Here is a 121,896-nt window from a genome sequence, read left to right on the forward strand (position 1 = left end):
AATCTATTTAAAGGAAAAAGACGTCCAAATTGAGCGATTAGAAGAGAGACTATCTTATCTGGAACAAAAAGAATTAATCAACGACACTGAAATTACTGGACTTCAGGAGGATAGAGGAGACAACCTAAAAGAAAAAGTTATACGTTTAGGTAATGCTCTACAGGTAAAGGCTGTGATATAAATGATATCAAAGAATGTTTTGATACTTAGCCCAAAATTCTAACTATGAAACCTAAAATTGTTGTGAGATAAAAAAACTGCACTATAAAAGAAGCTTGGATGAAAAACAAGTCTAAACTTACATCTGACGAGCTAAAAGGTAAACTGAGTAATAATAACATACATATTAATTATCACCTAACAATATATAATGGGGATCTATTGTTGACATAAAAAATCACTGCTCTTGTTATACATTTATTTGGATAAAAAATGGATATGTATACGTTAGGAAATATGAAAACTCAGAGGCTCGTAGAATAGTTAATGAGAATATATTGCCAAACCTCTAATAAAAATGGCAACTACTTTTGAATCTATTTATTGAAAACAATATTACTATTATATTATTACTACTACTACTATATTCATATTATTTCCCTAACTCTCCAATAATTGAAGTGAAAACTATAAGTAAGGGCTATAGACTTCATAAATGAATAAGAAGAAGCCCTTAACTTTTCTTTTCTGAACACTCATAATAATGTTGTTATATTAGGTTATATAAATATTGATTATAAAGAGAAAAGTTGTGTTGTCTCATAATGTGAAGATTCAGTTCTTTGGGTTAAAATAATGTGATGAAAGGATACACCAGAGAAGAGCTTATGAGGGAATTGATAACAAAATCTTCTATAGATCATATACTTTTCAGATGTAACACAAAATTAGTGAATGGTTTTATTGTAAAATCAAAAATAGCTGACCATAATGTCACAGGTGTTTCAGTAAATCTTAAACACGCCAATGACCCATTCTTAAATCTTCAGTGTGGGTATCCCCATAGAACAATTGTCTATGATAAAATAAGCAATTGTTTGTCATTAGAGAAAGATATTGATAATATTATTGCTGAGGGGGAGCCTATTAAACAGCTTCTTTTGATAAATGATCATTTTAATAATTTATACTTTTACCCATTAACTACCATGATCCCCAAATGGGGACCCGGTATTTTAAACTACATTGCAGCGCCGCCTGTGACTAATACATAGAAACAGAACCTTCGCGTCTTCCAACAGGATGTCGTTAGTGAAAGGAGACATGAAGTGATCACGTGCATGCATTGACATGTGCACACGAGCTCGTTTCCGCTCAGAGGTTTTGGTCGTAGAGGGAGAAGGTGGCTTTTGACAAAATAAAAGACGTTGTTCGCCGTGGCTATTCTCCAACTGGGTCGATTTTTCTGCATTCCTGGTTAGTATACAATAGTATAGTCGACGTTTTGTATTGCCAATGTGCGTCACTTGGGAACAATAAACACAAACACCTCGAGCCCCATCTGGGGCTCTCGTTTCACATCCACAACAGTCTGAATATGTTCCGGAATTGTTTCTTGCAGTACATTGCTCATCGAAAAACGGTTCTTTCTATAAAGGAAATTGATGATATTGTCAACGCCGATAACTTCTTCGATTCTGACCATGAAGATGACGACAGTGGTCCTATAGATATTGTTGAGCTTCCTCCAGAACGGGTCGATGAACTTTCAGACAATGAAGATTTTGATGAAAATGTCATTGACGATGAAGAACCACTCGATGTTCCAGGACTTGTTGAAATTCACCGTGCGACAGGAAACAATGAGCCTGCAGTAATAGTTGACAAGGCTGTGCCGTCAACAAGTACAGCTACGCCAGATTCAGCGCCACCTCCTACTAAAAATAAGAGAACTACTGCGCCTTTTACTTCAAGTTGGAAGAAGAGACAACCCAGTTATTCGAACGTGTATTCAAATTCTGATTCAGTGCAGTCAAGGAGGATAGCCCGCATTAGCGAGATACAGGGAAAAACCCGGTTGAGTATGCCAAGAAGATATTTGATGACACAGTTGTGTCCAACATTGTCAAACAGACCGTTATTTATGCCACGCAGAAAAACGTCCATCAGTTCCACCTTTCAAACAACTGCATCAAGAAATTTATTGGAATTCTTCTCTTCACCGGGTATCATTCTCTCCCTCAAGAACAATTATACTGGTGTGAAGATGACGATATGGATGTCCAATGTGTGAGATAAGGCATGAGTCGGAACAGGTATCTGGAAATCAAGCGGTATCTCCATATAAGCGACAACTCCGACTTACAAAGTATTGCACCACAGGAACGTGATAAGCTCTTCAAGATTCGTCCAATAATCGACCAACTGAACGAGAAATTCGTGCAGTTTGGCGTGTTCTCAGAAAACGTGACCATTGACGAACAAATGGTTTACGTATTTTATTTTTATCTTTCATTTGCTTTAGATATTTTGGGGGGGAAGCTATGGGATAATTTGTGTGGAATAATTTGGTTTAATGAGAATAAATGGTTAATTCACTTATATGCACAAAAAACGTGGCCATTCTGATTAATGAACTTTGCCCGTTCAACTACGCTCGTACAAAGGAGCAAGTATCCCAATATCTTTCAAAATTTGACGAAAACGTTGAAGTTATCCCCCTGAATTCTAAAGGCAACTATGCCTCTTACAAAGTGAAGGTTCTATCATATTTAGCTAGTGTGGTTATTGATTCAACGATCTGGCCTACGAAGGTTAAAGTGAAAAAATATGTATTTCCTAAAGGGATCAAAAGTACCCCTGAGACTAAGTCTGTTACTGCTGAATCAATGTCTCTTTCAGCTGTGAATCCTGCTTGTTCGACAGTTACTCCCCCGAATATAAGTGTCTGTGCCTCCCTTTCCCATCCTCCCGTTATACCAGCCTCTCTCAGTATAAATCAATCAGCTGGCTCTCCAGTGTGCGATCCCCTTCCCCATACCTCCGATACGTCTACTCCTGTCATGCCATCAGTTACCTGTTTTTCCAACGAAGTGCCTATGTCTACCAATGTTGAAACTCACGTTTTGAGGTCTAGAAGTCAGGCCAGTGCTTCAATGAGTAGTCACAGTGATACAGTTGACCAGAGTGACAGCTATCAAAATTGAAATGATGTGACTCATAAGCCTGTCACCCGTCGCCAACACGGAATTCTCAAACCAAAAAAAGCCTGACTAGTCCAAGGTAACCCAAAAAAAGGTACTTTTTTTTCTTTTAAATGAATATTCAGTCGATGCGAAACTAGTCCAGTAATCTGAAAGTACTTGTCCAAGAATTAGACACTGACATTCTGTTGTTAAGTGAACACTGGCTAACCGTCAATGAGCTCAGTGTTTTTGCAATAAATGACCTCCAACTATTGTCACAGTTTTGTAGGTCAGAATCGAGAGGGGGTGGAATGGCCATATTTGGTAAAAGTAACCTCAGTTTCTCAGCTCTTGCCTACAAGGAGTGCACTGAGAAAGAGTTTGAGTGCTCCATAATAATTGTTAAAATCGATAGACTTCGGACAGCTGTTATTTCACTATACAGATCTCCCTCTGCCTGTGTAGCTTCCTTTTTAAGGAATCTTAGCGATCTCTTCCAATATGTAAACTCAGCTGGTATTAATAATGTGCTTGTTTTTGGTGATTTTAATATTAATATGTTGGGCAACCGCTCATCACGTGATGATTTGATAAATCTGCTTAACTCTTTTGGTTTGAAGGTTGTCAATAATGAACCTACTAGGGTGTGCTCCCACTCAGCCACCTTAATTGATCTCATCGTGACTGATCTCCCATCCAACATGCTATCGTACTCTGTTGTACCAAGTGCACTGTCTGACCATTATGGCCTTAAACTTAAGCTTTTACCTATGAATAATGTCCCTGTTAACAAAATGTATACACAGAAGCGTCATTACTGTGTTGATGATTTTTCGATTTTCTCGTCTTGCCTCTCTCAGGAAACTTGGGAAGATGTTCATGCAGCCCAAGATGTTGACTCTAAGTTCAAAATTTTTATGAATATTTTCCTAATGAATTTTAATCATGCTTTCCCCTCTAAGACCATGATTACTAATTATAGGCACAAAAAAAAACATTCCCTCAATATCTAATAAATATGGGCAAATATGTACGTCATTTACATCAGCTAAGTAAATTCACTGATCATTCCTTACGTGACACGTACCTTGTCAACTTGAAAAGTTACAAAAAGTGCATCCAGCACTTCATTAAAGATCATAATGCTACCTACATCTCCTCATCCAGCAACTGTGTGAAAGCTGCTAGGAATATCATTAAATACCATACTAGTGCAAGCAGTGAATCACGTAGCTCTTCATGCATGACTTTCAACAAAACTCCAATAACGGACCCAGTTGCTATTGCGGACCATTTTAATAAACAATTTTGCCATGTTGCGCCAAGTAATGGTCTTCCTGAATCAAAGTTAAACAAGGCCCCATATTCTTTTTTCCTTTTCCCCTCAGACCCTGCAGAATATCTTCCAAGCATCAACTCCCTAGCAAATAAGTGGTCTGCTGGTTATGATGAAGTGTCTGTGCCTGTTGTAAAAAGTGCCTCCAAATGGATAGCCAAACCTCTCTCTGATATTTTCAACTCATCAATTTCATAGGGTCATTTTCCAACTTACTGAAAAGTAGCCCTTATATCACCCATTCACAAGAAGGGATCAGTAATCGATTCTAATAACTACAGACCAATTTCCATCCTGTCAGTTTTCTCAAAGTTTTTTGAGAAACTCATGTACAACCGCACTTTAAACTAGTTAGTTAGTTATTATTGTTTTTAGGGTGCGTCGACATCTTAGGTCATTTTGCACCACATCATTCCATTCGTAAAGATTCATTTTGGGAGGATCACGTTATAAACCTTAACCTGAAGGTATCTGGATATTTATTTCCTCGGAATATAAAATAACAGGTGAGAAAGGTGTGTGCGTGAATACAAATTGTGTAACGAGGTTAGATTTCATTCAGCAGACCAATAGTTTTCAGAAATTTTATTACCCGACTAAGACGTTCAGGGTCGTCACGAAGCATGTCGTTTAGTCCTCCAACAAGGTTCATCCTGTATCTCAATACCCGATATAGGTCACATTCCGTCAGGATATATCTCACACTGATTATAGAGTCACATTCCTCACACTGAGGCGGGATTTTCTCTTCTGTGAATAGATAGGAGTGAGTCATGGCGCAGTGCCCTATCCTCAGTCGTGTGATGACTACCTCCTCTCTCCGAGTATTCCTGACCGAAGAGGCCCACTCTAACACGTCAGGTTCTCACGCTACGGAGTTTGTTCCCCGTTTGGGGACACCAGCGTTCTTTCCACTGATTTAGAACGATTCTCTTCCACGCTACCTGGAGATCGCCTGCAGGTACTGGCAGTGTATTGCGTTCTATATCGGATAGAGACTCTTTCGCCGCTCTGTCTGCCTTTTCGTTTCCGCGTATTCCCAAATGCCCTGGTATCCACATGAAACTGATTTTCGCACCCCTCATTTGGAGGGAGTGGAGGGCAACATGAATTTCGTTTGCAATGGGATGCGACGGAGAGAAACGGAGTATGGTCTGCAGAGAGCTCATTGAGTCAGTGCAGATGACATAAGGTGTGTCATTTTGATGGATTCCCTGAAGGGCCATCCACAGAGCAATCAATTCAGCCGTGAAAATACCGCACAGAGGGCTGAGCTTCCGCTTGATGACACCGTGGTGATTTGAGACCACAGCACATGCACACGCCCAATCAGTTTTCGACCCGTCCGTGTACACGGGAATTAACTCTGGGTTGAGGGCTAAGAATTCGTTAAAGAGCTGCTTGATCTCGGCGGCCGAGGTGGAGCTCTTGAGACGTCTGTGGAGTTGCGTATCGCATAACGGTCTCGTCTTCTCTCATGGAGGTAGTCTAGAAGTAGTAGCGGGGAATAGTACGGGAACGTTGAACGGACATTCGTCGAAGAAGTTTCTTAGCCGTACGCTTACTGGTGTGGTGGCTTTCCGTCGTCGGTTAAATATTTCTAAAAATCGTGGTTTGAAAATGACATTATGCGCTGGGTGATTTCTCGTCGCTAAAATTTTTGCAGCGTAGTTGCACATTAGAAACTTCCGCCGCGTTTCGAGAGGTGGTTCTCCAGCTTCAGCACACAAACTCAGGATGGGTGACGTCCTGAAAGCCCCAGTTGCCAAGCGCAGGCCAGCATGGTGTACGGTTGATAGTGGTTCCAGGTAGGAGTCACGTCCGGACGAATAGACTATGGACCCGTAATCTAATCTGGAGCGAACTAGTGCGCAGTAGAGTAAAATCATTGAGGAGCGATCCGCTCCCCAAGTCGTTCCAGTTAAAAACCGTAAGATATTTAAAATCTTCAGACATCTCTCCCGCAAGTCTTTTGTGTGTTCACGCCAGTTTAGCCGTCGGTCAAATATCATCCCCAAGAAGCGATATGACTCAACGAAAGGAAGTACAGCATTGCCCAGGCGAAGGTTTGGTGGGAAATGAATCCCACGCAAACGGTGGAAATGCAGGCACTTAGTTTTCTCCGCAGAGAATCGAAATCCGTTTCGCTTGGACCACACGTTCAGCCTGTTGAGAGTAATTTGCAACTGCCGTCCTGCTGTTGCAACTCTAGACGAACGGCAAAATATCGCCAAGTCGTCTACAAATAGAGATCCCATCACCGGTTCCTGAATACAGTCAACTACGTCGTCAATAGCAATGGCGAAGAGAGTCACGCTTAAAACTGAGCCCTGGGGTATGCCATTGTCGAGTGAATAAAATTGTGAGAGATGCCTTCCTGTTCGTACCTTAAAAACTCGGTCGGTTAAAAAGTTTTGAATAAAAATCGGCAAGTTCCCCCCAAAACCCCACGCATGAAGCCTGTCTAAAATTCTCCTCCGCCAGACTCTGTCATACGCCTTTTCTAGGTCGAAAAAGACTGCTACGACATGCTGTCGAAGGAGGAAGGCTTCCTGAATAAAATTTTCTGCACGGACGAGGTGATCTAATGTGGATCTACCTCGGCGGAAGCCACATTGAATGTTTGAGAGAAGCTTTTGCCTTTCCAGCCACCACATGAGTCTCCGATTTATCATTCTCTCCATGACTTTACATAGGCAGCTTGTGAGGGAAATAGGTCTGTAATTATTAGGGTCAGCTTTTTCTTTTCCTTGTTTAGGGATAGGTACCACTATTGACTCCCGCCATGACAATGGAAAATCCCTATCAACCCAAAGTTGGTTAACCCTTAGGCTGCGGGAACGTTTTTAAACGTTCTGCATGGTGAGTGCGGGAAAAACGTTTTTCTACGTTTGACCAGATTTTCTTACCACTGGCAGACTTCCCTTAGGATTTTATTGCCATCCTTTCCGCGGTTGCTTGAACTCGACCCAACCTAGTGGCAGAGAGCACAAAGGCGTCTTTCGAGGACTGGGCACCCTCACCACGGGGAGCGCTACCCAGATTATCCCTTCTTCGAGAGAGAGGTCTCTCTGCTCTCCGCGGCACATTCACGAAGAAAACAATTCCAATGAATCCTTACATTTCCTAGGAATTTTTTAATCTTGTCATTGTCCATTAGCCGGGGAAACTTATTTGAAAGCATTGGTTATTCTTTCTTATACTTTCGGTGGTGGGTATGTCGCACCTGCGTAATTAACAAGGACATTTCTTTCCTTTGAGTATTATAATCTCGTTCTGGATTTCCCACCGAATGGGTTTCCCTTCGAATATCCCGTCTTTTCCACATGCTCTATTGATCTTTGCTCAGTTTTTCCAGAGTTTCGGTGGTGTACTTTTGCTCCTAATCAAGTACCTACTCGAGTGACTACATTTTGTGAATCTCTTCATTTATTTTCACTATGGATAGTGAAAGTTTGCCATCTCGGCCAAACAGGAGAAAGGTTTCTCTCGTGGATGAAGTTCTCAATATTTTATTCGACTCTGATTGTAAGAGTGAGGACGGAAATTTTTCCGATGTGTCTGTATCTACCAGGGATACTGAGAAGGATGAGGATGATGCAAATGATTCTGGCGATGGTGGCCCATTCAATTTGGCTGAAGACATTGAATCCGCATCATCTTCTTGGTCCAGAACTGATGATTTTACTCGTCAGATTTTCCAGTTCGACAGCTCCTCATCTGGTGTAATATCGGACCACCTTCATGAGAATGCCTATTATATCCTTTATTATCCATTATCTTTACATACCGCATCCAAACATACGTTCCAAATGCTCCCCCAAAGTTCAAATCGGCTGAAGTATGATTGAAATGTTGAGGAATATGGTTAAAAATCAATGGATTTTTTTACTGTTTGATATCAAATCGCTCAAAAATATCATGCTGGCCAAATTTGAGGAAAAAAATTCATTTACATTCAATTTAGAAAAAGTAACGTTCAAATATTTTAATTCCAAATATGATTCTTAGAAAGGGCTCAATTGTATTCATGGTCTGTCGTCAGGGAGTAGGGTGGGTAGTCCCGGATTATGAGGATCCACTACCTGCTAGACGCACGCCCGGGGTCGACGGAAAAATATCTTCCCCGTTCATGTCCCGCACACAGTGGCAGAAAAATTTTGACGCTCCCGCAGCTAAAGGGTTAAAAGTGAGCAGAACTTTGTCCAATGCCTTTTCCGGAATATTACGGAGGAATGCATTATGTACCTCGTCCAACCCTGGCGAGGTGTTCCCGGTGTCTTCGATGGCGGAGGTGAGTTCCCACAGGGTGAACGGGTCGTTGTACGGAGCATCTGTATCACCTTCTAAGAAAGAAAGGCGAGAGGTTTCGTGTTGGCGTTTACGGTGGAGAAAGGAGCCGTGAAAGTTATCGTCGCTGCTTGTGTTGGCTTGGACCTGCCCAAAAGTTTCCGAAATGGCGGGCGATGTTGTCAATAAATTGCCGTCAATTTTCAAGTAGGACACGTTGTTAGGCTGTCCCGAAGCTAAAATGGATTTGACCTTGCGCCATACCTGCGCAAGTGGCGTTTTATAGTTAACACTTGCAATAAATTCATTCCATGAGATCCTTTTAGCCTCTTTCACCACACGACGAGCTTTTGATCGCAGGCGGCGGAAAGAGGCCAAGTTAGTTGCTGTGGGGTACTTATTAAATATTCGAAGAGCCTTTTTACGAATACTAATAGCTCTGGCACATTCATCGTTCCACCATGGTACCCGTGGTCGTTTTGCCTTACCTTGAGATCGCGGTACACTAACATTTGCAGCTTCTATGATGGCCGAAGTTAAGAGCTCGATGTTTTGTACAGCGTCCCGATTATTATCGTGTAAGTATTTAAATTCGGTGTTGTACTTCTCTTGATTCCTAATAATATTGTTTTGGATAATGAATAATAAATCTATTTCTATGCTTGTAATTGAAATTGTTCTGAAATATTGTATTGTACTTGCTTATTCTCATCTGCTTAATTCACTCATGTAATTTAGTGTTGGTCTACTGTGGTTGTGAGATGGGGTAAGGTGGAGGATTTATGGGTGTTGGAGGGAGAGGACGGGAGAATAACTTGGGGAGAAATCCCCGAGATGGCTCGTTTCCAGATAAGCTGTGGAGGTGGCCCCAGTTATTAAGATTCAATTGTGTTTTGTGTCACCTTTCCTCCACCAAGACTTAATGGACATTCTCATAATTCTTGACAGTGATAAGTGTCGTGATTTTGCAGTGTTCGATATTCTATCGATGGCTGAGTGATTGAATTGATCAGCTGAACTTAAGACTGCCTACTGTGTTTTAGTGTGGCTTTTTGGCGTTGAATTGCGACCTTCATCGCCCGACAAGTATGAACTTTCATATTGTCGCAAACAGCATGTAGCTCTCCAAGCTATTTCTATTGTTAATTGAAGAGTGAAATTTAGAGTGATTTCTTTTTGTTGATGCAATATGCAGTTCTCATTTTGTTAGCATCGCCTATGATTCTTTTTTTTTGACTTATTTAATTAATACTGAGAGATATATATACACATCTTGATTAAATTTAGTCAGTACTTGATCAATAGCTGACATGAATACCATATGCCTTGTAAATTGTTAATAATTATTGGAAAATCGAGGAAATTAGTGCAATCTATTGTTATTTATGTAAATCTTGTTGAATTTTGGAGGATTCTTTATTGATGATTAATTAAGGACTGATAATATTCACAAACATGGAGGGTTTAAATGGAGAATTAATAATCCCAATGTACATCAATGAGGTGAGACACATATTATGCTGAATATTTTTGCTGCTATTTTTGATAACTAATAATTATTTAGTGAATAACCGTATATTTGAATAACCTTGTACTTAATGTTTATATAATTTGAGGTATATTTTTTATTGGTCGACCCTAACTTTCTCTTGGGTTGCTATATCCATATGGGTAGAAGTTAAAACCCATTTTTGTCAATCGTTGTTTTTTGATAAGGTGGTTGAACCCAACTAATGGGACAACCCAGGGTTCTCATGAACCCAACTGCTTCACCAACCCAATCTTGCCCATTTACTAAGTGGTTGGTTATTGTATTGCTTCACTTGGTTTTAAAAACCACAAAATATCTCTGATGAGAGAAGGAACAATTGAGTTTGGTAAGGTTTTTCTGGTGTTATACCAATAATAATCTTCCCAGTTCCTTCTTGTCGCTAATGGGGCGGGTTCGCCGCCCAGGGTTTACCCGTGTTCCTCCGAGGCGTCGAATCCTGGGAACGGCGTCGCCCTTCCACGTGATAGGGCGGCTTTGCCGCCCAAGGTTTACTGTGTCCCCCCCGAGCCGTCGACTCCTCGGAACGGCTTCGCCATTGCTCGTCTGTGGGCGGCTTCGCCGCCCAAGGGTTATCGGCGCCCTCCCCCCGTAAGCTTCCTGGTGATGGGGCGCCTTCGCCGCCCAAGGTTTACCCGTGTCCCCCCGAGGTGCGACTCCTGGGAATGGCATCGCCCTTCCGCGTCATTGGGCGGCTTCGCCGCCCAAGGTTTACTGTGTCCCCCCGAACCGTATACTCCTCGGAACGGCCTCGCCGTTCCTCGTCTTTGGGCGGCTTCGCCGCCCAAGGGTTATCGGCGCCCTCCCCCCTCGTAAGACACCCATTCGGCTGCTCCACGTGTTGGAGCGGATTTACCGCCCGAGGGTTCTCGGAGGTTTTCCGCGCCTCTGACTCCTTGGAATGTCTCCGTCGTTCCTGGGGCGGGGGCAGCTTCGCCGTCAGGGTTTTCACTCCTCACAGAGCAATGCGTACTACCAGCTTTTCCCGATTGTTTACAAAAGCTGCCGGGGGATAATGTGGCTGAATGTAGACGCATGCTAGCCATGATTGTGGAATTTTAGCTTATGACGATGTTTTGAAGGGGGTCCGGGGGGTTTCCAGGGGTTTTTTTTAGGAGTATACTGACAACGGTCGCAATCATCCAAATAAATTCCTTAGCGATGAGTGATAGGAGAAGGGAATTACTGCTAATATATGCGAAAACACCGAAGAACATGCTATTCACAGAAAAAAAATAATTTTTTCCCTGGTCTTCTTGGAAGCCACGTGACATATCGAGGGGTTTTCTTGCATAAAACGTCTTTGTCTACCTACAGTAAAAATTCCAGCGATCTAACTGTAGTGGAACAATGAATTTTCCCGTATTACTCACATTTAGATTACCAATTCTGTGTTCTCCACATAGCGGTGCATAGGCGCTGTAATAAGGCATAACTAATGTGAATTTCGTAGCCGTACCTTATGGGGAAGTGGTTAAAAAAAATCGGTTTTAGGTGTCCTTGTCCTTGAACCCCTTTTATTACTCTACTATTTTGTGAAGAAATGTACCTTTAAAAATTTGAAGTTTTACTGCGGGTGTGTAATTGGGGCAGGATAATTGAACATGACCCCGAACTATTAACCCCCCAAGTGAAGGTAAATTATAAAGGCACAATCCTAGACGTGCTAATTGACACAGGAAGTGCAATCTCAGTCGTATCATATGACATGTACGAAACCTTATTATCCCGTGATCCCACTCTCCCAGTATTTCCTATTAGAAGATCCCAAATTCTTTGTGCGAACAACAAAAAATCTAAGCCCATTACGAAACAGATATTGTTAACATGCCGTGTCCATGAAATGGAATTGTCGGTTACTTGTCTTGTAGTCCCAGACCTAATTGTTCCTGTCATTTTTGGTATGGACGTTATATCCAGGTACCGTATAATTCTTGATTTCTCGAAAGGGATATTTAATTTTGTATGTCATGAAGCCCCCCCCCAGATCCCCCGGAAACGAAGGGATAGCAATCGCGTATAGTTGCCCGACCGAACTCCAAGGTGAGCCACAACCCCCCCTTCCCCAAGTGTTGGATGACGCGCAGCGACATCAGCTCAACGTGTTATTCGTAAAATACGAGCGCGTATTTAGCCCCTCCCCCTCAGTCGCTCACAAGGTTGTTCATAGGATCCGCTTGAGTGATGAGAGACCTTTCTTTCAAAGGTCATATCCAATCCCCATTGCCCACCAAAATGAAGTAGATCGCCAAATTGATATAATGTTAAAGGAAGGCATCATACGAAAATCCACAAGTCCCTATGTAAGTCCCTTATTGGTTGTGAAAAAAAAGACGGCCGTTTGCTCTTGTGCATTGACGCACGAAAGTTGAACAGCGTAACCATCCCTGAGCATGATGAACCCCCCCGTATCCCCGAGATCATGTATAAATTACATGGCACGCAATGGTTTTCAACCACAGATTTCGTATCTGCGTATATGGAAGATTCCGCCACCCAAGAAGTGTTATTGAAATTTGCTTCCCAACGTCTGAGGCGTGCCGCTAGGACGCGCATCCGTAACCAGAGAGGGAAAACACGCACCTTTTCGTTAGGACAAAAGGTACTCCTGCGAACGCCTCGTGAATCAAGCACGGAGCTTAAACTGTTCCGGAAGTTCTTCCACTTATATACCGGCCCGTTTCAAATTTCGAGAATGTCTGGTCCAAATGCGTGTCACTAAACGAACTCTGAAGGGAGAGATATCGGAGTATTCAATTTTCATAACCTGAGGCCTTATTTTGAGGCATGACGCAGAGGATTATCTCAGAGCGGATACCCACCTGTAATCCCGCTCTGATCCCAACCTGACCTCCTAAACCTGCGATCTTGGGTTCTTTCACAATCTTTGCCTTAAATTTCTTTTTGGAATCAGCTAGCCGTCCGACAGACAAAATTTCAAAATTTCTGTACGAAAATTTTGAAATTTCGTCGTGGGGGCAATGTAACGGCAGCGCTAATTATCATTTAAGAGTAGCACTTGTCACAATTCCTACCCTTTCCTTTTTGTTACTATTTGAGTGTATTCGGTATAAATGTAATTGTTTCATGTGTGCGTGTGAATAGCATTTTTTTTAAATACCGCGCAAACAAGGTGAATCGCGACCCGACAGAGCGCGCTAGTGGAACCACTGCCCTCCCCTCCCTTCCCCTCTCACGAGACAGTCAGTGATGGGACACTCAACATCGGAGAGAGACAGCCAGTCTTTGAACCACTCAACATCGGGGAGAGACAGCCAGTCTTTGAACCACTCAACATCGGAGAGAGACGGTGGAGAGGAGTCGGTCGAAGAGTCATTGAACCACTCAACATCGGAGATAGACGGTGGAGAGGACGGTCGAGATTGATCGAGCCACCAACGTTGGAGAGAGGCGGTGGAGCATTGGAGCCACAGGCTACTGGAGATAGAGAGAAAGCACCTTGGCAACTCCCCAGTCGTCGGCTTGGAAAATGCAACGAGGAACCATCACGAGCGCATGAGAAGTCTACTCGGCCACGTCATCACCTCGTGTTCCCGAATAAGGTGCAGTAATCAACCGTGTCCCCACCACTGTCCCCGGTCGAAGCAGCGTCGAGAACGTTTCTCCCTCCTATCCCTCTCTTTTCCCATTGCAAGAAAGCGCTGGAACGATTAGTGAATCTTCAATCTCAAAAGTGCAGCAGAGGACTTTTTAAACCTTGCGAAAAGATTTAAATGCAGTTCATTTCAAGTTTACTTTTATGTTATCAAGTTGATTTTTGGTTTCTTTGTATTTTGTATTTGATCCTTGACAATCCGGCCCTACTAACATTTTTTCAAGTGCTACTCCCCATATTTTTGTATGTTAAATTTAATTATTGCGATCTTTGTCAATAAATGCATTTCTTGTGTTCGCAACCCAGGAATACGTGTGGTCTTTCACCCTCAGCCTCCCCTTCCAATTATCCCGTACGTTTCGCATCCTCAAAATTACTCGTTTTTTACGTCGCCCCCGCTCTGAGGTGTTTCTTGCTCTATTTTATAACGGACGCAAACCCGTTCGTCACAATATATATATATATTTATTACGTTACAAGTTAATATCGATAAACACAGAGACCCAAAAAAGAAACACTCACATTGAATAAATAAACTCGAAGCTATCGAAGCACTTCAGGCTTCTTCGTCAGCTTCATTCATACTTCAGCTGACGAAGAAGCCTGAAGTGCTTCGATAGCTTCGAGTTTATTTATTCAATGTGAGTGTTTCTTTTTTGTGTCTCTGTGTTTATCGATATTAACTTGAACTATTTATATTACGTGCCACGTGCATATCATGTTTTCCAAAACATTGTATATATTGTGAAATACCGACCTTATGTCACGTATTTTTTCTCGTTATGTAATGACCCGAGTAGGGGATGATCACATATGTGTGGATGAGCGTGGGTATGTCTGAGTGTGTGCGTAATAGTGTGTCATGCCCCGGGCATGAGGTACAAGTGACTCACAAATGTTCAGTGTTTGGTCAGCTCGGACCGGTGGTTGCCCCACCCAACAGTGAGGCCCAAGTGTAACCCCTCTTGTCCCAAAAAACCCATCCCCTGTGTATCATCCCCCTCCAGTATCACTATAAAGCGGCGGACGGAGAGAGCCTCCTGGCGAGAAATTCTAGTTTGGTCGACGGGCGAGAAACGCTATCCTGATCGACGCAGAAAGGGATTGATGACGTGCCAGATTGGTCGTCATTTTTCTGGGTGTACCCAAAGAGTGCTGTTAGCGGGACGAGATTGTCTACGGAGGTAGCCAGCAGCGGAGAGCAAGATTGCAGACGAGCGACAGGCAGGACCAACGCCCAGAGGTCGGGAGGAAGACAGCCCCCGATCCCACGGACATTTGGGGTCCAACGTGTCGCATCATCGACGGCTCCTACTGCTCAAGGCTCCGACGAAACCGTAAGAACGTCGCAGTCAGCGACCCGTCCCCGTGCTCGTTCGCCCAGACCCGATTTAATCCCCAAACTGTGTAGCCAAAATATTTGGGTTCGTTCTCTTTATCCCGGTGCGCCGTATGTAATCACCAAACTGTTGACTCCTTGTCAGAAATCTGATTCAGTGTTACCACGAGAGCAGCCTAAAAACTTAATTTGGGCAAATTGTAAACTCGGCCCACGAATTCTACCAATCACAAATTGTTGCTTTTTTGTATTTCTTTTGGAGGGGGGGCAATTGAACCATATCATCTTGTGCACTTTTCGTTCACCTCATTCTCATCAGGGTATTTAATTTCGATAAGTGTGTGTGCATGCTATGTCTGAAGTGGAAAATATATTTTTTTTATGTCTCAAAGTACTCAATAATCGTTCGATCATTCCGTACTCGGGACCATTGATGCCCTCCCCACCCAGTAAAATAGGTGGCGTTTTCATGTTCCGCCACAATATATATATATATATATATATATATATATATATATATATATATATATATATACATACTCTGTGGCATCGGACGCTTCGAATCGAGCTCCCGAAAAAAGCGAGTTTTTGTGTGGTTTTTTTACCTCCCGACCTACTTACTACGTACTGTCGAGAGCGTAAAGTTTTCATCTTTCCATTGGTGTTAAAATCATTATCGTACGCCTCATAGTATAATTTATATTAGTGTTTTTGTGTTTCTGTCAACTCGACTTGCAGTCGCCGGCGGACTCGCCACCTGCCGCCCGGGCTTTGGCCCGGTCGGATGCGGCGGACAAAACATCGCGATCAGCTGATGTAGCCACAACTATCTACACTTCAACTCCAATCTCTAATACTACTCCTGCAATCATCCCTGCATGCAGCATGCCATCTACTCCACCTACTTCACCTAAGAAGACAGCGAAAGGGTCGCCAATACGCAAAATTAATCAACTTAATTGTCCTGATGATTCTTCTGACTCATTACCGCCAAGCACCGTCCTACGCCGGGAGCATGGAGCGCTCGTGGCTACAACGGCTGTACCGTTATCACCTGAAAATTTAAATACGGTAACTACATGTGCTAAAAGTGAAAATATTACTAAAGTTATTAGCAGTGAAAATGTGCTCAGTCCAATTTTGAGTGTTGGAGGGGTGGGGGGAGCCAATCCCCTTTCCACAGCTGGGAGTACGTCACTCCAAGTGACCTTGAAGCCGGCTTCGCGAAGCATTGGCTATGCCTCGCCAACCACTGCAACCCCACCCCTGCCGCCTACTGCCCCCACCTCCCTTGTCGACGCGTCGGACGAGCTCATCGCAAGACGGCCAACCGCCCCGCCTGCCTCCTCTACCGCTCCCGCAACTCAACGACGCCGCAGCTACGCATCTGCCGCCAGGCCGTATGACCACTATGGCGGTCCGTCGGGCGCGCAGTTCTCAACAGCGGCGAAAACTGTCTTCGCCTTCCAGACAAAGAAGATCGTTCCCTCGGATTCCGGTCCGAATAAAAAGAAAGGAATTATTTTATCTGCTATACCTGATACTTCCATTCACACTTACGTACTAAAACTCGGGGAAAAACTTGGAGGGGGGCATAACATTACGCATGCGACCAGACTGGCTCATCAAAGAATTTGTATTTATTTAAAATCGGAGGAGCTGGTCGAACAGTTTATTGCAAATTATGGTGGATTATCAATAAATAATACCTGGGTTGAGGCAAGGCGAATGGTAACCCGCACCGAGAAAATAACACTGAAAAAAGTTCCTCCTGAAGTAAGTGATGCTGATTTGGCTGATATTCTTAGCCAAGCAGTGCAGATTGTATCCCCTTTTTACTCCCTTACACTCGGCGTCAAAGATGACGGCTATAACCATATTGGTTCATGGAAAAGAACGGTATATGTAGTCAGGCGGGAAGGAATTGTTCTGCCTGATTCCTTCCTTGTCGAAATTGGAGATACACCGCACCGAATTTTCATTGAACATAATGACCACAGATGTAATACTTGCAATAAGCATGGTCATATTTCCAAAGATTGCCCACATTCCCTATTTTCACTGGCGGAAGCAGAAACCAACGAGGAGATTGATGCTACAGAGCGGCTAGAAATTCCCGCTCCACCCCTACCTCCTCCTGAACCACAATCCCTCTCCGTTTCGGGAATCGCACAGCTATCCACCATAAACCCTGACCCCGTGCCTTTGTCATTGCATGCAGAACCCTCAACCTCTAAAAATCTTCCTGGTCAAGAAAAGGAAAAAGATCCCCCTAGTATCAGTGTTCGGTCTCAATCACCTTCTCGTGACTTTATATCCGAGTCTCATGAGAGGGACTCTGATAGTCAATCTTTTTGCTCCCTTTCACTCCCTCTGAATGCTGAGGATCTTTATGATGATCCTGATATTGGCACAGCTTCTTTACTGGACAGGACGGGTAAGAGGAAGAATCCTGACGATCACCGAAGTACGAGGGAGGCCGGTGGATCGCCGCAGAGGAAGAAGGGGAGTAAAGTTAAAAATCCAGACTTTGAGGGTCTCAGACAGATTGAAGAGTTCTATTTTGAACATCCTGATTTCAGTTCAATACCCTATCCTCGATTAGAAAAATATTTATCCGGGGTAAAGCGGATGGATCCGCAAAGGAAGGCCAAAGAACTTCTCCTCGATGAGGAGGAACTGTTAAATACGTTAAAAGAAATAGTACAGGGGAAAATTGTGAAGGAACAAGCTTTAAAAAATAGACTTCACAGGCTTGTCAGTGCTTTGTCAATAGATAAGAGGTAACTACCCTTCATCGATTTTTACACACATTTATTTATTTATTTAATTTTTAACTATTTATTCATACATAGCACTAGGAATAGGAGAGGATGCATGAGATTACATTCATGACCTTGAATGTGCGTTCAGTACGGAGCCAATATAAGTGGGCTCAGTTGTCGTTGTTTATGAATAAGCATAATCCCGACATACTTCTCATACAAGAGGCAAACACTGACTTTCCCACAATGCCTTCATTGCCAAATTACACTTTTTACTTTAGCACACCTGTTATTCCTCATGTCGGTGTTGCCTTTGCGATTAAAAATAATATTGGAATATCCTCTCTTTCGACCAAGGTTATTTTCCCAGGTCATGCCCTGGGTTTATGTATGACCATAACGTATCCAGAACGTCATACGTTTTTGCTGGTGACTTATTATGGGCCTCATGATCAAGACCGTGCAGTAGAGCTGGTACATGAGGTGAATAGGTACATAGAGGCGGCCTATTCACAATCAAGAAACCATAACATTTGGGTTGTGGTAGGAGGAGATTTTAACTGTACCATGGCTCCTTCTATAGATAGATCATCTGGAATAGAGACACATGCTAGGTATGTCTCAAAATTGAGGCAGTTGATTAATCAACATCGACTCGTGGATGTTTGGCGAAGACTTAAACCTAATAAGCCTGGCTTCACCCATTTTTATCACCGAGGTGTACATACTGCATCAAGGTTGGATAGATTTTATATGACGGACACCAGAGTGCAGTCAGTGCATAAAATATGCATTGAATCTAGCTTTTCGGACCACAGAGCTGTGTCAATGCGCCTCATTATTTCAGATAGGAAGAAACATATTCCTTACTGGCGATTTGATAATGCTTTGCTTGAAAATGATAAATACTGCTCCTATGCAAAGCTTTTGATCAAATCAATAGCAGACACACAGGTCCATAAAAATCCATGCGTAGCTTGGGAGCTTCTCAAACAGGAGATAAAAGAGCATGCTGTTACTTACAAAAGAGGATTACGAATGAACTTATCCGCTGAGACCGAAGAAGGTTATTATACTCGTGAGGCTAAAGCCATTGTGGCAAGAGCCGGTTGGGAAAACATCATTACGAATGACACGCCCTCAGCGACACACCTAGCCAAATGGGCTTCTGGAACACAACCAAAGCCAATCCAGAAACTAAAGATTGATGGGCAGTGGGTTGAAGACCCAGAGATTTTGGCGGCTACCCTGCATACACATTTAAAAAATGTTTTTGGCTCAGAGTTAAATATCTCTGAAGACGTCTCAAGTCAAAATAATTTTTACTCTACTCTTGATGTGATCGAGGAAGATAACTCTTTCCACTTGGAAGCTACACTAGAACCCAATGAGCTATTTAACGCTCTCAGGAGTCTCAAGAAAAACAAATCCCCTGGAGTAGATGGCTTAACAACAGAGTTTTATTTAAAATTCTGGAGGGAATTAGAAAAACCCTTTCTCTCAATGTTGAATGCGAGCTTCGCACGTGGAAAATTGCCTCGATCTACATCTACAGCCTTACTTGTAATGATACCCAAGATAAAAAATGTTGAAACACTAAATGACCTAAGGCCTTTGTCAATCACAAATTGTGACTACAAAATCATTGCGAAATGTCTATCCAATAGGTTGTCTCAGGTAATTTCCACAATTATATCCGCCGAGCAATCCTATTGTGTGCCTGGCAGAACGATATTCGATGCAATTTCGACAACACGTGACATTATTCGATGCTATAACGAAAGTGGTGAACCTCTGGCTGTGCTATCCTTAGACCAGGAAAAGGCCTTTGATAAAGTCAATCATCAACATCTTTTTCGGGTATTTACCAAGAGTGGTTTTGGTTCTTCTTTTACTAATATGATACAGACCTTGTATACTGGTGCGGAATGCATGGCCAGGGTGGCTAATTGCATAACTGCTCCTTTTCCATTCAAAGTAGGGATTCGACAGGGCTGTCCCTTGTCAGGTCAGCTCTACTCTCTAGCTTTTGAGCCTTTCATCAGAAAGCTGAAAACTCACTTGCAACCAATTGAAGTAGGGAATTTTATAAAATCCAAAATTGTATGTAGCGTCTATGCTGATGACATTAATATTTTCATCACAAGGGAATGCGATTTCAATAAGGTATTAAGCATATTTAAGGCCTTTTCAAAAATTTCGGGTGCTAAGCTAAATCTCAATAAATGTAACGGTCTCTGGGTTGGTCGATGGAAAACCCGGGTAGACTGTCCTCTAGGCGTTGCATGGTCGACTAGAGGTTCGAAATGCCTTGGTGTCTGGATTGATACTGACCCCATACGCGGAGATGCTAAAGTTGAGGAGGAAATAGCTACGAAGTTAAAAGAGACAATGAACAGATGGAAAGTGAGAACCGGTTCAATGTCCTTGAGAGGGAGAGTACTGGCTTGTAACCAGTTTATTGCTCCAAGAATATGGCATGTACTTCAGGTTTTTACCCCGGGATCAGCCATGGTGAGGAGACTACAATCCTTACTGGTTGACTTCGTGTGGAATGGCAGGAAGCACTGGCTTCGTGCAAATGTAGTGACTGCACCCATTAACGAAGGCGGCCTTGGGCTCGTAGACTTGACCACAAAAATAATGGCATTTAGATTCCTTACAGCACAACGTCTATTATTAGATAAGGATATCAGCCCTTGGAGAGCTCTTGCGTTGCAAAGAATGGAAGCAACCTCGGGCACTGGAAATGCTTACGCTCTCCTCTCTGGAGCGAAAACAATCTACCTTAATCAAACAAGTGACAATTATTACTATTCCCTTTTAGAGTCTTGGAAATCTTTTGATGTACAGCCCCTGATGCCAAGTAATGATAGAGGATCTGATCGACCTCGCTTGACTGGGTGGCCTCCCCCTGATTTAATGCCAACCTTCGTGTTTCACAGCAAGATACACAAATTATTTATGAAATTGCCTTTAGTCAAGCGAAAAGCGTACAAAGAAACATTATATATCAAAAGCTCTGAAACATGGCCTCTGAAATCGAAGGAAACTGATGAAAATGTGCAATGGTTAGGAATCAGAGGGTGGCCAACCCTTGGTTTAGACGCTGATGTGTCGTGGAGACTCTGCCATGGTGCGTGGGCGGATGGTGTGTTCCTCCACCGGATTGGAATAATTCGGACATCAGCCTGTCCCTGGTGCCCTGGTCAAGAGGCTACAGCCTGGCATTTGACATTCCTATGTAGTAAAACGCGCTCGATGTGGAAGGCTGTCGTAAAATCAGTAAAATCACTGACTGAATTAGAGCAAATACCGCTACTTTTCTTATATTCAGGGTTACCAAGGCAGAAAAAATTTGATGCTAAGGGAGTTAGGCTAGCAAATTTTCTTGTATCTCTAGCCAAATCAGCAGTGTATCAAGATGTAACACTTTATTTTAGAGGAAAAGTAGATTTTGTGAACTATTTGCCTTCTGTAAAAAAGAAATTATTGAGAAGGTTAAAGTCCGAAGAAAGCTACCATCGGGCTAATGATTCCATTACAGAATATCTAGCCTTTTGGGGGTATAAGGATTACCTCATAAATTCAAGGACTGGAGAGCATAACAAAAATGCTCTATAATTTAGTTCATTTATAGTAAAAGAAGGAAAAAAAATCCTCTCTGAGATGCAATTTTGAGTAATTAGAAGCACATTATTACCTAACATGATTTGATGCTTGGAAACTAAAAATTCCCACACCTTGAGAGATAATAATAATAATAATAATAATAATAATAATAATAATAATATATATATATATATATATATATATACAAAACATTGTATATATTGTAATGGTTCAAGCCTCATTACGGCGCATTTTCTTCCCTACCAGTTTACCCGCTCGTTCCACGACCTTTCCCAAAACCCCACCCCCAGACCATGGCCCGTGGAGGAAGGCGTGGATGAGTAAGAGGGGATGAATGTGTTTTCGCCGATTTTTGTATGGTTGTGTGTGAGAGGAGTGGAGCTCGGGTTTTCCCTGAGTGAGTGGCGTATTACTCCTCCCTCTCTTCATTGTGCATTACCCCCACCCCAAGTTGAGGTATGATAAAAGGTGGTGCGCGTAAGCGAACCGGGAGAATTCCTATGTGACTGTCGGGCGGAGCCTATGCCCAAAATCAGTGCGACGCACGGCCGGAGGAGACAAGGGGCCCAAGTATTTTCAGAAAGATTGATCTGGAAGAAGAATTCCCCCCCGTCCGAAGGAGCAAAGGACCAGCTGAAGAGGACGCATTATCTCCGTTCCGGATGCAGCTTCCTCCAACAAGGGAGAAAGGAGTGCAGTAAATGGAACAAGAGAGTGTTGGATCCAACCTGGTCCAGACTCGGACTACGATAAAGTAAGATTGCAGCTACCCCCCCCCCCCAAAGCCCCCTTGTGTCTCCTGCCAAGCCAAGTTAAGACAAACAATAACGGAACGCACCCGTTACATTAGTGAAAGTGAAATCAGTCACCAAGTACAATTAACGTTCGCACCCCAAATTTATATTCGACGGGATGGATTATCATTTACCTCCCCAGTCAAGAAATCATTGAATTTGTATCATATTTACGTGTTCACCACCGAACTTTACTTTTTTATCATCATTTCCTATATTGATTTTCATCTAGAAACCAAGTTATATTGTTTTTTAATTTTATTTATCATCGATGTTTCATAAGTGGCTTTAACCAATTCATATTTCATTAGCGTATAAGAGGGTTCCTTTTGTTTTTTTTGTCATATGCAACCTTATTTGTGTGAATTATATTTTGTTTAATTGAAAGTGTTTGAGAGAGTGTTTTTGTTCTGATTCCTCCACGGGTCACCCCATTGAAAATATCCTTCGTCCTTCCTTTCGCCCCGTCTGATTTCCTTCCCGTAAATGCGTGTTGGACGAGTGCATCAGCGCCCGAACGTCACCCATCAGTTTGAATCGGGAACCCCCCACCCGCAATCATCTTCAAAGAAGGGGAATATTTTTTTTTATCTATGTGAATTACGAGAAGTTAGTGGAATAGTTTTGACCCGTAGGTCCCATGCGGGAGGGATCTTTGCGGATTTGTATTTTCTTTATTTTTGTGCGACGTCTCCCCCCGGTTCTATTGTGGTATCCGGGCGAGTCAGGGGTGGGATGCCACAATATATGTATACAACCGAAAGAATATCAGCCCTTCTAGATCACTACTTGCAACCTCTTGTCACCACCCTTCCATCCTTCATAAAAGACTCCTATCATTTCCTAAACATACTTAACTCAACCCCTATCCCTACCGGTACCAATCTCCTAATGGCGACAATTGACGTCGTTTCACTCTATACTTCTATTCCCCACCACGAAGGCCTCAATGCCCTCAACCATTTTCTTGCCCAACGCCCTCAGCCTCACTCTCCCTCCACCAACTTCATCATCCAATTAACCGAACTAATTCTTAACAAAAACGCCTTCAATTTCAACGACACCATCTACCTACAAAAGCGAGGAGTCCCGATGGGAACCAGAATGGCCCCAGCCTATGCAAACCTCTACATGGGCCACCTGGAAAGCTCCTTTCTAAATTCCCAAACCCTCAAGCCTCTCCTGTGGGTCCGATTCATCGACGACATTTTCTTACTATGGGCCCATGGGCGTGATTCGCTTGACACTTTCATTGCATCCCTCAACTCCACCTCATCCGTTTCTTTCACTTCATCAATTTCTGCCTCCTCCCTTACCTTCCTTGACATAAACATCCACCTTGAAAACAATACCTTCAGCACCTCCATCCACAAAAAACCCACCAACCATGAAAAATACCTACACTACACCAGTTGCCATCCACCTCACACCAAACACGCGAACCCCTACTCCCTCTCAGTCCGCGCCCATCGCTTCTGCAACAATTCACCATCTCTTCAAAGAGCCACACAGAACCTCCACCATGCTCTCCTGAAACGAGAGTATCCAGAATCCCTGCTTAAAAAGAAAATACTCTCTCCCTCCGAACAGTACACCCCACGCACCAAAAAAGAACAAACCAGAAAACTCAATCTCACCACTATATTCTTCCCTGGCACTCAAAAAATTAAAAAAATATTAAAATATCTGTACCCCATCATCAGCAAAAACAAAACCACAGCTGCTCTTCCATCCTGCTCCTCCATTGCCTACAGAAGAGCACCTAACTTAGGTAATATTTTAAAATCCACCCGCCCCCTCCTCCGACACACACTCCCCCCACTCTCCTCCCTTACTCCATGCAACCGCCCCCGGTGCAAGTGCTGCCCTCTGCTACGCCCCACCACTTCACCTGCCATCAATAGATCCTCCTCCACACCGTCTTGTACCTCCTTCAACGTTGTCTACAAGCTACTTTGTAATTTTTGCCCCTTGTACTACATAGGAGAATGCACCACACCCATATCCATCCGAATGAACAACCACAGACACTCCTGCAAAACCCCCCCCTTTCATGAACCCGTCCCCATTCACACCGCCTCACACAATAGTTCCTTCGATAAATGTTTTTCCCTAACCATCATTGAAATTCTGCCAGAAAAGGCAACCATCACCGAGGTGAGAACGAGGGAAATGGCACATATTTGGGTTGAAAAGGCGTTTGAAACGCCCGGGCTAAAAATTGCCCACTAATAGTCAAAGCAAACCCTACCCTCTCTTCCCCCTCTCCCCTTCACCTTCTTCCACCCCCACTACTTCACCAAGGAGAGCTTCTGGAGGATCGGCCTGCAGCAGTTCACCTTCAGCACTGACGATAGCGGGTCAACCAGCTGAAACGTTTGCAAGCTTCTTTGTGAGTGTCCTTTTCTATGTGTTCCTATGTTTTTTATTAGTGTTTATTTTGTCCGTTAATTATACTATCGCGTAGTGCGCTTTCCTCAAGACTTTATATATATATATATATATATATATATATATTGTAACCCACCTTTCCGTCGTCCGTCCGGGTTCACTTTCTGAGGGGTGGGGGAGGATGGTTTGGAGGGATTGCTCAAGGTGAGCGAGCCGGGGTTCGATGGCTAGGGGAAATGGAGGGATGGGGAAAGAAAGGGAAAGATAATTTGGGGTAGGTTCACTTGCTGAATGGAGGCTGGCGCGTACGAAATAATGAAAGCTTACGTAACCGTTTACAATTCCAACACGTTTAATGAGCACTTCAATTAGAAAATGTCTCACAAAATACATAAATGAATTAATCTTTTGAATAACACAAATTAAATTACTGCTACTGGCCAGTTACGAACCTAATAACATTAATTAACAAATGACAGAAAATAAAATAAACCCTGATTACATTTGTTGGCGTGAAATATTATAAAAATGCTTGAAAAATGACAAACGCCAATTTCAAATAAATTCTTATTGTCCTACAAACTACCATTAATCATTCACACACACACACGGGGACACGGGGGAACTCAAAAAAAATATATAAAAAAATGTATTGGAAAATATCACTGTTCTTCTTCTCTTGAACGGAAGAAAGAGGGGAATGGGGAGTGGGACTCTTCTGATTTTGTTGAAAATTTGGGGATATTGGTGGCTAGAGTACTTATCACTCGCTGATTTGTTGGTGGAGAAGATTTCCTCGGCTGGCTCGATGCTGCGACAAGTATTGCTGTAGGATGAGAGAATTCCTGTGTTGGCGCCGTGGATTGACGTCTTCTGCTGCGCGTGCTCGGAAGATACCGTCTTATCTCCTCTTTCCAAAGTCACCGCCGTTTAATACTCGCGTCTTTTTCCACGCTGGGCTGCCTCTCTCTCTTTCTCTCTCTTACAGAATGGGATGGTCGGTTGTGCAGAGCCTCCGGCCGATATCTTCAGTAGAATGATTTTTGCATGTTGTCCGCAATTCGCTTATATAGCCACTTTCTGGGAGTGGGATGGGTGAGCGGAAAAAACCCCGGGCATCGGGTTTTCTCGGCTATTCTTCCGTAGGGGAGGAGGGGTGGTTTCTGTGGAGGGTGGGGGTTGGAGGATTTCATCATCTCCGTACGCAGGTGTTCTGGCTTCACAGTGGGATGGGGAGAAACCTGCTACGCATCACGTACGCACCGGAACTTTCCACTTCGTAGACGGGAGAATTTTGGGAGGAATTGGGGGGGACGGGAAAATACAAAATCTGGTCATTCATTCGTCATTTTGCATTCACACACACATTCGCACAAAATCACATAATCATTTACATAACATAAAAAAAACACTTTACAATATTTATTAGACCCTTCATAATTTACGCAAGCCTTCCCTACCTCGTAAATGCCTCTTTACATCACCATGTACCTAGCCAAACGGCAACGGCTACATGTGCCCCCCTCTTCAGAAGAGGAAATAAGGAAAGTATTTACGCACAATAAGGAAGAAGAGAAAGAAAACATCGCGACTCGCGAACAAACGCTCCAAAATAGGAACAAAATTATAAATCGGAGGGTATGGATGGGAGGGAAGGAAAAAAAAATATAACATTGGGAAAATTCATGAGGAATGGTACAATCCTTATCGCCCCCTCTTCAAACTCTTGCACCACGATTTTATCGTCTGGGAATTTTAATACAATGGAATTACGTGGCAAATCAATGACGGCTCTAAATTGCCTTAAAAAATCAATTCCAAGTATGATGGGGCTGATTAACTTTTTTACCACTAAACATACAACATCACATTCTCGATTTCCCAAGGTAATACTTAACAAAACTTGTTTTGTTATTGGTGATGACCTGTGTTGGTCCGCCCCTATAATACGGGTACGATTAATGGGTAGTGTTGGTACTTCTACACCTTGACTCGTCATATGCATTAATTCTTCCTCAGAAATCGCGGATACTTGGCTCCCCGTATCATCTAGCGCGATAACTGCATGTCCAAAACATGACAAACATACTTCGGGACACTTCCTACACTCACTCTCGCCAGCAAGGTATGGTTCTGACGTCAATGGGTCGTTCACCTCACGGAAAGATAGAATGGGTACCTCCATCGTTGAACTTGGTTGGTTTGGGCAGAGGAGGCTCTTCAGCCCAAACTCCACGCGTTTCCCGATGGGGGTGGGGTTGGAAGTGAGGGAGGTGGGGTTGGGAATAAGGGAGGCGGGGTTGTTTGTTGAGTCGACCCACTGACTGAGTTTACTCCCCTAACGGTTTCGTTTCTCTCCCTCAGAGCGTCCTCTCTAATTTGATGCCACCCTCTGTTATCGCTTTTACCGTGACCCATTGAATAGGGTCGGCGGCGTTCACTCACTTGCATGCTGTTTACCTTCGGCGACCCACTTTCTGGCTTGCCTCCGTCACCTTGAGATTGGTCGAACCGTCCCAGCATAAAAACAAGCCTCTCGAATGTCGAGACGTCGGTTCCCCTCAACAAGTCTTGGGCATAGGGAGGGAATTGGTGAATTAAAAGGGCTACCGTCTCCTCCTCATCTACGGGTGGTTCACAAAGTCTTATTGCGGCAATTTTTCTCGTTGCATACTCCTGCATACTGTTGCCGGGTGCACGCCTATAACTTCCCGTCATCACTCTCAATTTGTAATTGACTTGATGTTCCTTACCCCAAAATCTGTCATAGAACATCTTTCTTAACTCCTCCATTTCCTGTGGGAAGGGAAATATGGCATCGGCCCATTCTTTGGCCGCATCCTCTAACATCTGGTAAAATAAACGGGTTCTCAACCGCTGAGGAATGGCATAGATAGAATAATGATTCTCTACCCCTCTCATGAATGCCACTGGGTGTTCGTAAGATCTCCCTCGGAATTTGAGATTTGACGGAGGGTTGGGGAAAGCTGAACTAGTTGTGTTATTAGTTCCTCCTACGTGTAGGTTAGAAATCTCATTGATGACATCCTCTAATTTCTTACCCTGTTGCGCTGTACTTTTCGTCACTCCCACTATTCTTTCATCGACTACATCAGTGATTTCCCTCTTCACCTCCTCAATCTTATCCTCGATGTTTTCTACCAACTCTTTCTTTACTTCTTCAACACGGACTCTCATCACCCCCTTTACATCATCAATCTTTTTATCCATGCTGTTTTCTAATTTCTCACGGGTTCTCTCACCTTCCTCCCTGACTTCATTAATCTCCTCTTTAATTTTAGCCCAATTACTCTCAAACTTTTCTGCCTGTGTATTAAATTTCTCATTGATTTCTTCTCTCAATCCCGCGAAATTATTCCTACTCTCTTCAGCCTGCTTATCAAGGGCCTCAGCTTGTTTATCCAGTTTTTCGGCTTGCTTAGTAATTTCACCCTTCATCTCCGCTAAGCTGTTCCTGGTCTCATCTGCCTGCTTAGTAATTTCACCCTTCATTTCTGCTAAATTACTCCTGCTCTCTTCTGCTTGTTTAGTAATTTCACCCTTCATTTCTGCTAAATTACTCCTGCTCTCTTCTGCCTGTTTAGTAATTTCACCCTTCACCCCTGCGAGCAAATCAAATAATTTCTGCATATCACTCGGGTTTTCTACACCTCCTGAAGCTTCACCTTCCGGCCTACTCTCTGGTTCACCACCTCCTACGATAGGGTCACCTTCATCGCTGGAAATATCAACTACCCCTACCGACTTCTCTCCCTCCGACTCGTCTTCATTATAGGTACTTGGCTCCCTATAAGTCTGAAAACTCTTGCCCTTGTGATCCATTAAGTTCTAAATTACTTAGGCAAATCACTGAAAAAAAATTGGGAGGACACTACAACAAACTGGGATTTGCGGACAAAATATCGTAATGGACAATGAATTCGGGATCTCAGATTCAGATTTGAACTACGCAGACAGAGAAAAATCACACAACCTGTTGGAAAAATAAAACACTTCAAAGCAAAATAGCTCGGGAACGAATCGGAACTATGACGCAACCTAACAGTGAAATCGCAGCAACCGCCTTCCCATCTAACAATGCCCCGCGTTCGGTCGCCAATTATGTGTAACCCACCTTTCCGTCGTCCGTCCGGGTTCACTTTCTGAGGGGTGGGGGAGGATGGTTTGGAGGGATTGCTCAAGGTGAGCGAGCCGGGGTTCGATGGCTAGGGGAAATGGAGGGATGGGGAAAGAAAGGGAAAGATAATTTGGGGTAGGTTCACTTGCTGAATGGAGGCTGGCGCGTACGAAATAATGAAAGCTTACGTAACCGTTTACAATTCCAACACGTTTAATGAGCACTTCAATTAGAAAATGTCTCACAAAATACATAAATGAATTAATCTTTTGAATAACACAAATTAAATTACTGCTACTGGCCAGTTACGAACCTAATAACATTAATTAACAAATGACAGAAAATAAAATAAACCCTGATTACATTTGTTGGCGTGAAATATTATAAAAATGCTTGAAAAATGACAAACGCCAATTTCAAATAAATTCTTATTGTCCTACAAACTACCATTAATCATTCACACACACACACGGGGACACGGGGGAACTCAAAAAAAATATATAAAAAAATGTATGGGAAAATATCACTGTTCTTCTTCTCTTGAACGGAAGAAAGAGGGGAATGGGGAGTGGGACTCTTCTGATTTTGTTGAAAATTTGGGGATATTGGTGGCTAGAGTACTTATCACTCGCTGATTTGTTGGTGGAGAAGATTTCCTCGGCTGGCTCGATGCTGCGACAAGTATTGCTGTAGGATGAGAGAATTCCTGTGTTGGCGCCGTGGATTGACGTCTTCTGCTGCGCGTGCTCGGAAGATACCGTCTTATCTCCTCTTTCCAAAGTCACCGCCGTTTAATACTCGCGTCTTTTTCCACGCTGGGCTGCCTCTCTCTCTTTCTCTCTCTTACAGAATGGGATGGTCGGTTGTGCAGAGCCTCCGGCCGATATCTTCAGTAGAATGATTTTTGCATGTTGTCCGCAATTCGCTTATATAGCCACTTTCTGGGAGTGGGATGGGTGAGCGGAAAAAACCCCGGGCATCGGGTTTTCTCGGCTATTCTTCCGTAGGGGAGGAGGGGTGGTTTCTGTGGAGGGTGGGGGTTGGAGGATTTCATCATCTCCGTACGCAGGTGTTCTGGCTTCACAGTGGGATGGGGAGAAACCTGCTACGCATCACGTACGCACCGGAACTTTCCACTTCGTAGACGGGAGAATTTTGGGAGGAATTGGGGGGGACGGGAAAATACAAAATCTGGTCATTCATTCGTCATTTTGCATTCACACACACATTCGCACAAAATCACATAATCATTTACATAACATAAAAAAACCCTTTACAATATTTATTAGACCCTTCATAATTTACGCAAGCCTTCCCTACCTCGTAAATGCCTCTTTACTTCACCATGTACCTAGCCAAACGGCAACGGCTACAATATATATATATATATATATACATCCATATCCATATATATACATCCATATATATATATATATATATACATCCATATATATATATATATATATATACATATACCATTGAGTCCAGTTTACCTGTTCAACGAAAGGTGCGTGAATACTTATAGTTCCACTGAATCCCAGTGGCATCGCCACTCTCGGCATTGAATATCTGCTAAGTGATTATTTACTTTCACCGAGTGGATTATCTTACGTCCGGGAATTTGGCAACACAGGTTAGGCGCTGGGACAATTATTTTGTCTTTCATTCCTAACAGCAAGATTGGAAAGCTCTTCTCAAGCTTCGAATATTCTGGAGAGCTTTGAATTTCTGGCGCGGCGGAAAAAAGTGAGCAGCGAGATGCCATGCAAGCGTGATGAAATGCTACGCTACGATGAGGCGAAGCCAGAGAATTGTAGAACTAGCAGGTAAATATTCATTTTTTTACATTTATGACACCTTGCATTAATTATTATTTCCGAATGATTAATTGTTTATCCGTATTAATTGTCAGATATAGCTCAAATGTGCGTATCACCTCATAATTAGATAAGTGTCTAACAGCTCGTGGCATTTGCTGGAAAATTATTGTAATTTTAACGTTGTACTTCGCAATTCCCACAGTTATTGGTATTAAGCAACCACCCTTTCGTAATGTTTAAATAAATGAGTTTAAAAAATAATGAATCCATCAACCTTATTTTAATGTTACACAATTGTTTAACTTTCAGTCCAGTCGTTGCGGGAAAATCCATACCTAGTAAGAAGCACTTAAGGAACTCTTTCAATTAAAATTTATATTTTGATTAATTATTTTGCCAAATTTTATAATGAGTACCTAAACCTTAGTTTCCCGTTGTTTATTTAATTTATATTTAAGTTTATTTTAATTTTCTGAGGAATTCCTCGGTTCATATGCTGTCTGCTACATTTAAAAGAGAAAGGTAAATCCCTATCGCTGACAAATCTGGAAATCGCGGTGCAATAAAGTATGAATGTATGATAAAGCATTTCAAATGTTCAAATGGTACTGGAACCTTGGAAAGATGATCTTGTACATCACCTTGATGGAGACTGTTATAACAAAATATGTTAAAAAATCATTTTTGTTTAGACATTGCTCTCAGTATCTTTGTTTACACCTAATATTTATTTCTAGTGTCATAATGAGAATCGTTTGACAGCTACTTCTTTGGGTCCAATGAAGGAACTTTACAAAGCTCCAATGATGAAAATGACATCGATGAACATGAGGAGCATGATGAGGTTTGTACAAACTTCTTTGCCTATTTTGGAAAATTTAAGGTCCTGATTGATATTATTTCATAGAAGAATAATATTATATTTAGGAAGATGCATTATTTTCACTTGGCTCAACTCCTTCTGGATCCGATACTGAATTTGTGCCTGATAGCTTGAGTGAACATGACTCAGATTCAGATATCAGCCTTGGTGGCAAGGTAATTTGTATTAACATGACTCTACAATTTTCTAAATTTCCCTCAATTTAGATGTGAACATTTCCCTAAGAGGTTTTCATATTATTTTTCAGATTGATGTCAATACTTCAAGAGCAGTGCCTTGCCCTGCTGACACCATTATGAATGTTCAACCGTCTAGAAATGATGTGTATGAGAATACTATGGTTTTAGCATATAATCCAGCGGGATCACAAAACAAAAAGGTGTTTACACAACACGGAAACAGAGTACGTAATCAAGATCTCTGCTACTACTGCGATACATATGTGTTTAATTTTGCAAGACATTTATAAAGAAATCATCCATTAGAATTAGAAGTTCAAAAGGTTTTTTCAGTGCCTGCTAAAAGTAGGGAACGGAGGCAATTTTTATGTTCTCTTCGTAAAAAAGGAAACTATTTACAAAATTCTACAGAATGTGTCAGGCCAATGAAAAAGTCTAGTCGAGTTAGGGATTCGGACTATTACTTACCCTGTTCAGATTGCTTGGGTTTTTATGCACGTAGACAACTTTGGAGACATAGAAAACATTGTGTGGAGAATCCAAGTAATGGCAGCATTAGATCAACTACTCAAATTAAAGCTCAAAATTATTTGATAAAAAACTTCAGAGTAGATCCTAAATTACATGATGAAGTTTTTCCACGTATGAGACCCGACAAAATATCACTAGTGGCCAAAAAAGATGCTCTGATTTGTGCCTTTGGAGCTCGATATTTTAAAATACATAGAGAAAAACATTTTGTTAATGTTACCTCAAGGAAAATGCGTGAGCTCGCAAAGTTACTGATTGAGATCAGGAAAATTGAACCCATCGTCAAAAATTTATTTCAAGCACTTCAGCCACAATATTATGATGCAATAGTTGAGGCAACAAAAAATGTAGCTAGATATGATAGTAATAAGGATTGTTTTGAATCTCCTACCTATGCAATGAATATGGGAACTTCCCTCAAACAATGCTGTGATATTGCAATTATGTTTGCTATAAAGAAAAAGGGATGGTATGCAAATGTTCAGTCAGCAGAGGCAGAAGCAGATTTAAAAACTATGATTCAACTTTTGACAGCAAATTGGAAGTATGACATATCTAACCATGCAGCAGATAATTTATGCATAAAAAGATGGAACAAGGTTAAATTGATTCCACTTGCTAGTGACCTAAAGTTGTTAAAAAATCATTTAACCATAAGAGCAAATAATGCTGCATCAAATCTTATGTTAGACAAAACAGATGAAACTGCTTTCTGTGAATTGCTAGAAACAATATATTGTAGAGTTCTGTTGCTAAATAGGAAGCGTGCAGGCGAACTTCAGAGAATATTACTTCATGTGTATGAAATGTCGGAAAGTATTTGCCAAAACTATGAGGAATTCGATTCTGCAATATCACTGACGGAGAAGGTTTTGATGAAACGGTTCAAGCGTATCATAATTAGAGGTAAAAGGAATAGGGGGGTGCCCGTATTGTTTAGTTTGGATGTTCAAGAACACATTAAACTTTTGCTCAGCGTAAGGTCAAATTTTGTTGGCGATGAAAACCCGTTTTTATTTGGAAAGCCCCACCTTAAAACACCTCTATGTGGTTACAAAACACTTGAGAAATATGCAAAAGCATGTAGAGCAGCAAATCCAAAGGCTATTACATCTACCAGACTTAGGAAACACCTAGCAACTATTTCACAGATTTTCAATATGACTGATAATGATATTGAACAACTTGCAACTTTCGTGGGCCACACAGCGGGCATACATAAACAGTCCTACAGACTGCCTGATGATGTCTATCAAACAGCAAAAATTTCCAAGATTTTACTTTTAATGGAAAAGGGGGAGGCTGCAGACTTCAAGGGAAAGAATTTGGATGAAATAGATATTAATTTAGAGGAGGAATTGCCTCTACAGGGCAACAGTACTGAAAATGCTGATGATGATTTTTCAGCTGACTTTTATGAGACAGATGAGAGTTTCAGTCATGGTGAAAGCGCAATGGGTGCACCTAATATACTTGAGCCACAACCACTCTCCTCGTCATTAACTTTTGTAGAAGGAAAGAGGAAAAGAATTCTTGTTCCATGGACACAAGAGCAAAAAGATATTGTCAATAAATATTTTAAGAACCATATAATTAAAAAGATAGCACCCAAAAGAAAAGAATGTGAGGCACTTATCAAGGAAAATCCAGATGTTCTTCATAATAAATCTTGGCTTAAAATAAAAGTTTTTATTCAGAATGCATACTCAAAGAAGTAAACATTTGTAAATCTGATTTGGCAAAAAACTTGATTCTTGGCTAAGGTTTTAATTTTAAAGTGTTTTCATTAAGAATATATTTGTATTCTAGTGTAAGTTGCTTAAATGTTATATTATTTTCAAGATTGTGTTTGTTTTTCCTGTGTGCAAGAAGAGTTTGTAAATTTCCACAGTTAGCTTAATGAGCTACTTGTTATAAGAAATATTAAGTATTTTCAAGTGTTTAATTTTCATAGTAGTTTATTGTTTTTATGTAGAGAATGCATTTAAGTCTATGCAGTTTACAATCAAGTGACTGAAATTGTTTTAATAGATGTTGACACATTTTATGTAGAGAATGCATTTAAGTCAATGCAGTTTACAATCAAGTGATTCAAATTATTTGAATAGCCGTTGCCACAATTGTATTCTATGAAAGTTTTTTGAATAATATGTTGTTTCAAAAAGATGTACATAATCTTTTTTCTGGGCATTCCATAAGAAATTTGTAAATTTTCATACAACCTCAATGAGAAGTTAAAAGTGAATATCATGTATTTAAAAATGTTTACCTCACAAACCAGCTGTGGGAAGCCCAATCTGTGGAAAATTTGCAGAAAGTCTTCAAGTGGTCTTAGCAGTACAATGTAGAATTTATTGCCAAGATACTTCAACAGCAGTACGGCAAGGGTAAGTAACGGATAAGTTTTTACATGGGGTTTCAGGTGTATACAGGTAGGGCAGGGCGATATCATGAAGTTAGGTCTACTGTTTGAGAAATTTTTATGTCACTGAGAGACATTTCATTGCCATTACAATGGTTTCTAATAAAATTTAATGAGTATAAATAGCCAGAAAATGATCATGGGAAAAGTTTCACAAATATGAATCATTGCGAACATTAAACCCATTGATAAAAGTTTGATTCAGGATAAAATACTGTTACTCAAAGAGACGAGAGCTGGTTTGAATATTGTGGTGTTGTATATACAACAGGGCAGAACAGTATGCTATGTTAGTAAAGCTTGAATTTCGTCTGAGATTAATCATGGAGAGATTGAAAAATAATCACTAACGATAGTTCCATTCAGTCAGTCTTGTAATAAATTCCAATATTATACTTTTTGTAGGAAAATAGAGGTGTAGTTATATAAGCATGAAAAATAGATCATTGAATAAAACCTGCTAGTTTTTTTAAGAATTGTACTAACACTCCCAGAACGATATTGGTGTGCAATATGTTCAAGGTTGTAAAATGCTGACAATTAAAATAGATATTGTTGTCATGAACTGAATACTATTCGTGTTAACCGTGTTGAGCAAAGATGAATTTAAAAACGAGACACGTAATAATGTTGCAAGAAAGTATTATGCAACGGAAATGCAGAAAATTTTATATTATAGGAGGAATTTAATTTTTTTGCAAGTTTAAAGGCAATAATCATGTGAATATGGCTTGGTGTTTTATGAGAACAAAGCGACAGCTCCATGGTTCTTCGACATTAATTTTTATAATGCTACATTAGACACATTTGAGTTATTATATGCCATTGCTATAGGGTCTTATAAGAAATCTGAAGACTCATCGTCCTCTAATAATTGAGGGATGTAAAAGGGCCCGTTATCCCGGCATATTTTCGTAGTATGTCTTAACAAAATAATACGGCATTCTCTGGATGTTTAAACCCCGTTATCTACCTACTCTTACCCCTAATCACTTACCAAATTTTCTATCCGTGGTCCCACTGTGGTAAATAAACTCCTTAATAATTTCGTTATACTTTCACAAACTCGTCGATTGAATCCCAGTTATTTTCAAAAGACGAAAGAGGCATGTAAAAACGATCCATCAAAACTTATTTGTTGACGTAGAAATGTATATCCCACTAACGTCCATTGTGCATACGCGATCCTTTGTGTGAATGTACGGCTACGAAACTTGTTTTTATTTCGTTATATCATAAATTAGCGATTAAACCCGTTCCATATCGTGTATCAAACCTATCAAAGATCACTTTATACCGTAAAAACGATCCATCACCACTTATGTGTTGACATACAAATGCATATCCCAAAAAAACTTCATTGTGCATACGCGATCACTTGCGTGAAAGTACGGCAGAGAGAACTTATTCTTATTTCATAAATTACTGCCTCAACCAATACCATATTTTGTTTCGAACCTGACAATTGTCACTTACCGTTTGACAACGTAGGTACGTATATTCATTACGGAAAGTCACAAGATATCATGCCTGAGTTGTAAAACTTCATTACAAACAACTGAGTTTTGGATTCGGTCAACAACTAGAGCAAGACATCTATTATTAGGCTTAAAAAGGAAAAATTGTTTCAAAAATGACGTCCGAAGCATTCCACAGAAATGGCTAGATAGCATTAAAATAAAAACATGGGAATGATGTGATGACCTAAATCGTTCTTTCACATGAGAGATTTAAAAGATGCTACATTTGGCATCGACATTTAAAGGAGTGATAATGAAAACACTCTGCCATGTTCATTACGACATTAGCATGACAGTAAAACTGACTCAAATAATGAAAAATGCCTGTTAGATCTGGCAACATCGCAGGATGCACATTTACGCTTAATGTAAAATAAAATATACGGATGGATGCCAAAAAATACGGAATTTGAAGGGAAATATACAAAGGATGTCAAAATACTTCGAAAGTGAAAGGAGTCCAAAATGTGTATCGAGTGTAAAGAAAATTAATGAAAATGAATATTGGTAATATGTACATTTTCGAAAAGCAATTACGCTCACAGTACTAAGAGCCATATAAGAATATGCAAAGACCACTGAAAAGTTAACAATTATGGACCATTATACTGGATGCCAAAAAACCGCTCTTTGAAAGGATGTGAAATAGATAGCGGGATATATATATACATACATATATATATATATATACTTGCACCGTCGTTTTTTCCCATGTTTTCATCGCGGTCGGTTCCAGGTTTGAGCCATCGCTCATTCAAATTTAGCGGGCACAGCACTGTTAGAGCGGCGTCCCCATCAAGTACAAGGGTTTTTCGAGTGTCACGTTTTTTGGTATGTCACGTGAACGCCGCTATATAACGGGTGTTCACGAGGAGACGGGAGGACATTTGTGTTTGGAAGTGCGCGGAAGCAGAGAGACCTTATTTTATCCCCAGTATTTAGATACCTTTATCGCGAACGCGCGCCGCAGAACCTCCACGATATTATTGTTATAGACCCGTGATCTATCACAATTGGCGCACCAACGTGCGGGGCCGCTCGAATAGTTCGTACTGGCATGGAAAATTCCTTTCAGTTGAAAGTGACCTTCAGTCAGCACCACTTTCTTGAGATTGAATTTAATGACCAATGGTCGCAATTGACGCCCATTAACGCGCGGTCATATTTCGTATGAATACGCGATTCATTTTGTCAAAAGGGTTACGTCGAATCAAAATTTTCAGATTCCGTATCATTGGGTTTTGCAAGTTAAATTTAAATAATGGCAGACAAGGAGGATCAGATGGCAGCGTTTAGACGGTATCGGGAGAAAAAGGATGACGAGGTCGATACGGACGACCAGAGCGTTCATTCAGATACCGATGGGTTGGCGCTCGGACTAGCGGGTATGGTGTTAGAGACCCCCGAAAGGAAGGAGGTTGGATCTTTATCCGTGCAACCCGGCGAACCCGGTAGTCTCAATGTCAGTCAAACGGAGTCCCGTGAAGACCCGCTTAATACCCTCCTTTCGTTAATGCATTCAATGCGACAGGAAATAAGAGAGAGTAAGGAACTCATGAGTCAGGAAATAAAAGGTAGTAATGATACCATGCGACAGGAGATAAAAGAGAGTAAGGCACTCATGAGTCAGGAGGTAAAAAAAGGTATTGATAAATGTAATGAGAGTCATGAAATCACGCGTCAGGAAATACGTGAGAGTAAGGAAAGTATTCAAGCCATGTTTCTGGAAATCAATGCTGAGATGAATAGGTGGAACGAAGGTTTTTCGCAGGAGATTTCGCAAGTAAAAAAGAAAATTAATGAGGTAGAAACACGGTATGCAGACGGTGTAAAAACGATAGGAAGGGCCGTTCGCGAAGAATGTAGAGAAATGGTAAGTGCGGAGATTGGCGATGTAAAGGTTCGTACCAGTGCGTTGGAACAGGCTTACGATGCAGTGATCGCGACGCAGAAGGAAGTGAAAGTACACTGCGACGTTAGAATCAACTCTCTTGAGTCTGAAGTGACCGCTTTAAAAGATGGGGGCACGACCACGCAATCAGCGGCCGCATCAACCCACTCTCCCACAAAACCCACCTTTTCTGCCCTTAGCAACGAGCACCCTATTGCTTTCCTAAAGGAAGTTAATAATTATTTTTCCATAGTCTCTGTGCCAGAGGCGTTGCAACCACAAGTGTTTTTTCAAATGTTAGGCGGTGATGCCAAGATATGGAGTAACTCGCTATGGCCAGTTCCGTCAACACTTGCGGAATTTAAGGAAACATTTTTGGCTAACTTTTGGGACACTGACACCCAGTATAATTTCCGCATGCAAATTATTACAGACAGGTATGTGAGGGGAAAGTCGAACACGATGAAACAGTTTGCGATTGAAAAAGTAGCGCAAGCGCGATTGTGTTCCCCACCGATGAGTGAAGAAGAAATTATTCAGGTCCTAATTAGACAGTTTTCCATTCAGATTCAGAATATGTTAAAGTCAATTGATCATTTAACGGTTGAACGACTAATTGTATTACTAGGATTGTATGACCAGTCTTATCAGACAGGCACGCTGGCTACTCAAAACTCGTTCCATCCAGGTGCATTGCAAGGTTCCGAAAATACGAGGCCGCGAGCAGCTGATAAGGGTTATCGTATAAATTCCGTCACGTTTGAGCGAGGACGCAAGGTTGGGAAGGAGCGACACAAGGAGAAATCCCCCAGTCCACCTCCGCCCAGCGCACCTCGAGTAGAAGGTCAAGACTTCGCGTTAAACTCGCGTCGGCTGGTGTGACTCACCTCCAGTCCCCAGCCGAGACAGATGGAGAGAGGGTAGTGGGTAAGATAATATCCACGTGTGAATTGGTAGGTGAAAGTTTTGAGAGCGGTGTGCAAGGCAGCACGTACTATGAAAGGCGGGTATGTCCCTTTGTTGAGTGTTGGGTTAATGGTGTGCTAGGGGAAGCTTTGTTGGATACCGGTAGTGAGATTTCCGCGGTATCAGATAGATTTTTGACAGAATTAGAAGTAAAAGAAGTGATCCCATCTTTTCCCCTTAATCGATCAAGGATCGTGTGTGCGGATAGCCGCAAGTCCCCACCAATTACCCGGCAGGTTTTGATACAACTCCAAATGCGAGGGATTGAATAAAAAGTAAATTGTTTCTTGATTTTTTTTTCGTGCAGAAGCTCGAACTCATTTTTCATTTTTCTTGCATTCATGTTTCACCCAGCAAGAAAAAGGAAAAATTCGTTCGTGCTGGGGGGCGATGTGACGGTACGACTTGCACCGTCGTTTTTTTCCCATGTTTTCATCGCGGTCGGTTCCAGGTTTGAGCCATCGCTAATTCAAATTTAGCGGGCACAGCACTGTTAGAGCGGCGTCCCCATCAAGTACAAGGGTTTTTCGAGTGTCATTTTTTTTATGTCACGTGAACGCCGCTATATAACGGGTGTTCACGAGGAGACGGGAGGACATTTGTGTTTGGAAGTGCGCGGAAACAGAGAGACCTTCCGAGCCGAGATAAGGCCAGCGCACAAAGAGCGAGAGTCAACGGGAGATAAGGAGTCAGTCGGAGTACACGACTCACCGTGGGAAATCGCCCGCTGTTCTTCGAAGCCGCAGGCGGAAAGAAGCCTGTTGGGCTCAACCAGCCGTGACGGTGATTCGACAGAGAACCACACCATTGACGCGGTAAAATACTCAAACCCATCTCCCCGGATAGTGCATTATCCACTCTCCCTGCTCGATCCAACATAATTCCTCAAGAAGAGACCCCGAGTGCTGTTCACTCGAAGTTAGTGATTTGTGGAACGATATCACGCAACCCTTTGCCAAGTTTTTTCAACATTCAAAGAGAAAAGTTGTATCACTAATCTCCCGTCCACGAGGTTTGCATATTCAAAGCGATAGTGCTGGACATTTCGCAGAACTGGACGAGGAGCCTGTACATTCTTTGGCATTTGTAAATTCATCATTCATTCATCCTATTGATTTTTTTTGTATTACAATTAGGTAATTTTGGTGGGGTAGTGTTCTTCGTCTCTTTTGATTCATTTTTTTTTCATTTATGTATCATCATAAAAGTCAAATCATTCATCCCTCATTAGAATTAGGAAAGGGTATTTCTCTGATTTTTGTTTTTTTGTACGGTCAATTTTGAAAATAAATGTGTAAACCCGATCATTTTGTAAGAGGTCGTTTCTACCTTAACTGTGCTCTGCACTGAGGTCAATCCATCCCCAGTATTTAGATACCTTTATCGCGAACGCGCGCCGCAGAACCTCCACGATATTACTGTAATAGACCCGTGATCTATCACTATATATATATATATATATATATATATTGTGACGGGTGGTCACGATATTTTTTCTTTTCGTCCCATGTCAGCGCGCCTCACGCGGCTACGATCTTCCCCGTGGAAGATTACGTGGATCGGGCGAAGTGACTCTGACCTTCATGTAGTATAAGACGGTAAAATACCATGGTTTTAGTTCCCATTCAATTGTACCCATAGGATGTAAGGCGATCACGCCACTTGTGCAGTGACGTGATTGGCTAAAATTCAAAGTGAGTGACGTGTGTCAGCTTTCCGTAACGGAAAAATCGGGAATAGCGAGGTTACGTGGTAGGAGGAGAAGTGGGGATGAAGTCAGTTGGCGAACGGACACGGTACTGGTCTGTTGGTCGAGAGGGAGACAAGCCTGTCTCGAGGTACCAGCAGAGAGAGAGCACATAATTGGGAGCTGGCAGTCAATGCTCAGCTGTGAGAGGGAAGGAGACCCAAGAAAGGCAACGGCTGTGATTGCAGAGGTGTGTGACGGAGAGCGACCGGGGGAAGTGGAGCAGTTTCTGATTCCGGAGCACGGATAAAGGTGCTGGCCCAGGCGTTTGAGAAGGCGACATCTGTGCCGAAAGTGAGGCCGTCGCTGCGCTTGTGGGCCGTTTTCATCCGGAGCAGCCAAAAAGCTCCCCGAATCGCTGGCGACGGAGTCGTCGGGAACCACAGACTGCCATGCCCATAAGTATCAATCTCCAGTAATTATTCCCGTATTATCACATTCCCAAGTGCTTCAAGCAGTACCAAGAGGGTAAAGATTACCACTCTAAAGTCCGTCTACTTCATCCAAATACCGGTGATTCATGTAAAGACCAATCAAGTCACTTTCGCAAGAGTTCATGCGAGACTGCAAAAAGTCAATAACTGCACCGAGTTTTTAAATAGTTAATTGAACAGAAAAGGACTATTGATTGCACGTCTTACGCCCGTAAATAAGGGCAATTTAATGTATCATAATTTCCCGTCTTTCCAGGAGGCAGACGAGGAACATGTAATGGCTTTTCAATTCTTATTTCTTTGTGTCATCAAGGGTATTTCATCTTTTTGCTTGTGTTCATTCATCCATCATTAGTTTGTAGATTAGGCTTAGTATTGTTCAAGGGTGATTTTTCATCAGTGCGTTGATGGTTTTTCGTTGTTTTCGCCAAAGTCTCAATAATAAATGGTGATTTTTGTGCATAATGTAAAAGGTCAGTGTTCATTCGTCGGATCCTCAAACCCTTGTCCGTGCGTGAGTCAAACAACCAGTGTCCGCATTGTCATATTGTCCACCCGTATTAACAATTATTTAATCCTGGGAGTTTGGAACGTCCTTGCTTCTACCGGCAAAGCTAGTTCGTGGGCCGCGGTTTTGGGTGGCGCCCTAATAAACGATCTAAGATCGTATTCTTCTGCAATATTTTTCCCAAAATCACATTCTACCGAAACCAGATTTCGGAGTGGCGAGCTGTCGGGGAAGGAAAGAAGGAGGGGGTAACACTCGGGAGCGTGAGGGCTGAGACGGGTCGACGGGCTGGCAGGGAAACGGGCCTGTTCCGTCACAGTTTATATATATATATATATTCAATGTTTTTCAGAAAGCTAGATATTCTCTAATGGAATCATTAGCCCGATGGTAGCTTTCTTCGGATTTTAACCTTCTCAATAATTTCTTTTTTACAGAAGGCAAATAGTTCACACAATCTACTTTTCCTCTAAAATAAAGTGTTACATCTTGATACACTGCTGATTTGGCTAGAGATACATGAAAATTTGCTAGCCTAACTCCCTTAGCATCAAATTTGTTATGCCTTGGTAACCCTGAATATAAGAAAAGTAGCGGTATTTGCTCTAATTCAGTCAGTGATTTTACTGATTTTACGACAGCCTTCCACATCGAGCGCGTTTTACTACATAGGAATGTCAAATGCCTGGCTGTAGCCTCTTGACCAGGGCACCAGGGACAGGCTGATGTCCGAATTATTCCAATCCGGTGGAGGAACACACCATCCGCCCACGCACCATGGCAGTCTCCACGACACATCAGCGTCTAAACCAAGAGTTGGCCACCCTCTGATTCCTAACCATTGCACATTTTCATCAGTTTCCTTCGATTTCAGAGGCCATGTTTCAGAGCTTTTGATATATAATGTTTCTTTGTACGCTTTTGGCTTGACTAAAGGCAATTTCATAAATAATTTGTGTATCTTACTGTGAAACACGAAGGTTGGCATTAAATCAGGGGGAGGCCACCCAGTCAAGCGAGGTCGATCAGATCCTCTATCATTACTTGGCATCAGGGGCTGTACATCAAAAGATTTCCAAGACTCTAAAAGGGAATAGTAATAATTGTCACTTTTTTGATTAAGGTAGATTGTTTTCGCTCCAGAGAGGAGAGCGTAAGCATTTCCAGTGCCCGAGGTTGCTTCCATTCTTTGCAACGCAAGAGCTCTCCAAGGGCTGATATCCTTTTCTAATAATAGACGTTGTGCTGTAAGGAATCTAAATGCCATTATTTTTGTGGCCAAGTCTACGAGCCCAAGGCCGCCTTCGTTTATGGGTGCAGTCACTACATTTGCAAGAAGCCAGTGCTTCCTGCCATTCCACACGAAGTCAACCAGTAAGGATTGTAGTCTCCTCACCATGGCTGATACCGGGGTAAAAACCTGAAGTACATGCCATATTCTTGGAGCAATAAACTGGTTACAAGCCAGTACTCTCCCTCTCAAGGACATTGAACCGGTTCTCACTTTCCATCTGTTCATTGTCTCTTTTAACTTCGTAGCTATTTCCTCCTCAACTTTAGCATCTCCGCGTATGGGGTCAGTATCAATCCAGACACCAAGGCATTTCAAACCTCTAGTCGACCATGCAACGCCTAGAGGACAGTCTACCCGGGTTTTCCATGGACCAACCCAGAGACCGTTACATTTATTGAGATTTAGCTTAGCGCCCGAAATTTTTGAAAAGGCCTTAAATATGCTTAATACCTTATTGAAATCACATTCCTTAGTGATGAAAATATTAATGTCATCAGCATAGACGCTACATACATTTCTGGATTTTATAATATTCCCTACTTCAATTGGTTGCAAGTGAGTTTTGAGCTTTCTGATGAAAGGCTCAAAAGCTAGAGCATAGAGCTGACCTGACAAGGGGCAGCCCTGTCGAATCCCTACTTTGAATGGAAATGGAGCAGTTGTGCAATTAGCCACCCTGGCCATGCATTCCGCGCCATTATACAAGGTCTGTATCATATTAGTAAAAGAAGAACCAAAACCAATCTTGGTAAATACCCGAAAAAGATATCGATGATTGACTTTATCAAAGGCCTTTTCCTGGTCTAAGGATAGCACAGCCAGAGGTTCACTACTTTCGTTATAGCATCGAATAATGTCACGTGTTGTCGAAATTGCATCGAATATCGTTCTGCCAGGCACAAAATAGGATTGCTCGGCGGATATAATTGTGGAAATTACCTGAGACAACCTATTGGATAGACATTTCGCGATGATTTTGTAATCATAATTTGTGATTGACAAAGGCCTTAGGTCATTTAGTGTTTCAACATTTTTTATCTTGGGTATCATTACAAGTAAGGCTGTGGATGTAGATCGAGGCAATTCTCCACGTGCGAAGCTCGCATTCAACATTGAGAGAAAGGGTTTTTCTAATTCCCTCCAGAATTTTAAATAAAACTCTGTTGTTAAGCCATCTATTCCAGGGGATTTGTTTTTCTTGAGACCCCTGAGTGCGTTAAATAGCTCATTGGGTTCTAGTGTAGCTTCCAAGTGAAAAGAGTTATCTTCCTCGATCACATCAAGAGTAGAGTGAAAATTATTTTGACTTGAGACGTCTTCAGAGATATTTAACTCTGAGCCAAAAACATTTTTTAAATGTGTATGCAGGGTAGCCGCCAAAATCTCTGGGTCTTCAACCCACTGGCCATCAATCTTTAGCTTCTGGATTGGCTTTGGTTGTGTTCCAGAAGCCCATTTGGCTAGGTGTGTCGCTGAGGGCGTGTCATTCGTAATGATGTTTTCCCAACCGGCTCTTGCCACAATGGCTTTAGCCTCACGAGTATAATAACCTTCTTCGGTCTCAGCGGATAAGTTCATTCGTAATCCTCTTTTGTAAGTAACAGCATGCTCTTTTATCTCCTGTTTGAGAAGCTCCCAAGCTACGCATGGATTTTTATGGACCTGTGTGTCTGCTATTGATTTGATCAAAAGCTTTGCATAGGAGCAGTATTTATCATTTTCAAGCAAAGCATTATCAAATCGCCAGTAAGGAATATGTTTCTTCCTATCTGAAATGATGAGGCGCATTGACACAGCTCTGTGGTCCGAAAAGCTAGATTCAATGCATATTTTATGCACTGACTGCACTCTGGTGTCCGTCATATAAAATATATCCAACCTTGATGCAGTATGTACACCTCGGTGATAAAAATGAGTGAAGCCAGGCTTATTAGGTTTAAGTCTTCGCCAAACATCCACGAGTCGATGTTGATTAATCAACTGCCTCAATTTTGAGACATACCTAGCATGTGTCTCTATTCCAGATGATCTATCTATAGAAGGAGCCATGGTGCAGTTAAAATCTCCTCCTACCACAACCCAAATGTTATGGTTTCTTGATTTAGAATAGGCCGCCTCTACGTACCTATTCATCTCATGTACCAGCTCTACTGCACGGTCTTGATAATGAGGCCCATAATAAGTCACCAGCAAAAACGTGTGACGTTCTGGATACGTTATGGTCATACATAAACCCAGAGCATGACCTGGGAAAATAACCTTGGTCGAAAGAGAGGATATTCCAATATTATTTTTAATCGCAAAGGCAACACCGACATGAGGAATAACAGGTGTGCTAAAGTAAAAAGTGTAATTTGGCAATGAAGGCATTGTGGGAAAGTCAGTGTTTGCCTCTTGTATGAGAAGTATGTCGGGATTGTGCTTATTCATAAACAACGACAACTGAGCCCACTTATATTGGCTCCGTACTGAACGCACATTCAAGGTCATGAATGTAATCTCATGCATCCTCTCCTATTCCTAGTGCTATGTATGAATAAATAAATAAATAGTTAAAAATTAAATAAATAAATGTGTGTAAAAATCGATGAAGGGTAGTTACCTCTTATCTATTGACAAAGCACTGACAAGCCTGTGAAGTCTATTTTTTAAAGCTTGTTCCTTCACAATTTTCCCCTGTACTATTTCTTTTAACGTATTTAACAGTTCCTCCTCATCGAGGAGAAGTTCTTTGGCCTTCCTTTGCGGATCCATCCGCTTCACCCCGGATAAATATTTTTCTAATCGAGGATAGGGTATTGAACTGAAATCAGGATGTTCAAAATAGAACTCTTCAATCTGTCTGAGACCCTCAAAGTCTGGGTTTTTAACTTTACTCCCCTTCTTCCTCTGCGGCGATCCACCGGCCTCCCTCGTACTTCGGTGATCGTCAGGATTCTTCCTCTTACTTCCAGTAAAGAAGCTGTGCCAATATCAGGATCATCATAAAGATTCTCAGCATTCAGAGGGAGTGAAAGGGAGCAAAAAGATTGACTATCAGAGTCCCTCTCATGAGACTCGGGTATAAAGTCACGAGAAGGTGATTGTGACTGAACAGTGATACTAGGGGGATCTTTTTCCTTTTCTTGACCAGGAAGATTTTTAGAGGTTGAGGGTTCTGCATGCAATGACAAAGGCACGGGGTCAGGGTTTATGGTGGATAGCTGTGCGATTCCCGAAACGGAGAGGGATTGTGGTTCAGGAGGAGGTGGGGGTGGATCGGGAATTTCTAGCCGCTCTGTAGCATCAATCTCCTCTTTAAGTAAATGAAAGGTCGTAGCACTTTTCCACAAGAATTTTTAATGCGTACAACGCATTTCGGCTCACTGAGCCATCATCTGGTACAAGACCGGCTCAGTGAGATGGCTCAGTGAGCCGAAACGCGTTGTACGCATTAAAAATTCTTGTGGAAAAGTGCTACGACCTTTCATTTACTTAAATATGTCTAACGTCCACCAATTGAAGCCTGAATCTGTTGAACTTATCAATCTCCTCGTTGGTTTCTACTTCCGCCAGTGAAAATAGGGAATGTGGGCAATCTTTGGAAATATGACCATGCTTATTGCAAGTATTACATCTGTGGTCATTATGTTCAATGAAAATTCGGTGCGGTGTATCTCCAATTTCGACAAGGAAGGAATCAGGCAGAACAATTCCTTCTCGCCTGACTACATATACCGTTCTTTTCCATGAACCAATATGGTTATAGCCGTCATCTTTGACGCCTAGGGTAAGGGAGTAAAAAGGGGATACAATCTGCACTACTTGACTAAGAATATCAGCCAAATCAGCATCACTTACTTCAGGAGGAACTTTTTTCAGTGCTATTTTCTCGGTGCGGGTTACCATTCGCCTTGCCTACACCCAGGTATTATTTATTGATAATCCACCATAATTTGCAATAAACTGTTCGACCAGCTCCTCCGTTTTTAAATAAATACAAATTCTTTGATGAGCCAGTCTGGTCGCATGCGTAATGTTATGCCCCCCTCCAAGTTTTTCCCCGAGTTTTAGTACATAAGTGTGAATGGAAGTATCAGGTATAGCAGATAAAATAATTCCTTTCTTTTTATTCGGACCGGAATCCGAGGGAACGATCTTCTTTGTCTGGAAGGCGAAGACAGTTTTCGCCGCTGTTGAGTACTGCGCGCCCGACAGAGCGCCATAGTGGTCATACGACCTGGCGGCAGATGCGTAGCTGCGGCGTCGTTGAGTTGCAGGAGCGGTAGAGGAGGCAGGCGGGGCGGTTGGCCGTCTTGCGATGAGCTCGTCCGACGCGTCGACAAGGGAGGTGGGGGCAGTAGGCGGCAGGGGTGGGGTTGCAGTGGTTGGCGAGGCATAGCCAATGCTTCGCGAAGCCGGCTTCAAGGTCACTTGGAGTGACGTACTCCCAGCTGTGGAAAGGGGATTGGTTCCCCCCACCCCTCCTACACTCGAAATTGCACTGAGCACATTTTCACTGCTTATAACTTTCGTTATATTTTCACTATTAGCACATGTAGTTACCGTATTTAAACTTTCATATGATAGCGGTACAGCCGTTGTAGCCACGAGCGCTCCATGCTCCCGGCGTAGGACGGTGCTTGGCGGTAATGAGTCAGAAGAATCATCAGGACAATTAAGTTGCTTAATTTTGCGTATTGGCGAAACTTTCGCTGTCTTCTTAGGTGGCCCCCGGGCCCAGCAGATACGTGTCGTCGATCTGCTGCCGCAAGCGCGAGTGCGTTTTGTGCGATTTTGAACAGTGTGACTCTGAACTGATTGATAGTCAGAATTAGGTGACGAAGTGTTTTTTCCCCAGTGTGCGTTTAATCCAAACTAAAACCAAAATTTAAGTGTGCGGCAAGGGCTTGCCCCGCCTCCTCGAGGCCGGGGGCTGGTAACGAGTGGGGGCAATTAGTCGGGGACCGTGTCGCCCTGCCCTAAGTCCCCCACCGGCAAAGAGGGCTAAACGCGTTTTAGGACAGTGGGACGCTTAAGTGCGAAAGTTTTTAAACAAAATGCCATCCGATGACGAAGATTTAGTGTTTGGAAGATCTAACAAGACCCCTAGGAGTCCAAGAAGAGAAGAATCAACTACCAAATCGAGGAACCGAAGAGAGGAAGAGGAACTGAAGAAAAGAAAAGAACGTGAAGATGAAACGGAAGTTACTACACCTCAAACAACACGTCAAGAAAAACGGACAAAGGAAAATACTCCCAGTCCACATGCAGAAGACAGCGAAGGGGAAGCAGAAGATATCTCCATCAAGCATATTTTGAAAGAACTTGAGAAGACCCTCACAAGTCAATTGAAAAGCAAAAAAATATCAAGAGAATGTCATGATGAACAACTGAAGAAACATCAAGAAATCGAACGGCTGGTCCGGAAAATGACTCTTAGAATAGCAAACCTGGAAGGTAGAGCAGAAGAAAGGCAGGAACTATTATTAGAAATGACCAAAAGAAGAACTGAAGATCGAAACATAGAAACACATTTATCGACGCAGCATTACCCACCAGGACCACTGCTATCTGAAATCGTCAAGAGACCGACTGTTACGGGCTTCACAAAAAGGACGAAACCAGCCCCGCAAATTCTAATAGTAAGAGCTAAACAAAAGGATAAAGAAGCTGAAGATGTCAAAAAGATAATGAATAAAGCTGTGTCACCCAGTGAAATTGGAATTACGGTGAAAAATCTAAGAAATATTAGCAAAGGAGTACTGCTTGAGGTGGAGCAAAAAACGGATTTGGATAAGATAATCAATAATAAAAAACTAAGTGACAGCGGACTTGTAGTAGAGAAACTACAGAAACGTAAACCACAAGTAATTATCTATGATGTCCCAACAAACAAAGCGGAGCCAGAAATAAAAGATGAAATTTACAAACAAAATTGTAAAAATGTGATGAGTGAAGAGGATTTCAGTAACGGCATTAAAAAGGTACATCAACTAACTAATAAGACACGAACAGACAAAGTACATTGGATAATGGAATGCACTATGCAGATAAGGGACCTTCTACGAAAAAGGGAGAAAGTGTATCTGGACTGGGATAATAGTTGTAGTATCAAGGATTACATCACAGTACAGCGCTGCTATAGGTGTCAAATGTACGGCCATAGAGCTCACTACTGCACAAGGGAAGAAGTGTGCTCACACTGTGCTGGAGCACACCGCTACGAAAAATGTGACAAACAGGGAAATACTACAAAGTGTCATCATTGCAACACTCCGGAGCACAGGACCGGAGATAAAAACTGCCCAGTTTACAAAAAGGCAAGAGAGTTTGAAATTAGTCGCCTCGGTTATGGCGACTAATAACCAGCAAAAATTAAACCAAGAAGTAAAAATTAAGACATTGAAAGTTGGGCAGATCAATCTTGGAAGATCTTACATAGCTTACAGTGAAATGGACATAGTAGCCGAACAACTGGATTTGGATTTCGTCCTTATACAGGAACCATACTCCAGAGATGGAACAATTCCTAATAAGAAAGGAATTATCCATTACCATAAACAGAACAAAAATGCAAAATGGAGTTGCATATGGCAAAGAAATAAAAACATTAGTACAATACTAATGTCTCAATATACAGATAACCATACTGTGACACTAAAACTTAAAACACCTCCGCTGACGTTAGTGAGTAGCTACTTCCAGTTTTCAGATAAGATTGAACCATATTTAAACAGAATTGAAACCATAACTAACGGACTGCATAAAACCCCACAAATATATGGAATCGATGCCAATGCAAAATCTACACTCTGGCATAGCGACAAAACTGACAGCAAGGGAGAAGCCCTGGAAGAATTAATACAGGTAAACCAATTGCATATATTGAATGAACCATCAAACTTGACTACTTACGAGAATGTCATGGGAATGACAAGCAACATCGATGTAACATTAATTAAAAATTTCCAAAAATACAATACCAAATGGGAAATAATCGATGAAACTCTAAGTGACCATCGATTAGTACTTACAACAATTACAACTCGAATGGATAATCAACATAGAAAATTTAAAAACTACGTAAGAGCTGGAATCTTCAACATAAGGGAAGCAAACTGGAAACTTTTTGATAAAACATTGGTAAAAGAGTTAACGGACAGAAATGGTATAGAAGCAATAAAAGATACAATTAACAAGGCCTGTGAATTAGCAATACCGAAAACAACCGGTAAAGAAAAGAAGGTTCCCTGGTGGGACACAAGCCTACTGAAACTACGTGCCCACATGAGAAAAACTAAAAAGGCCTGGGTACGTGCCCGTATTAGGAATATGGATAATGTAACACAACTAAGACAAGCCTTTGTATCTTGCCGAACGAAATACGTAAATGAAATTAGAGAACAAAAATATAAATATTTCGAAAGGTTACTGACAGAAAGTGCAGATGACCCATGGAGCTTGGCATATAAAATGCTAAGAAACCAAAAGTGTGAAACCCCAATTGCTACACTTAGAACACCAGATGGAAATTACACGACGACAACTAGGGAAACCATGGAATTACTTTTGAACACCTTGCTCCCAGATGACAATATTAGCTGCGATACTGAAGACCAAAGGAGGATACGAGAATACTCCGAGCAAGATAATCCAGATACACAAATAGATGAACCGTTGTTCACATTAAGTGAACTGAATGAAGCTGTAAAGTCTCTCAAAAACGGAAAAGCACCCGGAAAAGACAAGTTGAAAGCTGAGACAATAAAAAGAGCGTATTCCAGAATAAATGAGAAATTACTAAGTGTAATGAACGAAATATTAACATCAGGACGCTTTCCGGATGAATGGAAAGAGGGAATAATAAGAGTGTTCCCAAAACAGGGGAAAAACTGTGAGGAACCCAAAAATTACAGGCCAATTACGCTACTTCCCGTACTCGGAAAGATAGCCGAAAAGTTAATTAATCGACGATTAACTAACTATATGCGTAAGAATAATTTAATAAATCCCAGGCAATTTGGCTTTACCTCAGGTCGAGGTACCACAGAAGCAATTCATCATCTAATAAAAAATGTCAGGGAATGCCAAGAAAAGTATGTACTGGCGGTATACTTGGATATCTCCGGTGCGTTCGATAATGCCTGGTGGCCATCTATTATGGTTGAATTAAAAAGGATGAATTGCCCTTTAAAAATCTATAAAATAATCAAGGATTATCTTAATAATAGAAAAGCCACGATTATCGCCGAAGGAGTAGAAATCACAAAAACCCTGACGAAGGGTTGTCCACAGGGATCGGTCCTCGGACCGACTCTATGGAATGTAATTTTTAACAGCTTCCTAAATTTAGAATTGGGACCTCAAATCGTAATCTCTGCGTATGCAGACGATGGACTCCTCTTGGTCAAGGGTAATAGTAGAAGAGAACTAGAATCTGCTGGAACTTCAGCGATTACAAAAATAGTACATTGGAGTCAGATGAATAAACTAACGTTCTCTGAAAGCAAAACAAGCAGCACAATGCTCAAGGGTAAATTAAAGAGACAACCGATTTTAAAAATGAAGGGAATGTCTATCAAATATGAAAAATGTGTGAAGTACCTAGGGGTCAACATTGGCGAAGGGCTTAACTTTGATTACCACTGCTGCAAAACTATTACTAAGACCAAAGAAGTATTACTACCATTAAGTAAGTTGATAAGTAAGAACCTATCAAAAACAAACAATATTTTGTACAAAGGCTTGTTTGAAGCAATGATTACGTATGGATGTGAGGCCTATACACGCGAAATCAAAAACCAAAAGAGCTTCAATAAGTTGTTAAGTGCACAAAGACTACCACTCCTAAAAATTACTAAGGCGTATAGAACAATTTCTACCGAAGCACTATGCGTAATAGCAGGCCATATCCCAATTGACTTGCTAATGATAGAAAAGGCAAAAAAGTATGAACTTAAGATAAAAGGAAAGTACTCTGAAGAGGAGGCTAAAAATCTCAGAAAAAGAACAATCGAGGACTGGCAAAAGAGATGGGATAATTCGCAAAAAGGTAGGGAAACTTACAAATATTTTAAAGATGTTAGCAATAGGCTAAAAATGAAACATTTAAAAATGTCGCATGCTACCGTGCAATTTTTAAGCGGGCATGGAAATTTTAATAAGAAATTACATCAGTTTAACCTAAAAGAGACTCCCTTCTGTCAACACTGTAACAATACGGAAGAGGACGCGTGGCATCTATTAACGCTCTGCCCCGCGTACAATGACCTACGACAAGACATGGAAACTAAACTAAAAACCCCATGGACACATACAAATATAATTAAAAACTGGAATGACTTCAATAAACTGACGTCTGAAATACTAAAAAGGAAGGAACAGCTGAACCTGAGATAATGGAAAAGAAATGCTAGAGACAAAGTATGGAAAGGGTAAAATCTAAGTAAGACCTCGCACACTTGCCGATGATCCTAGCACACGTGTTAGGGGAGGCGGACAGCCAGCCGGCATCCCAAAAGGGGAGCGGCAAAACAAAAGTTGCGAGAGACAAGAATTTAACCCGAAAAGAGCGGCTCTCGGTCATAAGTCACGACTTAAAACCGAGGGGGAGGTGGTGGGCCCGCGGGGGCTTTGCCCCCTAACCGGCTGTCTTCTTAGGTAATTCTGTGAAATTGTAATAACAGCCGATGCCAACTCAAAATCACCATTGTGGTTCAATGAAATCACTGACTCGAGAGGAGAACTACTTGAGGAATTCATCCTCAGCTGGGACTTGCAGGTAGAAAACAAGTATACCGAACTAAAAACATATGAGGGTCCCCTTGGATATGGAACGAACATCGATGTGACTTTCACTAAAAATATGGAAAACAAATGCAAAAACTGGTGCCTAATAGACGAGGAATTCAACGATCATAGACTCATAACTTTCCAAATTTCCGGCCAAATTAAATCTAGAACTAACCACATGGAAACTAGATTCAACATCCGTAAACCCGACTGGAAACTTTTCGACTCCGTTCTCTTCTCAAACCTAACTAAACTACCAGACACACTTAGTCCCGAAGAAATACAGGATTTGATTAATGAGGTCTGTGAAGAGAGTATGCCGAGAACTTCAGCAACGGACAAGAAGGTTAATTGGTGGTCACCAGAACTGGATTCCCTAAGGAAAATCATGAGGAAAAACGGAAAGATTTACAGGCGAAAGAAAAGAAATACTGCATTGGATGTGGAATTTTGGAGAGGACTCTTTGTAAAATCAAGGACCGCATACTTTGAAAAAATAAAAACATCTAAGAGAGAAGCGTGGGAGAAATTGTTAGAAGAAGGTAATGTGAATCCATGGAGTCTAGCGTTTAAAATAATTAGGGAAAAACGTAAACCATTAATTCCCACAACTCTGCGACGACCAGACGGAACATTCACAAAAAACGCAAATGAAACCTGTGAACTTATCCTAAATTCCCTACTGCCAAACGATTCAGAGGAAGACGACAAAGAAGAACACAAGCAAATAAGAATAGCAGCATACGCAGATTACGAAGTGAGTAAGATAGATCCAGACTTTACACCTGAAGAACTTGACTCTGCTATTAGACGACTAAAAAACAACAAAGCTCCAGGCATAGATGGTATAAAAGCCGAGACCATCAAGAGAGCTTACGGAAGAATTAAACCTAAACTTCTGCAAGTGTATAACGAAGCGCTTCGAACGGGAAATTTCCCTAAAATATGGAAAATTGGAATATTAAAAATTTTTCCCAAACCAGAGAAGAACCCGAATCTGCCCAAATCATATAGACCTATTACATTACTGCCAGTCCTAGGGAAAATCTTAGAAAGACTCATAGCCAATAGACTAAACGACCATCTTAACTCGAAAAACTACTTCAATACAAGACAGTTCGGTTTCAGAGAAGGTAAGGGCACAAAAGACGCTTTAACCCAATTAGTAAAGGATGTAGAAGAAACTACAAAGAAATACGTCCTTGGCGTATTCCTAGACATATCTGGCGCGTTTGACAATGCCTGGTGGCCCAGTGTATTGTTAAAACTAAAAGAAAGCGGCTGCCCCAAAAACATATTCCTAGTCATAAAAAATTACTTCGTAAATCGAAATGTGACCTTCGAACTTTCTGGTAGCAAAAGGTCCAAAATACTTAGCAAAGGCTGCCCCCAGGGCTCCGTATTGGGGCCGCTTATGTGGAATGTTTTGTACAATGAGTTTTTAAATCTACAACTCCCCGAAGAAACAAAAATTATAGCTTACGCCGATGATGGGCTAGTGCTGATCAAAGGAAGAAGCCGAGCAGAAATAGAACAAAAATCCAACGCAGCGATCACTAAAATAGTTGAATGGGGAAACTCAAACAAATTAGCGTTTTCTAAGGAGAAAACTGAGTGCCTCCTGTTAAAAGGAAGCTTGAAAAGGAAACCAATTATAAAAATGCAAAACGTAACCATAAAATACTCTAAAACCGTCAAGTATTTGGGAATAAAACTTGGGGAAAAAATGGATTTCTATGAGCACATGAAATATATAACTCATAAAATTAAAACCACCTTCATACCACTAATGCAACTCTCGAGAAAGGGTAAAGGGTATACTACGCAGTCACTGAAGAAACTATACACAGGCGTGGCGCAACCCATAATGATGTACGGGTGGGAGAGTTGGCATAAAGATGTAATTAACAAGCAGAAGTGTAGAAAAGAATTATCCAGAGCACAACGACTAGCACTCATAGTAATCACTAAAGCTTACAAGACTGTGTCAACTGACGCACTATGCGTGATTGCAGGAACGGTACCAATAGACCTTGAAATTGTCGAAAAGGCCGAAGAATGGAAATCGAAGGAGAGGGAAAAATTAAACAGCTTAGAAAGAAGACTGATAGAAATCCGTAGCCCGCGAGAAGAAGAGAAAGAAGACACGGACAGAAGAGAACGACAGGCAGAATCAAGCAAAGAAGATGAACTGCAGTTAAAAGAAGAAAGAAGAGAGAAGACGATCCAGACGTGGCAAAACCGAAGAGAACGACAGGCAGAATCAAGCAAAGAAGATGAACTGCAGCTAAAAGAAGAAAGAAGAGAGAAGACGATCCAGACGTGGCAAAACCGAAGAGAACGACAGGCAGAATCAAGCAAAGAAGATGAACTGCAGCTAAAAGAAGAAAGAAGAGAGAAGACGATCCAGACATGGCAAAACCGGTGGAATGGCAGTAAAAAGGGACGAGAAACGTACAAATACTTTCCTGAGGTAAAATTAAGGATCAATTCTAAATTAGCAGAGATCGATCATGGCTCCTGCCAATTTTTCTCTGGCCACGGAGACTTCAATGCTAAACTAAATAGCATGGGACTAAGTGAATCTACAGATTGCAAATTTTGCGAAAACTCTAATGAAAGTGCATGGCATGTCTTATCTGAATGTACCGCCTATGAGGGACTAAGAAAAGAATTAAAAACTGAACTTCTGAAAGAAAATATGAAATGGGATTACAATACACTATCAGATCCAAAATTCATTAAAATAACCAAAAGAATGATGAGCCAAATGTTAACACTAAAACGACAAATGACCCATCTAATGAGCCAAGAATAAAAATTCATAAAAAACCAAGATGAACCTATTGCAAGAAACTAACAGCCATGAAAAATGAGAAATCGACTTCCCGATGAGCCTTTCCTTTCGGAAAGGGGAGGGGGACACTGGCCCCATTCGGGGAAACAAACTAAATAAAGTCGATTAAGTCTCAAGGAAATAGCAGCCTCCTGATAATAAGTCTCAGACTTGAGATCAGGAGGGGTGGTGGAGGGTCAGTGGGGGCTTGCCCCCAAATCCAGTGTCTTCTTAGGTGAAGTAGGTGGAGTAGATGGCATGCTGCATGCAGAGATGATTGCAGGAGTAGTATTAGAGATTGCAATTGAAGTGTAGATAGATGTGGCTACATCAGCTGATCGCGATGTTTCGTCCGCCGCATCCGACTGGGCGAAAGCCCGGGCGGCAGGTGGCGAGTCCGCCGGCGACTACAAGTCGAGTTGACGGAAACACAAAAACACTAATATATATTAAACTATGAGGCGTACGATAATGATTTATACACCAATGGAAAGATGAAAACTTTACGCTCTCGACAGTACATAGTAAGTAGGTCGGGAGGTAAAAAAACCACAAAAAACTCGCTTTTTTCGGGAGCTCGATTCGAAGCGTCCGATGCCACGGAGTAAGTATATATATATTGTAATGGTTCAAGCCCCATTACAATGCATTTCTACTCGACGCATTTCTTCCCTACCAGTTTACCCGCTCGTTCCACGACCTTTCCCAAAACCCCACCCCCAGACCATGGCCCGTGGAGGAAGGCGTGGATGAGTAAGAGGGGATGAATGTGTTTTCGCCGATTTTTGTATGGTTGTGTGTGAGTGTGTGTGTGTGTGTGGGAGGAGGGGAGCTCGGGTTTTCCCTGAGTGAGTGGCGTAGTACTCCTCCCTCCCTTTATTGTGCATTACCCCCACCGAACCGAGAGAATTCCTAAGTGACTGTCGGGCGGAGCCTATGCCCAAAATCAGTGCGACGTACGGCCGGAGGAGACAAGGGGCCCAAATATTTCCAGAAAGATTGATCTGGAAGAAGAATTTCCCCCCCCCCCCCCCGTCCGAAGGAGCAAAGGACCAGCTGAAGAGGACGCATTATCTCCGTTCCGGATGCAGCTTCCTCCAACAAGGGAGAAAGGAGTGCAGTAAATGGAACGAGAGAGTGTTGGATCCAACCTGGTCCAGACTCGGACTACGACAAAGTAAGATTGCAGCTATCCCCCCCCCCCCCCCAAAGCGCCCTTGTGTCTCCTGCCAAGCCAAGTTAAGACAAACAGTCACGGAACGCACCCGTTACATTAGTGAAAGTGAAATCAGTCACCTAGTACAATTAACGTTCGCACCCCAAATTTACATTCGACGGGATGGACTATCATTTACCTCCCCAGTCAAGAAATCATTGAATTTGTATCATATTTACGTGTTCACCACCGAACTTTACTTTGTTATCATCATTTTCTATATTGATTTTCATCTAGAAACCAAGTTATATTGTTTTTTATTTTAATTTATCATCGATGTTTCATAAGTGGCTTTCACCAATTCATATTTCATTAGCGTATAAGAGGGTTCCTTTTGTTTTTGTCATATGCAACATTATTTGTGTGAATTATATTTTGTTTAATTGAAAGTGTTTGAGTGAGTGTTTTGTTCTGATTTCCTTCACGGGTCACCTCAAGGAAAATATCACTCGTCCTTCCTTTCGCCCCGTCTGATTTCCTTCCCGTAAATGCGTGTTGGACGAGTGCATCAGCGCCCGAACGTCACCCATCAGTTTGAATCGGGAACCCCCCACCCGCAATCATCTTCACAGAAGGGGAATATTTTTGTTATTTTATGTGAATTACGAGAAGTGAGTGGAATAGTTTTGTCCCGTAGGTCCCATGCGGGAGGGATCTTCGCGGATTTGTATTTTTTTTTATTTTTGTGCGACGTCTCCCCCCGGTTCTATTGTGGTATCCACGCGAGTCGGGGGTGGGATGCCACAATATATATATATATGAGCCATTGCTCATTTAAAATAAACGCCGGTATATAACGGGTGCTCACGAAGAGAACGGGGAGAATTTTTGTGTTGGGAGTGCGCGGAAGCAGAGACCTTCCTAGCCTAGTCAAGGCCAGCGCACAGCGAGCGAGAACGGGAGACATCGAGAGACGAGGTTTCATCGAGGCACGCGATTCATCGTGGGAATCACCACCCGCTGTTCTTCGAAGCCGCAGGCAGAGAAAGACCTGTTGGGCTCACGACGGCCGAAGCGGTGATTCGACAGAGAACCACACCATTGACGCGGTAAAATACTCAACATAACCCCTCTCCCCGGATAGTGCATTATCCACTCTCCCTGCTCGATCCAACATAATTCCCCAAGAAGAGACCCCGAGTGCTGTTCACTCGAAATAGTGATTTGTGGAACAATATCACGCAACCCTTTGCCAAGTTTTTCAACGTTCTATAAAAAAAATTGTATCAATAATCTCCCGTCCACGAGATTTGCATATTCAAAGCGATTGTGCTGGACATTTCGCACAACTGGACGAGGAGCTTGTACATTCTTTGGCATTTGTAAATTCATCATTCATCCATTCATCCTATTGATTTCTTTGTATTAGAATTAAGTAATTTTGGTGGGGTAGTGTTTTTTTGTCTTCTCGATTCATTTTTCATTTATGTGTCACCATAAGTCGAGTCATTCATCCCTCATTAGGATTAAGAAAGGGTATTTCTTTGATTTTTTGTCTTTTTGTATGGTCAATTCCGAGAATAAATGTGTAAACCCGATCATTCTTTAAGAGGTCGTTTCTACCTTAACTGTGCTCTGCACTGAGGTCAATCCATCCCCAGTATTTAGATACCTTTATCGCGAACGCGCACCGCAGAACTTCCACGACATTATTATAATAGACCCGTGATCTATTACAATATATATATAAATTTTGCTGAGCACCATTGCACAAAGAAGCATGTTTCTTGCAGTACCACACCAAAAAAGATTACTACCATCATACCTAGTAAAAAAATCCATTAAAAATTATTAATAAATTATGAAGCAATGGCACTTCTGAGAGAGGAGTGCATATTAAAGCGTTCCAGTTTAAATACCAGCCGGAACAGAGGGGTACGAGGGATTTAAACACTGCTGTACGTAACGTGTTAAGGAGGGAGGTGTTAAATGTGTCATCCCCCTCTTCTAGTTTAAATGTATCCAGATGGGCACTGCCATGATAATCAACTGATACATTTATAGATTCACAAGGGGTCTTTAGTGTGAGAACGGTCCAGGGTGTTGCGTCTGGGGTGAAGGGGTATTTATACGGCCATGTTTGTCAAAGGGTTGGTCAGTGTTTCACACGCCAAACATCATAATTTTGATGACATCTACTCCAACCATGTTCGCATTTTGATGCATAATCAAGAGTTTAGCTTAATGGCCACCAGTATGCTGACCAAAGAATGTAGATGCTCTCAAACTGTTCCCATGGGAATCTGCTGTATAAGTTTCTTCAAATGCCGCTGACTGCAAGATCCTTTACATTAAATGAACATTTATTGTTTTCAACTAAAAAACATATTGCAGACAATCATTGATCCATAGGATTGGGAAGAAAATTTTACTCAGATTTTCAAGTGGGAAAAAAAGTTCAGCCATTTACATCTCAATGGCCAACTATGCCATTCTCCTTGCAATGGACTCATTTTGTCATGCTCATTTTATCCCCTGATCATGCCAAAATATATAAATAGCAGGGTCAAAAAGATGCTTGCACCTAGCAATAACGGTGATTCATAGGATTTCACTTATCACATCCTGAAGACCACAGAGAGTTGTGGATTGCAAGACGTCCCACCACCCTTTTAGTCGCCTCATACGACAAGCAGGGATACTGCGGGAGTATTCTCAACACCCCTACCCGCAGGGTGGCCCAAAACAAATCCAAACAATCAATAAATCATAGGTGAAGCAATATGCTCAAATGTAAACATTGAAGATGCAGATACTGAGTAGTTTCATACTTCCACTACCTTTATGAAATTCAAATGGCATACTTAAATCTATCAATAATGTAAACATATGTAAACTATTTCCTATGCAGTAGAAATACATGAAACAATACTAAGGAGAGTTTTCAGGCTCAGCTGATAGGAAACGAAAACAACCAACATGACATGGAGGTGAGATTTCCACACTTTTCTCAAATGACCAGTGCTAGAGTAGAGGATAGGTGCAAGAAGAGGAATTGCCCTCAAAACAGATTCATCAAACAACATTCAATTTATGGATTTGGCTCCTTAAAGAAATATAAGCCCTCAACTAATTTTGTTACTGTAGCTTAAATTAAGGAAAAGAGCTTCACTTCCAACACTTGAAATTTAGTTTTTCAACAGCACTTCCATTTGCACCAGACCCTACAAGACAGCACCACATGCATACTTCTGTGCCTCACTTACCCAGAGGAATTTCTGATCAAAAGCAGATGTAAGAAGTATGAATCAGGCCATTTTTAGTTTTCACATCAGTTAAGAAGACGATCGACCATTACATATTTGCTGGTTACACTTTTTGCCCCAGTACACTCATATCTAGTCTTAGAAATGGATATACTTATACCATTTTTCTTGGTCCTCTTTTATTGATCATGACACCTGATAATCTGAGAGTATATTCTTACTTAGTACTCTTAGAGCAGTTCTTTTTCAACCACAAATTTTTGGAAAATGAAAAATTCACAAATTTTACTGAAATATGAGCATTTGAAATTTATTTTAGCAGCAATTTCAACTTAAAACACATTTCACAACAACATTGCAAACACTTATAACATGCACGTACATTGCTTATGCAAAGCACACATTTGCAAGAAGTGTCCTCACTCATTTTTCAGTATTTGATGGCTGTTCCAAAACTGGAACTAGTGTATCAATTACAATACATATTAAATTTTATACAAAGTAAAATATAAAATATACATTTTGAATATACAGTTGCATACAATGGTATCAAAATATGAAGATGTAAATAGGGAAAAAATCATATCCAAATTACTGAAATTCTTGAAGGTAACAAGATAACTGTACAGATGAGGTAGCCAAAGGGCTGCATAAAATGACATTTGCAAACTTTGAATTCATGTGAGGAAAAATATGAAATTTGCACAGAACATCAGCTCCAAATAAATTGCACCTTGCCATGTAACAAAAGTATGTACAGTACATGAACAACCCTGGCTATTAAATTAGAAATTAATGAAACAAATATTTAGACCTTGTGCTCTATTTTTTATGGATTCTTGATAGCTATCAATATGTACTCATTGAGGTGTACAGGGAAGAAAAACAAAAAATCTCTTGATTCTAGAGATTCGATAGCTTCACACTATTAATAAAGCTCTTCCCTCAGAATAAGAACAATTTAAAATTATACTCACTGGATTAACAAATTAAAAAAATAAATCATTCAGTATTAAACAACTGGACAAATAGATAAAGATAATAAAAGGGCATATACCAGCTAAATAAAGTTTTCAGTTGCCAATTATTACGAAATTCTTAGCCTCTCTACCAAGCATAATATGAACAAATTACAGAATAAGCTTTCCAGCATTACATTCTGAAAATAAATATGTAAAGAAACCTTCAACACATTCTAAAGAATAAGACCCCAAGTCAGTAGTGCCATTAATAAATAACTACCAAGAAAAAATTGTGCAAAAATTTGGTCCCATCTTACCAACTGATACTTGATACTTAAATGCGTTTAAAGGGATTTGAAATTGAAGAACATGAACTAATCTCCAATAATCACATTTTCCAAGTCAAATTATAAATTTAAATAACATGAGGAATAAAGTCATACAAAGTGTACAAAATGACAGGTAAGAGCTTTAAAGCAAGTGAAATGGAAAATAAAAAAGTGTTGGGGAAAGTGCAAAAAAATCTGAAAGTTTACCTGGAACACTTCATGAGAAAAAAACAACTACATTAATAATGACAAAAAGCATATCACATCTGAAATTATGAAAGCTTTATCAACACTAGTAAGAACTCAAACTGCATATGACTCATTTCTTTGGCAGTAATTATAACAATAGAACCTTTGTAAAAATCTCCGTAAACTTTGCCCATTCAGACAAATTATTATATATTTAGATTAAGCAGCTATCCATAAAAACCTGTGAACAGTTTTTAAAACATTGAGCAATAAATATTTACACACAAATATCAACAAAGCAGATTATTTCACCTAGTAAAAATTACAATGTATCCTCAAAATTTGACCAAAATCTCCAAACCTAAGGAAAAGATGTGAATGATTCCACAGCAATTAAAACTACAATCGATCAATTCAAAAATATTTTCCTGCTCTAAACAAAACTTTCTCTTTCTGGAGTAATCTAAATTCACCGTCACTGGTCTGTAATATGTATGGAATTACATCAAAAATTAATATATGTATAGATGGTAACATGAGATTTCAGCTGAACATGCTAACATGCAGGCAAAGTAGAGAAAAAAGACATATCACCACTTCGATACATGCATGGTAAAATCTTCATAGTTGATACATTCCAAGTTCCAAAAATTATAAATAATGAAAACACCACATAATGATGGCTAATTTCTAATGATGAAGTGCTAATCGATGCTTAGAATTATAAAGAAAAAACACTTAAAAAGATTGGTTAACCATGATGAATATTCACATCAGCAGCTATCAAAACAAGTGAGCCACCTAATTTTCATCAAAAGAAGCATTTAAAGTGTACTTGTCAACAGCAATCAAAACGTAAAGTTAAAAAAACAGCGATTGGTAGTTCAAAGTTGATGCAAAGAAGCAGTGAACATAGGTTCCCTAACTTGCAATTTGAGGTAAAATCAAAATATGATTTCATTAAAACTACTTCTACAATAATATTAGAAACTGTCTAGGCTAGGTTGACCAATCCAATTCAAAACCCATTTATGACAAATTAATTCTCAAAGGAAAACAATCTCTGTATTATTTTTCCATTCTTAAGGAGCACAAAGGAAGCAATAAAAAATCTCTGGTCAAAGTAGGAAAGACATAAAGAGTGTCTTAGTGAAACACCAATCCAATTTTAAAGCATTATCATACATGCTGTAAGAGCATCCATACTGAGTACCCCACACAGAACCCATGCGTATGGAAAGCTGTAGTACACCAATAGAGCTGATGTCAAAATCCTAATACCAAAAAATTCTAAAGCTCAAGAAATGGATTAGCAAAATAAATTCAAAAATCCATTATACTAATTCACTAATCCCTTATATATTTAAATAAACAAGAAGCTAAAACTAAGCAAAATTCATGCATACTAGCTGCTCTGTTGCTGTTCTAAAAATATAGATTAAAATATCCATTGAGGGTATACAATTACGACAAAAAATACTGTTCCTGCCACCAAAAAAGATATGCAACAGAGGTAATAATGCAATATTAATGGTTTCACAAAGGGTTATTCATCCCAAGACAAATGGGAAACAGCCTCATTTCTAAAGGACTGCAACAAACACCCCTCCTCTACTTCTGATGATTCAGAAATATACTAAAGAAAAAATAGGAGTTAATTAATTAATAATATTCCACTATTTCATAAGATACTTGTTCTCCTTTTTAGTATGTGCATACATGATCAATTAAAGAGACTAGAAAGAGACTATAATATTTTGTAAACATGATTTTTAAAAAAGCCATAGGAGGCCACACAATATTTAAATTAAATTACCTTGAAAGGAGAGCATATCATAATTTGTCTTCACCCAAAACATTCAATACATTGGTGTAGGAATACTTCTAAACAAAATTTTTCATACATAAAAAATTAAATATGAATCAGGAGTAGAGTTCCTCTGCTTCAAATACAAAAAGCTTACTTCCTTGTTCTTTGTAGAATATGGGTTTTACAGTGACCAAACAAGCATTAAAGGATAGACAGAGGATATCAGCCAAAAATTACTTAAACTAAATAATACAAAAACAGCACATTATGCTTGCCATATTGAATGCAGATACAGTGGAACCTCGATCTATTTTTCCCGCATTCATCGTTTTCCGCATTCATCATTTTCCCATATTCGTTGTTCGCCATTCCTGGTCCCAAATAAAGTTCCATGCAGACAATGTAAGTTTCTTTCCACACTTATCGTTCCTCGAAGTATTGCTTCCCCCCATTGATTGTTTTAAGATCATGGTCCTCGTGTGCTATTTTCCCACATCCATCGTTTGACAAAAATGAGAGAAGTCTCCACAATGTGTCACTTATTGCTAATAACAACAGGCACACAGTTTGAATCCTCCCAAAGAGATGGAACTACCATAGGAAGAAGCTCAATGCCGTACAATATTACCTACTTTACCTATTTCCCACAATCCACAATCCCCCTCCCATCAGCCCTTGGCCTCCCCTATCCTCCCCTTTCCTCCACTTCAAAACCAACCAAAAGGCCCCAGACACCCTCACCTTGGCTTGCACAGGGTTCATATTATGAATACAATAAATCATAAGCTTAGAAAAAAATTCCATGCTACTCAAAAATACACCCATGCCTCGCTTAGCTCAAGGGATGTGTTCCTCAGGGTATTTGCGCCATACAAATTTGCGCTATATGAGAGCGTTTTAACATAGGGAAGATAGGGATGCATTCCTGGTAGCATAGGTGTTATGCATCAAATTACCTATTGACCATATATATTACTATTAATAGCCGTAGAAAAGCTTATCTATACAAACGTTTACAGGTTAAAGTATCTTTAAAGATCTTTAAAGATAATAGGCACTCATTCAAAGACTTATTTACCTAAAAATAACATTGTAGGTGCCTTTGAAATTCCCTCCTGTCATGCGGGTGGGCTAACATCTCTCATAGGCTATCATAGTGGAGAAATTTCGGAATGGTGATACTAAATGTTCACAGAGAAGCCAATTTTCCAAAAAAGTTGGCTCATTAACAGCAGTTTTCAGGATATTTATTTTACCACCTAAAGGCAAACCCTAGATTGGAGATTGAAGACATGAGATACCTGAGGAAAGTCATCCAAATTAACCCGATAATTAGAGAGCGAAATTTTGCTAATGCATCACGAAGGCTTCACACCCTGTGGCCACGGGTTCAAGTCCTGGCAGAGGCAGAAACTTTTCCGAGATGCCTATATCCCTGAGAGTAGTGTGGAGGGAACTTCCAGTGCAACACACTGTCTGGCAGATGGGACGTTAAGCCCTGGTTAAGCCTATCATTACAACCTGACTAATTCCAACACAGGGTTTCTATCCTCCCTCCCTTACCTCGTGGCAAAAATGAAGCCAGGCATCGGTTACCTCCCTCTAAATATCATACCATAGATAATACAGAGCACAAGGCACCCGGCAGTGGCATAAGTATGGGGGGATGAGGGGATGGATCCCTCCCAAAGCCTCAGAGAAATGAAAAAAATCTTTAAAACAATTGTCTAGTTTTGATACGCAGCAACTAACTGCATCTACTTAAAGTTAAATTTCAAGTGCCAACATGGTGTAAAATATATTTACAGGCATGTCATTTTTTTTAATATTCCGGGAGTCCCCGTTGCCTTGGGGGAAGTGGGGGAGCCGCCCCCCAGGTATTACCATCCCCCCCCAAAGCATATTCTCAGTTTCACCACTGGCACCCGGGATATTCCGTAACTAAGAATTTTCCGGTGCTTATATCACTTCTTTTAAGTGAGCAATTTAAATAACCGTGCAATTGCCGTCAGTGTGAATACAATTAGATTAAGTGCCCGGAAAAATCTCCCCTCTCCAGTGGGGGCTTGCCCATAAGGACTCTCGTACGCCACCCCTCCCAATGATTTGAAAAAGGAAAAAGAATAAATACCCATTCAATTATAATTATACATCTAATTAACCAAAGTGTTTTTTTTCAATCGCATACATCAAAAATGTAGGGAAAACACACAAAGAGAGTGCGAGAAGTTCACATTTGTAGCCACGGGGCACTGGCCAGAACGTCCCAATCCATCAACATGTAATTATATGAAGAGTGATAGTGGTGGGGGCTGCTGGTGCAATGACGCATCTAAGCTTGTGCCTCATGGAAGTCTTGGGATGCCACCCGATCATGCGCAGAGCAACGTACCTAGTGAGTTGACATCGCTGCTAGGGTTGGCGGCATTATAATCTGGCATCTACTTGGTGATGCAGTGTTGCAGAATACCTTGTTTTGGTTTAAATTTTATTATTATAAATATTAAAATTATTTATTTTAAATTAAACAAATTTAATAGATAGCCTTAAAAACTCACTAAAATACCCAAAATATTCAAAAATTTTAAGCCTCCAGTGAAGTGTGCCCCCCCCGAGCATTTGACTCAAGAGCCGCCACTGCCCCTCTCTCTCATGTTTACGCACTAAAAAAGAATTTCCCCATGAAATTTTAGCACTAGTAGATTGAATCTAACAGATAAAGCTTCTCTGTTGGCATTCTTCCGCGAATTCAGCGCTGCGAACTTCGACTCACAAGCCACGTGATTTGTCTTCACGGAATTATTTACTTTCCCATTTCTGATAACATCACCGGACACTTTTGTACTTCTATATAATGGTTATAAGCTACTCCTGAGTTGAAAGGAACTGCCTTATCTTTCACGTTTTGATTTGACTTTCATGATTACCTACGTGACGACTGACGATGCGAGTTATTCTCCGAGGGCATTCACACTACAACTCTCGTTCTATTAAAAAATAAATGCTTTCCACCAGGCACAGTTAAGCTAATAGCTATTCAAGGTCCAACTATGTTTCATTTACACCCAAAGAGTTACAAGTTGGGATCTGCGTGCTGGGTAAGCAACTTTCTCCCGGCGCAATTCGTCCCGCAGATGTGGGATTAGCCCGAGGAATGAGACCACCCATGCTGTTTTTGTCATCGTGTTGAATCACCATCGACTTACGTCCATATTGCAAATACGATCATCTTTTTTGGATGACCTTGGAAGCCAAAATTTTGGTACCAAGGATATTAAATGGCTCATTTGGGTGTTATTTCGCTGGGGCGATGGAAAACGTAACCTTGGAAAAATTTTAGAAAATATTCCGTTAGAGATAGATAATCTGTAGTTCACAATTCCAGTTTGACGATCATCTACGATTAGCCCGAGGAATGAGACCACCCATGCTGTTTTTGTCATCGTGTTGAATCACCATCGACTTACGTCCATATTGCAAATACGATCATCTTTTTTGGATGACCTTGGAAGCCAAAATTTTGGTACCAAGGATATTAAATGGCTCATTTGGGTGTTATTTCGCTGGGGCGATGGAAAACGTAACCTTGGAAAAATTTTAGAAAATATTCCGTTAGAGATAGATAATCTGTAGTTCACAATTCCAGTTTGACGATCATCTACTTAAGTTAAAATTAATATCTAATAAGCAGCATCGCTCATTATTAAAACTTATTATTCTTTATTGACATATCTATGTAGTGAGTGCATACTACTCCTGCTACTGTGGCTAAAATTGGCGTGCGTACCGCTATCTTCTCATAGAGCAGTTCTCTGACAAGTCGTATGAGTGAGGTATTTTATCTCATTGGACTGGAAAAATACGTTTCGTAACCGAGGTCGTCGTATAAGTGAAAAGTTTCATAACCAAGGTTGAATATGCATGGGTTCATATGGGGTTATACACAGGACCAAAAAAAGTCGGTGAATAAGTGAGGTCATCGTATGACTGAGGGTTGTATAACCGAGGTTTTACTGTATATGTATTCAGTAATTCAAATCAGCATCTTTAAGCTTTATACAACTTTGCTTGTAGCACCGCAAAGGTCACCCACATGACCACCAAAAACCATGAGGGTAACATATTAGTGACATAAATATTAACTTTAAAACAATTAATGAATGAAATTGTGGCTTTAAAGCTAATCAGTACCAACACTTAGATTTGGAGATGAAGGTGAAATACGAATTTCATTGTAATTAAGATACCAACTTAGCGCTAGCTGGAGCATCCAAAATTAATGCATGAAAATAACTTGTGTAATCAGATCATATAATCTAAAATGCACACAACTAATTTAAAGCATGTAAATATAGATAACAGAATCGTAATTTCTCCGGCTACCTCCTAGCATTAAGTTAGGCATCATACTCTAGGTGTACTATTTACATTCCAGACTTCATCACATTGAGACCCCACTGTAAAATGTAACTTCACAAATCATTCAAAAAACATAAGGAGACAGCCAGAATCTACCTAAAAAACCTAAACATTGAAAGGTTCTAGGTTACATTAGCCCCACAATGCAGAGGAAAAATGGGCATCCACGATTATCTTCTAGCTCATCTTAATTGAACACCAGATGACTTCAGTCACACATATTGTGCACTATTTGAGCAGGAGAATATTTTCTGACATAACACTTTGCACTTCTTTCCTAAATTTCATGGCACTTGAACTTGTGACAGCTAATAATAAAATATACCACTGAGCAACAGTCATTGGCTGTGATCTATTTGTTAAATGGGCAACCAGCAACTTAACATCACCGGCCCAGGCTATGAACCCAGGAGTATCAGCAGCTATAATAATTAGTTCACATGAAAGACATGACAATTAAGGCATATGGGTTTCAATGGAAAGATATAAAAATATTTATGTAACAATAAAGCTGCAATGGTTCTAATTCCCCAACACTGGATAAATATAATTTTTTATAACTAAAAAATATTGAAATCAGATCAGAGAAACCATGATGTACAGTGAGCACTCAAACCTGGGGCAACCAAGGAGGCAGGAAATAATACATAGGAGAAATAAGGATTATAGGTTCAAGAGAAACCAGAGTAAACAGCATATGGATACCACTGGTTTCATTAATATGTACAATCAAATTTATGACTCCAGAATAATTCAGTCTTAACAACTAATTAGGGACTAGCTCAAAGTAGCATGGATCACACACTCTTACTGGCTTCTTGTTGCTGGCGATAGCAGCTGTTTTCATTGAGCAGTCATTGCAAAAAATCTGGCCACAATTTCTGCAGTGATGCTTTCTAACACGGATTGAAAATTCTTTTGCACACTTGGCACAATTTGTGGCGTCTGCATCTTCAGTCCACTTACGACCAGATAATTTGGCGATTTCCATCTGTAATATAAAATTTGGCATTGAGACAGATGAATAGACATAATAATGCCGGTGACCATAACAACAAGAAAAATAACAAATAAATACCACAAATATTATTGCAGTCCAATAAAATTAGATTGGCATAACAGAGCATATTAAAGTGAAATTATAAAAAAATTGGTATTTTGAGAGATACCTACATACATATACAGCATCTGAATATAGGCAACAAAAATGACAATTGATTGCTTATAGTTTACAACTAGAGATGGGTTGAGTAGCTGATTTCTCAAACTCCAATATCAATTTCGAATATTAAATCATTGCTCGAATATTCAAATGCCTCGAATTTCAAATACCTCGAGTACTAGAATTGTGCAAAGTATGCGTATGTTTCTTATTCTATTTCCCTTGATGAATGTATAAATAAAAAGATACATATACAGTGGAACCTCAATCTATTGCTTTTCAAGGGGATGGACGAAAAAAACGATGAATGCGGGAATGTTTGACTAGGTTGCCTATGCAACTCAGGATTTGGCAAGTAATTGTGATTTCCTTTAAAGGATTCAAACAGGAATTTAGCTGATTAATGGAATATTTTAATTTTATGGAAACAATTTGGGCATATAGGGGAGAGTGGGGCAAAACCGACCTGCTAAGCTTTTTCACGAGAAATTTGGCTTTCTGCTACAAATATTTACACAAAATTAGCGTAATTGCAATATTTACTATTTAAAGAAATAAAATACTGATGCATTATTCTTTACTGATACGGGTTAAATTTATATGAACAAGACAACTAGCCCAAGTCCACCTATCCTCTGATCAAGAACCACACAACCTTGTCTAAGCCGCAATGCAAAAAATTCACATCTGTTGAATGCAATTCAGCTTGAATTTCAAAAGACACAATGTTTTAAAACATTTTCTTCAAAAAATTTGAATATTTCAATGATTCAAATACAAGTGCGCTTACTAATCGAACATTGCAGAAAGATTTTTTCAAAACTGGATAATGTTAACAAATGCTACCAGACCACTAAAGTTTCAAATGTTTCATAAATATCAGGTGGATATCAAGATCAAATTCCATTGGAGACCAAGCTATTGTAACTACGGCCATTACCATAGTGCCTAAAAAACAAGGACTAAAGCTAAATGAAAAACTTTGTAAATTTCACACATGATTAAATAGACAACCAGTTCCGTTGCTGAGTGACATTGCTAGCTTCAAATACAAGATACAGGGAAAGTATGAGCTGAGAGATACACGGGGAGCATGAACATACTCTCCCTGTATCCTGTATTTGAACTTGATGATGTCCTACAGCGAAGAAACTGGTTGTCACTAAAATCATGCGTGAAATTTACAAAGTTTTTTATTTAACATGAAGCAATTTCACCAAGTTGTGGAATTTTTTTGTGTATCCCCCCAGAAATTCCTCCGAACTTATCCGCAGAATTTCTCTCACTAAGGACTTTTCGCGCTAAGGTTTTTCGCGCAAAGGATTTTCGTGCAAAGTCACTTCGACTCAAAGGCTCGGAACTCTTGTCTCCGAACTCTGTCCTACGAATGCTGTGCTACGACGCTGTGCTACGACGCTAGCCCTCCGACGCAAGCCCTCCGCGCAAGCCCTCCGACACCAGCCCACCTGGAGATCAAGACTTATATAGGTAGTACAGCAGAGGAATACCCACTCCTTGGCAATCAAGGGGAAGTGGGTGCTGAGGCATAAGAATGCAGTTTGGAGTGAGAAGTACTCCACTTGTCCTATCACAATTCTCTCTCCCTCCAACACCTCATCCCACTTTCTCTCTCCCCTCCATGAATTCGAATGACTTGCCTCTACCAGCAATCACCCCACTTGGTTATGTCTCCAACCCAGAAGATAGAGGAGAGAATATCCGGAGTACGCGGTTCTCCCCCAACCCCGGCTTGGATGACAGACGTTTTGCAGTGGTGCCAGTCAACAGGGGCGGCTACCGGCAGATTTACAAGGCAGAATTGCAGCTAACTGCACATCGCCCTATTACCCCTCCACTCCTTTGCAAATTCCCTCCCCTCCACCCTGACACTTTCGGAGCTCGCAGGTCTCTCGTGCTCGGGCGTTTGCGGTGGACAGATGGCTTGGCTGAGATGGGTGATTTCTGCAAACTTATACAGATTGTACTTAGTTTTGGTAATGTTTCCTAAGGGATCATTAGTAATCATCGTTGTTTTCTGTCATAATTCTGATTTTGAATATTTCTACTTCTAATAGATATTGATTGAAAATAATTCATAAATTTGTGACAATTGTTTCTTGAGTGCTGATTTCTTGTTTGTGGAGTCTTTCCCAGAACCAGCTTGTGACAGACGATTGGAGTTCCCTGTGTCTGGGGCTTACGTTCACAATCTCGAAGATTTAACAACGTAATGCTACAAAGTCATGCCTCAAACCATCAATTTCAATGACTTTAGCATTTGGCTATGCATGAACAAAATTTGCAGCTCATTTAATGATATCTATGGATTTATTATTCATGTGATTTAACAAAATTTTACCAGCATAGGCAACCCACACACCATCTAAGAATTCCGAAACAAATTTCTGGCAACATGCCCACATATATATCTGATCTGAAATGATTACACTTGAGTGAACTGTTTTCACTTCAATTCACCTATAATTCAGTGTGCTAGCAGCAACCTTGTAAATGCCTAAATATTTGTCGCCACTTAGGCAAAATAACATAGAAGAACTTCATTTTGGGACCTCTCCAAAGTATATGTTCAGGTGCAAAATACAAACTATTTGAATCATGTAGACACAGATCGAATCACATTATCACATAGGAGATACAACGATAAATGATTAAAATTTGTAGTACACCGATGGAAATTGTTATATATTGGAAAATGTAATAATTTTTTCATAAGTAACATCAAGAAAATGCAAAAAATCAGAGGTTTCTGACCTGATACGTTTGATTCTCTCTTCCAATTTCATGGAGAGCTGCTTGGCTATCCTCCAGTCTTCTTCTCAGATCATTGTTTGTGCTATGGAGGTTTTCAGTTTCCTTAGTGCTCTGAATATACCTCTCAAGTAAAGCTTGCCTCTCAGTCTCCCATTCCAATTGCATGGCTTCATAGAAGGAAAAACATTTTTTATTAACCTCAAAATAAATTGTAAACCAAATTTGTGGTTAATTTCTGCTCATTACGACATATTCACATGGATATTCTTCATTATGAATGAGTTTTATCCCACATAGCACAAAATACCTTCTAGATATCTAGAGCATGTCTACAATGTCTTGGATATCTTAAGTATCTACCAGATGTCTAGAAAACGTCTTCAATGTCTTGGATATTTTCAACATCAACTAAAATGTCTAGAATATGTCTTTTTTGAGAGGAGACTCTTATTGTTTATGTCCCGTGAAATAAGTCAAAAAACACCCGAATCTAGAAAAAAAGTGTACTTAGCCTTGCTCTGCTTTTTGGTGGATGGATAGATAAAGTCATTGTACGAACGTGCACTAAAAAGCCAAGGCAACTCTTCTGGCAAATACTTATAAAAGTGATTTAGAGTAATGATTGCTTGTTTTTTAAATATCTACTAGATGTCCAAAATATGTCTATTCTATTTAAGTATGGCTACCGCTTAGCTTTCAAAAATACTGGAATATTAGATGCTGAAAGTAATTTAACAACAATATTATTTAAAGAAATGAAAAATATTTCAAAAAACAAAAATATTTATGATAAAAGAGCAGACATTGACAATTTAAGCAAAATTTATTATTATTTAATTTATGAAAATTGATAGGTGAATTAATGAAAATAGATATGAACTGCCTCAGCTTAGTTGCCATCAATAAACAAACCCAATTCAATGGAATAAAAGGGGCCTTGTCAAAATTCTAGTCTCTACTTTTTATAATTAATTTACAACTAATTTCTTTTCTATCATAACAAATACTGCCATAACATTTAACATACCACAGTTATTTATTCATATTCATTCAAAGCCCTGATAAGGGTGTTTAAATACGTTGGCAAAAAATTGCATTAACAATTCTTCAAGACCTATACTGCAAGACACTGAATCAACATGCACTGATAATGATGCAGACTCCTTTGAAAAAACTAAAAGGAAATTGCAAGCCGCTTTAGAAACTTCAAATCTGAAATGGGAGGAGGAAGTTCCAAGCGAAAGCCAGAGAAGTTCCAATATTCAGGAAGAATCCCCAGAAGACACCCTCCCATCACTTCCTGCTCCACCAGCAGACAGTCAGTTGAAGAATAAACTCTTGTTACACCAAAACATATTAGTGTATTCAAGACATTTATCCTGATTTTTCCCACTGGATCCAATTTGAATATGAATGTCTTAAAAATACCTTCTCAAGGTATCTTGCAGATATCAGAAGAGCGGACATTCAGATATCTACAACATGTCCAGAAGATATCACAAGATATTTTATAGATATTAGCTGAAGACGTTCTAGATATTTTGTACACATGTAGTAGATACTTTGTGCTATGTGGGAATGGATAGCAGTAATTCATATGAGCTACATACCTGAAATGTTTTCCCGAAGCTTGTCTATAGTTTGTTCTTTTACCTTCTTCTCTTCTTCTGCTGTATTAATTTCTATCTTTAGCTCACTGATATTATTATTCAACCATCTCAAATCCTCCTCATACCTTGACTTGGACTGAGAAAATTCTTTTTCAAGAGCTGCCTTCGCCAACATTTCTTCTTCCTGTTAACAATGCACCAACATGATTACACTAAAATAATTAATGGCCAGACTTACAGAAAACAATGTAAGTATGTAGCACAAAAATCAAAGCATTAACATTAAGAATGGGTTGGTACCAATTCCAGCTTTGATTCATGTATTAGTAGATAGTCCACAGTTTTGGTTCTTAATCCATTCTATCAATTTTATAGCTTAGTGTGATACATGATTTTTGTTAGATTATTACAAAAACTACCCAAAATTACACACCGAGTTATCCCACAAACAAATGGATCCATTAAGTCACCCTATTTAAAGTATGCAATGTACACAGTGCTAAAGAAAAGTTTTTGAACTGGGCTATGCACAAATTATTTTGGGGCCAATTATTTTTGGCTTCAGTTCCCATAGCAGTTCCAAGCTGGAGAGCCAGTGGAAACGAGAACCAAAGAACAAAACCGAGAGATTAAGGTACCCTTCTAAAAATGCAACCAAATTCACAAGTTGCCACTCTTGTCTGCATACCACTGCTGAATTTGATAAAATAAAAATACCTGGGAGTTACATACAATAATCACTCAATACATTGTTCTAAGAATTGCACGCTCAAACTGGCACACCCTTTGACTTAAAACAGCAATGTAAATAAAGAACTATGTATTCCATGGAAAGATGACACAATATGCATTTCATACATATTATCATGGAAATCAAGGGATTCAAGTTTAATAACACACCCAGAAAATTATTAAGGGCATAATTGGCAAAAAAACCATGGCCAGTATTGAAAAAAAAAGATATTTCACTAATTACATTATCAGCCATTGCAAAATCAATAAGCTCATATAAGAATGGCAACTACAATTATCAATACAAAAAAAAACACAAAAAAAGGCTAAAACTATCTCACCGTTGCAACTTAAACTGTACAATGAGTCAGCATACCTCCGAATCAGAAAATCAGATTATGGCAAGAATCAAGTAAGAACCGGCAATACTCTCGAACAAGTAAACATCAGAGGTTAATAGGGAAAAGTTTCATCAAGCATGATAGCCAAGTCATTCCACACCAACTAAAACCATGGAAGAGTATGCCTTCTCAAATTACAAGTACCAATCACAGCAGAACCACGTCATTACAAGTACAGCCTAATCTGAAGCCTATTTAAAGCAGGCACCTGCCACAATGAGAGATTCAATATTCCGAAAACATTAACCACTAGTGCTCAGTCACTGTAATTGCTAGCGAGAGAAGTTGCAAATTTTCAATCTTCTTTTGTTCTTCAGGCAGTCAAGAGTGGTCAAGAATACACTAGCATCAGTGAGTAGTGAACGTTTCAAGGAAGGAAACAATTGGTTAAAGTATAGAAACATATCGAAAACTTCAGGTGCTATAAAGGCTGGCTGCGCCAATTAAAAGCGCAAAAGGGCATTTTGCTTCACAAAATTTCTGGTGAATCCTGCAATATGAAACCCAAAGCATACACCAATTTCCCTGACTTCCAGTACCAATTTTTATTTCCCCGAATGGTGTGAAACCTGTGAAATAAAGGCATCCCTGTGGTAAACAGCCAGTGCTGGATTTGCCAGAATATAAAGTTCTTGTAACAAGATAGAATAAAAATACGCCTGGCATATTTGACCAAACACATAAATAAAAACTTTGATTTTAAACAAAGCCAAGATAATAAAAGGTCACCCTCAGAAAAATCCTGAAATGTAACTAAAATGTAATTTTTATAGTTAATTTACAAAACTATTTACGTATTCTTTAAAGATAAAAAAAATAATTCACAGATTGTCATAGTTGATATTTTTCCCTGAAAATAATTTCTTCTGAGAATACAGAAGAATCTCCTTAATATGAACAACCTTAGAATGAAGTTCTCGTTTATACAAAGCAAATCATTGGTCGTGAGGAAAAGACTAAACCAATCGATAGTAAAAGAAAAATTATTACAAAATTTTCGTTATCACAGAATAATTCTGTTTAAATCAACCTTTCCAATATATGGATGAGACCGATTACCACCAAATTCCCTTTCGTAATGTACTTCACTGGACAAAATGACAATATTTTGTGGCAGCTAATCCATGTACATATCAAGAAAAACCCTGAAATTAGAATGCATTGAGAATAACACCATCAAAATTTTTTTACCAGATTCTTTGTCACTTCTTCCCGGAGCTTCTCTTCCTTTGATAACTTAATTTTTAGCTGGTTCATCTCTTCACATCCTTTTTCCATGTCAGCTTTGTGCTTCATCTCCAACTCCTCTAACTTCTCCTTGATTTCAGCATTCTGTTCAACTAACAGCTTTTTCTCTCCTTCATAGGTCTCTATGCACTACAAAAAAGAGATAGTTGTACCTGACTTTTTCCAGCCTGGATTACTAAAAATAGCTCTATAACACATGCATATTACTTTATTTTTTATTAACTCCGAAAAGCTTCTTGATACATTGAAATAACCTAGATAGGCAATTATGGAACATACACCCTACAGCTACTTTTACTCAAGTTATGCATTTAAAAGTTTAATTCTCTAATTCACCACTTAAGTGTATAAGTGTTTAAAAAATGTTAAACGCATCTTCCACATTTTGTTCATTGAGCATATGCCGAACGAAAATGTTTATCTGTTGTTCTATACATATATTTCTGAATAGAGAGAAGAAAATACACCCATATTGAGCACACACTATGCTATCACTAATTTGACAGCATTAAAATGTCCGTATTTCTCATGGCTTTCTTGCATCAACCCTTTCTCTGCGGCACACACAACGGAAACCTACCCGTCACATGTGGAGAAAGCACTAAGTGCATGGCAGGTAGGAAGAAAAAGTACGTTCACAGCAGCCTGCCGTGCGAACGAATCTGGTACATTCACAGCAGTGAAAGGGTTAAAAGCTCAATATATGAGTAATGAATAAAAAAGCTCTCATTTTTTTTATAATTATCCTCAGTTCTAACACTATCAATCACTTATTCTACAATCAATACAAATATCAACATAGATGTTATGTTATAATCATGGCTTTATAGATCATAAACCATAATTTCATTTTACGATTCCAATTGCCGAATTCTACAAATTCAATTGAATGTGAGTTTACAGCAATTTTCTGACATAACTTTATCTCAGTAACAACAGATTTAACTCAAATATTTTCATTGTTGGAGAAGGAACTTACGATACAGATTAATAAAAAAGAAATGACAATTAGCAAATATAAACCCACCTGCAAGCTTTAGTTTTAAAACTTGGATTAACACCAAAAATTTACGAAATACATTGTAGGCAGATATCCTTAACTGACAGAAACAAGGGCAGCAACATAGATGTGAGCTTTGCATTTGTGATATCATCTGGATGAAAATGAAGGACTATTGGCTACACATGACGTAAATTGAATCATATTTCCAATTGAAATTTAAACATCTTAAGAAGGCTTCGTAAAAGCGAGAATGACAGATCCACTATGACATAATTTATATCCTGTCTGCAATGCACAGCTAGTTTAAAGTCACCTATACTTTAATACAGTCAGGTAGTCATGCAGGGAAAATCCGGATAAAGTAAACACTAAGATGAGGAAATTCATTATCCAATTCCAGCTGTCCATTTTATTACTTCAGCCCTCATCATTTTTAAAACATTGAATAAAACTGAAAAACAAATTTTAAGATAAAGAAACTGAAGGACCAAAACCAATGAGAATGACACAAAACACTGAAAGATACACTTACTCAAATACCCTTGAGGAAAACTTTGTGAAAATTTTAGTTAACATTTGGTATTGCACTAAAATATCAAAAAATTATACAATGATACTCACAAATGAAAAGAGTCATCTTACCATTTCTTTATCACTTATTTCTGCTTGCAACTTCTCCTCCAATTCCTTATTTTTTGTCTCCAAATCTGCTCTTAGTTTTTCACAAGCTAGCAAATCAGCAGTCAAACATCTCACTTTGTCCTCACATTCCTGTAAATCTTCCTTCAATTTGGAATTGGACAGTCTTAATTCCTCTAACGTAGACTCTAATTGGCAGCATTTCTGAAACCAATACACAGAACACTAATGACTCTCACGGAAAACAGTGGCACCCCTAGGACAAACTTCGTTGTCGTTCACAACATAAACAAGCCAGTAAACACATTGTACTCTTTAGATGATCCACATCAACAGCTATGGTTATTAAGAACATTGCATCTACCTATCCCAGGAACAGGCAACGATAAGGGTAATCCCATGGCCATCTTTAAAGATGGCCATTGTCACTGTCAGAAATTGAGGGGGTAACCCACATGAGAACTTTAAAAGATAGATTGAAAATAACTGAAGAAGTAGAAAATCATCTGAGTGAGAAGAGTGAGGGTATTGCAGATTGCCTCTGATTGTCCGCTAGCACATAAAGGTAGGGATGGGGTAAAGCGAGCTACCAGGTGAAAACAAGAAGTTGGATGAAGCCGCGGATCAGAAGATGGAGTGCCACTGCCGATTATCGCAAAATTGTTCCCCATTTACACATTTGCCTCATTTATATTAAAAATATCTGTATTAGAAAGGAACATTTCAGATAGTAGGCTATTTTTGGCCCATGAGATCCATCTCACAACCAATCACTGCACTGGAGAAAACAGTTGTATAAGGTATAACATGCACATGCAAATCCATCATAGTGTAAATGTGGACACAGAGTGCAAATATTTTTTTATCAAGGTGTTTTTTTAGGATATTTGAAAGAGACCAGTATAATCAACAATATGCCCAAACTGTTTGCATAAAATTCAAATATTCTTGTAAACGACTGAATACCTGTATGAACCCTTTAAATAATATCACAATTATTCGCCAAAATAATGCATTTCCTGCTGCATAGGCAACTAGTCAAACATCCCCACATGGATCGTTTTCCTTCATTCATTATTTTTTTCCTTCATCCACTTGAAAAACAATAGATCGAAGTTCCACTGTAAATATTTCTGGATGTTATCCGTGAAAATATTTTTATATAGAATTTTTAAGTAATGCCCTCTAAAATATTTTATGAATTACATAGTCGATAAAAAAATTTCAAATTTGGCAAAAATGCCCAGTTTGCAGGAAGAAGGCATGATTCTGAGAGTTGGACTGCAAAGTGTAAAGGAAGCTTAAAGACAAAGTAATGACACTAAACACTCATATAGCTGTCAAAACACATACCTGCTTCTCCACTGTAAGGGTAGAATTTAGTTCATCAACTTCCATAGACTTGATGGAATTGAGATCCTGCAAGTCACTGTTCTTCTTCTGCTCAGTATCCAACTTCTTCTCTAGATCTTCAATGGCAGTATCTTTATCTTTCACCACACCATATACTCTTTTTAATTCCTCTTTCATAACAACTAATTCTTTGGAATCCCTCTCAAGATTTTCTTGCAAGGCAGCTATTATATTCATCTTTTCTCTACAAGCCTGATTTACATGTTTGAATTCTTTCAAGAATTTTAATACATCTATTTTACAAAGTTCATGATCTTTCTTCAACATAATGAAAACATTTTTCACAGCAGCAATCTCCTTCGCCTGTAGAAAGAAAATATTATTATTAGCTACTGACACGAGAAGAAAAGTATCAAAAAATTAAGGATGGGAAAATGTACCGACAGAACAGTCAAACATTTGGCTGTGACAAGAGAGATTCTTTCCAAGGAAAATACAAAGGACAGATGATTGGATGTCAACAGAAAGAAGTATAGTGAATACCCATTTGACTGCAAATGAACAAAATAAGAACTTCCAACTCACTGCAGAGAGAAGAAGTTCAAGACAGAAAAGGCAAATGCGGCATTGCTACTTTCACCTTGGAAATGTGAAAGTACAGGGAAATTTGCATTAAGCAACCACCAGCAGTTATCCTTAAAAAGGTCCAAATAAAGGGTGGTAATTCTACAAAGGCATAGATAGAGTTGAGCACTCCGAAATCTGGCATCATCCAGACTCAAGCAATGCCTTTTGGGATTATGCCAGATTTTGGGTTCGGTATCAGTAACCAGTATAATGAGTAGGTCTGCAATGTTTTTGCGAGGCAATTTGATTTGATATGACAATGGCTTAAACTATGACACTAATGCAGAGTCCACTCAAATCAGAAAATGAATCTCCATAAAATTTACCCAATATTTGGATACTTTACTAACATTTAGTAGTCATTCAAACTTAACTTCTACTTCTTAACACATGGAGCCCAATTTAAAGCTGTTAATAGCTTTGATATTTCATAGGAAAAAATTCCCCTAGACCAGAAATTGAAATACAGACTTTTGAGATCATTGGATGGACGACTTCATTCAAAGTTCGGGGAACACCAACCCTTTCTAAAGTAGTATTCCTATCTACACGTTGGGAATCGTACTGCTTAACCCTTTCGAGGCGGCGGAGTTTTTGTTTTAGCATGACTGCTGTACCCAAGAGACTTCTTTCTCGTGGTATGGAGCATTTTTGGAGGACATTCTTTACGAAGGGTCTCGTGGAAGCTTTTTCGACCCCTCCCCGCTGGGACTCCGCATTATCTCGGACTCCGAGAGGAGTTGTGCTCCCTCCTTTCCCGGTTTACGATCATACCTACGGCATTGGTTTGCAGTCAACATATGTATTGCTTATATGTATTTAGCACATGGATAATTGTCGCTTGCACGTAAATTGAACTCTTTCAATTGAATTCCTCATTTTTTTCTGAGCATTGTCAAATTTTAAACGAAGTACTAAGGTCAATATTAATGCATTTAATGCAGCAACAATTTCCATGTTGATGTTTATACAGAACTCGAGTTATAAGTTAATATTTATCGTAGAATTTCATTTAAAAATTGTAAATACAGCTCAAAAGACAAAGAATTCAATTCTTAGTTTATATTTCTTGAGAAAATAACAAATATTTATTTTGAAAACTGACTGGATAAACAATTGCAAGACCGCGGTCCCTTACCGCTAAGAGGGGTAATAAAAGACAAGGGGTCAGGGTACCTGCTCCCGGATTCCAAGGGTAAAGCCTAAACCCCGCAGTGTTGGGTCCCGAAACAAAGATGTCGTACATCCGTGACCGTCATAAAAGGGGGAGAGCTAGAAAACATATATACAGTAGACTCCCGATTATCCGGCTGCGGTTTATCCGGGTTGCGGATTATCCGTGCATGATTTTCACTCTCGCTCAATTTTTTCCGCGATCTTTGTTTTTAAAAATCCTACGCAAAATCACCAGAATTACTGCATCAATGCTAGGACATACGGGGCTTATCATTTCCGTTAGAATCCCCTTCATAAAACGGAAGCGATCGCGCTCTAGTTGCATTCACGGGAGCACCGTGTTCCTGTTTTCCAAGCCTCGCAGTGCGCGACCTCGCTCCTTGATCATGGATACAAGTCCCGCAGCAGTTTCAACCCGGGCAACTTGTGCGAGACGCGAGTACGTGGCGTAGTGCCTGACAGTGTAGTTTGCGACGTGAAGCAGTGGTTTTGAAGCATTCGTGCAAACCTTTTTCCTGTATCCGTTATCACACAGCCACGGATGCGTGGTTTTCGAAACCAGGCCATACACAAAGCATTAATAATACGAGTACATCCACGCTATCGTCGCTAAAAAAAGATCGCGAACTGGCAAAGAAAGCTCTCAAGGAGTCCTGGAAGCACTCTAAAGCAACACAATAACTGCATAAATAATAATATATTGTTTGTTTTAAGTAAATTATGAACATTAAAAGACATTTAACTGAAAGTTTGGATTATCCGTGTTTTCCGATTATTCGTGCCATCTCTCCCCATCATTACCCCGGATAATCGGGAGTGTACTGTATAAGGCTTTCGTTCTCTTGGTCAGGAAAATCTCAAATGGAAATATATGGCTTTCGTCTCCCGGGTCAGGAAACGTCCACACGTATGTTTGCGTCTTTAGTAGGGGAAAGGTTAAATACCAAAAAGCCACTACGACGATAAAAAATGTCTCCTCCAGCTTAGGTTTGCTGTGATTGAAATGAAATCGAAAGCGGAGAAAAAAATGAAGAAATCAAGGACAAAAAAAATTGACTTGACCATATGTGAATTCAGACACCTCCGCATTGAGAGTCATCAACACTGACCATTGTACCAACACTACTCTTAGATTATGCGCTGTAATTCTACAAAATTATACGGCAAGTTGAAAGCACCGCATGAAAATTAATTAACTGCTGCCAAACTAAGGCCCATTCAACCACTACCAGTTCAGTGATTTGTTTGCCACTCCAAATGCCATAAAAATAAGACATTGAAAAAGGCGGAGCAAGGTACCTGGTCTCTCCTTGTTAGTTAAAAATAGGACTACATTGTGAGTAGGTTAAGTGGTGGAAAAATTAACTCACTGGGGTATCTGTGAACACAGCCAACATATTAGCTATTGCAACTGCGTAAGAGCACAATCATTCTAGTGGTGTAATGGGTAAAGTATCACGCTAAGATCCAGAGATTCCACGGAATCTCAGCGACAGATTATTTGATGCTATATGGAAATTTTTCTCATTGTGCGTGGAGCATTGGGCAGTTGGCTGAGTAAAGAATTTTGACTACCTTATCCACATTGTCCAGCCCCACATGAGTGCCCCAATACCATTAACCACATGTGCGATGTACCATGGCCTCTGCTTCCTCCCCATTACAAGAGAAAACTCCTTTCAGATTGTTTAAGCAGAGTGAAAAAAATGTTTACACCACTTTGAAACTTCAGAGCAATCAGTTTTCTGTTTTCAATTCAGTTTTGTAATGCTCAACTCAGTATTCTATTTCTTGGTATAGTTCTCTGTTGATTACATAGGATTCACTTAATGTACTGGTTTTGTAAGAAAACATAAAGCTCTAATGATTTAGAGTCAGGAAAATTTGGGGGAAATAGTCACTCATCAAATTGTAAGAATAACATCTCTTCATTAATAGGTAAAGGAAATGAGTTACTAATTTTTTATTCACAACATTTTGGTTGGTAAGTAAGTATTAGGAACTTAATATGAAACAAAATCTATATCAGATAAGTAGGTTTGATATACTGGTATGCAAAACAACATAATTGTGTTATAACAGCATATTGACATGAAATTCCCACACATAAAATAAGTTGTATGTTAAAAATCATCACAATCTGAAACTAGGGACTAAATGAATAGCCAAAAATGCAAACAGTAGAATATTTCTTAGACTTCAAAATAACATGAGTTCCTTGATAATAATGGAATATTTTTAATTTATCTATCATTAATGCAGATTTTAACAGAAAAGTTGAGCATAAAGCTAAAATTCTGTTCTCTCAAACATTTACTGAATGTTTTGGATGAAATGCATACACAGACGCCCAAAACTTCAAGATTGAAAACTCGAGAGTTAGGGCAGATCGATACTCTGCCTTCCCTCAGCACTGTCGAATTAGCCCTTGAAATGAGGTAGAAAACATTGGCACAGATGTTCCAACAATAGCTAACTCCATCCTATGTGAGACGTGGGTGAAGCATACTTCAGAGAATATGAGGAAGGATTCAGAATTGGATCTTTTAAGCTTTCTCATACTGCTAGAGATATTGTAAATTTCCCTCGTAAAAGTGGTACAGAGTTTTTAAAATTCCTGAATGTGTGAGAACATTACAAGGACAAAATTTCAGAAGATCCTTCAGAAAAGCCTTCAAACAGTTCCTGAGCTGGCCACATTCTGATACCAATGAGCTTTGTATTAATGTTTTCCAACAACTGTACGTCAATACTGGGCTCTAATGCCATTAGCACACTTGTTTACTGCCTTGTATCTTAGCAATAGGTGTGTAGTACCAACAGTTCACCATAGCAAAATAAAATAAAACATTTTAAATTGAACTATCACATCATATTTATCATATCGGAAGCAGTATGTTTCAGTTGGTGAAGCAAAATCTAACATACAAGAAATTAATATTGGAGTTCCTCAGGGCTCAATTCTTGGCCCCATTCCCTTCATAATATTCATAGATGATCTAGCAAATAAGCAAACCAAGCATGTACAATCATCGATATTTACAGATGACACAAGCTTTGTGGTTTCAGGTAATTCAAAACATGCTTCACTAGACGTAGCAAAGGTGGTTTAAATTATGTCACCAAATGGTGTGAAAATAATGCTCTGAAAATAAATGCAGATAAATCCGTTTATGATAAATTACACAACCTCCAAAAGGTCCCCAACAGAAAGTATGCTAGTAAGAATAAATGACAAATGAATAAAACAGGTGAATTCAGTTAAATTTTTGGGTCTTCACACAGACAGCCAGCTTACATGGAATAATCATGTTAGTATTCTGATAGCAAAACTGACTTCTATCTGCTATCTCATCAGACAGCTTAGGAGTAAGATTAGTGTGGATATATTAAAAACTGCATACTATACTTTATTTCAATCAAGGATATCCTATGGTTTAATTTTCTGGGGAAATAGTAGTCATGCTAGAGATGTTCTATTATTACAGAGAGGGGTAATTAGGTTCATGACAGGTGCCAAGAGCAGGGATCACAGCAAACAGCTTTTTAAAAAACTAGGCATCTTGCCACTGTCATGCTTGTACATACAACAACTTGAAATATTTGTAAAAAAGCATATTCATATTTTCAGTAGGAACTGCAACATACACAATTACAACACAAGGTGTAAAACTAATATTCATACGACACAAAGTCATGCCAGACTACACCTTGAGGGCCCATACAAAATGGCCGTGAAATGCTACAATAAACTTCCGGAAGATATAAAATCCATAGAAAAATTGGAGCAATTTAAAAAAGGGTAAATTTATTATTAACCCTTCCTAGACGGCAGAGTTTTCGTCTTAGCATCACTGCTGTACTGAGACCCAAGAGACTCTTCTTTCTTGTGGTACGGAGCATTTTTGGAGGGTATTCATTAAGAACGGTCTTGCTACACCTTTTTCGACCCCTCCACGCAGAGACTTCGCATTATCTAGGACTCCGAGAGTAATTGTGCTCCCTCCTTTCCGGGTTTACGACCATACCTGCGGCATTGGTTCGTGGTCAACTTATGTATTGCTTATATGTATTTAGCAAATGGATAATTGTCGCTTGCACGTAAATTACAGACTTTGAATTGAATTCCTCATTTTTATCTGAGCATTGTCAAATTTTAAACGAAGTTCTAAGGCCATTATTAACGCATTTAACGCAGCAACTATTTCCATGTAGATGTTTATACATAACTCGAGATATAAGTTAATATTTGTCGTAGAATTTAGTTTAAAAATTGTAAACGCTGCTCAAAAGACAAATAATTCAATTCTTAGTGTATATTTCTTGAGAAATGAACAAATATTTATTTCGAAAATTGACTGTATAAACAATTGTATGACCGCTGTCCCTTACCGCTGAGAGGGGTTATAAAAGACGAAGGGTCCGGGTACCCTGCTCCCAGATTCCGAGGGTTAATCCTAAACCCCGGGTCCCGAAACAAAGACGTCGTAATCCCACGACCGTCCTAAAAGGGGGAGAGCTAGAAAACGTATATATACGGCTTTCGTTCTCCTGGCCGGGAAAATCTCACACGTATATATACGCCCATTGTCTACATATATATGTGTACAGTAGGGAAAAGGTTAATAACAGTGTCGTTATGATGTGAATGAATTTCTATGCAATCGATTCTTGTGTTATTAATTCATATGTGCTACACGGGACTGTTGATCTATAATATTACTGTACTATGTAGTAATAAGAGTAATTAAGTATTTTTTATCATGTGCATGTACAACCTTAACTTGACTTGTCCTATACTTGTAACTATACTAGTCACAGGGCCAATAAAATTATAATTATTATTAATATATAGATTGGAAAGAATCCTCCATTACCTTAAGTAAATATTTGGCATTTAATTCGCTCAGCTCCCCATCCTTTTTAGCAACAAGTAACTTTTCAGTGGCAAGCTGATCCTCCAGGTCCTTCACTATTTTATTCTTGGCAAACAACTCATCATTATTTGTTTGCAGGTTGAATCTCAAGGAACTAATAATAGCCTCATATTCCTCTGCTTTGGCTTTTTCTGTGATAGCTTTACTTTCAATCTCAGTTGACAAGATGGTAATTCTCCTCTGTGCTTCAATAAGTTTTTCAGCCTGAATTGGTGTAAAGAAAAATTATCTCTCTTCAAGATTTTAGATTGAGATAAATGATTAATGTTTGTTTCATTACATTAAGATATATATATATATGATCTCTTACCTTTTCATTACATTGGGACTGTAGTTGTGCAATCATTTGCTCTTCATTCATTCTTTCACCATCCTTTTGGAGTTTTTCAAGCATTTGCTTATCATTGGAGGAATTCTCTAACTCAGATGATTTTTTTTTCAGAATATCCACAGCAGACTCGATTTGACCAAGAAGTTTTTTCTCAATCTCTGGCTCCATTTTGCTATTGTTATGCATTTGTGCTTGGAACAAATTCTGTAAATAAATATACACATAGGCTCACATCAATGAATTTCAGAATTCTATAAAAATGAAGAATAAATTCTTATAGAAAAAAAAGGATATTTTTAGCAAAATAGCTTGTTTTATTATAAATATGCACTGCCATAGGCAACATACCATATGCGTGTACAGACAAAAGAATGCTGAAGAATGCTCTTTTATCTCAGGCTAAATACTATCACAAAGAATTCTTAGTTCCATATGGTACAGCTCAGCTGCTCTTCCATTGGAGTTAGTTCAAGAGAAACGTAGAGAAAAGCGCAGTTTTGAAGGACAATACCTGGTCAATAGTCAACAACTGTCTTGCCGAGTAATTTCCATTACGCTAAGGGCCTGCTTTTTCAAAAATCATCTTCAGACGCTATTATAAGGGTTATTGCGATTGAAAATTATGTTGGTGTTTAAAATGCTGTTAAAAAAAATCAAACGAGTGCGTACATTGTTTGAATGAATGGCGGATAGAAGAAATCAGAAATGCTTGTAAGTGAAGAGCACTGAAGGAGAGCTAGAGGGAAAGGAGCTCGCTCCCTCTGTCTATCCTCCGCAACGAGGCTGAGGGCGAAGGAGAAAGTGAAGAACACGTCCGACCTTGCATGTGACGTAGTTGTCTTCAAAGCGAAGGGGCAAAGGTGCAGCAATGTGATATATGCAGTTTGATTAGCCTGAAGTTTCCAGTCCGTCTTGCCTTGTTTGAATGTGCTCATGCTACGCTTATGTCTTCCATTATTGTGCTGTTTGGACTGTTTTGAATATTAGTAGCCTTGTTGTAACTATAAATCTTTGTGTCAAGCAATTAGAGCTTGAAAAACTTAAATTCTGTCCGATATGCATCGCATTAGATCTCTTTCTTTTTCTGAACCTCATGCGTGTCATACGATTATTGAAAGCTATCGAGATATCTTCGGGCTCAGTAGGTGACTCACCTAGCATTTGGCCTCCAGAAACTGGGAGATCGACCAAGGTCAGTGAGATGGGGTAGGGATGAAACAAGTTTCCATTGTTCCCGGGTAACTTGATATTTTCCTTTGAGGCAAGTGATTTATGGTCCGTGGGGTCTCAGAAAGGAAAAAAACGTCGTAGGCATGAGCTGATGGAGGGTCGGGGTTTTTTTTTAAATCTACGCCATGGTTATTTTTTAACGGCGCTAAGATTGCCCCCATTGTTGTCCAATCTCTTGGGAAGATTAATGCTATGTGCCTGTCGTGTTTTGCTTTAAATTTTTCCACGGCTGAAATTCTATTGCAATACTCCGACGAGAGCTTTTAAAAAAATTGCACTTGAGTAGGACAAACATCGTAGTGCAACGGCGTATGCGAAGATAGGATTGGAACTCTTTCTACTCCCTCTTATGGATTGCATGGATGGAATGGATTGCTTATCCCTTGCATTCATGAAAGCAATGATTGAAAATTTCAGATTCAATTTCTTCGACAAATTTGGATCCGAAGAACATTAAGGTGAAAGGCATTATTCGTGTATATATGGATCTGAGGTATCCGATCCTACCGTCCCTAGTAAGCGTCATAAGGTTAAGGCTACAAGTGAATACCTACTAACCTCCGAGCACCATACATATCGCGTAAATTTAGCTGAAAAACGCCGCGTGAATTATAAGAATTGAAAGTGGAAAATTTTATGACTGTCGAAAGTCCAAGATTAACCTCCTGCAACGCCGCGCGATAGGATGCCGAAAAGTTTTTTTTTCTTTGGCTCCGATGCTCTAAATAGGGGTGCGCCTCTTACACACGCTTATACGGTAATGAGTCTACTGTATTAATAAACATAGAAGGAGAAGAGAAAAGGAAGAATAAAAATACATGCCCGGAGCATGTGAAATCAGTTTGCAAAAATTAGGAGTCAAGAAATGGACACTGATCCGAGAACACAAGAGACCAAGGGGCAATTACAACACAAGCCATGACTTTCAAAAGCCAAGGAACTTGAAATGATAATAGAATCATTGCATACCATCAACTCCAAGTAATTTTTATTTAACAGTCCCATTTGTGCGGCATTTTCTTCTAATGTGTTTTTTATTTCTTTTTCTTTATCTTCCCTGAAATGAAAATGCAAGCATCAACTTAAATTGATAGAAAAATTTATGCACATACATATTGCATTTAGGCATACATGCCTACACTACTTATGCTACAGTTCATATAACTAGAATATTTACCAGAAAATGCAATTTTTTGGCACATAACAACATAAAGAAAAGTCTCATTGTTAATAAAAGCCATTACAGTTCTTCTCTCAACATGTATAAATACTTGAAACAATTATTTTCGGAGCGAGTGGTACTCCCATGAAAATTTGAAATAATTGTCAATAGTTATGAGGGTAATTGAGTGGTCCAACACTTACTTCAATAATTTAGAATAGTTTATAATTTTAAAGCTAACAAAGATACTTACATGGACGCAACAAGTTTCATTTTGTCTTCTAAATATCTGGCTTGCTCTGCATTATGACTGCGAAGATCTTCATTACTAATAGCATAATCCTTTAACTGAGATGTTAAAACTTCCACTTTTCCATTTACAGTCATTAACTCTTGATTTTTTTCACTTATTACATTCAAGTGAGAAGAAATTTCAGATTGCAAATCCAAGATGACTTTCTTCTCTTTGGCATTATCATTTTCTAAGTGTTTTACAGTCTCCCTCAGCTGAGCTTGCTCATTTTTGGACTCTTCTAGTTCAAGTGAAGCCTTTTGCCAAAAGAAACATTGCCATTAGAAAATCATACACTAGCACTTAATAAATGCCTATTTTTTAGATAACAAATATAAAGAAAAAATGTTTCACCTCATGTAACCGCTTTTCCAAATCGGTAACCTTTTCTTTATATTTTTCAGCACTTAATTGGGTTTCATTGAGGACTAAGCGTAAATTTTCAAGACTAGACTCAGCCTCCTTTAATTTGGAACAGTTTTGGAAAAGTTCACTCTCTAATGTATTTACAGCGCCTTTTAGTACAATTTTCTCATCACTTAATTTTCTGAAAAGCTCTTCTTTCTTTTCTAATTCTTCTTCAAGGATTGCTACCCTATTAAGGAAAAATGAATAAATCAAATATCGAGGACAGCAGGCAATGAATTACCTGACAATAAATGTACAGAAAATTTTCAAAGGCAATGTTCAGCACACATAGGAAATTTCACCTTTTCATGTCTTCCTCTACAGACTTAGCTTTAGCACTTTCTGATTCCAGTGCATCATATTTCTGCTGTAAGTTTTGAAGATCCCTCTTCAACTGATCACTCTCCATCTCTCTCTCACGAGTCATTTCATCCATAACCCTTTGAACTTGTATCAACTCTTGCCTCAACACAGCAGCATCATCAATATTTTCACTGAAAAGACATTAAGTCAACATGCAAATTGAGCCCAGCGAAACTTTATGAACTCAAGAAAAAAAATATCAATATTCTTTCATGGTGAGGATGGGTGGATACAAAAATTTCTGATGCTGATTCTAAATACCAACTTTTTATGATACCTATTTTTTGATACACAGTACATTTGAGGGTATGGACACTTTCTTAACTGCTGAAATGGATGAGCATTCCAGTATGTTTAAAAAACACCATCAATTATAGAAATTAAAAAATTGTATTAATGAATGCATTAAGATGAAACTTATCCACCATTTCTATTGTCAACCAATTATTTCAAATTTTTTTGCAAAAAATGGCAATATAAGACAGAGGAGGGAAACTCTTACTTTCACTCCTCGGCGACTTTCTCCCCCACACTCCTTGGTCATCTGAGAAACATTTTTAATGAATATGTTATCGTGTTGATATTGAATCATCTGCATGATGGAATTAATTCAATACTTCAGATACCACCTTTCATCGAGTGTTATTAAGGTAACGACAGGTATCTATTCCCACCCATATTTCTTAGAATTTAAATTTTATATTTTGCTTTGTATTTTTCTAAAGTCCTATTTTCAAAATTCAACCATGTGCCACATTTCCCTTCTTACCGATGAGCTAACTGAGCTTCCACAAGTGCCAGTCGTTTGGTTAATGCGGCCATTTCAGATTCTCCTTCATCAGCAGTGGCTTTCAATGTGACAACCTTCTCAGCTAAAGCAGCAGCTCTTTGTTCAACCTGCTTCTTTTCCTCAGCAATTAGTTCATTCTGCTTTATCAAGTCTTTCAATTTCTTCATTAGATCCTTGATGGTCAACTCAGGGGAAACTGAAAAAAGTAAATGGAAAATCAACACATACAATACTGCAATACTTATCTGGTAATCCACTCAATTTCTAATGTTTGTAAAAATATAAGTTTATTCTGACAATAAGTTTTCCCACCAGCATTACAGTTTCATATACAGTCTGACATTCACTTCATCACATTCATTACCTTTTCCTTCGCACAGTTAGTATATGCATTCAGCGAGTCTCATGATTTTTCCAAATGAAAACAAAAACAAGATTTAAGATCCTCATAATACAATCATTGCCAAGGCTAGCAAGAAATTTTTTAAAAACTGTGTAGAGCAAAATTTTCAAGTTTAAAATAAGAACTAGGTCATATGCAACTCAACATTAAGAATTACAGCAAAATTACTAATACCTTACTGCCTCACCATGAAATTTTGACCAAAAAAATAATTAAGCCACAACCAGCCAAGCTTTTGTGCAAACAACCCATTGGGTGCTTCCCCAAAACCAAGTATTTATGACAAGTAACGTTCACAAATTTTTATTTCACATAATTATTAAAAGTTTTGGATAACTTGTGATTTTGTCATACACTTTTCAAAGAATAAAAATTATTTACTTCTAATTTGAAGTTTTCATTTGTTTATTTGCAAAAATATAATGCATACACTTCAGTTTCCTGAGGGAAACTATATTGGGTCATACTCTATTGGGTATATTTTTTTCATAGTCCTGGTGGTTTGACTGTAGCCGCGATCCTAGAGGAACTACAATCTTATGTTCCTAAAGAAATTCTTAGGTCCGAGTTTAATAAATATACATCACTCCTCCAGATGAGGGAGGTGGTTTAACTGATGGTGATTCGTTCAACAAAGACTGCATTGACCTTGACCGCCTTAGTCGTCATCCACTTCATGCGGAAGGAGAGATTGCTTTACAAACAGCAGAGGAAACAGAAGGAATATCGTCCTTAGGACTGAAGACTTTGACCGAACACTCATGGCAATCATAGTTTCACCTTCAGAAGGCAAAAGAAGACAAGTAAGAAATATAGCTTATGAATTAACTAAGGATGGTCGGGTCGGATATCTCAGATCCAAAAATACACGGATATTGTCCTTCATCAGATACTACAGATCCAAATTTGCAGAAAGCATTGGATCTGGATCCAAAATTTTTAATTTATGCTTCAGAGAATGCAGCTTAGTCGCGGAAATTTTTACCGCAAAATATGACAGGCACACAGAGTGACTCTTTCAAAGAGATTGAACAATCATCCGGAGAATTTCAATGCCATAGGATAACAACCACGTCAAAAATGACTATGCCGCAGTCGCACTGTGAAGTGAAACTATCACGAGGAACTGCTAAATCGACCTCACCACAACTGAAGCATTTGCGGGTGAAACACAAGTCAGTATGGGATGCAAAAGTGACTTAATTTGGGGGACATTTAAGTGAGGAATATTAAAATTCAGTCAATGGTTTATCCAAAGATTGAAACCTATTACCATTTCCAAATGCAAGCAAGTGTAACTGTTTAGATCCTGAGTGTGTAAAGATTTTATCGTTTTTTTTAAATAATTTGAAAGCTTATAGAATTGATTTTTAATCAGTAAAAATATTATTAAAAAAATAATTATATATAATTATATATAATATTATATAAAAAATATTATAGTAATATGAATCATTGGCCAATAAAGGGTCAACCATTATCACCATTTCCAGCCAACATGGTGTCTCTTCAATAAAGGAAGCCCCTCTCCAGCAAGAAGAGTGAAAATTCTCGCAACCAAATGTGTTTGAGCAATGCAACTGCAACACGGGCAGAGTGGATCTAAGGCGCCAAAATATTGTGGACTATCAACTTTTTATTACGGTATGTATATTCCTATTATGTTCTACCTTTTTGATGTGCGCATAAATAATGCTTGGATACTGTTGCAATCACAAGGCCGTGAAATGTCTTGCTTACCTTTCGCCCTGAGGTGGGACAGGCAATTCTGCTGGAGTATTGTACAGTGCCTAAACTGATCTTCCAAAATTATCCAGACATTGCAGCAGAACAATGGAGGAAAGGCCATGGCAGCCACATCCTCATAAAGAAACAACCATGGCACACGTATCGCGTATAGTCCAAAATAAAATTACTAAGTCTTGTGAAAGGTGTACAGTCTTCAGATTATTTGTTTTGTGGGGTATCATAACTTGCAATTTACAGGTATCATTCCCACAATTAGTTTTCATTGCCAAAATGTTTTTGAGGAGCTACCTTTTAATGGTCTTGTGTCAAATGATTTAAACTTGTTTTCTCTTACATTTTCTAAATATAATTCATTAATAAAGACAACTACAAAACAATCCACGTATGCCACCATTCATGATTTTACAAAGCCTACGTATATTCTTTACAAAATTTCCCTGTTTTAGCCGAAAAATTATAATAATTAGAATTAGCTAAAAAATGGTGCTATATCAAGATGTTTGCACCATAAGTCCCAAATAAATATCTGGTAACGTTATTTAAATACCATTACGCATTATAAAACCTTTCTTCAGGGAACCTCCCAATGAGTCACTTACGACCCAGTTACGCACTGGATAAAGGAATGTGATACCATCCTCAAACTAGGTTTAAGTATCACACGACATTATTTAATTCTGATCATTTTCAGAACAACAGATTTTAATATTTGCTGGGCAGTAATGGGTTGAGAAGGCAAAACAGCTGGACTGGAAGGCAAAACAGTTAGTGTGCTTTGTTATGCATATACATAACATTACCATTTTCAAAATGCCAAATCATAAGTTTGGAAAACTGGCAATGATGTCAATAGTTTAGCACATTACTCAATGACCTTAAGACCACTTTATCACAACTAATGGAAAATTTTACGATAGAGATAAAATTTTACAATAAAAGGGCATGGTCATGGACTTTACCACCCTCCAAAACCTAACATTTGGCACCTTGGTAGTCAGGATACTCTAGCTCATATTTTGGTGACCTTTGACCCTTGCCTGAGCATCGGAGGTCAAATGGTGGACAAGAGGGATTTGATGGCCTAATCAGGGTCTTAGCCACCCATTAAAACTTGATGCTTGGTATGTTTTTTCTATCAATAGCCTAGTACATGCAACAGTGACCCTCAACCCCGTTATCACCCATAGAGGTCAAGTGGTTGATACAAGCGATCAGAGGAAAACGTCACTGACTTTGGAACGCATTAGGCATTGATGGAATGACTACTTGACCAGCAGATAAAATAATTCCCTTTATTTTCAAAATTCATCCCCAACAGGGTCAAAACTATATCACCTTGTCCCTCTTTCCTCCACTTTCGGAGATGAAATTAAATTATTGACAGTAAAGTTGAAAAAAAAAGTTTCATTCTCACGAGTTTTTTTTTTTTTTTGGCCCTGGGTCAAAACTTAACTCCCAGATGGATATCAATTCATGCCAGAATAATACTAAATTTGCACCTCATATTCTTGATCAAGATCCCAAGGGTAGAATGAGACACTTCAATTTCCATTAGCATTCCTGTTACTTTAACCCAACCTCAAGCTTCTGCTTTAATCAACCTTCTTCCTATTCCCTCCATTCCCTTGCCAGTCACCTATTCTCTGCAACTATGCATATACATAGGCTGCCTATAGTACCAGACTTTCACCAAATGATGATGATATGCATTACAACCCATTGCAATATTTCATTCATCCAGGGTGTAATAATGCACAATTAATTTCATTTCATGTCCACCAAATTTTCACATATAACTTGGGTTTTAAGCCACAAACAGTGCTTAAATCTCATTGCAGTCATCATTTAGACACAAAAGTGGTTGAACAAATAAGATGGTCGCTTTCCCAGCAAAGTAGTTGAAGGTTTTCTTCTTAGGTTCTCCACCTGGTCAAGTTCATTGCAAACCACCTGATGAGTGAGTAGAACATCAAAATGCAGGTGGCAGAAAACTTAACCCAGTGGAAAACTCGAGAAGAATTCCCTCATTTGATCAAACAGCTATACGATGGACCGATACACAGGAAGTTGGTTTAAGCAGATTCAGCTGGTAACTCTATAAATGCTAATATAAAATATTACCAAAACTAAATGATTTAAACCTGGAATTACAGAATAATCAGCATAAAATTACTAAAGTTGAACACCTTTCTTCCTAACCAGCAGCTGCATCTTAACTCCGCTGCTTTTTCACATTTCCTGCACCTAACAGAATTTAAAAATACTACTGCTTAAAGCATGAAATATACATTCTAAAATGCTATATCTTCTGGAGAAAGTATCCAACTAGAACTCGCATTACAAGTATCATAACTTCCCAGATTTAAGTCACAAATGAGTAGCAAATGGAATCTCATTTCAGCCACTTTGCTTTTAAATTAGGTTAATACAAGTTTGCTTTATATTATTTAGTATCAAGGTCAAACCTTCAATTACAGATGGTTAAATGTAATGCAAACTCAAATCTTTCTTTACTAACATTAGGACTTATCATAAAGTTTAAGTCTCACAAACAAAATAAAGAACTGATCAACTTCGACACTGAATGAATTGATGTTAATTTTTCTGTAGCTTATTATTCTGAAATTTCTCAATTTCCTGCATGGCTGTCTAAATGCATTACTTGGAATGATATAGTTGAGCTAACTGGCCTTTAATATTTATTAAATCTACCTTGCTGCTACCACCATTTTCTTTTAGCAAGCAATTGGGTAGGAGCCAGCGCTAACACTCAAAGCGTAGCAAAACTTTCAGCAACCAATGACAACAAAGAAAAGGATAGAAAACTGAAAAACACAACTAAGCTTCATTTTTTAAAACATGATAAAGCCAGATTGACACTCTGTCCCAGATTAGCTTCATTGGCATGATGCAATTCTTTCTCATTGCTTAAAATTACCTCCAATTATTCACCACTCACGGCTTGAACTCAAAGGTTGTTTTGGATGCATGAGGGTAGAGCTCACCCAGACTAAGCCAAATGCATGTGAACGCCATACAGTTGGAATTAAAGAGGGCCAATTTTTTCTTCCCAGGCCACTTCATACTGTGAGAATTTTGGTTAGGGGATAAGGGTTAGGGTTAGGAGCCCAAAACACTTCCAACTAGGACACCTTCTCACCTCTCATTCAAAGATGGATAATCACACTAATTGACTGAATTGTATCCAAAGAGGAAAACTAAAACAGTTGTTAATCTCATCTCACAGACAATATTCACTTATTATTTCATACAGAGGATCCACAACCACAACTAGGAATGTAGTTACCTCTATAGTGAACAATAGTAAATATTCTTTCAACAATTCTCAACTGGTAGACGAGAATATGAAGAACTGACAATAAAATAAAGAGAAAAACTAAATAATTGTACATTTAAATGTACAGATCACAACAGAACTGAATGAGTATCTTCCTCTCAGATTTTTTAATACAACAAATGCTATCAATATGGAAATATTCACACATGAATATATTTTTGCACACACAAGCAGTGGATATCAGCAACAAAAAGAAGTCTCCAAAGAAAAGAATTACAGCCAAAAAATGAACAAAGCGAAGTCTAATGCATTCCATAATCTTCGCAATGGTCATTTTCACAAGAGCTCAGCAAATAGCAAGCAATATACCTCGAAGTCAATGTGTTAATTAAGTGTCCATTCATTGCCAATGAAATAGAAAAAGTGACGAAGCATGTACAGTACTATTCCTTTTAGAATGAGAACCACCCACCACCACCACCCCTTCCGCATAGAGCAGGTTGCAGCTACTACGTGGAGGGGAATACATTCACAAAGGTGAAATACACAAACTTTTGCATCAAAGGAATGCACTCAATGACCTTCCTCCATGGTTTATAGGCATCTCCCAGTCCCTGCACCAAGAATGTGTGGCTCATAGAGAAGAAGTTCTATGGCCAAGAGCACAAAAAATGATGCAATACATATTTCCCCAAAATTTACTTCAAATAAGTTAATCGTTCCACTCCATTAAAAAAAGAAGAAAAAATAACATGAATTAAAGGTTAAAGTCAAACTAAAGGCATTGAACCTGCCACAGAAAAATAGGGCACCATACAACAATTGGGTTTTAATATTGGAGTGAATTAACTTGGCCATATTATTGTCGGTTCATTTCATGAATTCTCAATTAAGAATCATAAGTTTCCTCACTTGATACCACATCCGATTCTTCCATTAGGCAATCAGGTAAACCAAAAATGGGCCCACATTCACTGAGAAGTCTAAAAGACTTGTCAGTGATGGAAAGATTTCCATGGTCACTCAAAAAACTGTGCATGTATGTAACTAAAATGGTTACATGTCACTCATGACTTAGGAGGCATAAGCTTTCACAGACATCAAAAGTCAAATTTTTAGTTCTCCTTGCATACTGACCTAAACTGCAAAAACATTTAAACAAATTTAACTATCATATTCCTCACAGAAAGGGAATTAACTGTGGGAAGTGACAGTCCGACACTTTTTTCACAGCAAATGAAGAAATTGGTCATTTTCTACACCACAATTTGGCCATCAGGCAAGCTCATGTTCATTAAGACATCATATTTAGGCACAAATTTTTACATTTATTTGCTACCTAGTATAGATAAAAGAACAGTAATAATGCATAGAGTTAAAATCCAAATTTTATCATAAATTATTGTCATTTTCCTCAGATTCATTACCCACCACTGGGAAAAATGATGGATGCAAAGCTTTCCAAAACGGATTAAATGATACCCAAGAACTTGTATGGCCTGAACTAAATTTTAACCAAATCATTATGCAGCCATTTAATAATTAGCATAATAACATGAAATTTTAGATGAAATCTATCATTTCATCTACAATTTTGGGGGATATAAATAACCCCCAGCTTTCACCAATAGCCACCACGGTTATCCTAGAGCAGTAATTACTGCAATACAGTATGGCAGTCATGGAAGTCACTTCCCACCATTCTCCCAATCTCCAGCAGTCAGTACCTTTTTAGCGATTTCATGCAATATTGAACCTTATATTTAGTTCCGAGACCAGCTATCCAACCCAACAGTACCACACTCAAATAGGGGTTAGCTGATTTTTGGCTCAACTAAAGGTAAGAATAAAGGAGCAATATGATGTAGGTTATCATGTAGTTTCCATTCTAACAAACTTTAAGCTAGAGGAAAATATTATGTTTGATGTTTAGGACATTTTTCACACTTATTAATAGCCAAATACCTAAGTCTGTATTACCCACACACATACTTCATGAGCAAAGCCACTAACCTTACCTACATTCCCTCACACCCTCGGATTTTCTGCTCCCTCTAAAGTCATTGCCCAGTTTTGCTACTGAATTTATTTCTTTTCCATTAACTCGAAGGCTATCGCCCAGAAGCTTGCAGGTGAAACACATCAATTGGGTGGGAGAAAGTTCAGGGGCATCATCTGGGAAGATGTCACCATAATATTCATAATGTTGTGACACTCATAAATTTTCTAGCACTAGAATGCATTCTCAGGGTCTGATCTTTGCTTTGCACTTCCTGCTTCTTCAAATTGAATTTTTTTTGTCAGTGGCCAAAGAAAAAAATATAACAGATCTACAAACTAACCAAAAGACCCACAACCTATTAATACTACAGCTAGAGTGCAGGTCTATTCTCTACCTTACCGCAAATAAAAATCATAAATGGGAACAAAATAGGTTAAGCCTTCCCTGAAAAATGACAATTGTCTGGCACACTTGAGCCATGGAGCCAACTTTGCCCAAGGAGTCTGATTACTATCCACGGATTCCATGAAAGTGATTTCTCAGGTATAACAGTCCTTTTCTCCAACAAATGCACTTCAAGCCAAATAGACCCTCGCCAGGGCTGGCTCAAGGCAAAATACTTACCCGAGCAAACTGCTGTTGTTTCACTCTCCTACCGGGAGGTTTGGTGTGGAGTAGCCCCCAAATAAACGGGATTTCGGGTATTTGGTCACCCCCCCCAGCTACGTCAACAGGATTGCCCGGCCCTGAACCTCACCTTGATTCATCTCTTCACAAGTGTCTTTGGTTTAAAAATCAATGCAAAGGACTTATCTAATATAAAATTTTTTGCTAAAACTTGGTACACATTGAACAAAAGATACAGTGTCCGGCGCAATATGGTGGAAATCTTTGATATTGAGCTTATTAAAACCACTTTTCCGTTTCCACACTCTTTTATTTACACCGACCATGGTTTCGGCAACTTGTGCCATTATCAAGGCCTTGCTGCCAATAACAAGAGGATGAGATGATACAGGAGAAGGGTTGATACAGGTAAGGGTTTATCAACCCTTACCGAACAGTATTAGCTCTGTTGAGCTGTAAATTAGGCTAAAAATTTTGAATCATAAAAATTCAACTCACGTTCTCCCTGATTGTCCAATAGGATGGAGTCGGCAGCTTCCACTGCTTCTTCACCTGATGATACCTAAAATAAGATGAAAAACATGAAGAGATCAATTATAATCTGATTCTAAAATATTTGAATAATTTTCAGTAAACAAATGTGAGACAATTCAGACTGAAGCATCAAGGCAATAACCACTGCATGCAAACTGTAGTAACCCCACTATCCACTTATTGTACTTACTTCACAAAATAAGAAGAATAGGAAGCAATAAAAAAGCAAATGAACAAAATATCTTTAGGGGAAGATATACAGTCACTTGAGATGCCCGATATGAATGTACGATGTCATTATGATAAGACTTAGCTAACTTAAATGTCTACTAAATAAATTTAAACAATTATAAGGTAATCTCACTATCAATATTCACATGCTACTAAAGATGAAATCATAGCACGGGTTGTAAATTGATAGTAACATGATTTTCTAAAATTATCAATGGCAATTTGATAACAAAAACATGTGACTCATAAAGCCTAAGACCAATAAGCTATTGCAAAAAGTCAAAAAAGCTACATAAACACAATGAAAAGCTTGATTAACAGTTTTAATCATAAAATAGGAACTAAGTGACATTTGAAAAGGTAATTATGAAAAATGACAGGATTTGATGCTGATATATTCCTTAACTACTGAATTGTTCCATGACTATCAGGCATACAGCTGATAGTCTGCACTTGGATAATTATAATCTTAAAAATGAGAATACCATATGTTACTAAATCCCACATCATGCTAAACCGAAAATAGCAGGATTCCTCTCTGCAGTGCCAACTACTTCAACAAAATACTGTTCACTTGCATAATATAAGCCGTTTAATGATTGATCAGTTTGTGGGTCAAATTGCCATTTGTCCAAAATTATACTAAATAACAGTTCAATGGGTAAGTGATTACCAAAAAATATTCAAAGGAAAACTTTGTTTCCATTTTTCAATTCATGATTGCACTGCTATTAGTAATTTTATATTGATAGAAGGCATGTTTTCATTTTACCGAAACTTGTTTGTATCTATCTCCAACACCCTGATGGAATGACTGGAACACACTGACGTCTTCATTGTTGGAATTCGGTGAACCCAATGGAGGCTCTGTAATAAATAGGAAACAATGATAAAGTGAGTTTCATTGCTTTAGGTTATCAAGCTTTTTAAATGATTGCCTTTCAGCGTAGAATGATGAACTGTGTAAATTATTTGAATGTACAAAAGGAATTGGTTGCCGAACTTATTAACCAAAGACGACTCCACAGGATAAAGCCAAACACCACATACGTGGCACAAGCTTTAATATTTAACGATGAGATATCAGCTGACGCACAAAGTAAGGCACTAATTTCAATAAAATGGTAGATACCGGTTCAACACTCTGGCAACGTTGTGTAAAGTAATGGTTACACAATAACTATGAACGTTTAAAATAAAGTTAATAATAAAAAATATTGCTTAAGTTTGACGGGTGAAAAAAGTGGTCAACAATGACATTTTATGCACCATGGCTTGAATATTGACACACAACCAATAATACATAATCATGAACCAACCGGTATCTTTGTGGGACGCAGAGTAATGAATTTGCAATTCCTCTTGAGATGAAAAGGCATTCATACACTGGGGACAAAGAAATCCTTCGGTAGTATCTGGTTCATTGTTCCTGGCAGGAGAAGGCGGGGACGGTCCCTGAAAATGAAGGGAGGTATTGCTTATGTCGTCTTGACATCACTAACTGCCATATTTAACCATAAATTAACAAAGGCAGATGTGAAATACGCACGTGCGCTACTCTATTTAGAATATCTTTGAAGTGGAACATGTTTTCATTGGCATTAAAACAATGAAAAACACCATAACTCCCATCGACGGCCAAATGTTAACAATGCAATAATGATACACTAGTACAACTTCGCCCCAGTAGATGGCGATTTGCATGCTATTAAGTTATCACAAGATCGCAAGCAAAAAAGAAGTCACAGGAACAACAGTTTAGCCAAAATTTAAATATTTGCATAATATGCATATAATATTATTATATCTAATCGTACGATTGTGTGATAACAGCCAATTAAAAGCTATAAACAGTCACATTCTTGACTTTCATATTTGAAATAGAAGCATAATATTTACATAGAAATCTCAGAATTTGCAGTGAATATTTTCCGAGGACAACCATTCTCTCCTTACAAAGTATATCAAAAACAAGGAAATTAGGTACCAATGACTGTCAGTATAATAGTTCATAGTAATTACCTCAGCAAAATTCAAACAGATCTACATATTTCAACTTTTTCGTCCACGAATTGGCCTTATTTCCTAAGGGTTGGCATTAGCATGAAGTAAAAAATGGATTTACAACAATGCCTCGACGGATAATGCCAAAAATATCCAGATGACGTGGCACTCAGCCTAACTGTATCGATTGCTACGCCAGCTGCCACCAACTACAGAGAATTAACGTGCGACACAAATTTTATACTAAAAAAGTGCCACAAAGTTTCACTGAAGAGTGAATATTACTTTTAGAGCAGCTGATATCACTATTTTTTACTCTACGAAGTTTTTTTTAGCCCCGTTAAACACATATTACTTTAAATTTTGATGAAGAGAACGTGAGCGGCATCTATGTTGGAAAATTATAAGTTGACAAGTGAATAACTTCGGAATCCGAGCTAATGCACACTCCCTCTACCTACGTGAATCCGGTATTGGTTCATCGGGTTCATCGGTGTCTGCACAGCCATCTTCCTCTTCCAAGACCCCTGTCATCGATAGGGGAAGGGAGGTAGCGTTAGTGGAAGGTATATAGAAGGGATGTGGTATAGGTGTAGCTAATGGGGGGAACAGCGAACCCATGAATGTGGTTGATGTTTCCCAGCAGATTTTCTTGGAAATCTGCTGGGAAGGGCGAAATAAAAGGACTTCTTTGCTGAACGCCAAATTTAGCCCTGTACAAATCCTGGTGATGCTCATGAGTAAAGAATTTTACATACCTAAAAGGTAACGGAGGAGACTGATACCTCCATACCCATTCCTACCCATGAGGATTGTGGGGAATGCAATCAGCATCCATTTTGACTTATGAGTATACTTTTGACTACAGGCACACTCACTTTCAAAAGTTTTAGGACAAATGTTTGAGTTGCCACTTCAGCTTCTCGAGGAAATTCAGTGTCCCTTACTCCTTTTGTATTCATTGCAATGACTACGCATACACACACGTACACATCTGAACTAATTCCATTTATCGTCTTCTAATACGTTAAGTATGTACCAACAAACAGTGACAACTGGGGGAAGTATGTAATAAAAACACTAGAATTAATCATCATTAAAACCATCATAAATCGAAACAGAATGATATATTTGCTAGTAATTTCTCCCTCTGAGTGCATATATCCTCATGCGCAAATGTAATATTTTCAGTGCGTAGCCATGGTGTAGTCTTTGCAATGACTACAAAAGTAGTAAGGGAAACTGAATTTCCTCGAGAAGCAGAAGTGGCACCTCAAACATTTGTCCTAAAACTTTTGAAAGTGACTGTAAATACCAGTGCATAGTACATACTAATAGCTCAATTAGGCTAATAAATTTTTCTTCCTCTGTCATAAATTGATAATGGGTGGGCCTAGAGTAAGTTCCAATGCAGGTCTCAACACTTAGTCATACCCTAGGTATTACTGATTTAGAGTGGCAGATGATGCCTATTTGCAATGCTGTAGGTGCATGCTGTATTGCTCCTCATGATATAGCAAGGTATGCTGTACTGGAAAAGCTATATGAGAAATGGGGGGCAGCTTCTCTCCCTAAAAAAGTGTTATAGACACATTTTATTTTGAATGTGCACTAATAGGCTGGACCTATTGCATCCTACCCTAGTGGGATGAAGAGTATATATTCTGTTAATGCCCATAGAGTGTGGGGTCTATCAAACTTGATGTCCAGATAATGAGGATATGTTCATTAGGTACTTACTTACATTTATAACGTGCATTTCATAGCTGCTGCTCTCATTGAGTCATCCATTGAATGTTCCATCAATTTCTTCTCTCCCAATCTTCATGGGTCATCCATTATATTGTCTAACCACCTTTGCTTGTGCCATCATTGCTGTTGTCTGTTTCCTCTTTTCCCATTACAAACTATTTGTTTACTTTGTTCAGAGCATTTGCTGGAGGTGTCGTGCCCATCTAAGCACTCCTCTCCTTATATTTTAAAATATATTATGTCCTTTTTTCTTTCTTTTCTTGTCCTCGTTTTCCCTTAACACAATCTTTCCAATTCTCCATTTTTCAGTATCCTCTACTAGCCTTGCTCATAAATAGTACAGGGATTGGTTTTGCATGGTAGCTCAAGCGTTGGAGCCCCATCCTAGGGGCCTGGGTTCATATCTCAGCGATGGCAGGGATTTTTCCCATCACACTATTCCTGCTTAAGTGCTTAGTGGTAGGTACATCCATTGAATGGGATGATAAACTGTGGTCCCATTCTCACCTTTCATAAACCCTTATAGTGCCAGCGGGCCGATCCATCAGCCCAGGGGGTATGTGCAAAGAGTGCCAAGGGCCGATCTATCAGCCACGTTTTTTTAAACTCACACTTTTTATTTATTGCGTTACATGTAGCTTTGGTAACTGTTTTTAGAATCTGACATGCTTTAACATACCCGTAAGTTTTGGGGGTAAATTTAAAAATAATATGTATTAGTCTTTATGTAAATGGCCAAGCCTACAAATTAGCCAAAAAAGCCCAGGCATTCTTCAGCATACTGGGCAAAATAGGCTGGCAATAAAAGGGTTAAGAGCAGGCTAATGCCATCACCAGGTTTCTCTCTACCCTTTCTTCCCGATGGTGCAAATGACCTTAGCTGTTGGTAGCCTCCTCCAAACATCTACCTACCACATTCTCAGCACAATCAATGATCAGGGAGAGGCATGGGGCTCAAGAGGTTATTGCCCCGGGAAATTTTAAGGAGACGTTATTTTATTATTAGTTAATTCTCTTATGTAATAGAAATTTCTTCCTGTAACCACATATTTTTCCTCTCTAGATTTACTTCCATAACCCTTTTAAAAGCTGCTTCTATGCTATGGTATACTATATTCTACACTTTGTAAGCACGGGGTTCCTGTTGGGCTGGCACTCCAGAAGAATTATCAGAACAAGTCATTTAGTGAAGGTATTTATTGACGACAACACACCTTGCGTCGCGCGCACGCCCTCCAAATTTCACACATCAGTACCTTCCGCCGACTGCCTTCCGTCTACGGCATCATCCACCGTCCTTTTCCCCACGTGGCCACCAGCTTCCTGTAAGGTGCTGACAGCAGCATTGCTTCCCACGCAGGCACTTCTCATTAGTGCCTATGTATGGGGATCAGTATACCATTACCATCCAGTCTCATGTCCCCACGAACCCAAGTTGTTCTGCTTACAACCTCTACATTATACTCTGCAAATATATTATGCATTACTGCACTCTATTAAATATAGTAGGTATCTCAGAGGTTGTTGAAATCTGACTGATTGATTTCTCCTGTGCAATGTTAAAGATTAAAGAGGAAGTTGACAGAGAATCTCCCTGCATTAGACCTCTATGGTTTATGAACTCATCTGCCATCCCTTGCCTTCCACTTCTGGAGTCATCTTGGTCAGGCTTGCAAGGTTACTTGTCATAGAGGAAGATTGTGTGCCTGGCCTTCAGCAAGCTTCCCTCTTTCGACCCGTGTTTGCCGTTTGAAAATAGCAGTATTTGATCGGAAGTTATGGCAGGAAAGCACTCTCTGTTTTTCTTTCTCATTTTATCGGCTGCATCTGATTACATTCATGAAAATTGGGCCTGCATTGAATGTGTTAATAACTAGCTGGGTCTAATCAATACCATACGGCATACATATTATTATTATAGCATTCTCCCAATTAAGATAGGTTTCCATGGAGTACTAAAGAAATAATCTGGGAGCCTCCCTTTCCTTCCAGCATTGCCTTCTTCATTTCACTGTCAGGACTACTCCCTTTCAATTAGTCTAAAAATCCTATCCTCCTTCCACCCCTCCCTCGTTTACCTAACATTCTGCTCTCTAACACCATTTTCAGCATCCCCTCCCCCCCCCCGCTAAGTATTCCCTCCATCCATACCTTCTGTCTCCTCCGTATCTCATCTAAAAGCTTCCTCTCCTCACCCACCATGTCCAGCACTTCATTGTCCCTTCTCCTCTCTGTCCATTTCACCTTCTTCATCCTTCTCCATACCCACATCTCAAATTCCTCCAATCTTCTCTCATCCTCCTTCCTTAGTGTCCACGTTCCTGCACCGTGGGTAGCTACACTCCAGATCAAACTCTTCCCTAACCTTTTCTTCAAACTCTTACATAATGATCCTCTCAGAAGCTCCTTCCTGTTCATGAACGCCTCCTTTGCTAGTGCAATTCGCTTTCTCATGTCCTTGCTACTGTGTCCTTTTCCTCTAATGTGCTGCCTAAATAGTTGAATTGCTCTACCTGCTCAAGATTTTCCCCACCTACTTTTATTTTGAGTCTCACATTCCTCGCTCGCGATGCTTTACAAAACCGCATTACCTTGGTCTTCTTGTGATTAATCCTCATCCCATACTGCTCACACCACTCATCTAACGCATCCACTAGAGCCTGCAGTCCCCTCGCTGACTGGCTAATCAGCACCTGATCATCCGTGAATCAGACCGATTTAAGCATCATTCCTCCCACTTTCACTCCAGCTTCCAACTCATCCCATGCTTCTCTTACCATCTCCTCAGTCAATATGTTAAAAAGCAGAGGCAATAGAGGACAGCCTTGCCTCACTCCTCAGCCCATCTTGCCCACCCAGATTCTCTGTCACTTATACTCATATAGCATGAATTTTAATACGGAAGCAGAATTAAAAATAACGTGAAAATTACTGGAAACAAAAAATGTATCAGTTACTCAGACATAGCCTTTTTCCATATAATGCTCAGAAGAGCTATAAAAAAGAGTGCTTATTGTGACTGACTGAGGCTTTAAGCTGAGGCCATATTCATGTCCCAGTTCTTTTTTGGAGATCCTATATTTAAAGAAAATAAATTTTTCACAGGAAATGTGCCAGGCTGCCAATCAATGCGGCTAACTATTAGCGCGGTGCTGGGCCAATAGCTCTCAACTATAGGTAGAATGCTGGGCTGATAAAGGACCACCAATGGTACAAAGCTGGGCTGGAGGTAGGCTGCCATGCATTGTTGGGCTTATTGTTGGAGGAACGCAATCAATTTCAACATTGCCAATGTTGGACTGAAACGCTGCTGATAATAAACTTATGTCAGGCCAACACTAGGTTGCTGTTTGGGTATAGTTTAGTTTTCTTAAAATCCCATGAAATCCAGAAAACATCAAACTTCAATGCATGTCGCATATAATTCCGGGCATTGGGGATTTCCATAATGAATGAGAGGATAAGGTTTAGATGTCGTAGTCTACTGATCTATTTATTGTAAATAAATATCACTCCCAATGAGTGATATGTGTGCGTGTATGAACTTACAGGGTCATTTGTTTTGGACCTGACAATTAAAGTGATGCTATGTCTTAGCATCACTTTTGCGGCAATAATATTACCGTCGAGTCATTACACAACCGTAAGTTTTATTCCTATTTTACGTGGTCCCTTCAGCAAGGTAAATAGCCAAATAAGCCGTATTCAGCCTGAAGCATATTCTTCCACAATTCTTTAATGTACGCATTTTAGTATGCCTTCTAGGATAACAAACTTTCATGTTTAGTATTGGCGGTGCATAAGTTGAAGTCGAATGATGTCGGATCAAGATTTCTCATTAGTGCCCAAAATATAATAAATATGTACTTTAGTGATCCAGTGCCTTCTCGTCATTTTTATCGACACTATTGAAGTAACAAATCAAGTGGGTAACCTTGCAATAATTACACGAGAAAAACATTAAGGAAGTTCCCATTAAACTTGATTCCAGCGAATTCAAAAATTTTGCTCTTGTTTTTACGCCTATAAATATGATGCGGAATGCTGATGGATTATCCCAGATAGCACAAAGTAAGGGACTCATCTATTCCTTATAGTTTTCTTACGGAAAAACATGATAAGCAGGTTATATAAGTCCCTCAGCTTACGATATCGTTCTTATATAAGACAAGGATAAGATTTTAGAGAAGAATAAGTAAGGAATGTTTTCAAGTATCCTCAGCATCAAAATATTTTTTGTGCTTGTCCCTGATTAGAGTCATCTCCATTGAAATTATTTGAAACTCCCGTTCTTAATTGACATGTCTTAGAAAAGAATCTTATATGTTATATTATTATCCCCTTCAGACAATGATTTTTTATTAAAAGCAAAATATTTAGGTCCAATAATAATTTTAAATTAACTCTTTCTCAATTACCTGTTATTCAGTCATCGTATGACGAAAACTCCAGGATTGCCTCAAGAATTAGAAGCCAGCATTTTTACCACCAAATTAACTTATCTGATAAGATTATGCCCGAGAAAAAATTACAGGAAACACATATCCATGTAATACTGTAATTTTTACAGGGATGTGACGGCATAAAAAACAAACTCCCGAGGTTATTGTGGAAAGGTCCGAGATTTTCCGGGAACGAGTAAATTTTTTAAGTGATCACGCCATCGGCTTGTACTGCATCGGTACGGGCGGATTAAGGTCGCTGTATTGAAGGGGGAAGTTCACTAATTCTCCGCGGCACAAAGGTGGTATGCAATAATGCATCTAAATAGTGACAAGTAGTTTTTAGATATTCTCAAATTATATCCATGATAAAATATGAACTTCAAATTGTATTTTCCACACTTTAAAGTGTGGAAATTACCATATCGAATTTCCACCGAGAAAAGTGTGAAACGATTTCATTCGTCCTTTAATTATGCTTATAAATTGTTTGTCGGGCTGGTTACATAAAAAATTGCATTGGAGAGAGACGAATACCATCTTTTCTAGTTTTCCAGGAAATACGGGGGTTCAGTCACCCCCCCTCCCACTAATCCGCCATAAGATACCGGTACCAGTCTCCTCGTGGAACGTATTGATCGAGGAAAGCGTTTTAACCCTCCAGACACCGCGGATTGTCTGTTTTCGTGGAACTGTTCGCAAAACAGGCCGATTCCCATGGAGGGAAAATATTCTACCAAGATTTCCAAGGTTCTGGAACCATTCCCGGAATGCGAGTTTTTGAAGTATTCCTTTGACTTTTTGGGTGAAGAGTATTCTGATTCGGTGGGCCTGAAAAGACTCGCAAGAATTTACTCCAAGTTCTCCAAAGAGTTTCAAGAGGCAATGATAAAAACTAAAAGAGCTCAAGAGGAAAATAATACGCCTGCTGCAGAAGGGAAGGGAGATTTCGAAAGGCCATGTGACACCTTATCGCCATCGGAGCCTCAGCCGTCGGAGGAAGTCGACACTGACGTACTCCCTATCTCGGTGAAAAGAAAAAGTTCTTCGAATGCGGGTGACGGTGTGGACTTGAGAAACCCAGTCACGGCGATGGAAGATCCCGTTACAGCATCGAATGAATCATTGGCCTCTGTAACGTTCAGCAATCGTCAAAGTGTACACAACTGGAAGTCATCGTACTGGATGATGCTATCCGCTTACGACAAGTTTACCTTGAGCCCCGCGGTGTATTCATCTGCCGGTCAGCGTCACTGGTTAGAAAGGGAACCGGTTCCACAAGAACTTATTGCTGAATCCCGAAATAAATGTTTAAGATGGTTTGAGAAATATCATGTGGAATGATCATGATCGCGTTTGAAGCTTCAGCGAGTTCATAAAAAGTGACTTATTTGGTTCGTTCTGTTACAGATGCACTTCTTGTTCACCATATATTTATTTTCTCTCTCTTTTCAATTATTGTCTGTTTCAACTCGTTAGGTTGGACTAATATTCTCCCATAAGCTACGAAAATACAAAATACAATGTGTCAGAAACTGATGAATCGATTTCCTTGACTACTAAAAGACCTTCTAATACAATCTCATTTCATGAAAACCTTCTGATTCTTGTATTTTGTAATCTATTTAGTTCTAGAAGTGAAAATTTTTCGAATAATTCACTCATTATTCAAATACATTTTTCGGTGGATAGCGAAACAATTGTGCATGTACACATCACGCTAACATCAATGGTGAAACTTAAATCTACAGGACAAAAGTGTTACTGAAGTGGAACAATTTAGACTTAAATTTTAAGAGATTCTTGCGTGGTAATCTTATGTACTCAAGTTGTTAATACCCATAAATTGCTGGGCATTCGGTTAAGAAAATTATTTTTCCCGAGTTATATGAGGTGTTTTCATCCAATTATTTACAAGTGTCGGACGAATCATTCTCCATAGAGAAAATTTTATGAATTTCAAAAAGCAATGCAGAATACAATATAATTATTATCATGCCAAAGGAGTAAGTGAACCCAAAATTATATGTACCTATTTAAGCTTACTAGCACAATTAAAAAATTCTGCTGAGAAAAAAGCTATGGTTTTACTCAATCATTGGCAATACATGGTTGCAAGCGTTGGCTAAAAAATTGGGCAAGAAGTTTTGATAATACTTAGCGGCCTATCAAATGGTAATTATTAATAATGAAAAACACTTTGTTTTTCATTAAACACTTTTGTGGAAGTAACAAAGTGTTTTTCATTATTAATATGGAGCCCTTTCACCACGTAGAAGCTTCAAGTTTCGATTTCAAATGGTAATTATTACGGTCATGACACCTGGATATTCATACAAAAAATTGATAGGGGCGATCATACCAGGGCCTGAATAAGCAAACACATACCCTTATTTCTAGCGCTTTTTATGATCAGTCAAAAATCCAGCCAGAGGGAAAGCAATTTCTCAGAAAATCCCCATCAAGTCGTAATTGCAAAACGAATTCAAATGAAAATTCTATTTATTTTTCAAATTGCACGAAAAAAATGTTTGGAACCGGATACGCGTAGTTTCTCGAAACGATTGAAACCCTCTTCGCTATATTAACATAATTATATCCAAAGAGCGGATGGAGAAGGCGCAAGGCCCAAAACATAAGAGCAAAATTTATTACCCGTGAGAAAATAATTGAATTATCCGAAGTCAATCAATTTCAGCTGGTCACGTCGTCAGCAGAAGCCCAACTGCATCAGCTACCGTTTGATGCCTGATCAAGAGGATCAGTTCTAGTCGGATCTCATTCCGCGAGAGCCACGCAACGATAGAATACGACTAATAATAAGCTGACAACTAGAGAAAGATGTAGCGACGAATTTCTGACGTCAGCCTGAAAATTTTCGATGCTGGATGCAGTAGATGACACGGAAAACTATTTTCATCCCATGTAAGCGATTTCCTATCCCTTGGGCTAAAACCTTGTCGCGGTGGCTTTCGCGTTCCTATGACCCCTAGAGCTGCACTGGCGGGATTAATACTAAATTATTCCCGGTAGGGCCACCCATGCCAGATAGGTCGAAGGGTAGGAGCCAGACGAAAGGTAGTCCACATGATGGTGTCACGTGAAAAACACTGGTGGAATGGAAGTGGGAAACCCTACCAACTATCTCTTCCCTGAAAACATGGAGTACAACCAAATGAGCCTCGGAATCTCATCGCCCGGGACCCGTCCGCAACGGGCGGGTGTCGGGTAGGGCGGATCGCAAAAATCGATTTTTTTCAAATCCATCTGGACCATTGAAAAAAAGTTGTGGGACCGATCAAATATAAGGCCTGAAAAATTTGAGACCTCTAGGTGAATCCCTGACCCTCGCTCAAATGAGATTTAGGGGGGGAGGGACCAATTTCGAAAAATATAATATTTTATGGTCATTTCCTATGGATTTTGCCGAGTTACTGCCCTTGAAAATTTCGTGCATTTTTACGTATCTACCACCGTTTAGCCACAAAATGCATTATTTGAGTCCGCGTCCGCGAAGAAAATATTCCAACGCCCACGCAGCGTCACGGACACAAGAGCGGCAGGCCAATCCCGTCCCCTCCCCGCTCGCTTCTCCCCCACCCACGCCTCGAGTACAGCAAAATTCATCCTGCGTGTGCTGCTAGGAGGGAGTTCATCCTTGATAATATAAATCGGAAGATGGTGGAAGGTAAAATATGATGAGTAGTGAGACGACTTGTTTCTTAATTGGCGCCTCGTCGGCGTTAAACAAATCGATGTTACCAACTTTTAGAGAAGTGATGAAATATTTATAGATCCGAGAACGCATGTAAGGAGTTTACGGTCTATGAAAAGGCCTCTTGAGTGGCTATAAAGGCGTGCGACCTATAGTGACGCGCTTCTCATCCATAATGTGTGACTAAATGGATTTAGCGGTGCCACAGGAAGTACTAAAACTTACGGAAAATGGGAATATGCCAAAAGTAGGGTTTTATTGAAGTACAAAACTCAAACACTTTTAAAGGAACATTTGAAATTATGCGATACTATTGTGTGTGCGTGAAAGAAGGAGCATAAGGTTCCCCCTAATGAAGAAGCATTTTGGGAGACAAGCGGACGAAACGAAAGATGATGCCTGCTGGATTGAATTCTAAAGAAACTGGACAACTGAGGAAAAAAGGGAATCATAGGAGAGCATTAAGTCAACATCGTCAATTCTTGTATGGAAAAATAGTATCAAAAATTTTCTTCATCAATTCATCCGTAGAAATTTAAACTGACGAGAAATCAGCCTATTTGTATCTCTGCTTTCGGCATAAAATAAATATTAAGGGATATAAACTCACATTGGAACTTTTCGGGGAAAATGCATCTGCGAACTGTGATAGAGGTATATGCAAGAACCAAGCAATAGCAATGATCATTCCCGCAACTTTAGCTGACGCAAAAGTCATAACTTCGTAAGATACATCAAAGCCAGTGTACCAGAATTACTTACGTAGACAGAAAAAGATGCTAATTACTGTGAATACGAAAAGAGAGGTATCAAAGGGCTCCATTTTGATGAAATAAATGGGTAATTTTGACAAATACTTTTGTCTGATGAAAAAAGGTAAGAGGACTTAGCAATCCAAGTTTAAAGGGGAATGTGTGGTGTTAGTTGAAGAAACAGGGTCCCACCTTTGGGGGTTTGTCTCCCCCGTCGGAGTAGCAATAGTTATAAAATCTGCGATTCTCGATTCCTTTCCGAGTGAAAACTAGATACAAAAAATTAAAAAGGATTTGAATGCGATGGTACTAAGTGAATACCGCCCAAAAAGGAGGAAGGTATCATCCCTCTGCTACAAGCATTTTTCCAACATCCCTTGAAGGGTGGGTAAACTCTTCTCGGGATTCCCACCGTGTTAATTTTTCCACAAAGGGCAAAGTTTCGAGCTCGGGGCTCATCATCGGGGATAAATTTTTTTGAATCCCGAGAAGAGTTTACCCACATCATTCGCCGGGAAAGCATAAAATCATATTTCATCTTTGCAGTGGTCTATTTGCTAATTGCGCTAAGTTGGCTTTTTTCGACTAAGAATTTTCGACATAAACATTGGGAGGGCAATATAGGGACCCAATTTGCATTGCTGGAAGGATGCGTTTGGCGACCAATCTGAGATTATTTTAAATGCTGGATTTGAATATCAACGTAAAGGACTACGCTCTGATTATGTATTGGAGAGAGACACCCGATTATATCTGGCCTTAGCGCTGTGGAAATTCAATAATCTATTGGTGAACGTTCAAATTTGAAGTTAAATGTTCCTTCTATTATACATCCGGACGAGAGATTCGTGAAGAAATTCACCAAAACTTTGTTTACAGCAGCGAAAGATGAGGAATGACACTGACATAAGAAATACAGACTGGAAAGCAGATAATAGGGAAATTGCATACTTTTTATAAACAGTATGCTGATATACTGCAGTAAACACTTAGTACCGCAATATACTTTTTTCCGCTTAAAATTCAGTTTATACCCTAAAAAATGACTCCCAAAAGTCGCCCGAGTTTCGCGGGCTAAAAAATACCGCCCCCACTAATCTTTGGCTGTGACGTCATAGTTCAGTACGAGTCCAAGATCCAAGCCTAGTAACTGCAGGTTTGGAAGAGCCACGTTGCGTTTAAAGGAGAACATGGGTGAAATAAGGAAAAATTACAAGTGGTGCATTGTTCCTCTGTGCAATAACCCCCCAGAAAAAATTTTCGTCTGCATTCCCACGGAGGAAATTAGAAGAAAAGCCTCGATGCATGCCGTCTGTCGGGATGAGCGTTACGGAAAAATAAGAGTTTAATAAACGGAATGATAAACCCGTGTGCTATGTGAGCGAAGATAACTTTAATATAAATAATATTTCCATATTTCATTGACTGAATAACTTGAAACTGAGATTTTTCGATAATTCGGCCGCCGCAGAATAAAAACTCAACTTCCGAACAAAAATCGAGATAGGTGTTTCTCGATCGTTACGGATGGACTCAAATTATTAAGGCACTTGTTCAATTTCAGTTACGGAAGGACATAGAAAATTCCATGATGTTTAAAATCAAGGGAGGAAATATGAAAATATAGAGCAACGTTGATCCTCATGCATTCGAGTGCTAGCCAAGAAGACAGCGTTTTCCTCTACTCTCGGCGTCAAAATGATGTGCCGCTGTACTTTGCAAATTTATATCCTGGCTTCACTGCATGCTATGATAATGAACTATTCGTCATTTTGAAGGAAATTTTATCCCAAATTCTGATTTATTTTATTACAAAAAATTTCAAAAATGTAGACACGGCCAGTGCAATAACTGACTCCGCGCACCGAAAAATTAGCCGTTTTGTCAACTTCATGAACTTTGCAACTCAACCTAGGGAAAACTACTACGTCTACAGCATTCATCTTCCACATTAATTTACACTCATTAGTGCGGATTAATAAAATGACTTTTGGGTATTTTTAGAACTTATATTTTGTTATAAATTAATGAAAATATTTAAACATTATCTTGTCCCATAGTTTATCCCGAAAGATGAAGGAAGTTGTAGATGGAAAAAGAATGGAATCCAGAGGTGGCCACAAAAAATTAATCGCAGCATTCTTTGATTTTATTCTACGCCGTTGCTTGCTTTTCAGAAAAAGTTGAGTCACAAGAGGAATGTTCCGCGGCCCTTGATTTGGAAACTGTGGAGATAGAGGAAGACGTGTGGATCAGCAATTTCCATTTAGTTGGTTGTCGGGATAAACCAAGGATCCATTTAAAGGTTGTCAGGCCATCGTATAAAGATAGGATCCTGATGTGCACCACAGGGGAAATGGGGTGTTTGAGGGAAAGTCAAACCTAAAGTTGCCCAAAGAATGTGCAGTTCTATGTTGCTCTTTCCCCAGTTAAAACCAAATAGAAATTGGATTGGGATGATATTTTCACCACGGGTTCCAGTGATAGTGAGAGTGGAGGTGATCACGGTCATCGTCGAAGGTCATCCCTCTAGGATTTCCGATACGGAATTTTTAAGTGACCACCGATCGCAATGACGATGAGCTCGCCTTTAGAGTAGGTTTCTGATATATCGTGAGAAAAGCTTCCAAAATGAATTAAAGACTCTGTTTGGAAAACATGCACATTTTAATGCTAATTTAGGAAGTATTTCATTTCAAAAGTAACTTATTAACACCTGAAGACGTTGTGTTTATTATATTGATCGAAGGGCGATTGACCGATTCTTTCTGCAGAATAGGAAGTGGCTTCGGGGTTTTTAGTCACAAGATGGTAGATTGTGTTGGAAGTTCGTCTATATTATCGCTACTAAATTGAAACATTAATAGTCTGGCTTCCTCAGAGCTTCCTGTCGCCCTCCAGGCAAGGTATTTTTAAGTTGAAAGTATCATCGACAGCTTCGAGGTGGAAATAAGTTCACCATAAGACTCTACCGGACTGCCAAAAGAATACACATTTCACATGAGTATACGCTTTCGCCAATATTATACGCAAGTCTCACTTTGTTATGAACTATAAAACATTACAGATGCACATCAGCTACCTATCCATTTCTCGGCATCGACTTTCCGAGCCGACGAAGTCTACAGTTTCACTAAAATACCCTGTTATCATGATGGAATCAGTAACAGGAAGCTTGCTAGGATCAGCCTAAGAATAACCATATGCCTTCATCTTTACGCAATCTATCGCTTTCAATGGAGGAGAAATAGATCAAATAATAGCCCTGAAGTCACAATGAACAACTCCGATACGTCTGCACTTCAATAAATGAATCATAACCACGCCGTCGCATTTATTCAAGTATGCAACCTATACTATGGCCGTGCCGCCGTGCCTCGTACTGAACTATGACGTCACTTTTCTACTAGCCAATCATCGGGCGTTTTCGCTTCTCACTTGCATTTGAAAATTCTCGTGATCTTTGATGCATTAAATATCGCAAACCACGTCATAAAATAATAAAAAAACTTTCACCGAGGTATGCAAACATGTATTTTTAAATAATTTTGGGGCTATTGATTATATCTGAAATATATGCAAGTTCCCTATTGAGTAATTCTTTTGTGATTGTTCCTCCACAGACGATACTGAAAAATCAAATATTAGTTAGACTTACGAAGAAAGACGCACTGGGTATGACTTTTGGTGCATTTGGGCTGAGGCATGTATAAATATTTCATTACTTCTCTAAAAGTTGGTAACATCGATTTGTTTAACGCCGACGAGGCGCCAATTAAGAAACAAGTCGTCTCACTACTCATCATATTTTACCTTCCACCATCTTCCGATTTATATTATCAAGGATGAACTCCCTCCTAGCAGCACACGCAGGATGAATTTTGCTGTACTCGAGGCGTGGGTGGGGGAGAAGCGAGCAGGGAGGGGACGGGATTGGCCTGCCGCTCTTGTGTCCGTGACGCTGCGTGGGCGTTGGAATATTTTCTTCGCGGACGCGGACTCAAATAAGGCATTTTGTGGCTAAACGGTGGCAGATACGTAAAAATGCACGAAATTTTCGAGGGCAGTAACTCGGCAAAATCTATAGGAAATGACCATAAAATATTACATTTTTCGAAATTGGTCCCTCCCCCCCTAAATCTCATTTGAGCGAGGGTCAGGGGTTCACCTAGAGGTCTCAAATTTTTCAGGCCTTATTTTTGATCGGTCCCACAACTTTTTTTCAATGGGCCAGATGGATTTGAAAAAAATCGATTTTTGCGATCCGCCCTAGTGTCGGGCACGGCAGCGAGGTCGGCAAGGTCCTCGGGGTCGTCAACATGCGAAATCCTTGCAGGGACTTATCATCATCAGCAGCAGCAATGAAGAAAGAAGAAAAGAAGACCAAGAAGATGGAGAAAAAGAAGTCGACTATGTAGGGACGTGGAATGTGAGGACTATGATGAGGGCGGGGAAGTTAGAAAATATCAAAAGGGAAATGGATAAAGGGAGGATAGATATCTTAGGATTATGCGAGGTGAGGTGGAGGGATGGACTATTGGAGTGATGGGTATAGGGTTATATATAGTGGAGGGGAGGAAAGCCAGCGAGGGGGTAGCTTTAGTATTAAACGGGAAGATGGGTAAGCGTGTGGTAGGCATAGACCAGGTAAGCGATAGGATTCTGGTGGTAGAAATTGAGGCGCGGCCCGCCAACCTTGTAGTGGTCCAAGTTTACATGCCCACTAGCAATCATAGGGAGGAAGAAGTAGATGAGGTGTATGAACACCTCGAGGAAATAATTAGAGACACACCGGGTAAGAAAAATCTGGTAGTGATGGGGGACTGGAACGCTTTACTCGGGGAAGGGAGGGATGGATACGAAATAGGAGAATTTGGATTAGGAATTCGGAACGACAGGGGCGAGAAAGCACCAGAATTTTGCAGGAGAAACAAGTTATTCATCACAAACACGTGGCTCAATCATCATTAAGGGCGAAGGTACACATGGAAAAGTCCAGGCGATGTGAGGAGATATCAAATAGACTACATTATGGTAAGATAGAGGTTTAGGAATGGTGTGAAAAACTCGCGCAGCTTCCCTGCAGCGGATGCGGATTCGGACCACAATCTAGTGCTCATGAAATGCAACGTAAGATTCAAAATACTTACGAAAGTTAGGAAGGCAAAGAAATGGAACGTAGAAGCCCTGAAGGGGAGTATGAGGAGTGAATATCAGGAACTAGTGGACATTAGTACACGGGAGATTGAAAGTACTAAGGCTGTTGAGGAAAGATGGGATAGTATTAAAACGGGAATAGTGAAAGCGGCGGAGAAGCCTATTGGTTGCGTTGACAGTAGAAGGATAAAGAAGCCGTGAATAACGGAGAACATGCGATGAGGGAAATGGAGGAGAGGAGGAAGTGGAAGAACGTGGACACAGAACAGGGCAAAAGTATGTATAGGGAACTGAATAATCGATTACGACGTGAAACTAAGAGGGCAAGGGAGGCTTGGTGGAAAAGACTGTGAGGAAATGGAAAAATTTCAGAAGGATGGAGAAGTAGGCGCCAGTAGTTGTACGCCAAAGTTAAGTCACTATCGGGCAGCAAAAGATGGCAAGCCGTATCTAAAATTAAGGCTAAAGATGGGAGGATGCTAACCGAGCGAGAAGAGGTACAGAGTAGATGGAAGGAATACGTGGAGGACCTGTATGACGGAACGAACAGACCAGAGAGATTGACTCTAGAGGAGGAAAGTGCAGTGGAGGAGGATAATCTTGGGCCGGAGATATTAGATTCGGAAATAGAGAGAGCACTTCGTGATATGAAGGCTAGGAAAGCAGTAGGCGTGGACAATATCCTGTGTGAGCTTCTGAAGAATCTAGGTAAGGAAGGTAAGAAAAGGTTTTTCGAACTAGTGCGCAGGATCTATGAGGAGGGATGTTGGCCGGAGGATTTCGTGAAGACGGTTTTAATTCCGCTTCCGAAAAAGAAGAAAGCTGTGGAATGCGGATATTTTGGGACTATCAGCCTAATATCGCATGCGGTGAAAGTGGTGCTGAGGATATTGAACAGACGAATGGAGGCGAGGGCAAACGAGTATTTGGGCGAAGATCAGTTTGGTTTCAGAAAAGGGAAGTCAACTCGTGATGCAATAGCAATAATGAGGTCCCTCGTGGAGAGGAACCTAGAATATGACCAGGACGTATATGCGTGTTTCGTGGATTTTGAAAAAGCGTTTGATAGGGTGAACCGGGTTAAGTTAATGGATATTCTGAAGAGAATAGGTGTAGATTGGAGGGAGAGACGACTGTTTCCTAATCAGTATATGGCCCAGACTGCGGAAGTGAAGGTAGCGGACGGAGAATCTGGGTATGGGCAAGCATTGGCCGAGGTGTGAGGCAAGGCTTTCCTCTATCACCGCTGCTTTTTAACGTGTACGCTGAAGAGATGGTAAGGGAAGCATGGGATGAGTTAGAAGCTGGAATAAACGTGGGAGGAATGATGTTAAAATCAGTGAGATTCGCGGATGATCAGGCGTTGATTAGCCAGTCAGCGAGGGGGCTTCAGGCTCTAGTGGATGCGTTATACGAGCATTGCGAGGAGTACGGGATGAGAATTAATCACAAAAACTAAGGTAATGCGGTTTTGTAAAGCATCACGAGCGAGGAATGTGAGACTCAAGATAAAGGTAGGTGGTGAAAAACTTGAGCAGGTTGAGCAATTCAACTATTTAGGCAGTACGTTAGAGGAAAACGATTACAGTAGTAAGGGCATCAGGAAGAGAATTGCATTAGCGAAGGAGGCGTTCATGAACAGGAAGGAGATTCTGGGAGGATCGTTATGTAAGAGTTTAAAGAAAAGGTTAGTGAAGAGTTTGGTTTGGAGTGTAGCTCTCTACGGTGCGGACACTGTGGAAAGAAGACGAGAGAAGATTGGAGGCATTCGATATGTGGGTATGGAGAAAAATTTAGAGGGTGAAATGGACGGAGAGGAAAAGGAACGACGAAGTGCTGGATATGGTTGGCGAGGAGAGGCAGATTTTAGATGAGATACGGAGGAGGCAGAAGGTATGGATGGAGTTAGTGCTTAGCGGTGAGGGGATGTTGAAAATGGTGTTAGAGGGTAGAATGTTAGGGAAACGAGGGAGGGGAAGGAAAAGAATAGGATTTTTAGATAGATTGAAAGAGAGTAGGCCTTACAGTGAATTGAAGAAGGCACCGCTGGAAGGAAAGGGAGGCTCCCAGATCACTTCTTGAATACTCCATGGAAACCTACCTTAATCGGTGGAATACTATAATAATAATAATTAGCGAAGACTTTTTTGGTCCTCTTAGTAGTCTGACACATTATTTCTCCTTGTATAAATGAGCTGAGTTTCCGCCGCGACCAAGAATATAAACGCTGGCCAGGCCCGGTTCCAGTCATTTTTCTAAGCGAACAACATTCCACCTCAAATCACACCCTCAACCTTTTATCTCCTTGTTTGATCAGTACTGAACGTTGGAGTGAGCGCTTAGGCACCTTTTGCTTGGTGGCTGTGTACTTTGCCTGCCCCTTAAACCGGCCCTGACGCTGGCCCACAATCGATCTAAAAATATCCAATTCAAGTGACGAGTTGCCATAGCTAAGTTATGGCATGGTGATCTGAAAGGCGTCGATATGATACCAAAAAAAAACTTCAGCCGCTACTTCAAATAACTATAACATATTTTTCGAGACATGAAGGCACAACTCAATTTTATTGAAGAATTTAAATTTCTTCAAGTAATTTACTCATCACTCAAATATGCCTTTCAGTGCATAACAAAAAATCTGTAGATTATAACTTCAATAGGTAATAAAAGTGAAATGTACTTCAAATTTGTGTTACTGATATGGAGCAACACACGCTCAATTTGTGGGGTGATCGCTTCTATAACTTCAAAGTTGAGCTTCTACAGCATATGCTTAAATAGCTGAAGCGAGTGCATGCCAGGGAAACATTGGCGATAGGGGAAGGAGCAATGCACTCGCAGGGCTAATTCTCCCAGATCTACCGGCGCGCAAGCATCACTCCTCCTCGACCAGTCCTCTTTCATGATGTATTACTAATTAAAAATTGATATGTTTTATCAATGTAATTTTCTGAGCATGTAGCATATAGAATAGACCCTTTCCAACACATACCTCATCATCATCATCACTGGTCATTAATCCTAAGATTGGTTTGACGCAGCTCTCCACACAATTCTCAAATCAGCTAATCTTTTCACACCCACGTAATTCTTCTCTTTCACATCCTTCTTTACCTGTTCCATAAATTTTTTTCAAGGTCTTCCTTTCCCGTTCTTGCCATCCACTTGTCCCTCGACGATTGTCTTCATCAGGCCATCATGTCTCAAGATGTGGTCCCGACTTCTTATTTAGGTTTTCATGAGATTTCTCTCCTCCTCGTCTTAGGACTTCCTCATTACTAACTCGGTCGGTCCATTTGATCCTCGTCCTTCTTCTGTTGCACCACATTTCGAAGGCCTCTCTATCCTTTTCCTCCGCTGCTATAATTTTCCATGCCTCTCTTCGGTATAGAAGCATATTCCAAATATTGGTTCCTTTAAATTGTTTCTTTACTTCCATTTTTAGGCTCCCCGCTGTAAGCAGGTCTCTCTTTTGATGGAATGCTCTCTTCGCTTGGGCTATTCTGCTGATAACAGTAGCGGATGCAGAGAAATCTGAAGGGTGGGGCAAAGGCGTACCCAGGATCATAAGTAGGGGGGGAAAGCCATGGTCTAGGAGAGGGCAAGCCAAGTTGTGACATTTGATAAATTAGTTTTATTTTAGTAACATATCTTATACTAATACATATAATTTTTCGTGGGTTTAAAGAAAATTTGTTGAATACTTTCATTTCAATTCAGTTCTGATTTTGCTTAAAAACTTTAGCGATTTTTGCTTCTAGGGGGGGGGGGGGGGCAGCTGCCTCCCCTGCCCCTCGCCCTGGGTACGCCCATGGGGTGGGGCGCAAAAGATATCTTGAGTCACATTTACTTTTATCGTAATAAAGAATAATCATGTCGGATGAAAAGTTTAAGAAATTTTTCATTAAAGTGATTATTCACATTTACAAGACAATGCCATCTTATGATATCAAAAAGTCACAATTGTGGCTCTGCAATGTTTGGCAATGGTGGAGGACCCGCAAGGGGGCGCGCGCCCCCAATATGTATCCGCCACCGGCTGATAATTTCGTTCTTACATCTCCTACTTCCCAAATAACAGAAATCATCCACCTCTTCCAGTTTTTGCTTACCTATTTTAACATATACCTATATCTAAAATATGAAAGTTATATCTCAGTATTTTCTCAAGGGTAAAATTTGATATGCAGGCTAATGTTGACAAATGTTGGTTCGAAGATTTTCGCGGCGTTTATCAGATAATCACTGCATTTTCTTCGGGTTCTCCCCGCTCCATTGGCTTGTGTTGACAACAGTTTCGCTGAAATTGCAATCAGCGTCATCAGGTCTTAGGTGAAGACTTTGACTGCAATGTCAGCGAGACTGGTGTCCACAAAAGCCAACGGATGCTGCGATAACCCAAAGAAAATACAGAAGTCATAATGATGACAAATTTCTAGTAATGTGTGAGTACCCCGATTTTTCAAAACTATAGCATAGTTTTCAAACAAGTATTGCGTCACCAGATATATCAAAATACGACCGGTGGAGCAAGAGTGACTTTTGAGGCCGTTTTACACGGGGCTCGTCATCGGGCGGGTTAGCACTGAAAGCATGTTGAAATTGCGAGAATGGAAGCTTGGAATTAGAGTAGGGGCTATTTTGCCGTCCCGCATCCACGCATGCGTTCTATCAATTCACCACTAGCACGGCGCAATTTTGATTGCGCATTGGTACACACGTCGGATTGCGCAATCACGTGCCCCGTGTAAAACGGCTTTTAAGAAAGGAGTCTCGCTGTGATGGGCACAGTGAGGCCCCCATGTCGACAATGAGAGAGCAAAGGATATGCTCGCCCGCATCTGAAGGTAGCCGCGCTCAGGGGCGCAGCTAGGAATTAAGGCTGGGGGGTTTAGGTGCAACTAATACTGGGTGTGCTGAGGTATAGTATATCCATCAGGATACGCGGTAGGTGCGAGATTAATAAATTGCGGAATTTTAAAGATAAATGGTTCAAAATGGTGAGTTTTAAGGCTTTCTGAGGGATATTTCATTCATCCTTACACTATTCTATTAGTAATATCAATCCAATTAAGTAAAATG

The 121,896-nt window shown here is 39.8% G+C and overlaps 2 protein-coding genes across 3 annotated transcripts; one reads left to right on the forward strand and one right to left on the reverse strand.

Annotated features, from left to right (window-relative positions):
- Nucleotides 1-30,419: 30,419 nt before the first annotated feature.
- Nucleotides 30,420-34,617, forward strand: LOC124171491. Of its 2 annotated transcripts, XM_046550667.1 has the most exons (3): nt 30,420-30,802; nt 31,106-31,134; nt 31,534-34,617. In XM_046550667.1, exon 3 carries the CDS (start codon nt 32,284-32,286, stop codon nt 34,105-34,107), a length of 1,824 nt encoding a protein of 607 aa, XP_046406623.1. In that variant the 5' UTR covers nt 30,420-30,802; nt 31,106-31,134; nt 31,534-32,283; the 3' UTR covers nt 34,108-34,617. The 2 variants fall into 2 exon arrangements, with proteins under 2 accessions (XP_046406623.1, XP_046406622.1); XM_046550666.1 differs by having other exon boundaries at nt 30,420-31,834; nt 31,927-34,617.
- A 32,787-nt stretch (nt 34,618-67,404) lies between these two features.
- Nucleotides 67,405-100,667, reverse strand: LOC124171387 (early endosome antigen 1-like). The gene is made up of 17 exons (XM_046550557.1): nt 100,542-100,667; nt 100,312-100,447; nt 99,765-99,859; nt 98,726-98,789; nt 90,128-90,344; nt 89,298-89,489; nt 88,942-89,182; nt 88,549-88,844; nt 88,103-88,190; nt 85,883-86,107; nt 85,513-85,776; nt 78,833-79,195; nt 77,483-77,683; nt 75,781-75,966; nt 73,457-73,640; nt 71,847-72,013; nt 67,405-68,903 (listed from the first exon to the last, which is right to left on the reverse strand). Exons 1-17 carry the CDS (start codon nt 100,578-100,580, stop codon nt 68,679-68,681), a joined length of 3,183 nt encoding a protein of 1,060 aa, XP_046406513.1. The 5' UTR covers nt 100,581-100,667; the 3' UTR covers nt 67,405-68,678.
- Between the last annotated feature and the right edge of the window lie 21,229 nt (nt 100,668-121,896).

The sequence above is a fragment of the Ischnura elegans genome, chromosome X (genome assembly GCF_921293095.1).
Source record: "Ischnura elegans chromosome X, ioIscEleg1.1, whole genome shotgun sequence".
In the NCBI taxonomy this organism is placed as follows: domain Eukaryota; kingdom Metazoa; phylum Arthropoda; class Insecta; order Odonata; family Coenagrionidae; genus Ischnura; species Ischnura elegans.

Coding starts and splice junctions, on each gene's coding strand:
- LOC124171387 (XM_046550557.1), bottom strand. CDS start 100,580: ATGTTCCACTTCAAAGATATTCTAAATAGAGTAGCGCAC. Junction 73,641..75,780: donor AAGAAGTGACAAAGAATCTG/GTAAAAAAATTT, acceptor CATTGTTAACAG/GAAGAAGAAATGTTGGCGAA. Junction 72,014..73,456: donor GCTTCGGGAAAACATTTCAG/GTATGTAGCTCA, acceptor CCTTCTATGAAG/CCATGCAATTGGAATGGGAG.
- LOC124171491 (XM_046550666.1), top strand. CDS start 32,284: ATGAAAAAGTCTAGTCGAGTTAGGGATTCGGACTATTACTTACCCTGT.